A 144,179-nucleotide genomic window follows, 5' to 3' on the forward strand; every position below is an offset into this window, starting at 1 on the left:
TGGGTCCTCTGAACTGGGGGACACCCAGTGCAAGGTGCTGCCTGCCGTACCTGCACCGCCAAGTTGAGGGATCCGTTTGTGGCTTTTTTTTTTTTCTTTTTGCGGTACGCGGGCTTCTCACTGTTGTGGCCTCTCCCGTTGCAGAGCACAGGCTCCGGACGCGCAGGCTCAGCGGCCATGGCTCACGGGCCCAGCCGCTCCGTGGCATGTGGGATCTTCCCGGACCGGGGCACGAACCTGTGTCCCCTGCATCGGCAGGCGGACTCTCAACCGTTGCGCCACCAGGGAAGCCCCCGTTTGTGGCTTTTTTCACAGAATTCTCCTTCATGCCAAATGCATAGTTAATTTTATCTGAGCTGCAAAAGTTAGCTCTGTTTATTAAGGCTTGGGGCATGTTCAGACCCATCCGTGCGCTTTAATTAACATAAGAGCCACCCGCTGTTGAAGGCCTGCAGGACAGAGTTCCGTTTGCTTGCTCCACTTTCTCTGTGAGTAAAACCTGGGGGGAATCTCCCGTGGAGCTGCTATCCTGCTGGCAATTCCAGCAGAATTTCTGGGGAGAGGTTCAACTCTGGACTTAGGTTTCCAAGTAGCAGCTGCTTTAATTAAGTGTAAATCAGAGGTGACTTCCGCTGGCTGGCACAGTGGTCGGATGTAGTTGTTTCTGAGTGACCACACGCCTGCCTGGTGCAGAAGGGAACGTGCCCCAGAGCCACACCCCCGGCTGAGATGCTGCCCCGTGACAGTCAGCTGAGGGGGGCGCACACTCCCATTCCCTTCACTGTCTCCCTTCATTCTCACACCTCGGCCCTAAGATGTGCAAGGATCTGGGTTTATAGGGGTAATAGATCTGGGACCAACCAAGGGTTGGTCTCACAGGCACACAAGACTTTAACCATGGGTCAAAGCATCCTGAAATCACACGTTATATTGCCAAACAGAATGACTACACGTTTAACCTATTTGGAAGGCACCATCACAACAATATCTACGATCCATAGATAAGGTGGGCACTCACAGTCTTTAACACGGGAGGGAGGACATGGACCCAGGCCACTCGCGCTTGGCTCACGTGACTGTGAGAATTAAGACGCAGGGAGCGGTTCAGTGGCAGGTCAGTGATAGTCAAAGCTATTTTAGGACCTGTAACTATTTATATGAGCCTGTTCCAAACCCAAACACGTGAGTAATGAATTCACTCAGTACTGTTTATGGAGGTAAGCCAAGAAATCTCCCAGTGTCCAGGTCCCTCACAAAATTCCCATAAGTCAAGTAAGTTATTTACTACCTTATTTCCCTGTTTTTAACTGATGTGTTTCCAAGGATAAATGCATACTACTGTTTTCACCTGTAACATCCTCAAAGGGCAGTTTCCCGAACTGGCTCAACATTAGAAAGACCAGGAGAGCTTTAAAATGTATTTATAAATCATTGTGCCTCACCTCTCACTTATCGAGTCAGAGTATGAAGCACTGAGAAATTCCTTTTTAAAAACTCTCTGGGGCTTCCCTGGTGGCGCAGTGGTTGAGAGTCCGCCTGCCGATGCAGGGGACACGGGTTCGTGCCCCGGTCCGGGAATATCCCACATGCCGCGGAGCGGCTGGGCCCGTGAGCCATGGCCGCTGAGCCTGCGCGTCCGGAGCCTGTGCTCCGCAACGGGAGAGGCCACGACAGTGAGAGGCCCGCGTACCTCAAAACAAAACAAAACAAAAAAACTCTCTGTCTCTCCAGGTGATTCTGACTCAGTAAGTGAGCTTTGGGATGCATGTCTCAAACCTCGGTGTATACTGGAGTCTCCTAGGGTGTGTCAGACTGAAGATTCTGATTCAAAAGGTTTGGGGGTGGGGCTTGAGATTCTGCGCTTCCAGCAAGCTCCCCGGTGGGGCTGACGTCGCCAATCCCGAGACCACAGTCTGACAGCAGGTTGTACGTACCTGTCCCCAGGTGTGCATCCACACCCAGACCACCTCTGCTGTTGCACTGGGCCCAGGTCTGAATTGCAGGGCGCACCCTTTACCGTTTCAGCTCTGCCCTACTCCACGCTGCCCCCAAATCTCTACTTGTGCTTGGACTTGCCTTTGCAAAGGGGGGACTCAGCTCAGGCTGGACCCTCCCTGTTGGTCTCCCCACTGACCGGCCACCCAGCAGGAAACAGAAGGGCATTAACCGTGATGGGCGCGTCCGGTACAGAGGCCTAGGGACCTTCTTTTTATTGTCAAGGACCAAGAAACAAACTCTGGGAATGCTGTATACAAGTGCTGAGGAGCTACCAGGAGGGCTGGGCTGGAGGAGACGCAGTAATACACGGCATTCTCCTGAGGAGCTCCAGCTCTTCACTCTAACACTTGAACCGAGGAGAGACAGCCGCCCCTTGTCGCTAAGGCTGCAGGAGAACGGGAACCTTGCTCAGTTCATCAGGCAGAGTGAGAAGCTGTTTAAAGCTGATGTGGGAGGCCACTTGTGGTCTGCTGGGAGTGCCCTTGCCAAGCAGGATGGATGCTGAAAGTGGTCCACGGCTGCTGCTGGTGGCTGGTCCCGGCTCCCTAGGTCCTGGGCTTCTCTTGATTCTCAATGATGAGCTTGTCAGTCGAATACATTTGGCCAATGTGTACCTGGAGGCAAAGAGAAGACACAGATCAAGAACCACGGGCTCCGTTAGCCGTGAAACTCAGAAGTGAGTTTCTACATTTAGGTGCAGATGTGCACCGTCACAGGACGTCGTTCTGGAAACGGCACTGTGGGGCGGAGTGCAGTCACCAGCTTCGCTTCTGCTAATTCCCGGCACTGTCCCACCCCACTTCCCGCACTGTGGGAACAGTGGGAGATTCCCACTTGTTCCTGCTCGCCCATGGGATGGTCCCGACCGCGGGCCGTCCTGAGCCAGGTGAGACCCAGCCAGACCTGTGCACAGCAGCTCCTCACCCAACAGGATTTCTGGCCTTTAGGACTGTTTCTTCCGCAAGGATGGACTTTCACCGTAAGGCACTAGTGAGCTCTGTCCACGCTGGGGCAGAGGAAGCACAGCTGTACCCCTGCTCTGCCACTCACCTGTCACGCTGTCCACCTCCTCTCTCTGGTCTCAGCATCCTCACCTGTGGGATGAGGGCTACAGGGCTGCTCCCAGCTGATCTTCACGTCCTTTGCTGCTCCAACAGCCTTTGGACCCTCAACACAGTTGGCACCTACGTGGTACAAGAGCCCTGGAGGCAGCTGGGGAACCTGCCAGGGGACGTCACTGTGGACACAGAGGCGAGGATGCCTGTGCTGCAGCGGTGGAAGGTGTAACGGGCTTCCTGTCACCTCCTGAGGGGCCGGCTCTCTGCCTCCTACGTGTCTTACAGCCGGCAGCAGCCATGAGGGAGGCTGTGAAGCCCGCTGTCCCCACCTTGCAGCCTGCCTGGACCACCTGGGTGGTCTGTGCCCAGGGCCTGTGTGAGGTCATGTGCTCATTCAGGTCTGCCTGGGAGCCCCTCAAAGGTAGGGCAGGTGACCCAGGCATGCTGTGGCCCTGGGTCCTGCAGTCCTGCGACCACTGACAAAGGAATGAGAAAAGGAAGCGGAGAGCAGAGGGCTCTGCAGCAGAGACGATGTACAGGCATTTGTTGAATGAAAGCCCCGGCAAGCCCTGGAGGAGGTGTGAAGGGCAGCCCAGCCCCGGCTGGGCCACAGATGAATGGCAGGCACTTCCCGTACTGGGACTGTGCTTGGGTGAGGCTGGAGACCCATCCCTGCCCTCAGGAAGCTCAGAGTCCAGGAGGGAGACAGACAAGGAGGGAGGCAACTGTAACCTGATGGCTGGAACATCAGCAGCCGTCTAGCACTATGAGGCAAGTGGGATATGGGGCCACACGCGGAAGATGAGAGGCAGGAGGGAGGTGCCTGGGTTCTTGATGGCCATGGAGCCATCACACCAGCCAACTTACTGGCTTAATGCCAACTTTTCTTTTACACGAGAGTAAAATAAACTGCCATATTTTTAAAGCTACTGTTATTTGGGTTTCTTGTTATATACAACTAAACCAAACCGTAACTGATGTGAATGTATATTGTGAATTTTAAGTGTAGACTATATGACTATTGATAAAAAGGTCACTGCAGACAAGAAGGTGTGCTGTGCCCTAGGATAAGTGGAAACAATGTCCCTGTCACCTGGGAAGGCACCATTAACAGACAGTCTGTGAATTTCTAAAGTTTAAAGAAAACCACACTGGGACTTACAAAGGTCTTCTTTTGTCCCGCAATATTTGCTTTAGAGTATGTGGCTATTAATATTTTAGCATTTTTTCTGTCTGGTCTTTTAATTCACTTATACATTTAAACTGTATGTGTGTGTATATATAAACAGAATATTTAAATTTGTAATCACAACTCGCTTTTCAAAACTTTATATCCTTATGTCATTAAATAGTCTTTGAAAGGGTATCTTTAGAAACTGATAAAGTGCATTGTAGAGATGCACGGTAATTTATGTGATCATTCTCATGTGATGAGCACTTGCAGAGTTTCTGCTTAGTCCTGGGATTACCATTCTCATGTATAAACCTTGCACAGCATCTCCGATTTTCTTTTCTTATAAAAGGTTTCTGGAAGTGGAATTAGTGGGTAAACAGGTAGGATTACTTTTATGGATCTTGATGGATCTAGCAAAACAACTTCCCAAAAGTGTGCATCTGCTCGACAACTGACACTCCCTTTGGTGGACTGTTTGCAGGTTCGGCAGTGTGTTGATCGCGTCCCAGAACAAACACGTGTCTTCCCACCCAACTCACTGTGGACACCACGAGCGCCCACGGCCGCCGTCTCGATGGCTCTCCTGTGCGGCCCCCCTAACAGAGGCCCCACCAGCACAGTCAACGCAGCATGTGTTTCTCATGGTCGGCCATCTAAAGGGTGGAACCTGTGGCGGGCAGGTGCACTCGCAAGAAACACAGCTGTATGAGGTGACCTGGTCCCAGTCAGCTCCACGAAAGCTGCACTGGGGCGATCCAAAGAGCTCAAGTTTTAGGAAACTTTTAGGTCAAAACAAACCTTCAAATGTAGAGTCCACTTTGACCAAAGTATGAATAAGATTTTAAAAATTCCACTCAGAAACAACACTTCTATGGCCTTTGGGGGAAAAAACTGAATGAAAACAGATCTTAATGGTTTTAAGAGAGCACGAAGATGAACATGTTTCTATCTGTGCAGGCCCCCTGGTCTGCTATGCACACTCCTCGCATGGCCGGCACCCTCTCGTGATCACGAGCTTCTCACTGGCGCCAGGAGACCTTGGTCCCATCTGTCTGTCCCTCAGGCTCATGTGGACCCACGCCCACCGCGCAGAAGCCCACCCACCCTTTGAGTCGGCCGCTGAAGCTCCCCTGGGTCCCCTCTGCAGAAGGGGCTCTCTCTCTCTCCTGGGAACACTTATTGCAATGTCTGCGCCACCCGGGGGGCACTCACGCGGCCTTGTCCCATCACGACTTGTGTGCCTGTGTCAGCTCCTCGGCATGGAGACTGGCGGAGTGGGAGGAAGCAGGGGCTCGCGCTCCGCTTGGCTCAGCTGCCTTCCCAGCAGAGTCCAGGGCAGCGCCAGGCCCGCCGGCCTGCTCAGTAGGGACGTGGTAACTAACAACACCGGGGTCTGGTACCCCTGGTTATAAGGCTCTACGTGTCCACTCGCTCTAAAATCTGGTCAGTAAGTGATTGTGACATGCTTTGGTGGAAGAGCTACTAGTGGAAATACAGAATTGATAAAAGGCACGTCAATAAAAATAGCGACGGGCCGTTTACTGTAACGAGAATGCTCACTCACCATTAACAAAACCACACGATTTAAACGTGGCTCAGCAGGGGTTTAAAGCTGTAATCCAGGGCTACGGGGATTAATCCAGAGCAGTAACAGGAGGGGTAAGGGAAAGACTCAGTTCACACAGGGAGTAAGCATTAAAGTCATCTCCACAAGGGCTGTCGAGATGAGGCAATGAACGTGGGTGTAACAGTTCTGTCACACTTGTTTGGGCTGTGTCAGCCCACACCGGGGGCGGGCAGCCTGCAGTGCTAATGACGGAGCAAGTCGCTCCAGCAGCGGGTGAGGGGAAGTGGCCAGGAGGCGAGCAAGTGCGACCACAGCTGCAGTCTACGGCCCCTCCAGGACCGAGCTGACCCCACCCCACGCCAGACTATCACCACGCACAAAGGGGCCATTAGAGCCAATCACACGTTTGCTCTATGAACTCTGGGAGATGGCATTAGACTCCATTAGAGAAACAGACAGATGACTCAACCGCACGTAGATGGGATGACTGGATGGCCCTGAAACACGTACGAGCTCTGGGACTCATCAGACCAATACCTGCTGGGGAGGGAGGAGCACGATCCAGGGAACGAAACGTAGTCCAGGCTCCCAGGTCCTCCCTGCTTTCTCCTCTGAAGCCAGGAGCGCCTCCCGTGCAGCACAGCTCAACCTGGCTTAGACTCGGAGCGGCGGGGCTCAGTGTGGGCGTCTGATGCTCACTGCCTATGTCACGGGGCTGTTGTGAGAATCACACGACTGGACTTGAAGAAAAGGTATCGACGGCCCCAGACACTTGCTAGGCCCAAATCTATCAGATGCCTTCATGCTGTCGGGAGGATTAAATAAGAACAGCATGTGGGGGGCTTCCCTGGTGGTCCAGTGGTTAAGAGTCCGCCTGCCAATGCAGAGGACACGGGTTCGAGCCCTGGTCCGGGAAGATCCCACATGCCACGGAGCAACTAAGCCATGATTACTGAGCCTGCGCTCTAGGGCCCGCGAGCCACAACTACTGAGCCTGTGTGCCACAACTACTGAAGCCCGCGCGCCTGGAGCCTGTGCTCCGCAACAAGAGAAGCCACCGCAGTGAGAAGCCCGCGCACCGCAAGGAAGAGTAGCCCCCGCTCGCCGCAACTAGAGAAAGCCCACGTGCAGCAATGAAGACCCGATACAGCCAAAAAAAAAAAAAAAAGTATTTGATTCTTTTGCTCTCAGGACAAACTTACGAGGACAATATAACACTATCACCATCGATTTAAAGGCTTTTATAGGCAAACTCCACCCTTGGTGTTTAATTTCTGTACTTGGAAGGCCTGTAATTGCTCAAATGGACATGCCCTTCCATTTTGCAGTGGATCACACTGAAAATATAATGAGAAAAGGCAGCAGCAACCGTCACACAAGAAACCCGACACGCCTGGATACAACCTTAGTAAGAAATGTGTGTGGTTTACTACACACCTTAGAAATATAAAACCCAACACGCCTGGATACAACCTTAGTAAGAAAAATGTGTGGTTTTTAGAGAACACATGCCTGGACGCAACCTTAATAGGAAATGTGTGTGGTTCTTAGAGAGAAGACTGCACACCTTAGAAATACAAAATAAGTTTGAATAAAATGACACACCATGTTCACGGAGAGACTGAGTCATACAAAAATGTCAGTCTTTTGCCAAATATTTAACACAATGATAATAAAAATCCCAACAGGATTTTTTTTTGAATTACTTGAGAAAATGAAATGTTTATTTGACTGAATATGAAGTCAAGAATAAAAAAGAACATTTTGAAAAGGAAGACATTAAAGCATTTCGGGGATTCAGTTAAAAGAGAGAAATGAACAGAACAGGAGAGTTAGAAAACAGACCCTGTCGTCCAGAAGTAGCATTTTGTTCACAAAATCGTACTCATGGGGGTCTGGGGCTTACTGAAGCGGCTGCAGCAACTGGAGCAGTCCTTGGAAAGTCTCCTGGTGACTTTCACGGAACTGGTGTATTCTGCTCTACGCTGTGTTTATGCTCATTTTAATATGTTTCCCACGTTGTCCAGCAGCTCAGGCTCTTCACGAAGATGCACTGTATCTGTCCTGTGCCTTTGAGTGCCTCCTGACACACCCAGACTGTGAGGCGTGTTTTAATGGTATTACACCTTCCTAGGGTAGCTACACTTGATCGGGGCTCTGGAAGCCTCCCCCGCAACCTTTAAGCCACCAAGATAATGAATCTTTGTCAGCCTGCAGGTTCTGCCGTCTGCCTGCCCGTGCCGTGAAGGTGAGCAGGTCGTCCGTCTGTGGCCCCTATACCCCCCTCTGTTTCATAACAATGTCAGACAGCTTTCCATGCTGCCTGCAATTCACACAGTAATTCTCTCCAGTGAGATCCCAGTGCGGAGAGTCACTGTCACAGCCTTAGTCAAGTCACTTGCCCTAACAAACATTTTTCAAATAAACCATTTTTACCACATTTCATGCTTCCTAATAATTTTTAAAGAGCAAAATGAAAGAGATTACTGAACCTTATATATAATTTTTCCCAGTCTTTTCTGTTTAGCAACAAGAGATATTATGAAACCAAAACTTAAGAATATAGGTTGCATGGTCTTCTTCTAAAAATGCTCACATATAGTAACATAACTTTGCTACTTGTAATTTTGCTATGGTCTCGTGCAATGGGAGAATACCTGAAGCACTCAAACTAGATGTGTGAAAATTCAGCCGACAACTAGAAAGGAGGTCCGTTCAAATAACCCAGGGAAGAGTCTCTGTGCTCCCCCCAACCCCCTTCCACTCTGCTCTGTGGGCCTTGAAGTTCAGATACTGGCTATGCCTATTGTGGAGGGCAGTGGTGAGCAGCTGACCTCTTATTTCCTCTGTGATGCTCCTGGCAGAGTGATGAACAAATTCATATCTCTTCCCTAAATCCCATGTTCCGTTTAATAGCTACTGTGTTTCGCCGTTGCTTGTTGGGACAAGAGAGAACACAGGTGCAGGTGTGTGCACTCTCACTGGCGTGGCCACATGTCCAGTTCACACAGAGGATCCCAGCCTGATTGCTAACGGGGTCTCTTTCGCCTCAAGGGGCCCAGTCTGGATGATGAATTACATGGTTGCCCTCTTATCAACTGTTGTCAGATTTCTGGGCCATTCTGTTGCTTTTCTGCACGGCTGATGTTCAGTTACAAGAAAAAAGCAGGCTATAATGTGATGGCTTCTTTCGTTTTCCAGGCCACGAGAGTAAAGGAAATCAGACCATTTTAACGGGTCTCAGAGGACTGTGGTCGCAAAGGAGCCTGAAGTGGAGGGCGGCCGGCAGGGGTCCCCTCTGCAGGAACAGACACGCACGTGAGGCAGCGGGTCCCAACAAGGACGAGGCCCCGAACCGCAGGGCCAGCTTTCCAGGACACACGCGGCCTGGGCCACTCTTGAGTTTCTCAGGAGGGACACGGGGTGACGGTGCAGTCACGTCTCTCTTGCTACTGACTCACTCCCCTGAGCGAGCAGGACTGCTGATCTAAGGGCTTCATCATTATTATTCTCAAATTACGGTCAGATTTTTTCCCCCAGTGAGTGAATACGACCCCCAAAACCAAACAAAACCCAGGGTTGATATTTCCCCGCCAGGTGCACTTTGGGCCCAGCCCTTCCAGAAGGTGGAGCAGAGGCTGTGAGACCAGGTGGGGGAGGAAGCGTCCCCGCAGCCCACAGTGTCGCTCTAAACGCCACACTGTCAGCGAGGGCCGGGGCTGTGTCCTCCGTCCCCCTCCGCACCTGCTCTCTGCAGCTGCCGGGCACTGCTCGGGGTGAAGCAGGAGACGGGTGCTGGCCGTCCCCCTCCACACTCACACTCGCTGGCCACGAGGGGACACCAGAGACAGTCTGCTGGCCAGTGGCCTGCAGTCCCCCGGCGTGGGTGGGGAAGCTCTGAAGGCGAAAGCCACCCAGCGGCAGGTCAGCACCAGCAACTCGGTCACCAAGCCCTTCTTGGAAGCGGGCAGAGCCCAGGGCCCGAGCGTCATGTCAGAGTGAAAGCGGCACTTCCCCGGGACGGCGACAACGAGAGCCCCGGCAAGCTGCCAGAGACAAGTCCGTCAGAGGTCACGCTGCTGCCTGGCTCGGTGCCCCTCAGCCCTGCACGCGGGCCTCAGGCCACCACAGCCAGCGGCCAGGCCAGGACCCTCATGCGCGAAGTGGGGGGCAAACAACAGAGACAAACAAATGAGGAATCACAGTCCGTGCGTTCTCCTGCAAGCTACTTTTCAAGCTCAGCATCCTTTCGTGTCAGGACGCACAGACCTCCTTCTTTCTTTCGAACAGCTGCCTTGTCTTCCTTTGCTCCCAGCCCCGCTGGGACCTGCTGGGTAATATGCAGGGACACTGGAACAGACGGTGAGCAATGCCCTCACTTTCCCAGGGCTTGGGAGCTTCCTTAAACAACACTGGGGCCGACATACCCCAGCACATCTGATTAACTGGGCTCCCTTCTGTCTTCCTCACTCTGAAGTTAGGTTGAAAGAGCAGCCCAGTGGACACCGAGACAAACACCATCACGAACCAAAGTGCCCGGCAGACTCGCAGAGGGAGCAGTGGGCCCAGATGTTAAGAAGCGATGCCAGGCCGGGCCCCAACCCAGCACACACGCCCCCGTCCATCCCCAGCCCTGAGAAGCCCACGAGCTCCTGGAAGCCCCTGAGGAGCTGGTCCTGGACGGTGGGGACAAGGGCCGCCAACACTGCTGGGCAGTGAAGTCGTGCCCCTGCTCGATGTGACTCAGCCCCGGAGAGCCGCCGTCTTCCACAGGCCCCAACTTGGCAGGGTCTAGGAGACACTTCAGCGTATGTGAAAGGACACTTGGGGATTCTCAGGGATGTCTGGAGGAAGGAGACCCCTCGAAGCACAGGGTCCCTGCTGGCCGGGAGACAGGGCAAGGCTGACTTTCAGCTGGTAAGGGCCACACTTGTGAAAACGCTGAACTACTTCCACACTCGGCACCTGACTGCTGCTCCGACCCCCCCTCTGCCACCCGGTCTCCCCCTTCCAGGAGGCTTGGGCCTCGCGCTGGGGTCCCCGTCTGGCTTGGTGGACTACTTTCCAGATCCAGCTTGGCCAGCTTTCATTCTGATGGGCCAATGCCTGTGCTGCCCTGGTGGGTAAACATCTGACCATCAGCTCTGGGGCCGGGACTCTGGGGTATAGGTTTGGGCTGTTACTGAAAAGGGATGCAGAGTTTTCAGAGACAGGCTACTGACCGTGAGGCCCATGTCTGCTTTCCTCCCAGTATTCCGCAGAGGGGATGTGAAGACAGCTGGACAGAACGGCCAGATTTCGGGCCATCAGGAAGTTATTCTGGATGAGAGAGAAAGGGAAGGCCAGAGCCAGAGCCTGAAATGATACCACGGGTCTGACGGGACAGTAAGCTGGGCCTTCCCTTTCAGTGCCAGCCAAGGGAGGCGGCCCCTGGGTATCCTCAGTGCTCACAGGGTCAAGGAGAGGGCGGGGGGCTTTCTCTTAACAATCTCACCTCCCAGGCCCTTGTAGGACATGAGGACTCACCGTACACAGCCTTAGCTCTGTCCCTGGAGCCCGGCTACTGAACACACTCTCCAATTAGACACCCAGGAAGCAAAGAATTGATACCAGAGGGACCCTACTGATGCCCAAACGGAAGCATCAACTTCAACGTCAGGACCATGGGCTGCTGTGCTCACTACTGGTCTCCACTACGTAACCGACAGTACAGACCTTGGAGACCTACTGCGAGGTGGATGCTGTCCCGGTGGATGAAATAACTGGTCCCCGAATAACCTGCTGTGGGCAGCGGCATCAAGAAGCCAACTGCCAGTTTGACTCCACAACAGGGGAAAGAACCAGGCCTCTGAATCACAAGCTGCAGACGCCCGGCCAGCACTTAGCAGTGGCCAGGCCATGCGGCTCTCCTCCCCTGGGCCGGCTTTCACTTGCCCCAGAGCAGGACAGGCTGCAGCAGCGGGCGACACGGTGCACAGGCCAGATTGCCCGGGCGAGCCTGCACAGGGCCACCTCCACCCACCTCCTTCCGTGCCCCCCTGGCTCCCCGGGGAGAAGGAAGCCCAGAGGAGCTTCTCGCCACTGCGGCAGCCTCCTCCCCCCACCTTGGGGAGATGGCCTCGGTGCACACGGCTTTTCTCTGAAGCACACAGACTGTCTCTTAAACGTGCTCACCTTGAACTGCGAAGGGGAAAGTGCGCGGAAATGAATCTTCCTGCCCCAACTTTTTGCCACGGTTGATTTTAAAAAGAGCCTGGGACCATTCTGTTCTGTTAAGGCACCTGCAATCCAGCAGACAGGCCTTCTTCACTGCCACTGCTTTGGAGAACTTGGACTACAGTCATTTTACTAGGAATAGGACAGCTTCATACTTCTGTGTGTGACACAGTAATAGCTAAACTCTCTCTAGCACTTGATGGTTTACATGGTTGTATGCACTCTATCGGCTCACCTGATTCTTACAAGGTGCGTAGAGCAGGTGGGTGTCGTCCTCATGTCTCTTTTAGTTAAAGAGATGAGGGTCTAAGAGGTAAAGTTACTTTACCCAACATCACAGGGTTCATATGTAGTACTCTGACTTGAAGCAAATCTCTAAATTCTAATCCTTTCAGTCTCAGTTAATTCTATGAATACATGGTGGTTTATAAACCCAGCATGAAAAGAAATAAAAAAAAAAATCAACCGTAATCCCACCACCCCAAATCAACTTTATTTTTATTTCTAAGTACCCATTTCGTCACGTTTACATTTGAAAAGCTGGAAGACACTGTTCACAAATGATCACGTACACGTACAGTCTGTGTTCCTAACCTAGAACCCTCATACCACACACGTGTCCCCACGTGTGCACGCAGCCTGCACAACTGGAAACGGCCAACAGCGTGTTTCCATAGCTCCAGGCTCGGGCTCATTCCCAGCAGCTCAGCTGAAAACACGACCAATTCCAGGGTAGGGTTGGTCTACCCGCCCACCCCTTTTCAAGATTTTGGAGAAAAGTGTTTTTCCTGGAAGATATATTACTTTAATAAGTTCACGTGTTTTTTGCCTTTTTTCTCTTTTCCACTTGTTCCTCCCCCCCTTTACTTATGCATCCAACTGGACTAAAAGTATGACCTCAGAAATGTCCCTCTCTCACAGATGGGCTGAGATAACGACCCCACTGCGTAACCAGCACGACTGCAGAAAAGAGCAGCTGGCGGACTTTGTCCTGAGATCAGCGTCCCCGCCTAGGAAGCGCCCCCTGCCCCACGTCCCAGCCCGGCTCTGCCAGCAGGCTCACAGCCTGGCTCTGTAGGCGTTGCTCAAGCCCAGCGAGGTCCCCGCGGGGCTCTCCCACAGGCACAAAGGAGCAGACCTGGGATGCGGCCTGAGGGCTCTGGAAAACCCTGCGGTGGGCGTGGCCTTCTGCAGGTCCCAGCCCTGGTCCCAGCCACACCCACACCGCGCTGCCTTTATTCCGGATGGGTTTACAAGTCTGTCTCGACAGGAGGCGGAGAGCTCCTGGAAAGCAGGGGCTGTGTCCTCCTCGTGCCCCTGGCACCTAGCACCTAGCAGTGTGGAGTCAGCTTCCTTACCACCCTCCAGTGAGAGGCTGGAGGCTGGTCCTCATAACGCGGCCCGGGGGATACCTTTTGCGACCCCACTGACGCAGCCCGCTGCGAGGAGGAGACAGGGCCTTGCCCCGCCCAGCCCACCCCCGCTCAGCAGCTAGAATCATCCCTCTCTGGTCACATGTGGTTTTTCTGCTCGCTCACACTGAATCCTCACCCCCGCCTCGTGCCTAGGAGCGTGCCTCAGTCAATCCCTGCTGAACAACGAATGATGCCAAGAGAAGGAGGTGCCTGCCCAAGGCGCGGGCCCTGCTGAAGGGAAGCGGGAGGCCAGCACTCTGGGAGGTGGTGCTGACTAGCTAGGTTCCCGGCTCCCACCACAAAACCAGCTGAGTCTGCATTCTCTCTACTGAGAGCACGGAGGGAGGGGCTCGGGGCACCTGGGGACCCGAGTACGCCACGCTCCCCTCCCCTCCCGGCTTCGCCTTCCCGCCCGAGACAGTCATGAGTCTTGGAGGCAAGTGGGGCAGCTGGGCTGTGGCAGGATGAGCTTGTGAGAACCTCCCCCGGAAAAGGACCTGCAGGGGACCATGCAGGGCCTGGAGGCCAGCCCTGGGGACTCTGGTAGGGGTGTGGCCGGACGAGGTCCACCTGACACTGGCCTCTTGTCAGTGAGCTCTGTCAGTCAAGGAGGGGCTGGAGAACGAGGCTGACGCTCTCTGCTCGTGAGTTGGGATTGCATTAGGGGACCTGGGACGTGAAGACAGGCAGCTGCGGCCACCACTACGGCACCAGTCCCTGGGAGGGGGGAACACTTCCCTTTTGTCACGTATGGAACTGCAGCCATGCAGGGTAGGCTAACGACCAGACCTGAAGCCCAGTGAGAGGACACAGGAAAATAACAGAACACCTAAGGGAATCTAGGAGCCAGACGGACGAAACCTGACCCAAATGGCCGCCTATAACATAAAGCTGCTGGGAGAGGCGGAGGACCAGCAGTGCACAGTTCGCGCACTTGGACTCAGGAAGAAACAACTGGGAAGAATGGACTTGCTTGTGAAATTTACACAGGTAGGGAGACAGGATGTCTTGATGGAAAAACCAGGTATCCTTTTTCAAATAACAGTAAAAAACGTATGCTTCTAATTCTCAGCATCAGGCTACAGAAGACAATCATTAACGACATGCAAAAGTAGGACAGAATTCCCAAACTAGTAAAAGAGGGGAAAACGGCATGAGTCGCTACCTGATAAAACCAACACAAATAAAGAAGCGGAGAAGAGAAAACCAGTCATGATAAATAACAGAACGAGATGAAAGGAACAAAGTCAACTCCATCAGCTGTTACACGAAATGTGAAAGGACTAGCTGGGATTGGCAACAAAACAAGACAAAACTCCTAAAACACAAGCAATAAAGACTGAAAATCGAGGGATGAATAAAGATACACTAGGCATATTCTGGGGGAAAAAACTACCAGTTTATATTAACAGTAGACAAGGTAGAGATGAGTCTAAAAAGCACTAAATTGAATAATGAGCAACATTTACAAGAAAGATGCAGCAGCAGTTTACAAGATGTAAACTTGTATATGCTCTAAATAGACAGCAGCTGAGCGTACGAAGCCGAAACCATTAGAAATGAAAGGAGAGATTCATAAAAATAAGATTCTAGGGGGCAACTCTGATATTCTCCCTCCAAAACAGAGCAAAGCCAGTACATTCAAGCACTTGGCCAAAGAAAATCTTAAAAGAGTTTTCATTTCTCAGGTTAATTTACTTTTTATTAGATTTTTGATTTAGCTGCCAGAGAGGTGCCCATAACTTTCTCTTAAAGCATATCCTTAATATGTAGTCATTAAAAATGATATTGTACTTTGAGAAGATAAACAAAATTGATAAACTATTAGCCAGACTCATCAAGAAAAAAAGGGAAAAGACTCAAATCAACAGAATTAGAAATGAAAAAGGAGAACAAATGACACTGCAGAAACACAAACGATCATGAGAGACTACTACAAGCAACTATATGCCAATAGAATGGACAACCTGGAAGAAATGGATAAATTCTTAGAAAAGCACAACCTTCCGAGACTGAACCAGGAAGAAATAGAAATCATAAACACACCAATCACAAGCACTGAAATTGAAAGTGTGATTAAAAATCTTCCAACAAACAAAAGCCCAGGACCAGATGGCTTCACAGGCGAATTCTATCAAACATTTAGAGAAGAGCTAACACCTATCCTTCTCAAACTCTTCCAAAATATAGCAGAGGGAGGAACACTCCCGAACTCATTCTACAAGGCCACCATCACCCTGATACCAAAACCAGACAAGGATGTCACAAAGAAAGAAAACTACAGGCCAATATCACTGATGAACATAGATGCAAAAATCCTCAACAAAATACTAGCAAACAGAATCCAACAGCACATTAAAAGGATCATACAGCACGATCAAGTGGGGTTCATCCCAGGAATGCAAGAATTCTCCAGTATATGCAAATCAATCAACGTGATACACCATATTAACAAATTGAAGGAAAAAAACACAAGGTTGCCCATTATCACCACTATTATTCAACGTAGTTTTGGAATTTTTAGCCACAGCAATCAGAGAAGAAAACGAAATAAAAGGAATCCAAATCAGAAAAGAAGTAAAACTGTCACTGTTTGCAGATGACATGATACCATACATAGAGAATCCTAAAGATGCTACCAGAAAGGTACTAGAGCTAATCAATGAATCTGGTAAAGTAGCAGGATACAAAATTAATGCACAGAAATTTCTTGCATTCCTATACACTACTGATGAAAAACCTGAAAGAGAAATTAAGGAAACACTCCCATTTACCACTGCAACAAAAAGAATAAAATACCTAGGAATAAACCTACCCAAGGGGCTTCCCTGGTGGCACAGTGCTTAAGAATCCACCTGCCAATGCAGGGTACACGGGTTCGAGCCCTGGTCTGGGAAGATCCCACATGCCGCGGAGCAACTAAGCCCATGTGCCACAACTACTGAGCCTGTGCTCTAGAGCCTACATGCCACAACTACTGAAGCCTGCAAACCTAGAGCCCATGCTCGGCAACAAGAGACACCACTGCAATGAGAAGCCCGCATACTGCAACGAAGAGTAGCCCCTACTCACCGCAACTAGAGAAAGCCCGCGTGCAGCGACGAAGAACCAACGCAACCAGAAATAAATAAATAAAAAAAATAAATTTATATGTATATTAAAAAAACCTACCTAAGGACACAAAAGACCTGTATGCAGAAAACTATAAGACACTGATGAAAGAAATTAAAGCCGATACAAACAGATGGAGAGATATACCATGTTCTTGGATTGGAAGAATCAACATTGTGAAAATGACTCTACTACCCAAAGCAATCTACAGATGCAGTGCAATCCCTATCAAACTACCAATGGCATTTTTCATAGAACTAGAACAAAAAATTTCACAATTTGTATGGAAACACAAAAGACCCAGAACAGCCAAAGCAATCTTGAGAAAGAAAAAAGGAGCTGCAGCAATCAGGCTCCCTGACTTCAGACTATACAACAAAGCTACAGTAATCAAGACAGTACGGAACTGGCACAAAAACAGAACTATAGATCAATGGAACACGATAGAAAAGCCCAGAGATAAGCCCACGCACATATGGTCACCTTATCTTTGATAAGGGAGGCAAGAGTATACAACGGAGAGAAGACAGCCTCTTCAATAAGTGGTGCTGGGAAAACTGGACAGCTACATGTAAAAGAATGAAATTAGAACATTCCCTAACACCATACACAAAAATAAACTCAAAATGGATTAAAGACCTAAATGTAAGACCAGACACTATAAAACTCTCAGAGGAAAACATAGGCAGACCACTCTATGACCTAAGTCACAGCAAGATCCTTTTTGACCCACCTCCTAGAGAAAGGGAAATAAAAACAAAAATAAATAAATGGGACCTAATGAAACTTAAAAGCTTTTGCACAGCAAAGGAAACCATAAACAAGACGAAAAGACAACCCTCAGAATGGGAGAAAATATTTCCAAATGAAGCAACTGACAAAGGATTAATCTCCAAAATATACAAGAAGCTCATGCAGCTCAATATCAAGAAAACAAACAACCCAATCCACAAATGGGCAGAAGACCGAAATAGACATTTCTCCAAAGAAGATATACAGATGGCCAACAAACACATGAAAGGATGCTCAACATCACTGATCATTAGAGAAATGCAAATCAAAACTACAATGAGATATCATCTCACGCCAGTCAGAATGGCCATCATCAAAAACTCTACAAACAATAAATGCTGGAGAGGGTGTGGAGAAAAGGGAACCCTCTTGCACTGTTGGTGGGAATGTAAATTGATACAGCCACTATGGAGAGCAGTATGGAGGTTCCTTAAAAAACTAAAAATAGAACTACCATATGACACAGCAATCCCACTACTGGGCATATACCCTGAGAAAACCATAATTCAAAAAGCAACATGTACCACAATGTTCACTGCAGCACTATTTACAATAGCCAGGACATGGAACAACCCAAGTGTTTATCGATAGATGAACTCAGCCATAAAAAGAAACGAAATCACGTTATTTGTAGTGAGGTGGATGGACCTAGAGTCTGTCATACAGAGTGAAGTAAGTCAGAAAGAGAAAAACAAATACCATATGCTAACACATATATATGGAATCTAAAAAAAAAAAAAAAAAAGGTTCTAATGAACCTAGGGGCAGGATAGGAATAAAGATGCAGACGTAGAGAATGGACTTGAGGACACGGGGAGGGGGAAGGGTAAGCTGGGATGAAGTGAGAGAGTGGCGTGGACATACATACACTACCAAATTGAAAACAGATAGCTAGTGGGAAGCAGCTGCATAGCACAGGGAGATCAGCTCCATGCTTTGTGACCATCTAGAGTGGTGGGGTAGGGAGGGTGGGAGGGAGAGGCAAGAGGGAGGGGATATGGGGATATATGTATACGTATAGCTGATTCATTTTCTTATACAGCAGAAACTAACAACATTGTAAAGCAATGATACTCCAATAAAGTTGTTAAAAAAATAAAAAATCAATAAATGAAAAAAAAGCCTTAATTGTACAGTATAAGTTCACAACATCTCAGATGTATCTGTACTCTTAAGAAGTATATATCTTTTTCAGAATTCTGCAATGTCAACTTCTCATAACCAATTCTTATTAAACTCTAAACTAGTAGTCCAGGTTTTCCAGGTTTTAATTGTTTTATTTATTTTCTTTGGTATGTATTAAACTTAAAAGACCACTTAAACATTCCCTGTAGTAATGTTCTAAGATGTTTTTGAGGGTAACTTAAAATTTTCCATAGTATTAAAAATAGAAAATTGAAAACGTGTTATTGTGATAAGAGGTACTGTTAAACACCACGGAAGTGGTTTAATTGGCGTGTACATTTCCACTTTAAAAATGACTTGTAAAAAAATGACATTGTAGAAGAGTATTTAATGGCCTGGCAAATCTAATTTGAGTGGAAAGGAAAAAGCAGGACGCAAATCATAATCGAGAGGCAATCATCACATGCCTTGGCTTCATAACTCTGTCCCGAACTTACACCTTTTTCTTCATGCAGTCCTGGATCCCCAGCTGACAGATCAAGATGCATCATCAGATCGGAAATTCTGACCTGGCTTAACCCCAGGCAAGTTTCTATGACTGTACCCAACTCTCGTGGCTTTGGGACACCCCCCAGAGTGAGGAGAGAAGGCATTTCTGCATCCCATTCCTCAACATCCCGCCTCTCTGGGGTTAAGGTTGAGGATCGCCTGCTCTACCTGCTGAGCAATGCGTCTTTCGGAAAGTCACGTTTACTGGGCAGGTACCAGGCTGAGCGGCTTCATTACGTAGTTTCTCACTTAATTTTTACAAATATCCTAACACTACACGATACATACATGTTATGGATGAGTAAAGAGAATCAGAGAAGTTTAGTGACCTGCCTACATCTTCACAGCTGGTACATGAATTATGCAGCTGGATTAATCCAATCCAGGTCTTCTGACTCCAAAACCTATGACCTTTTCAAAACATCTCTGTCTATATATATTCATAACCACACTTTGCTACTTTATCAGAGCTAAGTAAGCCTATCAAGAGTCAGGGAACGGGGCTTCCCTGGTGGCGCAGCGGTTGAGAGTCCGCCTGCCGATGCAGGGGACACGGGTTCATGCCCCGGTCTGGGAAGATCCCACGTGCCGCGGAGCGGCTGGGCCCGTGAGCCATGGCCGCTGAGCCTGCGTGTCCAGAGCCTGTGCTCCGCAAAGGAAGAGGCCACAGCAGTGAGAGGCCAGCGTACCGCAGGAAAAAAAAAAAAAAAAAAAAGAATCTATCTTTTCAAATAGGTACTAAAATAGTTTCATAAAAAATATAAATTTTGGGCTTCCCTGGTGGCGCAGTGGTTGAGAGTCCGCCTGCCGATGCAGGGGACACGGGTTCGTGCCCTGGTCCGGGAAGATCCCACATGCTGCAGAGCAGCTGGCCCGTGAGCCATGGCCGCTGAGCCTGCGGGTCCGGAGCCTGCGCTCCACAACGGGGGAGGCCACAACAGTGAGAGGCCCGCGTACAGCCAAAAGAAAAAGAAAAAAAAATATGAATTTTCTCAGATAATGTGGGCGGGCATGGGTGGGCATACAGATAGAATGCCACTGGCCGTGAGTATGTAATCACAAAAGGATGAGACTCATTATACTGTTCTCTCGACTTTTCTATATGTTCATATTTTTCCATAATAAAAAGTTAAGCAATAAATTGGTATAGGTATCATGAAAATCAGTATGGAGGTTCGAAGAGATTAAAAACAGAACTATCATATGATCTAGCATTCCCATTTCTGGGTATATATGCCCAAAGGAAATGAAACCAGTATCTTGAAGAGATCTCTGCACCCTCATGTTCAATGCAGCATTACTCTTGACAGCCAAGATACAGAAACAACTTACGTGTCTGTCAACAGACGAACGGATAAAGAAAACGTTATGTATATATACATGCACGCATGTGCACGCAAACAGAGACACACACACACAGGAATATTATTCATCCATAAAAAGAAGAAAATCCCTCCAATTGTGAAAACATGAATGAACCTGTAGGACATCGGGGTAAGTGAAATGAGACAGACACAAAAGACAAATATTGCATGATCTCACGTGTATGTAGAAATATAAAGAAAAAAAGTCAGACTCACAGTAAAGAAGAGTACTAGAATGAATGGTGTTTACCAGATGGGGGAGGGGAGGTGGATATTTCTCCAAGGGTGCAAACTTTGACTTATCAGATAAGAAAGTTCTGGAGACCCAGGGGTCCCCATCTAATGGTGACTACAGTTCATATCCATGTACTGTATACGTGAAATTTGCTAAGAAAGTAAATCTCAAGTATTCCCACCACACACACAAAAGGTGACCGTAAGGGGACAGATGCTTTAATCAGCTCAACTGTGATAATCATTCCACAGTGTGTATGTGTCATACACTTAAATATACACAGTTTTTATTGCAAATCATACCTCAATAAGGCTAGAAGGGAAAAAACTTAAAAAACAAACAAGAAGTCCAGCCATTGCAAACTAACATTGACGGAAGACGGAAGCAAACGTTTATTTGTTTAAGAAACCTCATCTCTGCTCACTCCCCTCCGCTGCTGGCTAACTGCCCTCCCCGGGACTGTGACCTCATCTCTGCTCACTCCCCTCCGCTGCTGGCTAACTGCCCTCCCTGGGACTGTGACCTCATCTCTGCTCACTCCCCTCCGCTGCTGGCTAACTGCCCTCCCCGGGACTGTGACCTCATCTCTGCTCACTCCCCTCCGCTGCTGGCTAACTGCCCTCCCGGGGACTGTGACCTCAGTGCACATTCCCGCCAGATGTGCTTTCATGTAATGGAATTAGCTCCCTAGGCGGGGATGCCAAGGGCCTTGTCTCCTCCAAAGACAAGGGTTTTCTTTGAAGTTTTCCTGCTGAATCCATTCAACAAGTCTTCCCGGCTCTAGAATTTGAAACAAACCCAATATGGTTTTTTATGGTGGTAAAATATACACAACGTAAGATTTGCCACTTTAGCCACTTTAAAGCGTACAGTTCTGCAGCATTAAGCACATTCACATTTCTGTGTAGCCGTCACCACCACCCACCTTAGCGTTCTCATCCTCCCAGACTGAAACTGTCTCCATTAGCACTAGCTTCCCCCTCCCCCAGTCCCTGGTAACCACCATTCTACTTTCTGTCTCTATGAATCTGACACTCTAGGGACCTATTCATATAAGTGGAGTCATACTGTACTTGCCCCTTTGCGACGGGCTTACTTTACTGAGCATAATGCCTTCAAGGGTCATCCATGTTGTGACCTGTATCAGAATTTCCCTCCTTTTCAAGGGTGAATAATATTCCATTGCACGTATATACTGCATTTTGTTTATCCAGTCATCTGTCAATGGACACTTGAGTTGCTTCTACCATCTGGCTATTGTGAATAAGGCTATTGTGAATAATGCAATGAACACTGTATACATATATCTGTTTGAGTCCCTGCTTTCAATTCTTTTGGGCATACACCCAGAAGTGGATCATACAGCAATTCTATTCAATACTTTTAAAACCAAGTCAATATTCTAAATAACCTGTCCAGTTTCCTGCTGTCTTTCAGAATGGGCTGGGCTGGGAGTGGAAAAGTGGGCAGGCAGGATAATCTACAGTTCAGATCCTGGGCTTTGTCCTCAGACAGACCTGGTATACAACCTCGCTCTGCCATTCATCAGCTCTGAAACCTTGGGTATACTACCTAAACTTGAATCCTGTTTCCTCACCTATAGCATGGGAGAATGCCGATCTTATATAACTTAGACAGTGTTGATAATGTGTTAGTACAGTGCTTGGCGCACAGCATTCCACGAACGGCTTCTCTTAACTAGAGCACTTCCGTCTCCACAGCCCCAGGTGGTGGCTAGGGAAGGGCACCTGCACCAAGGCGAGGCCCACAGGTTCTAATCACAGCCTCTGCTCATGGCGCGCTGAGCTGCCCTAGGAGTTGACACCGCGGGAAGACTGTTAGACTTTCTTCATTTCTTACTGAGCAGAGCTGTGCATAGAAAGAACTCTGCTCTCTTCCTGGTGCCTCCTCTTCTTCTTAACAGCCTTATGGAGATATAGTTTACGTACTATAAAACCTATCCACTTAAAGTGTACAACTGGGCTTCCCTGGTGGCGCAGTGGTTGAGAGTCCACCTGCCGATGCAGGGGACACGGGTTCGTGCCCCAGTCCGGGAAGATCCCACATGCCACGTGAGCCATGGCCACTGAGCCTGCGCGTCCGGAGCCTGTGCTCCGCAACGGGAGAGGCCACAACAGTGAGAGGTCTGCGTACCGCCAAAAAAAAAAAAAAAAAAAAAAAAAAAGTGTACAATTCAATGGTTTCATACTTGTGTGCCCATCATCACAATCAATTTTCATCACCCCCAAAGGAAGCTCTGTACCTATGAACTGTTACCCACTCCGAGCCGCCCATCCTTCCCAGCCTATGGCAACTCTCATCTACTTTCTGTCTCTGTGGCTTTGCCTACTCTGGTCATTTCATAAAAATGGAACCATACAAAATACATCCTTTTGTGTCTGGCTTCTTTTCCTTAATATAATGTTTTCAAGGGTCATCCACATTGGAGCAGGTATCAGTACTTCATTCCTTATTAGGGCTGAATAATCTTCCATCATGTGGATGGACCATGTTTGGTTTATCCATTCATCACTTAATGGCCACTGGGTTGTTTCCACTTTTTGGCTAGAGTGAACAGGGCTTCTGCGAACATTCTTGTACACTGTTTTGCGTGGACATATGTCTTCATTTCTCTTGAGTCTGTACCTAGGGGTGGAATTCTTGGATTGTACAGCTTCTTCTTTTGAGGACCAGTATAGAACTGTTGCTTCCAGAATCTGTCAGGAGGGTACCAGACCAGCAGAAACCAAACTCCTGGGGTTGGCTCCACTCAGAGAGCGCCTTAAAAAGCTGCTGAAGTTTGTAATCTCACTGCGTTGATACCGAGCATCTTCTTTGAGTCCCTTCTTATAAGAACTCCAGTGTCCTTTAAATATTGACTTTGCTACCTGGCTGGCGAATATATTTCTCTGTATGTCCAACCTGTATTTAAAATCACTTTCCCTGGATGATGGACATTTTAGTATTCCGCACTTAATGTCCTATTACTCTAATTAAAACTACTTACTATTTTGTTGACCCACTCTCCAAAAAGACAGAATTCCTGCTTTTTTCTAGATAGCTCCAGTCACAAAGCAGAGGCAGAGTTGATAGGCTCTTCCTTGCAAGTTACCTGGAAACCACCAATGAAGTTAGACTCATCAGAATATAGTTTAAGGGGGGATATGGCGCACGTCTCCTGCAGTTCTGCAAATCCCCATTTCTGGTCTGCTTCTCCTTCCAGCATCAACCTGCAAAAGAGGCTCTGAGCTCACATGAGCTGCAGAAAAAGTCACGCCTTCTGTCCAGTATCTGACCTCTCCCAACCGTGTTACATATAGTTGATGTGCTGCAAACTCACTTCTGCCCTTGGTCAAAATGTATTGGGCATTGTAGAGCTCTACAACTCACAAAGACAAAAACGATTGTGCTGTCTTCCAGGAGCTGAAAAAGGGTTCCAGACTAATGGTAGAGAAGGGGCTCTGAGAGGCTATTATCAAATTAAGTTTCATGATGACAAAAGAAAAAAATGTCTGCCAAAGTTTTATATACAGAAAAATGATACTAAGTAGTTTCCCTTAGTTAAAGAATTTTGAATAAGTAGCCAATAAGGACAATGAGTGTTCTTATGAGTGATTTCCAGAGTATGTCACAAAAAACCTTACATATTATGACTTTTGAGCATTACATAAGGAACCCTAATACATCCCCTGCTCAAAACCCAAGAAAACACAAAGATGCAACAGAAAACAAACCTGGTGACAGAAATGACTTTGGACTTAAGACTGGGGGGTAAGAAAGAGAAAAAAGTAAAAGAAACTGAAGGGTTAGGGTTAATAGAAAGGAAAAGTTCTTTCGGATTTTAAGTAGAAGCAAGTGCTAGAGATCTTTAAGAAAAGTTAAAAGGTAAAAATGAGCTTAATCCTTTAGACAGAGAAGTTTTGCTCTCCACAAACACGTTAATACTTAAAGCCTTAAAAATAAATAGTCTTTCTTAAAATCAGAGGACTTCTAAGTGGTTGCTGCAGATAAAGTTAATCCCCACAGAAGCGTCATATTAATGTTCACTGAACACCTACTAAGTTCCAGGCACTTATGCTGGGCACTTTATACACAGAACTGAATGTCACCCTTGTTAACACCCCTAGGAAACAGCTATTAAAGTCTCTGTTGTAGGGACGAGAAGACAGAGGTCTGGAGAGGGCAGGCAGCCTATTCTAAATGACAGGAGCTGGTGGGTTGAGAGCTGTGACTCGTCCAGGCTCCTAGCCCAAGGCCCGTGGAGAAACAGTCAAAGTTCACACCATCTCATCAGCGCGACTCTATCAACATGGCTAACGCATCACAACTCTGATCGACAATACACTTCAAAGTCAGGCAAGAGAATATCAAGCCCAATTCACAACACAGGCCACACTGTATTTGCTGCAGCTGGGGTTAAGCGGATGAGCAGTATTATGTAAAAGTAAATGTTTTGTTTTATTATAAAACAGTACCTCTTTACTGGTTTTTGACACTTTTGATGTCATTGTGTCTAATATTATGCAAGATGTTTTTAAAAAATAAAGTTTAACTAAACTTTGACCAATTTTTTTTTTTTTTTTTTGCAGTACGCGGGCCTCTCACTGTCGTGGCCTCTCCCGTTGCGGAGCAGCACAGGCTCCGGACGCGCAGGCTCAGCAGCCATGGCTCACGGGCCCAGCTGTTCCGTGGCATGTGGATCCTCCCGGGCCGGGGCACGAACCTGCGTCCCCGGCATCGGCAGGCGGACTCTCAACCACTGTGCCACCAGAGAAGCCCAAGTTTGACAAAATTTTAAAAATTTGTGGAAGAAGGGGAATTTATAAGCACATAATGAGTACATCCAAACTCACAGGGCTTTAGCCTTGAAGGAGACCCACATGCAGGTTTAGTCAAACTAAGCATTTTACTTAGAGCAGAAGTGTTCCAGGCTGTTACAGGTATTTATGGGTTTGTGGCTGACGCCCTTTTCTGCAGCTTGGATTTAGGCTTAGGAATGGCACCTGGTGCTTCAACTGGCTTTGCACCTGTAAGCATGTGAGGCCTGGCATTTCCTTGCTGGTCATTTCTTAGGTTCTTACTCAATAAGAGCCTGTTAAAAAAATCTAACAAGTGTACTTAAAAATAGTTAAAATGGTAAACTTTATTATGTGTACCTTACCAGAGTTCTATTTTGAACTTTCAGTTTTTTTTTTTTTTTTTTTTTTTTGCGGTACGTGGGCCTCTCACTGTTGCGGGCTCTCCCGCTGCAGAGCACAGCCTCCAGACGCGCAGGCTCAGTGGCCATGGCTCACGGGCCCAGCCGCTCCATGGCATGTGGGATCTTCCTGGACCGGGGCACGAACCCGTGTCCCTTGCATTGGCAGGCGGACTCTCAACCACTGTGCCACCAGGGAAGCCCGAACTTTCAGTTTTTTAATCTAGAGTTTTCATGACTGAAAAATCTATACTTTTTTTTTGTTTAATTAATTTATTTTTGGCTGTGTTGGGTCTTCGTTGCTGCGCGCGGGCTTTCTCTAGTTGCAGAGAGAGGGGGCTACTCTTCATTACGGTGCGCAGGCTTCTCATTGCGGTGGCTTCTCTTGTTACAGAGCACGGGCTCTAGAGTGCAGGCTCAGTAGTTGTGGCACACGGGCTCAGTAGTTGTGGCTCATGGGCTCTAGAACGCAGGCTCAGTAGTTGTGGCACGCGGGCCTAGCTGTTCCGCGGCATGTGGGATCTTCCCGGACCAGGGCTCGAACCCGTGTCCCCTGCATTGGCAGGTGGACTCTTAACCACTGTGCCACCAGGGAAGCCCCAAATCTATACTTTATAAAAAGTAACTGAACATTTGTCACATTTGTGGAATTGAAAAGAAGATGGCACTGTCTAGGGCACAGGCCCTTCATGGGAAGGGTGGAGATGGGGATATGGGTGGTGCTGTGACCCCGCGTTCACACAGCTCCGTATTTTCTATGAAAAGGACGATTCTCACTTCTGTTCTACCTACCACCCCACTCTCCTTTCTGCAGGTTATGTTAAAGTGAAAGACAACCTGCTTTTTAGTTTTTCCCTCTAACTTTGAAACATGATTTTTTTCATCCATGACCTAACTTTTCTTTAAGGAGATAATGTCAGTAGACAGCATCTTTTTGGGGCTTACAGCCTTGCCCAGATGTGAAGAGCCCAGTATGCTTTAGCGACTCTGCCTCTTAATTTTGGTTTTTGGATAACCGTTGCCTAACAAGAGCACTGTCACCTGCAGTCGTAGCCCCTGAGCTTGCCCGCATCACGCTGTGGCGTCCCCAGGCCCGTCGGCACCGTTGTGTCCCTGCCCCACACCCCGAGTCACCAAGTGGCTGCACTCTGGATATCCTCCATCCAGCCCTTTGTGAAACTTCAGAGAGCTGAGATGCTAGATGCATTGTCTCAGAGCAGGTGCAACCTCAGTCATGCCACTGCAGGTCCCGAACGGCTCACGGATGTTGCTGAAGACTCACCTGAGAAGGGCAAGTGACATCTGTCAGTGCTTCAAGACCCAGGGCTGCTCTGAAGATCTTCAGCCTGGTGCTTGGGTTGGTGCACCTCGGTCATTCAGGATACAACAGCTGTTTTGAACTGATGTCAAAAAGTTACCCAGTAATTTTCAGCCATGTCTTATGCAGGTGATGAACTGTCTCCTCTGGGGTAAGGTTTCTCAACCGGGAATCATGTGAGCTCTTGCTGACTTACGGGCAGGTTTCACTGGTGATACTAATAATTCCTATTTCTCTGATGTAATATGTTGGGGACTGTGACAGACAGTGAGAAGCAGACAGCCATGACAACAGGACCCTGTTATTCTGAGGACGACTGAGCACTGAGTCCTCGACCCGGAGATGCAGGCTGGCTTCTGGCCGCCTGGATATGCACAGAGACCCGGCTAAAAGCCAAGAGAAAAAAATGGCTTTATTATCTGTCTGCCCTGTTCTCTCTGTCCCAGCAGGATTCTAAAGGTGCCGCTGTTCTCTTCTGCAGTCCTCAGACACACAAGGCATTTTGGTTTTGTGGAGGCAGATGTCACCCTCGGGAAACTCGAGTGCAAGAGGATACGAAGAGGCTCGGGAGAACTAAAAACAGAGCAAGACTTAACATCGTAATAAGACGTTCCACCAGCAGATGGCAACAGAGGACTTTGTGAGCTATTCTGGCAGCCGGTCTGAAACGCGGGAAGGGAGCTTTTAGCGGCTATTGTATAAGTGATTTATGTGTTTGGATTCTGCTCAATGTTATACATGCATTACTGAATAAAACATTCACAGTGTATTTTCCACCAGCAGCTGAGCTCCAGTCCCCAAGGCTCTGAGTCCTAATTCCCAAGGCTCCAAAGAGCCCCTGACATCAAATTGCTTTCCTCCCAGAAAAGCCGTTTCATACCCCAGAAAAAGAAATGCTTAGAGGGGGGGTGAGAGAGGTCTGGGGTGACCGCCCCACCGGGACGGCCGACTTCTGTCAGCTTTCCTGGGGGCAACCCGTCCAGGGCCCCCTGTGCTCCCACCGGGTGCCTGCATCTCCTCCATCCCTGGCCGCCTGCTGGGCGGGGCGCGGGTGCAGCCTCGGCTCAGGCCGGGAGGAGCGGCTTATTCGTAAGGAATATGTCAAGAACATAAGAAAGAAGAAATCCTCCCACAGGGTATTAAGTGATGGGGTTTCCCTCCCGCTTTCCCAGAGACCCCGCACCCCCGAGGGCTGCCGGGCCGTTTGGGGCCGAGCGGCTGCCCTCCCTGCTCTCGTGGTTTCTCGGCCCAGGCTGCCCGCTGCCTCCCGAGGCCCCCGGGGCCGAGGCGCCGTGCGGGGCGTTGCCGGACGGGCCGCGAGAGGAGGGCGCGAGCCGCGGAGCTGCCGGCACGGCCGAGGGGTGGCCGGGCCTGGCGGGGCGGCCCGGGCCGGAAGCGCCCATCATGGAGGGCGTGCGGCGGGGCGGGGGGCGGAGCCGAGGGACGGGCCGAGCCCGGCGGGCAGCACCGCCTGCCGTGTCAGGCGCGAAGCTGGGCCGTCCTGCGGCCTTGCCCGCCGCCCGGCATGCCAGCCGCCGCGCCAGGCCAGCCCTTCCCGCCCCTCCTCAGGCTGCCTCCCCTCTACCTAACGCGCTCAGTTCCCCACGGCTTAGGTGTGCGGCGCCAGGGCGAAGAGTCAGGCTGCCCGCGGCCCCCGAGCTGCGATGGTGAGGGCTTGGGTGACGCAAAGCCGCGCGACCCTCGTCGCTGCGGGGGAGACGCACACGGGACGTGGCTGCCACGGAGCAGAAGAGTAACGCTTCACCCCTCATTCCTCGCACACGCTGATGTGACACGGCATGAACGTCAGGAAGGCCCGCAGTGTGTCGGTAACAGACGCGTGCTCCCAGGCCCTCGGCACCGGTGCTGCGGTCCTACTGACTGCCCACCCCGCATCGCTAGCCCAGACTTCTCCCCCGGCCCCCCCCCCCGCACCCCCGAGCAGCACGGTGGCTCCCTCCGTGACCTCCAGGCTCCTCCGTTCCTTCCCGTCCCTGCCGCCTCTCCCGCACCCTCCACGAGCTCGCGGCCTGGACACGATGCCTCCACCAGCAGCGCTCCACAACCGATTAAGCTTTTCATTTACCGCAGCCCCTCGGCGCACACACGCCATGCTGTCCCTTGACTGCTTACATTCTCTAATACGCTCTCCGCGCATGCGCTGCTCGTCACCCACGTTCACACCTGCTTCCCGGTGAGACAGCAAGCTGCTGGGGCACCGAGCGTGCCTCGTCACCCGCCTGCCGCCGGCCCGGAAGCCCGAAGCATGCTTCCCTGCAAGGCCCACTGAACAGTGTCTGGGAAGGACCTGAACCGTGTACGTTTACAAAGTACCTTTAAAATGTACTTCCAACTATAAAATAAAGTGTGAGTTTTGGATTTTTTTCAGAGCTTAAGTTTCATTTTTTTAATCATCTAGAACAGCTCCTTTAACAAAATTTTATTTTTTGACATGCTTGGGACAACAAAACTGTACTTTAAAATTGAAATTTTGTATTAATTATTACACTTTTTAGGCTGGCAGGATGACACCATAAGATAGACAATCAGCTGAGTAATATTTAGCCAATTTAGCTTTCTGTTGGATGTACAGTCCTGAGTGCTCAGCAACAACTCAGTGAAACTTCATTAATATGCGTGATATTTTCAGGTTTTCAAAAATATAAGAGAAACAGGTATTCATGGGGTGATATTAAGCAATATTATAAGCATATATAAAACGAGGATAACAAAACGAGGACCTAAAGGAAACCATGCTCACAAAAAAAGCACTCGACCGTAAGCTTTCCTACGAGAGGCCCTGCAGCCCAAGACTCTCATAAAGAGCATCTTCCGGCCACCAGCTCATTAGTTCTCAGAGGTTCTGAGGACACAGGTAGCAGGGATGCTGTGTGGTTCATTATTTCAGACACTGAAATGGAAGTGAGGGAAACATCAGATGCTTAACCGAGGCCACACAGCGTGTCACAACAGCTCTCTTACATGCTGGGTTTCAAAGTCACAGCTCAAACCACTGGTGGACCCTTATGGCTTTTCTGGACATCCTCCAAGTGTTCTTGGTGGGGGCAGGGAGGAAAGAACCAGAAACTGCACAGTAACCCTCAGCTGCCCGATTTACCTAATCTCTTTGGCTACTGAATACTCTAGGATTAGAAGATGATGCACTAAAGTCGGTGGGAAAAGTAATCTAAAAATCTTGGCATGTCTTACGGGAAACAAAACAGCCCCGAAGTCTTCCATTGCTGTGATCAGGATATCAAAGGGCTTCTTGTATCTTAAAATACGTCTGGGTGAGTGGTCAGAGCTTCAGATAAGCTCCCCCCTGAGCTATGAGTGGAACAGTGAAACTATGAGATAATCGCAAATTTGAAGCCAATGTTCCCCTAAAGTTAAATATGAATATTTGTAAATGTAAATATCAGATAAATCATACATGTGCAGGTACATACGTACGTACACACACACACACACACGCACGGTGTATGAGCCATTTCAAGGATATGCCATCCTACTAGCTCATCACAGTACTAGTTGGTGTGATGGTCACTAGTTGGTCACTAGTTGGTCACTCCAGTAAGTGATTTCCTACGAGTAAAACATCACTTAAAACTATGTCAACAACTCTAGGATGGGTATAAAAAAGCCATCCAACCTTCATGCACAGAAGCCTCCCTGAGCCCTTGCTAACTTTCAGACACTCCTCTCTCAGGCGGAGTAGGACAGGGCACTGAGAGGCAGCTCTGTGCTGTGGCCTGTCTGTCCCTGAGTCTGGACAATCCCAGCACGTCAGCAAAAGAATCCAAGCACGCACGCTTTGCGGGTGATGCACACGCTTTGCGGGTGATGTCAGTGGGGGTGGACGTGCCACCACTCCACTCTCCACGTTACTCTCCAAGGCGCTAATGGCAAACGACACAGAGGAATCAACCTCATCTGCCCTCCTTGCAATTCTTTCTTTGAGCCTGATTTTCCCTGATGACAGCACTTTTTTCTCCTCTCTGTTTAACCAAGTCTGGGGACCAGCTTTGCCATTTCCTAGTCAGTTGCTGCGTCACCTTGTCTCAGCGGGCTCCTGGGTGAGGTGGAGATAACGATGCTGCCCGCCTCGTACAGAGCGCAGAGGGATGTGAGACCTGGGCACAGTGCCTGGCCGCAGCCGGCACTTAGTAACAGTTAGCCAGAAGCAGAGGGATCCCTGCTCTGCGGCCTCTCCTCTGGCCACATGGCCAACAGCGTGGGAGACGCCAAATGCACGCGTGCTCTGTAAACTGGAGAGGACCCGACCCTCACTGGTCCACCTTGACTCCCACACCTCCGGGCTCCCCTCCTCCTTCAGGATCAGGCTCTGACGGCTTCCCGAGTCCCGGGACTTCAGCTGAAGGAATCACGTGCATCTCAGGTTCACCAAAATCCGCGTCCTCGTCCTCGTTGTGTCTCTCAGGATTGCTCCCGAGCTTGGTTTGGTTTCCCAGTGACAGGACCCCTGTGAGCAGCCACAGCCATCTCTGCATATCCCCTCCCCTCATTTTGACCTTATATTGGAGCCCCTATCAGCTCCTTCCTGCATTCTTGCTCCCCAGCCAGACCAGAGGGCTCCCCTCCCATCCCCGTCCACAGGGGTGCCCTACAGACATGGCTCGAGGTGACCTCTGCTCACTTAACCTCCTACCCAAATCTGGAGCGGTTCCAAAATGCCTTTTCAATAACTCAGCCTGGCCCACCCACCTTTCTAGCCTGGCTCCTTGCTGGAAACATCCTCCCCAGGTCACACGTGCCAATTCCACCCATTTTAAGTCCTTGAGCCAATGACTCCTCTACTAGAAAGTGCTTGTCTTGCCCCCAATAGCATACACGATCTCCTGTTATCAGTTCTAGCATTTTATCAGGAGGCAACATGATTTCATAGGAGAAGCACGGGCTTCGAAAACACAAAACATTGCTTCTAAATCCTGGCACAATATTCTAGCTGCACGACCGCTGATCCCTTATTTATAAAATGGGATAATAACACCTAGCTCACAGGATTATCATGATAATTAAAATAAAATGTACATAATGTACAAAGTGGAGTCCCTACGGCACACAGAGAGGCTAACTAAATGTAAGTTTAGTTTCCCTTGTCGTTCTCAACTGCTATTTTTCACTTTTACTTCCTTTCACTTGCGTGGCTGTTTCCCCTCCTTGGCTGGATGGGGGCCCAGGAGGGCAGGGCCTTTGGGTGACTCACTGCTGGAGTCACCACAGCAGATAGCACAGCCCCTTGGACACAGAGGGTGATACACACATGCTGAATGAATGAATGAAAGTATGATGATAATATTCTTGCTAACATGAATCACTGGAATCACTGAGTATGAGAACTGGAAAGGACCTTAGAAATAAACCACCAACTCAACTTCATTTTATAGATAAGGGCACCATAAGCCAGAGAAGGCAAGTGACTTGCCTGAGGTTGGCACACAAGTCAACATGCACACACTCAGCTCCGAGCTCCATCACCCACCATGCTGTTCCCTGATCAACGCGACAAGGCTGGGAGGTATGTGATGCCCAAAGTATTTCTTAGGAGGATGTTACCACCCATATAACTTATGCCACTCGGGGAAATATCCATAGGAAATAAACAACTTGTAATCTAGCAACACATCTGTAGTAAGCATCTCAGTGCCTGGCATGACAGACTAAACAAGGGGCCAGAGCTGGCTTTTAATAATCTTTCATCCTTCTAATCTAAACAAAGTACATCCCACTGTGTCTTCTTTGGTAGAAAGAAATACAGAAAGATACAAAAGGAAGATCCTGATAATTCCAAAAGAGAAAACAGAGCTTGCCCCTTAGAAGTAGAACATCCCAGATAAAAATACTTAATTGCAGCAATTAAGCCTGAGAACACCCTATACAGGGACACACAGAATGCTCTGATTCTAAATTACTGGCTCTCCTTTAAATGCAGCACAGAAAATTACCTGATATATGTTATCATAAATGATGCGCTACAATTTTTGCCTAAGTCATAGAATAACCTGTGAAAAAAATCCTGTAAATTAGATACTCTAAGTCTTTGAGCCACTAATTTTAAACAATATCAGTCTGGAAGTTTTCAATGGCTTTCTGTGGAACTTCCCCACCCCCATCAAGTAATTATCAGAAATACTCATCTCACTCCATACATTCAGTCTTATAAGTTCATAAAACATTAGCCTATTAACATAAAAAATGCAACTGAGCGGAATTAGCGGAATTTCCTGTAACACCTGCAAACTGGGTCTATGTAAGGAAGAGTTTTAATATATTCTGACACCCCACTCCCAGTCCCCAAGCCCTGGCCTGGACGGGAAAGGAGTTACAAAGTGGGTGACGTAGTAGAGAGAGTGGAGTGGAGGACCTAAGGTCATGCAGCATGTACACGAAACACTGGGAGACAAAACTCCGGTACCTCATTCTACAGATTTCAAAATCTGATTCACAAATTCACAGTAACCAAACCCAACTACATACTAAGTGCCGGTGGAGGGGCATCACAATTCAAGTCCCTTCACCCCAGGTCTGGGAATTTTTACAAACGATGTCACTCTAAGAGGGTGGTTGGCAGGAAGAAGAGGGATACAGAAACCCTCTTCTGTTCAAAATCACGGAGCCCCCTGCACTGCCTATTGCTAGACTAATGGCTCAACAATACTAGAGAAACACAGGACAGGTTTTCAGACTCCATCTTCACTAGGCTAATAATTCTCAGCTACCATAACCACAAACAGAAGAAATGATTGATGCTGGTAAATTCTGTCATTTTCCAATAACTGAGTCTACACAAGTGTGTATGCATGTGTGTGCACACGTGTGTGTCTGTGTTGGGGGAACCACGCACACACATATTTAGTGATCAGACACATTTGTATCAGGATGTCTTGGAACCTACCAGAAAATGGGGATTCTATTACTGGTTCTGCCATTAAGCTTGTCGTGCAGTGTTAGGTCTGTTTTCTCAGCAGCAGCAGGTGAATACAGCCTCTCCCAGCCACTCTGAAGGTTAAAATGATAATGCATGGGGAGCACTTAAAAAAAAAGTAAAACATTAAGCAAAGATCTTTGGTTTGGTGCAGCTCTCAGGTTGTGTGTATTCCAGGCATCACACACGCTCCCCAAGAAACAACTACCAGCTGATTTCTATAGTTAAGAGGAAAGGGCAGAGAGGAAAGTCTTGAGATGTCTTTGGAAGCAGGCTGGGCAGACCGGACATCTTCCAGAGGCGCCCATATAGATTTATAACCTGGTCACTCAACATCAAATTCTTCTATAGGACTGTATCATCTATCTTGTACAGTGTTTGCCAAAACAGGTGGCAAAGGTAAACAATGAATAACCCCTTATCAAACCCCAGATAACAAGGCGCATTGCCACTAGCTCTGTAGAGGGAGGCTGTCCTAGAGGTGCAGCCTCATCTCAAGATGAAAGGCAGCTGTCCACAAGCCGAGGCCCCCAGCCGGTCTCTACAGTGGCCCAAGAGGCCCCGGCGGCAGCGGAGCACCTGGGGGACGTGTTGGGAGCCCAGGTGCCTGCTAAGGGCCAGGCCTGTAAGGGGCCAGGGGCAGGGACTCTGCCCATAAGGGTGGGGCGTCCAATCTGAAAGGATCCAAGCAATTGTTTGAAACAGAGTCAGCCCACTGGTAGCAGAAAGTATAAGCAGGGAGACAGCAAGGAGATGGGAAAGGGGAATGGTGGGAGCTGCTGCCACATCCTTGCAGGGCTTCCAGTCTCGGTGAGGCAGGATGGGTGATCTGCGGGGGCTCGTGGCCGAGAGGCCTTGTTTCCCTAGGTGTCCTTAGAATAAATCCCATCCCAGATCTGTTCCATGCAACCAAACCTCTGAACCTCTTCCTATCTGTTTCATGCCAACAGAAAGGGCTCAACACAAGGAGACGTTCGGGTCCCCTCGGGGAGAGAAATCGTGACCACCGGAGCTGGCCCTGACTTCCCCGAAGCAGCCTGCAAACCCGTTGGGGTCTCCAATCACAGCAAACATCACAGTATTATTCCAAGACTTTCCCCTATCCTCCCATCCAGACTGATTCCATCTTTTCGAGAGAAAGAAAGAAAGAAAAAAGCACCTCTTCCAGCGTTTTGAATTTTGCCTGATGAATAAGGGTAAAGCAATGCTAAGTCCACCTTCTAGAACTTTCCCCTTACACTCAGATAAACGGCACAGAACGGCAGGTTCAGAGGTTTGTGAGCCTTACAAAATAGAGAAAGCGTTCTTCCACCCCTTAAAATCATACGGATATTCGCTCACTTATAAATCGATATTGAATGAAAGCCTACAATACGGAAAAGTATTTTCTCATGAATCATCAAGAATAAACTAGTATGGCAAGAGTTTCCACTTAATGCCTACATTTTATTTTATGACTGATAATTTCACTTAAAAGCAAACGTTTATATGAATAAGGACTAGCTGCCTGCCGAGGACTAAGAGGCAGTACTCTGGTAACCGGTACCTTATTACCAGACTCAGGCTGCCGCTTCCTTCACTTGTGAAGGTAGACACACTCGCACGATTAGACGTTCATGGCCAGTTAACACTGCAGAGTTCTTGGTATGAGGCAACTAAGTAGTGTCTGGTGTTTCAAAAAGAATGCTGAGACTGTACACTTACAACAGTCTGCTTTAGCTAAAGAAGGAATCCTGCGGGGTACTGTAAAACAGAAGCAACACAGCAAAATCCCCAGAGGTGGCATTTAGCAGTGAGTTCCGCTTTTCATTTCACCTGGCTCAATAATGAAAACATGAGGGAGGCTCCCGTTTTCTCTAAGATCAACATATTAATCCATTTAAAGACATGCCACAGAAGGCTGTTCCTCCTTTTCTTTAGAAGACAGATTTGGTTCGCTCGTTTAAAACTGAACGTATCTCTCCATCTTAACAGCGCCTGAGCCGGAGGAGGGTACCGGCTGGACTAAATCAAGCCCACGGGAAAGACAGCAGCGAGAGGCCCTGCTGCCGCCATGACTCCTGATTCGACGGAAAGAGGCTGCGGGTCTTTGAAAAGAGGAGCAGCTCTCGACTCCAAGTCAGCAGCAACACAAAGCATGTCCCACTCTGCTTATTACTGGGACAGACTCAGACAGAAGGAAAAAAAGGAAGAAAAATGAGTCCTAATCCCCCCAAAGGTTTTATTCTTATCTGTTTATCTATCCATCCATCTGCATGTATGCCCACATATGTATTTATGTATGTACGTACTTATATTCATACGTATTTATGTAGATTTAAGATTAATCAATATTTCAAAGTATTTCAAGAAGCATAAGCAAATACGGGCAGAAAAACCTTTGGTAGGTGCTCACAGCCAGTATTAATAACAATATTCTTTTCCAAAGCACTTGCTACAGTGAGGTAAGGTGGCCGTATGGAAGGTTCTTTCCTCTGGTATGTGGCATTTGAGGTTACACCCGTCAAGCACAAGTCTATACAGTCACCGTCATTGCCTTTGCTAGGTTGGAAGAGGGTCAAGTCTAGAAGGAGGGAAGATTTCTAGAGGCAACGTGCCCATCAGGTGGGGTGGGAGTTTTTTACATGTTCACAGTTTTAGTGAGATGTGGGTGGTAAGAAGGCCCCGGCACCTCACTGTGCAGGCAGGTGTAGAACAGGACGTGCAGCAATGGGGAGCAGAGGGGTCGTCGTGACCCCTGGCGTCGCAGCATGGGACAGTCACGAAGACCCGGGTCTGGGCCAGGCTGACAGCAGGCGTTTGCACTCGCACTCACGGGTGGAAACCTGAGTAGGAAGGCGGGTCAGTGCGGGGCTGGAGAGGGTGAAGGAGGGGGGCGGGCGGAGGGCCAGGCTGTGGGAATGTGGACGAGGAGATGCGCGCGGAGAAGGGCGGCCACGGCGGGGACCGAGGGTGGTGAACGGGGGAGCCAGGGAAGTGGGGGCAACTCAGACACCAGGGCAAGAGAGTTTTCAGGAGAAAGAGGTCAACACATGCTCAAAAGCCGAGAAAGATCATGCGAGATGCGGGACGGAAATTATTATTTTATTATAATTTATTCAGTATTTATAACGAAGAGGTCGCTGGCGACCTTGGTGAGAGGAGCCTTTGAAACGGAACACTTTTAATGGTTCTGCACTGCCACCACCCAAAACCATCTCAAGGCCCCTCTAGGGGAAAGCTGTCATTCCGCCATCGGCAGGCCAACATGCATCAGGCCTTCTCACCTTGACATTCTGCTCAAGAATGTTCCTTAAAATCCATACCTCTCTTTACAGCCACCTCAGATCATACCTCTGCTGTGAAGCCTTACGGGACCCCCCTCAGTCCAAAGTTCTTAATACTCGACGTGGGGCATTTATCGACATGGCCCTGCTCGCCTGGCACGTGTGCCAGGTCTTGGAATCTACTTTTCCTGCCGCTCATCTGCTTCCCCATATCCTCATCTTCCCTGTGGCCTTCTCATTCTAAGCCATCAGCCTTTCCTGGAATCTTGTTTTCTGTTTTTCCTTCTGAAATCCCCTCTCTCCAGTTTAGGGCTGACCTTTCCCATGAAGGAGCCGTCTGTCGACCAGCCATCCAGAAGTGCTCTGTGCTTTCTCTGGTCTCCTTTAGCGCACGGCTATTTCTGGAACTCACAACAGTAAGTGGAACTTTAATTTCAGGCGTGTCCACCTGTGTGTGTAACTTTCCCCCCTTCCCGACCAGAGTCTGAGCTCCTGGAGAAGCACAAGCTGCAGGAGCCGCAACGTCTGGCAGAGCTGGGCCCCACTCTCTTGGACTGGGTACCAGCCATTTTCTCAGATGAAGGACAAGGCCAGACGCTGGCTTGGCAGGGGCGTGGTTCTCGACCAGGCAGAGCTGTGAAGTGGCATCTGCTTGATGCCCATGAGATATTTTCTTCCCTTTTCCCTTTCCCTCCTCTGCCTCCACGTCACCTGGGTCATACATTTATAGAGATGAAGATGCTCCCAAAACAAACAGAGCAAGTGATACAGATCAGAAAAATGGCATCCAGTAATGGTTACATCCTGTATTTACAATACGGAAAGTCACATCTCCCAGGAGACAAATGAAGACTGTAACGCGACTGGTCTTATCCAACATAGTGAAAATGCTGGGAATCTGCATGGGATAATACACACAGTATGTCTAAAACTAGAAGAAACTGCTCAATTATGGGGTAATCAAAACATTCTAAATTATTGTTTGTGGTATATAAATTTATATCTTTTATTAAAGAATGCCATTTTGATCTAGTGAGTGAAAAGCTATATTAAGAATAAGAATCAGATTAGGGGCTGTAGGTTAAAAGTTTATTTCCCATTTTCTTTTGGTTGGCAAAAGAGACAGGTAAAGGAACAGAAGAAATATAAGATATGAAAAAAAACCTGTTGGATAAATGATAAATTAGTATGATTTACCTTTAAAAGTTTTCCTTTATTTGCTTTTTCGGTACGCGGGCCTCTCACCGCTGTGGCCTCTCCCGTTACGGAGCACAGGCTCCGGACACGCAGGCTCAGCGGCCATGGCTCACGGGCCCAGCCGCTCTGCGGCATGTGGGATCTTCCCGGACCGGGGCACGAACCCGTATCCCCCACATCGGCAGGCGGACTCTCAACCACTGCGCCACCAGGGAAGCCCTCCTTTATTTGCTTTTATTTAGACTTTTCTATGGCATTGTCTTCAAACTGTTGTCTATAACCTTCTCAAAGTACCTTTACGGTCAGTGTTTGGAATAACTTATGGAATTAGTTAAAACAGTGTAATATAAAATATTAAAATACAGTACATCAATGATTTTTGGTTACTGAAGAGGAAAGCAAATAAGATATTAATTACTGAGAAAAGCAGTCACAAAAGGCTGTATGAATTATGTAAAATTTTAGTGATGTATTTTCATTAGAGGATAGTTGTATTCACAATGGGATTTTAAAAATAAAAATGAAAACAGCCACCACCGTCGTGCTTCTCACAGGAAGAAGCTGCAGCAGAGCTGCGTGCTTTCACAACACTGACGCGCTTGATTTACAATCACGACTCCTTCATCCGCGTGGTGGGCGGCAGGGAAGCAAGGAGGGAGGACTGCCGGATTCTCAGATGCAGCAGCAACCCAGGCCTTTCTCTTGGGCCAGAGCCTCGCTGCTGAGCTAGCGCTGCTCACAGGATAATCAGGAAAGGAGGGAAATCCTTCTCTACAGAGTATCAGTTTTACCCCTTCCTGCTAGTCATTCCCAGGGCTCATCCTCCCTGGAGAGGAGCCGTAGAAAGAACAAGGCCCCCTCCCCCAGTAAAGCCAAAACACAGTCAAGGTGTCTCAGGTTAACTGTGCCCTGACTCCTGGCCAGGACAGATCCCAGCCTCGTCTGCACATCAGATCACCCAGGGAGCTTCTGGGCCTCCCGTGGTCCAGGCTGCACCGGACCCCCCTGGGTCAGCAAGTCTGTGGAGCTCTCCATATGATTCTACCTCATCAGTATGAATTAGAACAGGTGGTTTTAACTTGGTCTCCTATCAAGGTCACACCTACTTCATTTACCTAAAACACAAACCATTAAATCTTCAGCTTTAAAAAATGTTCACGCAGAGCACACAACAGGCCTCCTAACTCCTCTATCCTGCCACTTCCGTGTCCTTTCGTTATTTCCCTAAAGATGACATGAGTGACCAGCAGTGGGTCAGGGATAGCTTAGAGACTGGGGGGCGGGGGGGGGGGGGGAGACAGAGTTGGGGGAGGGAGAGGGAGGGAGAGAGAGAAAGAGGGAGGGAGGGAGGGAGGGAGAGAGGGGAGGGAGGGACAGAGGGAGAGAGGGAGAGAGGGAGAGAGGGAGAGAGGGAGAGAGGGAGAGAGGGAGAGAGGGAGAGAGGGAGAGAAGCGGGGTGGGTGAGAGTTGGGGAGCAAGCGGCACGGGGGAACCGGTTTTTTTTTTTTTTTTTTTTTGCGGTACACGGGCCTCTCACTGCGTGGCCTCCCCCGTTGTGGAGCACAGGCTCTGGACGCGCAGGCTCAGCGGCCATGGCTCACGGGCCCAGCCGCTCCGCGGCATGTGGGATCCTCTCGGACCGGGGCACGAACCCGTGTCCCCTGCACTGATTGGCAGGCGGACTCTCAACCACTGCGCCACCAGGGAAGCCCAGGGGGGGATCTCTTTGCTCACGTTCATGCTAATGGAAAAGCTAATTTCTCTTTAGGGTTATAAGTAAGTGTGAAACCATCTGGTGTCTCCTGCTGTTGCATCCTTTAGATCCTGCATGTTTACATGTCCATAGCATCAAAACATCATGAGCCTAAAACAGTAATATTTAAAGGACATTGTATGTTAACGTAATCACACACATTCTTGATGTTGCATAAGCATACTACTGTAGGCTGTCAGTAGTAAAGAAGTATTTGAATATGTGAATGACACACACATTCTCTTATTAGAAGTAGAACACCACACCCCCGCCCGTGGCAAAAGGGGAATCCTCCCAAGTTAATCGGCCATCTGGATATCACCTTTGTGAAGTGAATGTTCACATTTTTTACCCATTTTTAGGAGTTGGTTTCAGTCTTTTAAAAACTGATTTGTAGGAGTTCTTTATATATCCTGTATGCAAATCTCTTTCCAGATATTTCCTCCCATTTCTCTGCTTTTTTATTCTCTTACTATTGCTCTTGACACCGTAATTTTAGTAGAGCTCAATTTTTTTTTCTTTTATGGCTCACACTTTTTGTGTCCTAGTTAAGAAATCTTTGCCTATTCCAAAGTAATGCAGCTGTTTTCTTTTGTTTTCCTCTGTTAAAAACAACAGGTCCAAAATGGAGTTGGTTATGCTAAGCCACACACCACCAAACGGAGACTTAGCTATAGTTTCGGTCTCTCCCAGAAACGGAATCTTAAACCAGCCAATCAGGAATCACCCGATCAGCACTCATTAGGTCGCCTGCCCGACAGACCCGTCACCTCTAAAGGGAAGTGACCTTGCCACAACCGAACCACTCTGTGCTCCCTCTTCCCACTGCCTTCTGCCTATAAACGTCTTTCATTCTGTACAGCCCCTTGGAGCTCTTTTCTGTCTGCTACACTGAATGCTATCTGATTCATGAGTCCTTCAATAAAGGCAATAAAACCTTTAAAATTTACTCAGTTGAATTTTGTTTCTTTAACACCTCTAAACTTGTCTTTCCTTTCCCACTTAAATCTACAGTCCATTTTTTTTCTACAATCCATTCTTATGTATGAATGGGGAAGAGGTCAGGATACTTTCACCCCCAAATGGTTATCCAACAGACCGAACACCACTGATTGAAAAGGCTATCCCTTTCCCAGTGCACTGCAGTTACCTCTTTGCCATAAACCAGGTGACTGTATGTAAGTGGGTCTCTTCCTGGACTCTGTTCTGTTCCACTGATCAGGTAGCCTAGCCACGTACCAATGCCACGCAATCTTAGTTAACAGAGCTTTAGAAGGGGTTTTACATGTGGTAGTGGAAATATGCCAGTTCTTTTTCTTTACGTATGCACTAGCTATCCCTGGTCTTCTGAATTTCCATGAGAATTTTTTAATGAACATCTCAGTTTCTACAAAAAAACCATTGCTAGTAATATGATTGGGACTGCATCACCTCTATATGTGAATTTGGAGAACACCAACACCTTTATAATTTTGGGTATTCCAATCTGTAAACACGAAATATCCCTCCATGCACAAATACATGAGAAGGTACTCATCTTCACGAGTCACTAGAGAAATTAAAATTAAAACTACCATATCCATTAGACTGGCTAAAATGAAAATACACAGAAATACCAAGTATTGCAGAGGACGTGGAACTACCACTGGAATATATGTTGTTGATTGATGGGAATGCAATTTGGGGCATCCACTGTGGAGGCTCGACAGTGCCTTCTAAGGCTGAACACATGCAAACTGATGACCCAGCAATTCCATTCCTAGAATGACATTCACCAACAGACAAGTGCCAGAACATTCATAACAGCACTGTGCAAAAGAGCCCCAAACTGGAAACTACCCAAATGTCCATCAGTAGGCGAAAGGATAAACAGGGACTTCCTGGGTGGTCCAGGGGTAAAGAATCCGCCTTCCGATGCAGGGGACGTGGGTTCGATCCCTGGTCGGGGAACTTAAGATCCCACATGCCGCAGGGCAACTAAGCCCACATGCCACAAGTACTGAGCCCGCACGCCTCAACTAGAGAGCCCATGTGCCGCAAACTTCAGAACCCACGTGCTCTGGAGCCCGTGCTCCACAACTACAGAGCCATATGCTCTGGAACCCGCACACCACAACTACAGAGCCCACGCGCCCTGGACCCCGCACTCCACGACTAGAGAGAGGAAACCCACATGCCATAACTGGAGAGAAGCCTGAGAGCCGCAACGAAGATCCCATGTACCGCAACTAAGACCCGACGTGGCCAAAAATTAAAAAAATAAAATAAAAACTACTGTATTAAAAAAAAATTCTGTCAATGAGTCACTAATCTTTAAAAAAAGAGAAAAAGAAAGGATAAATACATTTGGTGGTGTCTTCACAAATGAAAAAATATACAGCCTGGAGGAGGAACCATCCATACCAGAATACAAGAATATGAAGAGATCTCAAACAATATTGAGCAAGAGCAGCTAGATTCCATTACAGAGAGTATAAAAGCAGGAAAACCAATCCACGTGAGGAGTCAGGATAGTGGTTATATCCCTGGTGGGATGTGGTGACTGCAAGGAAATATGAGGGGCTTCTGGAGTGCTGGTAATATGCCTGCACTGGTTGCGCTCTGAGCACAGGATGTCTTCAGTTGATAAAAACACACTGAGCTGCACTCTTATGACACTGGACTGTTTATATACATACATATGTTTTAACAAAAATTATTTTAAAAGGAATATATAATTGGAGTTTTTCACTTAAAAACGGATTCACTTTTGAATAATTCCCTCTCCCTTGTTCGCCCCTCCCCACTCCCATGGCATTTATATGACCAACAATCTAAAGGGAGTTCTTTTTTCTTTACACTGAAATATTGCGGACATACAGTATTATGTTAGTTTCAGGTATACTACACAGTGATTTGGCATTTGCATGTATTATGCAGTGATTACCACGGAAAATCTACTAACCATCTGTCACCATACAAAGTTCTTAAAAATTACTCACCATATTTCTTATGCTGTGTGTCATATCCCCATGGCTTATTTATTCTATTACTGGAGGTTTGTCCCTCTTAATCTCCTTCATCTTAAAAAAAAACTAGAACAAGAAAAGGGAACTGCTCTACAGAAGCTTTCGGATTTGGAGATCAGTTTAAATGCAGCACCTTTGGGCATTTTTATCTTTCTTTTTTACTTTTTTTTTTTTTTGGTTGCACCGCACAGCTTGCGAGATCTCAGTTGCCTGACCAGGGATTGAACCCAGGCCACGGTAGTGAAAGCCCAGAATCCTAACCACTAGGCCACCAGGGAACTCCCCGGGCATTTTTATCTTTCGACCAAGCATGTTGAACTCTGTAAGCATCTAATTAGAAGCACTTTCTTTACCTGTATTTTAGATGTGAAAATGGAGAAATAAAAGATATGAGGCACTGGTTTCAATGCGTTTGTCTTAATTTCCCATTCAAATCACCACTTATTATTCCTACCTGTTACAGTGATTCAGCAGTAGCTTTACTATGGACACAAGCGTATGTCTGTGTTTATTTTTCAAAGAAATGTGGTATCATGAAAAATGAACGGCATCTTTAAGTATCCCTTTAGCTATCATTTTGCAGATTAATTATGTTAATATCTGATTGTACTAATTTGTTTTTCTCTACTTTTGTGTCAGTACTAAACTAATCAGTGGATGCAAGTACAGAATTCCAGGACATTTATTTTTACACATGACATCACAAAATTTCCCCAAAACTTAGAATGCTAGCTTGTTTCCTTTTAGTCTCTTATAACCAGGAAATATGCTACTGTGACTGAGGCTCACATTTCTATAATCCACTAAACGAAATTTTAAAATGAAACTGAGAGTTATGGAAAAAGCTGAAACTGCTAACAAAAACAGTAAGCTGAAAGGCTAGATGGACAGTTTTAGTTTTCTTTCTTAATTGTAAAATTATAATACAATTATAATTCAAGTTTCAATAAAAATAACAGCATTCCTTAGAGTGGAAGAAAATAAATTCTCATACGCTAGAATATCCAGTGCTATGAAAGAGCTACCTGAAGAATATTTCGTTCAGCTTTGGTAATACATTAAAAAAAAAAAGAATTTTAAAGGAATACAACACAACTACCATCACCAAACAGAGATTCCTGATGGCGTTGAGAGCTGTCTGTGGAAAAACTTTTTAAACCACATTAAACATTTAAAGGTTTCATTTAAAAGCAAAGAAGTTACCCAAGCTAATCATATCATGATCTAAACAGTGCGGCACTGAGACAAATGATGGTTGTTTAAAGAAGCCATGTCGTGATTTCAAGCCGAACCTATCATGCAGTTACTCCTCATTTTCTTTCACAGTGTTCTATTATCTTTGTTGACTTGGGGTGGGGTAGCAAGTGGGGTTTCCTATTTGCCCTCTTTGTTCCAGGATATCTGCCACACAGAAGGGAGAAAAACAAGTTCTCTTACCCCAGAAGTAACCCCTATTAGGATACCCGCTAGCATCACAACCACCAGATGAGACTGGAGCACAGGTAAAGCAAAAGGCTGGTCTGAGTTTCATAACTTCTTGAATTTCCTCCTCTCTAATCCCTCTGCCCACGCCTCCCCCCGCGCCGCCCCCTTCCCCACACCGAGGCACAGAGACAATCAATCACTTAACAGCTGGACGTGTGGGAACTGTCTGGCCTGCAGTAACACACAAATACCCATCCATGCAAAGTTCCCCTTCACTCTGCGCTCCTTCATAGACCAACTCCCCTGTATTCTGCTCGGCACTTCCTCTTCCCCTATTAATTCCTGTAACACCAATAAGCACACTGTCGTGTATCGGCTCATTTCTCCTTTTCAGCTGGTCGCATCTCCTCTGACCTCTGCAAAAGCACCTGCACGGTGTCTGGCACACAGTGGACCTTATCAGAGCGCCACTGGTGAATGTGTTACATGCCGAGTTACACATACAACTCATCTGCCTTTCTCTGCTGTCCTGGAAGAGCTTGTCGCACACCAACAAGGCCGAGTCAGATATTCCATAACGGTCTACTCTTCCCCGAGAGGCAGTGCCAGTTTATCTGGGTTATTAGTAGCTGGGCTTTGATCCAGAAATCCATTTCTGGAGAAATACACTGCATTTTATTTTTAGCTGTGAATGGGGCACACAGTTTTTGTTTGCTTTTTAAAAATAGTTGGCTCTCCTGACAAAACACAGACAGCTATGGATAGAAAGTAACAGGTAATTGTATTGTGTTATTGGGAAGAAACAAACAAAAAAACCTCCTTGTGTCAGAGAGCAAGGCAGTGCCCAGAGACTAACGGGGTCGCATCAGAGGGAGGAGGACTTGGCTGGAAAGGGCTCCCACTGGCAAGTGTGGGACTGTGTGAGCATCCAGAAGAACGATGACGGCAACAGATCACAACGTTTCCAATAAAAAAGAACCTGAGTCTACAGTGATACTCAAAAAATTAGGGGAGAAGAGGGAGGAGGAGGAAAGAAAAAGCCCTTCTTTCTAGAAGGCCAGCTAGTCAGGAAATCACCTGTGCAACCACTGATGCAATAATTAGTTCAGGTGGGGTCCTTACCTGTGAAGGCTAAGCCTGTATGCAAAGTTGCTGCAGAACAGGAAACCACTTCTTGGGTCTCAAGTATCACTTCCTACTTATAAGGAGAAGGGCAGATCTCAGGCAAACGATCAACAGCGACCCTAACAGTGGGACAAACCCACAGCGCGCGTCCCCCGAGGTGGGGACGAGGGAAGCACGCAGCAGCATCGTGCCTGCACTCTTCCTGCCAGAAATGTTTCCCTTGAACCCGAGCAGGAGGGTGAAGTGACAAATCCAGATTGCAGGGCACCATCCAAGACAACTGGCTTGGCCTCTTCAACACTGAAAGGTCACAAAAGACCAAAAAAAAGGTGTGGAGGGGCAAGGGGTGATAGGGCCAGAGCCAGGGGTGGAGCCTGCATTGGATCCTGAGTGGGAGGGGAGGGAGGAGTATGACTGGGTAGTGTGGAGAAACCTGTGTCGGACTGTGTGTCACGTCAATGGGTACCATCATCACCGTATCCTTGGTAAACGTCGTGGGTGTGATGCCGGCACGGCGTGCATGAAGGAGAACGTGCTTGTTCTTGGGAGGCACATGTTGAAAAATTTAGGGGCAAGGTGTCAAGTGTGCAACTGATGTTCAAATGGGTCAGGAAAAAATATACAAAGCGACAGTAATAGTGACAGAGAAAGAGAGGAGCAGGGCAAGAGGACGTGCAAGTGAGCGAGAGGGAGTGAACATGGCAAATGCTAACACCTGGTCAATCATGATACAGGCATATGGGTTTCCATTATATTATTTTTTCAAAAATTTTCAGTATTTAAAAAAAATTCAACATAAATGACAAGAAAAACCAAGACCAATGTATTTCTGGCTCTCTGCATCTGTTGTGTGACTTCTGTGGGTTCAGAGGAGGGATGACCGGTGAGAGAGGGGAAGCTCCAAGGCGAAGCAACTCCCGACATGGTGAGAGAAGCTCTGAAGGAGTGGCCAGCCAGGGCGCTGGGGGGGAAGGTACTCAGGGATGATGGACAAATGTGACCACCGTCCAGGGCCGGGGACGGGAGAAGCAGAAAACGACAGCTGGGCAGGCTGAAGGAGCTCCAGTTTAAGGGACTCAATAGCGGTTATGGAGCTGAATTTCAGGAGAGGATTCTCTAGGTCCATCCATGTTGTTGCCAACAGCATCATTTCCTTGTTTTTCATGGCTGAATTATATATATATATATATATGTATATCCATCCACCCACCCCACATTTTCTCACCCGTTCATTTGTCAATGGACACTTACGCTGTTTCCACATCTTGGCTATTGTAAATAATGCTGCAATGAACATGGGGGTGCAAGTACCTTTTCGAGTTAGTGTTTTTGTCTCATTTGGATATATTCCCAGAAGTGGAATTGCTGGATCATATGGTAGTTCTATTTTAATTTTTTGAGGAACCTCCATACTGTTTTCCATAGTGGCTGCACCAATTCACATTCCCACCAACAGTGCACAAGGGTTCCCTTTTCTCCACATCCTCTCCAGCACTCATCTTGTTTCTTTGATGATGGCCATTCTAATAGGCGTAAGATGATATCTCACTGTCGTTTTGATTTACATTTCCCTAATGATTAGTGATGTTGAGCATCTTTTCACGTACTTGTTGGCCATTTGTCTTCTTTGGAAAAATGTCTATTCAGGTCTTTTGACTATTTGTCTATTCACTTTTAAACTGAATTATTTGCTTTTCTGCTATTGAGCTATATGAGTTCTTTATATATTTTGGATATTAACCCCTTATCAGATGTATGGCTTGCAAATATATTCTCCCATTCTGTAGGCTGTCTTTTCACTTTGTTGATTGTTTCTTTTGCTGTGCAAAACCTTTTTAGTTTGATGTAGTCCCACTTATTTATTTATTATTTTGTTGTTTGTGTTTTAGGTGGCATATCCAGAAGAAAAAAAAAAAAGACCCATGTCAAGGAGCATTTTTCCTATGCTTATTTCTAAAAGTTTCATGGTTTCAGGTCTTACTTTTTTTTTTTTTTTTTTTTGGCGGTACGTGGGCCTCTCACTGTTGTGGCCTCTCCCACTGCGGAGCACAGGCTCTGGACGCGCAGACCCAGTGGCCATGGCTCATGGGCCCGGCCGCTCCGCAGCATGTGGGACCCTCCCGGACTGGGGCACAAACCCATGTCCCCTGCATCGGCAGGTGGACTCTCAACCACTGCGCCACCAGGGAAGCCCAAGGTCTTACATTTTTGTCTAACCCATTTTGAATTAATTTTTGTGAGTGGTGTAAGATAGGGGTTTAGTTTCATTCTTTTACATGTGAATAGTCAATTCTCCCAGTACCATTTATTGAAGAGACTTTTCTCCATTGAGTATTCTTGGTTCCCTTGTCAAATATTAGTCGGCCATATATACCTGAGTTTATTTCTGGGCTCTGGATTCTATTCTGTTGATCTATTTGTTGGTTTTTACATCAGTACTGTACTGTTCTAATTTCTATAGCTTTACAGTATAGCTTGGAACCATAAAGTGTGATGCCTCTATCTTTGTTCTTCTTTCTCAAGATTGCTTTGACTATATAGGGTCTTCTGTGGCTCTATACACACTGCAGGATTATTTTTCCTACGTCTGTAAAAAAATGCCACTGGAATCTTGATAGGGATTACACTGAATTCATAGATGGCTTTTGGTAGTACTGACACTTTAGCAATATTAATTCTTCTAGTCCATGAACATGGGATACCTTTCCACTTATTTGTGTCTTCTTTGATTTCTTTCATCAGTGTCTTGTAGTTTTCAGAGTAGAGATCTTTCACCTTCTTGGTTAATATTATTCCTAAGTATTTTATTGTTTTTTGATGCTATTGTGAATGGGATCATTTCATTTCTTTTTCAGATAACCTGTTCTTAGTGTTTAGAAATGCTACTGATTTTTACATGCTAATTTTTTATCCTGCAACTTTATTTAATTCACTGACTAGATCTAACAGTTCTTTGGTGGAGTCTACAGTATTTTCTATATATAAAATCTGCAAATAGAGACAATTTTATTTCTTCCTTTCCAATTCTGATGCCTCTTTATTTCCTTTTCTTGCCTGAGTGCACTGGCAAGGATTTCTACTACTGTGCTGAAAAGGAGTGGTGAAAGTGGGCATCCTTGTCTTCCTCCTGATCTCAGAGGAAAAGCTTGCAAACCTTCACCATTGAGTATGATGTTAGCTGTGGGCTTATCATATATGGCCTTTATTATGTTGAAGTATGTTCCTTCTATGCCTAATTTGTTAAATTTTTATCATGAACAGATGCTGAATTTTGTTAAATGCCTTCTCTGTGTCTCTTATCATGATCATATGATTTTTTCTTTCATTCTATTAATGTGATGTATCACATTGATTGATTTGCATATGGTGAACCATCCCTGCATCCTTGGATTAAATCCCACTTGATCATGGTGAATGATCCTTTTAATGTGCTGCTGAATTTGGTTTGCTAGTATTTTACTGAGAATTTTTGCATTTATATTCATCAGGGATATTAGTCTGTAGTTTTTTGTTTTTAATATTTACTTATTTATTTGGCTGCGCCATGTCAGTTGTGGCACGTGGATCTTTGTTGCGGCATGTGGGATCCTTTTCACTGACCAGGGATTGAACCTGGGCCCCCTGCATTGGAAGCGCAGAGTCTTAGCCACTGGACCACCAGGGAAGTCTCTGTAGTTTTATTGTCTTATAGTGTCCTCATCTGGCTTTGGTATCAGGGTAATACTGGTCTTATAAAATGAGTTTGGGAGTGTTCTGTCTTCTTCAAATTTTGGGAAGAGTTTGAGAAGGACTGGTGTTAATTCTTCTTTAAATGTTTGGTAAAATTCACCAGAGAAGCCACGTGGTCCTGGGCTTTACTTTGTTGGGAGATGATTTTTTTTTTTTGATAACTAAATATTTATTTGACATCTGGATTCAATCTCACATATATTTGCATAAGTAATTAAAAATTATCTCAAGTGATTAAGTGGTCACAATTGCATGTGAGTTCAACTGATCCCACTTCCATTCTTCACTTATAATTCTACCCTCATTCTGCTGCATCACCAAAAAGAAGAGGGCTGCGGGTCCTTTCCTTACAGTAACATGGGGGGAAACCTACTTAGAGGTTATCAGTTCCTAGTCCAGGACACAAAAATCGCCATGCCACTGGAACAAGTGCACAAATCTACCTGTGAGGCCCACGCAGCCATGTGGGGACATTGCCAGGACTGCTGCCAGCATCTGTAGCTCCAGGTCGAATGCTACAGGAGAGGCACTCCTGATCCACACAGCGTGAGCTTACGGGCTGCATGAAGGAACTCCTGCCCACTCCCCAAGGGGTTCTGGCGACCCACCAACTATGTGATTACAGGCCTACCTGGAAGCCACAGGTCGGCAGCTGATGTAAAAGGGAACAAGTGAAAACGTGCTACAAACCCAGGCTCTCCCATGTTCTGGGAAAGCAGGCTGAAACTCACGCTGCTCCTGTAGGGAAGAGCATAGTCTGAAGGGCAGCAAGTTCAGAACGCCCAGGAAAAGAAAGAGCGGAGGAGACAGCATTTGCAGACAACTCTGAGTGGCAGGAGGCCCTGGACCCGTGAGAACAACGATCCCAGCTCTTTGAACTCCTCCAGTCCTTTTGTTTTGTTGCTGGATTCATTTCACTGCCCCATCCTGTTCTGCAATGTGAGATGCCCTAAGGAAAGCCTCACTCCCCAAGCACTGAACAACCTGTGATTCTGACATGTGGACCCACAGGGCTGCATGTTCTGCTCTGCAGAGTGGGGACCACATCACGTGGCTACACCTGGCCTAAAGGGCTCCCCAACATCTTACAGATATGCTGTTTGTCACTCAGCCATAAAACGGACACCAAAATCATTCTCACGCTCACAGAGTCAAAATGCTGATGTTTGTATTAATTCTAAAGGACATGTTAAAGCACTCGGGGGGTTCAAATTATTCATTCATAGTTCACAAATTGGTTAGTTATCTATGGGTTTTTAAAAAGGGGCTTTTGATGATTTTCAGAAATAATAATTGGACCTCTTCCCCATCTCCTCAGAATATATCAATAAAACAACATGGCATTGTTTCTGTGACCTCCAGGGCTGTAGCACTGTTACGCTTTCCTCCTTGGTGGTAGGAGATTAAAACAATAACCTCCCAGATGATGGAGAGCTGAGCTGCACAGCAGCTCCTTAACTGTCGATAAATCCATTTTCTAATTACACAGGAAGACATGTTTGTCTTTGGCCCTGATTACATTAAAAATACCACCAGAAGCATCATTGCTTTAATGTGCATTACAGAAACATGACTCCCCAAGTGAATCTGATCCATTAATAACATCTCTTTAACTACTGTCTAATGATTTTCAGACATGTAATAGAATATTTTATGGCTGTTTTCAACCATCTGTCCTTCCTTTCAATACGAATTTGCCAGAGACATAATGAAATTTCTTGTGCTCTGTGCCATCACACGCTTATAAATATGATACAGCAATTAGATGTAGCAACGCTGTCACACGCTCTACATGGAGCCATGCTCTGGGCATTGCTCAAGGAACTGGAACGTTCTGTCTCCAAGATCCTCTTAGGCTACTCCTCGAGCTGCCCTAAGTCCCAGCCTGCATGGCAGCACATGCAGGTACGTACCCAAGATGTGCCGGGCTAATGTGTCACAAGTTTGAATCAGTCACAGAACAAGAACAACTAGCTGCATCACAGGCGCTGCACTTTAGAGAGTTAAATGTGATGTTTATAATTGCAATCCTTTCCTTCAATAATATATCATGCCATATTTTAAGCTTTTTTTAATTTATAAATTTACTCTTCACTGAGTGCTTATTATGGGCTAGTCACCTTCTATGGTTAGTTTTTCTGAGTGCACGGCTCATGTTTAAATACGTATGCAAAAGAGAAATGCATCTGATGAAGAGGTATATCTTAAAGTAACGAACCAGCTTTCAAGACACAGCAGCCTGCTTCCAGAGTCTCTTTCAACAGGAAGTTGTCCTAGAGGCGGCGGGCAGATCCTGGCAGGCCTGGGTGCTGTAGAGTAGGGAGGCCTGTGAAGTGATACGCGAAGCTACAGACTGAAAGACCTATTCCAAGGTGGGGCCCACGGGGGAAGGCCGGGTGACCACTTCCAGGGTTCTGTAAGAAGAGAACCGTGACCCAGGACACCATCTGGACAAAGCCCCTCCCCCTCACTTCCCTACTGTCAGACCTGAGGTTTTCCAGAAGAGATTCTCTGGAAATATTCTTGATTTCTCTCTCTCTCTCTCTTTTGTTTTTTAAAGGTAGGACAAAGGAGAAATAAAGAGTGTCCCACAAGCAGCTGCCTGTGTTTAGATCTTACCATGCATCTTTACCGTGAAGAATGAAAGCTCTACCGCATATTGAAAAAAATCATTAGAATTTCACCACCACCAAGAGAAAAACAACTAATCCCACCCCCTCCAGGGCATCTAAGGTACTCAGGATAGTGTCACCTTTAAAATCAATTACTGTGGTTAAAATGAGGCATACACCCATCTCTCCCCACTCCTGGCTTCCCCCAGAGGTGAAAATGAATAGAACCCGAGAGACTTACACCGCACAGGAAAGTTTTCACGAAGACCTAAGTTACAAAAACGAAAATGAAGAGGATTCAGTGTGCTTCATCCTGTTTGGCCGGTGCCACTAGGACATTTCTTCTTGGTGGGAGGGGGTTATTTATAAACTCAGCCAATGATTAGTTCAAGGAAGGCTGAAAGAAAAACAAAGCTTTAGCGTGAGATTCCTTAAATCTCTTCTTGGTCTTTCTATTTTCCTATACTTTTAATTTTGTCTTTATAGTAATAATTGGTAATTGTAAGGTCTCAAATACTAAACTGAAGTACATATACATAAATATGTATTTTTCCTGCCTCTATTTCAAACAGATCTCATGCTTAGGACAAGTTTAAATTCTAACAAATACTGAGAAGAGCTGAGAATACAAACTACAAGTCAATCCTCCTCCTTCAGGTTTATCCAGCTAAGCGTTAAAGGTCCGCTCCTTAGCCAACGGGGCTTACGTATAGCACGCATATAATTAATGCACTAGGATGCGGCCACGTACTGCTGACTGCAGATAGAGAAGGACGCCTTCCACGTACTGAGAAAAACGTAGATTCTCAGCTAGAGGATCTACAACTACTATTCAAAGTTCGTAGTATCTGAAGGAGGGGCATCCCAGAACCCAGTGTGGAGACTTCTGCGTGTCAACACAAATGTGCAATCTTCAATATTGCCTTGTTCCATGAGTCCTGGGCCTTCATGAGAGGGGTTCAGAGCCAGCACAGACAGGAGCACAAGCCTGGACCCTTGGAGGCTCCAGGTCAAAAATCTGATGCAGCCAGTAAATGTGCTTGGTGGGCCACAGCATGTGTTTAAAACAACGTGCACCAACATTTAAAAATCCAGTTTCACATTAAAATGGGAAGATCTGAAAATACAAAGACTTCATTCCTACCTTCAGTTGGAACTAACAGCTGTCCCTTAACACGTACAAGCTTCCCAGACAGCCCCGGGGCCCACCAGGTGAATGTTTTCCATATACCCCAGCACTCTTCTCTTTCCTGACTGATCCGGTGATTTCAGAGGTAATGAGACGTAGGTGGAGCCTCAAGCCCTTGTCCTTGAACTGGATGGTGGGGAGCAAAGTCTGAGAACATAATTAGAATCTAATCATAATCGAATTATAACATAATTCTTCTGAGGATTCCAGGACAAAGGGCTGTTGCAATTCTACGGAGAAGGGGCCTGGGGTTGTTTTAAAATACCGCCACCAATTTTGTGACACTCCTACCATTGAGAACTGGTGGTGGTGGGGGGCTATGTCCCCATCCCTTGAATCTGAACTTATGACTGCTCTGACCAGTGGAATCTGGCAGAAGTGAGGCTATGTGAATTTGGAGGCAAGGTTGTGTCCTGTCCTCTGGAGCACCATCCTCTGCAGTTCTGAGCGCAATGTACGAAGTCTGAGGCTGCCATGATGTCAGGGAGCCTGGCCACGTGTAGCTGTTCTGTTTAAGGCCATGGCTGGTCCCAGCCTAGGCACCAGACCTGTGAGAAGAAGCCGCCAGGTGACTCCAACTCCAGCCAACTGTGCCATCCCCAGCAGCTTCAGTCTCCCAGTTGAGGCCGACATCATGGATCAGACAAGCCACTTCCACTGCACAGCATCAGAATTCCTGACCCACAGGGGCTGTGAGCATAATCAGAATGGTGGTTGTTGTACATGGTTAAGTGTCAGTGGTAGTGATGGATTGGGAGGACAGGGCCTGTGGAATACTAAGAAAATCTCTGCAATGGCTTCTTTTGTGCTGCAAATGCTACTATCTGTTAGCCTCTGCTGGGTTCTAAGCCTCATCCAAGATTTTCAAATTGAACACTCAGCGGTCTGCCGTCCATTCCTCTCCTCCTCGGGAACCAGTGGGAAGGAGGCTGGCTGGGCAGTTTTCAGTCTCCACTCTAAGCAGTGCGGTTTGGAAGTAATTCTTGGCTGCTCTGTGCCTGAGCGCTAAAGCACCACAGGGCGTTCGCTTATGCTGGGATCTGACGGACTTCCTTCGAAAATGAGGCGTCCACCTTCATCTTGAAAACAAGGATGATGTCAGCTGATCACCTACTTCCCAGCGGTTCAAAGGTTTGGTGAATATGAAGCTCAGATTTCTAAGCGTGGGGGATACGAGTTTATCTCCACTGGTACAGAGGCAGAGGGGTTACACCTGAGCCCTCCTGTGTATTTTCCCAAGCTTCCCATCACATAGTTACACATAAGCAGGGCTGTACAGAGGAATATGCTTCTTTAATGCGGTAAAGGACACATTTCAGTAGCACTCATTTTGTTTAGCGCTGTTGGCTCTTTGAAAGTATCTTAAATATCCCCTACTGTGTAAATGCCATAAATGTGTGTAAAACTTGAGAATGGCAACATGAAGGAGAAATATGGAAAAGTGCTAATTTGATGACTGAAGGAGGACCACCGCGATCTCCATTTCTTTGCGCGTTTAGAGAGCTGTGCGCTTGACTGGTGTGACCACTACTGAAATGTTAATTTGGGCAGAAAACAAAAATCACAGATGAGTTTAGAAATTTTTCAACTTTACATTTCTCTGCTAGTGAATATACCTTCTTATGGCTTTCCTTAAATGGCACAGTTGATTATTAAGGAGCTCAGAAAGAAGTTTTCCTAGTAAAGCATGTCCTTGCTTGGAAAAAAATCACCCGACCAGAAAAGCCTTGCCCTGTTCTCCAAGATGATTTCTTTTTAAGTACCAACTGCCTCTTTAAGAGCATGATTCAGTGATACACAAGCGCTCTGGTGCCAACACAATTATCATCCGAGTGAGGGATGCTTGCTTAATTTACCTCTAGGCCCACACTCCTGTGTTGTCTTGCTACAGCATGCTGTTTCCGTCCTACTGTTCTGACTTGAGGAATAGTTTATTAAGTATTTTCTTCAATCATTTTAGCCACAGCTGTCAAATATGTCCTTATGGCACCAGGTTTTTTAAATGACTAACAAAAATATAAAATCCAACTAGAGTCATAAGATGCTATAACTTATCTTCTTTGATCAGTCTGTGGGGCTAAAGGACAGGTTATCACATGGTAGCAGTGTCGTTTCCTATTATTGCAAATACGCCAGGTCAAGTGCATTTGTAGAGAGATGAGAAGTGAAAATCAGGAAATGAAGACAGTTTTCCAGACACACAGTAGACCTCACACCTTCCTTACGACTGTCATTTTAGGAGATGATAAGGCATTCCTGGATGGTGTCTTTGTTCTAAATTCTTCTGAAGGCCACTCCTCTCCCGGGGCTCCTGCTAGACCTACACACATCACCACTTTTCACTGTGTAGTTAATTGTTTTTGAGAGAGTCTGTCTTCCCCTAAGATGATCAGCAGCGGGACAGCAAGGACTGAAAGTGTCTGTCCATCTTTTATCCCTGGTGTCTAGCAGAACACTTGGCAACAGAAGGTGCTCAATATTTATTGAATAACTCTACATTCTTTTGCATACTGTCTTTGTCGGCAAAGTTTTATCCTTTGAGGGTAGATTTACCATTTGGAAACAGTTAAAAGTGATTCAGAGTCAAGAATGAAGAAAGAGGCCAAGATACTACTCAATTTTCTTATGTGCCTTAGAAAGTAAAACTGAAGGCGATTCTGAAAAGGAAGCTTACTGGAGTCAACAGGCCCTTCAAGGCAAGTAATTTGAAGAGTAACACTTGGATGTAGAACTCTCCTATGGTTCTTAAAAATCATTGCTCGAGATTTCGAAGCACAGCTTCTTCGAAAAACCAAGCTTCTAAAAGTAAATTCTTTTTTTTCTGCAGAAGAGTACTGATTTGTACTGATGCTCCTTAAATGGACATTTAGGGACTGCCCTGGTGGCGCAGTGGTTAAGACTCTGTGCTCCCAATGCAGGGGGCCCGGGTTTGATCCCTGGTCAGGGAACTAGATCTCACATGCATGCCGCCACTAAGAGCTCACATGGCGCAACTAACTAACTATTAAAAAAAAGTGGATCTCTAACACTCTCCGTCTATCAAAACCACCCCCCCGCAAAAAAAAAAAAAGGACATTTAAATATGGACAGACTTCATAGTTTGGCAATCCATGGTGTTGTAAAGGGACCAGCAGACACTTTGCCTTCCATCCTGGCTTACTGTCCCACATCCTTGCTGCTTCTCTACATCTCAGTCTGAAGCAAAGCACCAGTCTAGGCAGAGCCAGGAAGGCACAACCCTGTTCTTCCTCCGGCTTGCATCTTCCTGCGGCAGTAATAATGTGCTGGTGTAAGTCATCTTTTCCCTAACGCCCATGGAATGCAGGACTGAAGAAATGCAATGATGGGATGGCATTAACAGACAACCTGGATCAGCTAAGAAAGGAGCAATGCCGGCACACGGCTGGATGTCCCAGGTGCTGAGGGTAAGCGCCACTGGGAATGGGCCGGAAGCGGACAGGTGGGGGCCCTGTGCAGTATCCTGAACCCGATCAGGGCTGAAGCCTGGCCTCCCTCTACATCCGGCATTCTTCACTGAGTGTGCTATATTTAATTTATTTAAATAATTTATATTTAATCCAAATGAATGAATTCCAAAGCTGATGTATCTAGAATTTCTTTTTTTAAACCTGATGTATAACATATGAAGTACACACATCCTTAGTGAATCAAATTATCTTCTTAACGGCTGAAATTAAGTAATTCCCTTCTCTGATGACTTCCAAAAGGGAAAAGTAAACGAATGAATTCACTTTCAGCATTACTATCGATCATTTCAGAATGAGAAGAAAAACCTAAAACAAATTTAATCCCAACATTAATTTCAGTAAAACCCAAAGAAGGTGAAAATCAGGGACTTCCCTGGTGGTGCAGTGGTTAAGGATCCATCTGCCAACACAGGCGACACGGGTTCAACCCCTGGTCCAGGAAGATCCCACACACCGCAGAACAACCAAGCCCGTGCGCCACAACTACTGAGCCTACGCTCTAGAGCCCACGAGCCACAACTACTGAGCCCACATGCCACAACTACTGAAGCCCGTGCGCCTAGAGCCCATGCTCCGCAACAAGAGAAGCCACCGCAATGAGAAGCCCACGCACTGCAATGAAGAGTGCCCCTGCGCGCTGCAATGAAGACCCAATGCAGCCAAAATAAAGAAGTTGAAAATCAGAAAAAAGGGTTGTTTTTTTTAAAGATCATGTACAGAGGAGATTTTATGTAGTTCCTGTGATATGACAGGGACGGGCACCTCAAAGCAAGCTGCATTCTACATCGAGTAGAAGTGGTCCTGTCAGTGACCTTTAGAGCCTCTTAACTGCCATGGACACTATCTTAGTCCACTGGGCTGCTTTCAGAGAACACCACAGACTGGGTGGCTTCTAACAACAGATACTTACTTCTCATACTTCTGGAGGCTGGAAGCCTGAGGTCAGGTGCCAGCAGAGTGGGGTTCTGGTGGGGGTCCTCTGCCAGGCTGCATAGTGCAGACCCCTCTCTGTGCCCTTACATGGCAGAGAGCAGAGAGAGGAAGCAAACTCTCTCGGAATCCTTATAAGGGCATTAATCACATTCACGAGGGCTCCACCCTCACAACCTCATCTAATCCTAACTGCCTCCCAAAGACCCCACCTAATATCACTGCATTGGGATTAGGGGTTTCCACATATGAATTTTGGTGGGGACACACACATTCAGTCCATAACAGACACAGGGTACCATTTTAAACTACGATAAAGACAGCCAGTGACCCACTCCAGTGTCGAACAGCACCAAAGGGGCCACAGACATTATCTGTGCTCAGCTAATTCTACTCAGACGTTCTGCTGCAGTCACCTTCTCACTGTTGTGCTCTCCAGGGCTCTGCCTGTCTAATGTGTCCTAAACACCTGTATTTCCACATCTTGCACCATAGCCTCTGCTGCTTATGCTTATGTAACCCCCTTGGAAAGAGAGGCACCAGCACATCCTGTTAGGACACATGTATATAGATAACACATGAAAACCTGACCCTGTCCACAGGGGTTCAGTTCTTCTGAGAGCAGGGCTGTGAGGAATTCTCCCCCTACCTACAATGCACACACACTTCCCAACACACACACACCCAAACATCCCCAAACAAGTGGTCAATTGAGAATGTATGAGATCTGCTAGCAATCCTTATGAAAGTCATGGCTTGCTGAGGGAAACCCTTCAACCAACTGAAGATTTAGCTGAAATTTAAGTCAATATCTACTTCCCTTCATCCCTCGTCTTTCCTTGGAATGCTGAGTGCAACATAAAATAAAAACACGTGTTGCTGTCACCCAGGAAATGTGGCCAAGACTCTAACAGAGGAGCAGACAGGTTACAGAGGGGTGTGAGTGCATTCCAGGCTCGGGAAACAGGTAGTTTTGGTGATGCAAAGGAGCCCTGGGTCAGCTGGCCCATCATGCCTACTTTACAGCCCCCAAAGGACACTGGCTTTCCCCAAGCTGTGCATGGGTGCAGCAAAGCTACAAGGAGCATCTGGGGCTGGAAGCTACGTCTCTGCAGAGCTGTCGAGGATGATGTGACTGCACTGCTGCCTCATATGCAGAGCTGGCCTGTTCTTAGGATGTAGTGGGATGTCACTCTGACCAGGGCTGTGCAGGGACGTCTAAGATCCAGAGCAGGAAAAAGAGAAAAGACTACTAAAGTGATTAAAAGGTGTTAGTTTAAATGAAGGTTTCCTTTTCAAAGTGATTTTCCGAATAGAAGAAAGGATGAGGCTGCTGCCTCTGCCCCAGTCCTCTTTCGCCTGTCTTGGGGGGCATCAGGCCTCGATCCCAGCGGGGAGGCTGGAAGACCAGCACCCATCGTCTGGTGCCTTTCACTTATGTAGTGTCATGGCTTTAGGAGACTTCTTGCGTACGTTAGCTTTTCTGACCCAAAGAGAAAGAGGAGAGGAAATGAATAAAATGGGTGGCGTTAGAACAGTTTTCTCTGGTTATACCTCCCTGCTATAAAGAGTTACCATAAGGTGAGTTCCTTTTCAGGAAGGGAGTTTACTGGCAGCTCAAATTTGCTGTTTGGAAGCATGTGTTTGCATTTGTGGACACACGCACATACACCCGTACACGGTTATATATTCTTGTAAAGATTTAAAAACGATACATAGATCCTGCTCTTCTTGATTTTTTTCTCACTGAGAATTCAACGCACAACTGAAAAAAAAAGGGGACAAAAACCCCTCAGTAGCTCAAAGTCAGGGTCTAAGTTGGTTTTACCTTTACTGTGATAAAACATATGTAAAATTTATCATTTATACATTGAGAAGAATTTATTACATTTTTATAAAATTGTGGTTATACATAAAAATTGCCATTTAAACTTTATGTGTCCAGTTCAGGGACGTAAAGTGCACTCACACTGTTGTACAACCACCACCTCCATCCTCTCCAGAACTTTCCTTCTTCCCAAACTGAAACTCTGCACCTGTTAAATACTAACTCCCCTTCTCCTGGCAACCATCCTTCTACTTCTGTGTCTACAAATTTGACTACTCTGGACACCTCATATAAGTGGAATCATATGAGAGCTGTCCTTTTGTGATTGGCTTATTTCATCTAGACAATGCCTTCAAGGTTCATCCATGTTACAGCATGTGTCAGAATGCCATTCCTTTCGGATGCCAAATAATTTTCCACTGTATAAACCATATTTTGTTTATCCATTTATCCATCAATTGACATGTGTGTTGTTTCCACCTTTTGACTATTGTGAATAATGTTGCTATGAACATGGGGATATATAGCTCTTTAAGACTCTGCTTTCAATTCTTTTGGCCATATAACCAGAAACGGAAATGCTGGATCATATGGTAAAGCTATGTTTTTTTTTTTTGCTAAGAACCTTGTCTTTTATTTATTTTTTAATTAATTAATTTATGGCTGCGTTGGGCTTTTGTTGTTGCACGTGGGCTTTCTCTAGTTGCGGCGAGCAGGGGGGCTACTCTTCGTTGTGGTGTGCAGGCTTCTCATCGCGGTCGCTTCTCTTGCTGCGGAGCACGGGCTCTAGGCGCGCAGGCTTCAGTAGTTGTGACACGTGGGCTCAGTAGTTGTGGCCCACGGGCTTAGTTGCTCCGCGGCACGTGGGATCTTCCTGGACCAGGGCTCGAACCCGTGTCCCCTGCGTTGGCAGGCAGATTCCCAACCACTGCTCCACCAGGGAAGTCCTAGTAACGCTATGTTTAAAGTTTTTGAAGAACAGCCGTACAAGGTGAATTTTACAATAACTTGCCCCGTCATGTGTACAGCCGGCTTTTGGCTATGGCTCTGTGTACCATTAACTTCTTACTGTGCTTAATCACAGGAGATGTGACCATGCCAGATGCAGTCTTATGATGCCAGCCACATAGGCTAATCAGTTTCCTTTACTACCAGCCACACATCACAGGTTTGTAGGTAGAAACAAACAAGCTAAGTCTCAACATAAAACCACAAACGATGATTGAGTAGCGTCTTCCAGGAGATGGCTACCGATGCCTCTGAAGAGTCCGCAGTCCCCGAGGCCCCTGTGGAACCTCTGGATCCTTCTGAAGTTTACAGCACTTGCTCGCTCCACTTCCTGTGTGGCACCGTGTACGGCCGAGCAGGTGTACGCAGTGACAGTGCAACTTCTCCCCAAACTTGAGGCTGCTGTGTACTGATTGTCTTCCATTGCTGCCTTTGGTACCCAGCTCAGTTCCCCAGTCCACTTGCTCCTCTGCCAGCGTTTGTAGGCTTTTCAGCATCTGTGATATCACCCTGGCTTGTCCACATCATCCTCAAATGTAATGACTCACTGTCTCCCTAACATCCCCCACCCTACCATCTCACTGACGTCTCCAAGCCCCAGACCCTGATTCAGGCTCCATCCTTCTGCTCTTCTCCACCTGTCACCCCTGGGCTTGCTCTTCCTCTTCAACCCAGTTTCCCATTGATCGGTCCCTCCCATTCTCATGGCCCAGCTGCCCTTCCAACTTCAGGGCTGCTCTGCCCAGATGGAGCCTGGTGACCAGTCACCGCAGGGATGCCGGCATGGGTACCCTTGCTTCACCTGACATCCGCTGCTGCACTCTCCTTGCCAAGCCCAGCCTGGGGAAGACGGCACCAACCTCTCTTTCCCTTTCTGCTCCTGAAGTGTGTTATTCGATTTTAGATTTGTCCTCCCTGTTGCACAATTATCCTCGTACCCATTCTTTACAAACCCCCTCACGTTCTCTACATCTACTGCAACAAAACCTTCTCAACTTTTCTGTTCTCAAGCAATACATCTTGATCCTATAATCTAAACTTAACACAAAGTTTTGCTCTTCAAATTTTTGAAAGAATCAGGGCCATGTAAGATGAATGAATTTTCATGCTAAGAAAAGCAAAAGTATAAAAGAAATTGTTGATATGTCATTACATAATTATTTTTTTATAGCCCCAAACACAAACCAGGTTGAAAGATGAATAGCAAAGTAGGAAAAAGAAAATATGAGCTTCTTTGAATCCTCCTTCTTTGCCTCAGAATTGTCCTGCACGTCTTCTGATCTATTCTATTCTCCCTGCTTCTCCAGCAGTATCTGAGGCTCCTTCAGGAAAACACGCTTTCCCCTGGTTGCTCTAGCACCTTGCTCCATTCAGTTCTTTCTACTCTTTACTGTGTATTTGATGATTTCTTTTGCACTGGTTCCCTCTTCCTAGTCAACAAACATAATAAAATCTTTACATCCTCACAGAAAAACCCAGATGGACCTGTCTTCCTGTTCCCCAGATTCTCAAACAGTTGCTCGTTCCTTCCTGCCCTTTACTACCAATCTTCTCTTCTACATCTGGTGCCTCTGCCTCTGGACCACTAGCTCGCTCTGCCAATTCCGTTCTCTCCCATGAGGCTGCCCTTGGAGTTACGAATGGCCTCCCGCCCGCCTCTTCCCAGAAGGCCTCCTGCTGAGCTCTGAGTACCGGACACAGGCGCACAGCACGCCCTGAAACTCCTCTGCATGCCCCTCCTGGTCTCTTGTCTCTGCTCGCTCCCTCTGGGCAACATGGCCTGGGATCAGGCTTTCACCTCTTAGCAGGTGCCTTCCAAACTTAGGCCTCCTGCCCCACGTGGCCTCTGAGCTCTAGGTCTGCATTTTCACCTGTTTGCTGGACATACCTAGAAGATAGGATGCTGGCATCTCCAAGAGAACATCTTTTTCTTCACGTGGGTCCTCTTGGTTCCCTGTTGCTAACAGCATTCCCACTGAACAAAGAAACACAGAAACACGTACACACACAGTCACACTGAAGACACAAGTGAACTTTACCCACAACAGGGCAGCTCAGATTGGTGACCAGTGCTCTGACCGGGCATCAGGTAATGTAACCTCAGGTATTCCTTTTACTATTAAAACTGAGAAAGGTATTAATTAATGTGACATTCTGAAACCCTAGGATGCTGTGTAGAAATAATGAAGACTTGAGTTAAACCAAAACTGTTGATATTCTAGAACAGGTTTAGGTGTAAATGTAGTAATTGGTTTTGTAATGACGATTTCTGTGTTGTTTTAGCTACTTTTTAAGGTGTTTGGAGAGTTTAAGAGAAGCCACTATATGAGATTAGTAACTGGTTTTTAAATTGGTTGAGGAAATATAATTAAGCTTTTAATCAATGCTTAAATGTTTAGCAAAAGTCCATTTTCAAGTTTCAATGACTGCATGTACAAGATTACTGAAGCGAGCACTAACTCGGAGATAAACTTGTCCATGGCCGTGAGCGCCCGGATACTAAACAGCAACCGACACTTCGGAGGCACGCCGCGCCCGTCTCTTTCGTCCTGACAGTGGTTTGGAGCCGCAGGTCTGCCTAGGACGTCGAGGTGCTCGTAACTACGAGCCGAGCGTGTGTATTTTAGAGATGTGACCCCATTGAAGAATCTCAGTTTAGGTTCTTCTTTCAATTGTGTGTAGAGCACAGTAACCAGTGTGGCCGTGTGACACCTTAAATTACTAGTCAGGTCGCATTTTGCTTGACATCAATGGACCTTCTATACTCTTTAGTTGAAATGCATCAATTTTCAAGGAGGCCATGACCTGAGAGGGGTGAATATTTTATGTTATAGAGAGATTTTTATTGTAAAAAGACTTAGTCTGCACGTATGCTTTATTTTTATAATCTAGCATTTGCCACACACAGTTGTAGAAACTATAATGAAAGCATAAATCTTAAACTTGAAGGGTGAGTGCCTATAACACGTTAGTTCAGAATTAAAGGCTTCTCTTCCTCTCTTTCTCCCTGGCTTAGTCTCTGCGTGGAAAAAGATGACTCACAGCTGGTGTACCCTGACTTTTAGGAAGGTGTCTAGGAATTGGGTCTCTATCTGGTAATCCAGAGCTTATGGGCTAATGGCTGCAGGAAAGAGAAAATAAAATATGCTGCTGTGTAGCTTCCGCCCTTTCCCGTGACGTACCGATGAGAGGCTCCCTATGCTTTCCACCCCTGCACAGCAATCTCATCTGCCCTTGGGCAGGAATCCTAAACGCTTAACTGCGGGGTCTGCAGCTCTGGGTGGCATGCGTCATTCCTTTTTAACCTTAGTGAAAACAGGCTACACAGGCATATAAGACACAGAACAAATGGTGGCGATTATTATTATTCTTGTTGTTATTATTATTATATTTGGAACCATTATATAGCAAAGAAAGGTTTTGCATCAAAAGGGATCAACATGTACTAATATGATAATCCTAAGAGATCCTGGTTGCTGAAGTTTCTGGAGAATATGCCTAGGCTGAGTAACTGCTAAGCCTGTATAGTCTCCTGTGCCGCGTTGCACATCAGAGCTCACTTCTCTCTCCCTCACACCCCTCTCTTCCCCCTCAGAGCCGCTAAATTAAGTATGTGGTTAGAAGTGGTCACTTCTCATCTTTTGACTCTGTGGGAAGAAATAAACAGAAGAGGCAGGAAAACAAATCTGGCAACTAAATAAGAAAGGCTGGATCTTGTTTAAAGCTCTGCTTGAGTGGTTAAGAATAATAAGAACCAAAAGTCTTATTTACTTATGTATCAGAAGCTTTTACAGAAGGTACTAAGGGGGTAATCTAGTCCATTTTCTTGTCTCAGACTGGCCTGAAGCGAAGACAAATGCTTTTTCATGTATATTCTTAAATGTCCACATTATTGGTGCTGCGTATTAAGATAAACAAATTCCAAAAACTAAAGCAGGATACAAATGGTGAGTGGCGTGTCAATTCATCATAAAGGGTTCAAAATGATAACTGGAGAGTCTCCCCTCTTTCCTTTTCTCTTTAAAGGAAAGAAAGCTTTATTTTTCCCCTTTAGAAGGCAATAGATATTAACCTGGTGTTCATGCTTCTATTAAGGCTTGATTTCACTCTGTGGAGATGCTGTAAAAACCCTACAAAAACAAAAAGGACTTGCCTATATTTCATAAAGATCAACCTTATTACCATTTTAATAAGCTAATTTAAGCCATCTGGTGTTTGGAAAATGGATCTGGTTCTCTAAAGAAAATAAGATATAAATAACTCCTGAGTTCATGTTTTTTTTTTTTTTTTTTTTAAGGAAAAGGAGACCCTTTGGTCATATTCCCTGCATTCTAACACACTCATTCACCCACCAAACCCTGATGGGCATCTGCTGTGGACCAGGCCCTGTTTAAGTTCTCGGGGTAAAGAAACAGCCTTTGCTCCCCAGGTGCTTCCAAAGGGCAATAAACAGAGGGTCAGCGCAGATATCAGCAGAGAAGCAGGGAGCTGCGCAAGTGCCGAAGAAGAACTGCGGTCGTGCCCCAGCTCCAGCTAACCCTCCGGGGGCCCCTCCCTCAGAGCAAAGCCCAAGTGCAGGCTCATCTCCGAAGCCCCCCTCTCAGCACGGGGGGCCCTGCCTTCACCGGGCAGCTCCCACCTGCTCCTTGCCTGGTGCTTCTGGGAGCCGTGCCCCTCCCTCCCCCTCCTGCCGTGTGTCCCCTCATTACAACAGTCTCCTACAGCAGCCCCTTGAGGCTGAGTCTGTCCGATCACCCCTGGGTTCCTAAGTCCTGGGAAAGCCTGGCACAGAGGGGCTGACTGAGCCAGGGAGCAGGCCTGGTGGAGGGAGAGGGCCCGGGCATCCAAAACGGCCGCAAAGGGTGTTTTCCTAGAACACAGGTTGTCTTTCAGATGGTCTAGGCTTCTGGAGACATACCGACATTTATTGGGAAGGGATGGGTTTTGGTTTCAAATAGCTCTGGGTCGAAGTAAAAAACGAACACCAACACACACCTCCTTTGTCAGAGACGAGCTAAAGTCCACAGTCTAATACCTGACGCAAAGAGGGCCCTCAAAAAGGCAAAATCTAATCTACTACGAAATATGCTAGTATCCAGTCTCTGCCCATGAAAACCCAGGGTCCAGCAGGAGACAGAGCCACGTGGAGGCTGGGAGACGGGAAGGGGCCTCCTACAGACCACAGGCTGGCCAGCAGTGGCTGCGAGCTCAGGGCAGGCTCCCTTGGTTTCACCGCCTGTGCTCAGGTGGGATGTAACGACTGGAGACACACCTGAGAGGCGCGATCCTCAGGAAGAGTGGGGCCTGTTCCCGAGGGACAGAGGTGGAGAGCCAGAACCACAGGACGGGAGGGGAGGGGGTGGGGATGGACGCCGTGGGGGAGCTCCCGAGGAGCGCCAGCCAGAGTGGTCGGATGCCGCTGAGAGGCCGGGATGCGGGCAGGGAAGGGGCTCCTGGCTGTTAGGAACCTGGGGCTCTGCGTGAGCTGCTCCAGCCCCGCTGGGATCCAGCCTGGCGGGGGGCGGGGGGCAGGTGGAGCCGTGAGAGCGAGGGACCCGCAGAAGGAAGGGGAAGAGCTGGCGGGGAGCGAGGAAGTCAAGGGTATTCTGGAGGTGGGAGGCTGGACGGTCTTAAGGGGAGAGGGAGGGGAGGTTCTAGGAGGTTCAGGGGACGCCTGAAGCAGCAGGGTCGGCAGGGCTCCAGAGGAGGAAACCGGGCCTGAGCCAAAGTGGAACCGGTAACTGCTTCTTTATGAGGTAAAAGGAGGGAGAGAGGGTTTTCTGGCCTGGTAAGTTCCATGAAGACAAAACCGTCTACTTATTCAATAAACGGCACTGGGATAAGGGGTTATCATTTTGGACAAAGTCTGTTCCTATGCCAAGATAAATTCTAAGTGCATCAAGAATTAAACATAGAAGAGCATCTATAAAAGCACCAGAAGAAAATATAAGAGAATTAAAAAAATCTTGGATTGGGACTTTAGCATGATATAAAATTCAAAGGCAATGAAATAGAATGCAACGATACAAAAATTAAAATCTTCTGTATGAAAAACGTGGTAAACAAGGCTAAAAAATAAATGACAAATGAGGGAAATATACGTGTGACAAATACAACAAGAAATAATAAGACAGTGATTAATATAGAAAAGAAAAACACATGGCTAATATACATAAAATATCCCCAGCCTGACCCATAACTAAAGAGATACCATCTTTCACAAACTGGATTGCTAAAAATGAAAATGTTTGATATTCTCAGGGCTGAAGGGTGAGGGCGAGGACAGGGCCGCTGGGATGGTGAGCTGCTCGGCAGCGTGGGGATGCAGGTCTACATTTTCAGCGCTCACACCCCCTGACTTTATCCTAAACAAAGACACAGGTGCCGGGATGTCCACTCCTGCCCTGCTCATGATGGCAAAAAGCTGAGACCAATGTCAGTGTCCACCAGCAGGGGACCAGTTAGTTAAATGACAACATATCCATATTGTGGAATACTATTCAGCTGTTAAAAAGAAAAACGTGGGCTTCCCTGGTGGCGTAGTGGTTGAGAGTCTGCCTGCCGATGCAGGGGACACGGGTTTGTGCCCTGGTCCGGGAAGATCCCACATGCCACGGAGCGGCTGGGCCCGTGAGCCATGGCTGCTAAGCCTGCGCGTCTGGAGCCTGTGCTCCTCAATGGGAGAGGCCACAGCAGTGAGAGGCCCGCGTACCGCAAAAAAAAAAAAAAAAAAAAAAGAAAAACGTGTTCTGATATGTGACAATGTATTTTATAAGCTATATTGTGTTAAGTGGGAAAAAAGAGGCTATCAAGGAGTATTTATAGTGTAACATCATCTGTGTTGAATAAAAAAGAGTGCACACATCCATGTCCACAGCCACACACACTCTACCTCTAACTGCACAGGGGATTACTGGAAGGCCACATAGGAATCTTACTGTGGAAAGTGAGCTTCAGAGCCAGGAGAGTAGGGTGAGGAGAACAACTTTCTTTCTGCCTTTAAGTTTTTTATCTTGAGAATGTATTACCTTGATTAAAAAATGACCAGTAAATCAATGTAAATTTTGGGGAAAAAAAAAAAGACAGAGAACACCCCAAGTTATCTAACTAGTAAATCACAAGGGGCTTCTTGGTTGTGTTTTCTGTTCCCCTTCATCTTAACATATGATACTGAAAATCATTCCAACTGGTGCTTAAGAGCTAGGCTCTGAGTGTGGATCCTGCGCTCCTTACTTGTAAGGGTGACAGCGGGCATGTTAATTAACTGCTCTAAACTGCAGTTTCATAGTGTTGGTTGGAAGGCTAAATGAACCAGTGCACGTAAATCATTTAGCATAGAGCTTGGTACAAAATAAGTGCTCAATAAATGTGATTTATTATCATTATTAGAACTCGTTCATTTTACAGTTTTCCAGCGACCTATTACGTGTAATTATCACTTGACTCTCGCTTTTTAGATTATGAAACATTATTACCCCATCTCAATCTCAGCAGCCTCATTTTTACTGGGTTAAATTAAAGAGAAATTAAGTAGGTAGCCTAAGATCACAACCTAGGATTTGAAAGCAGATCTTCTGACTTGAACAGTCCCTCCTCGATCACAGCTGTGTCAGGACCAACAAGCCCCTATATTTTGACATGAATGTACGTTGACTGTAATGCCCTAGGCGTTAGGGACCACAAAACTGTACATTACTCTGTACGGTACCTCGGACAGAGCAAACCAAAGTGCTACTTATAAGTCAATTCTGTTGATGATTGCAACTTTCCTTAAAAAGATTTTAAATTTGTCTACAATGGTTAGTGGTGATAGTACAGAGAACTCAAAAAGCACAAAAAAGAAAAAACCCACAAAGGTGCCTAAATCATCTACCTAAGAAATCAATACTTCCTTCATTTAATCTATGAATCTAATCACTGTCGTCCCCAAATCGAGGGATTTTCATCATAGTGCTACTGTGTTCAAGAATTCTTTATACAACAGAAGTTGATCTGACCCAAAGAATGTTTTTTCTGGGCTAGAAAAGTAGACTGATACTGACATCGCCACTTACTAGACAGAAGCAAAGAGCGCCTACATGATGTTTCCAAGGTCCTCTGAGAGTTAACTGCAGAATCAGATTCGAGTTCAGTCTCCGGCTTTCTAATGCGCCTCAGATCCCACACGGAGGGATCACACTCTTCCTTGCTTTAATTTTTTCATAGGATTTTCCTGGAATCGGTTCGGAGTTTATCTTGGAATTATGAAGTATTACACTAAGCACATGGAATAAATAGTAGTGGAGTTGCAGTAAATTCCTGAATTGACTCAAAGTAATTGATTTCCTTGAGTTTTTTTGTAACAGTTTGGCTCAAACTATGAACGCTCAACATTTTTAAATAGCTGTGACTTTAAATGCTTTCCTCATATATAGATGTATCTTAGCACAATGTAACTCTACTTAGGAAAAGTCCATTTAGAAGAAAATTCATTTGGTATCTATCTGTAGTACTGCCATCCCTGTTCTGAACTATCTTAATGAGCAATCAGCTGAATGTGAAGGCTCTGTAATCTCTGACACTGAAAATTTAATGGAATGTTATTTGTTTAATTAAAATCACCTCACTCCTGCAAATATACACACGTAAACACACACATGCACGTACACATAGTATGATAACTTGACCACTTCTCATGTGACCGAAAACATCGAATTCCAGAAAACATCATTTTAAGTCAGTCATCTTCCTCTGACACCTTTGGAAGCATTCTGGGTCAGACTCTTTTCTGGGACATAATGCAGTAAAAAAAAAACCCCTCTGTGCCATGTCTCAGCTGCTCCAAAATGAGTACTTGGAGGAAATGAAGCAGACAGTGGAAGTTAAAATTCTTATGTCTTAATGGCGAGGCAGAAGGACAGCTGTGGATTTAAGTAACCTCAAAATCCCAATCTTTTCCTCAGTAAAGGCTCCAGAGAATTTACCGGCAAATATGTTCTATCCAAGCTGAAAGAAAGATTAAAAAAAAAATGTCTGGGCTGCAGTTCCCACTGGGGATGTTCCTGGGTTAGGGTCCCAAGAGTAAAATCTAGGGTCCCGTATCACGGTATACTCTAAGGTCTTAAATGGAAAAGATCTATCAGAGCTGTGGCTTGGTCAGTGAGAGGTCCTAAAATCAGTTTTCCTAATTACAGATAAGTTAAATTAGAACGCCTGAATCGATGTGTCTGATCAGGGAGAATTCAAACCCCAAATGCAATTCTAAAAATTGCTGTAACCCTGCCGTCACTGCTGTTTCAGTTACAGGAGCACAAACGTGTGAATCATCCACTGTGAGAGGGGGAGGGCTCACTGTGTGCTGAGGACTGATTCCAGCTCTATTCTTGAAAAATGAAAATCCAAGATGAGATCATAAATATTTTTATCAACAAGTAATGGAAAAGCTCTTAGTAGTCTCACAAGTACTTATTAGAATTAAAACTGTGTTTGAAACTGCAGACTTGAGTAATCAGAGGAAGCCAGAGAGAGCTGCCTGAAGAGTGTGGTCCTGGGTAATTTTCGGATTTCAGTCTTGCAGCCTGAAGCTTCTGAACCTGAGCCCATGGCTTCCTGAGACCCAGACACCTTAAGTAAAACTTCGTCTGTACAGGTGGACACGTTTCTGGGGGAAGGGTGATACCAGATGTAAGGCACTGTGTTTAAAACCTGCCTCGTATACCTTAAACACACACATATATTTTAACCCAGTAATTTTAATTTTAGGAATTTGTCTTAAGAAAACCAGTCAGGAATGTACATAAAGATATTTATGAGAAAAAAAAGATATTTATGGCCACACTGTCTCTAATAGGAGGGGAAAAAAAAGGAAACCAAATAATTTTCAACATTTGGTAGATAAACAAATCATGGTAAGCTCTACAATAAAATACTGGAAGCCATAAAAAAAAATCCTGAGGCAAAAGAGAATTGAGTCACATGGGGAATGTTCACCATACGTTAGGTGAAAAGAAGCTGTAAACCCAGAGTGCAGCTGTGCTCCCCAAGGGTGCTATAAAGGTGAACCTATTGATACAGCTTCATTTCGTTCATGTCCATGGTCCAAGCAGGCTGAATGGCTGCCAGCAGGCAGTTCATGGAAGCAACCTGAAGTCCTTCTGCTATCAGACCGACCCCCCAAGCCTCTAGTGGAAACAGTGGAGCCATGTGACTCTCTGAGTAGAATGTACCTCCAAGATAAAACCCTCAGAGTGGGTTAGTAGGGAGTATTCACAGTCTTGGGCTAAGATCATGAGTTTGTTAAACTGGGAGAATTAAGACAGATTAGTGAGAAACATACCTGACTGTAATTTAGGCTTACTGTCATTAAAAACGGCCCCCGGGCTTCCCTGGTGGCGCAGTGGTTGAGAGTCCGCCTGCTCATGCAGGAGACACGGGTTCGTGCCCCGGTCCGGGAAGATCCCACGTGCCGTGGAGCAGCTGGCCCATGAGCCATGGCCGCTGAGCCTGAGCGTCCGGAGCCTGTGCTCCACAACGGGAGAGGCCACAACGGTGAGAGGCCCGCGTACCGCAAAAAAAAAAAAAAAAGCAAGGAAATTATTATTAAAAAAAACAACAACAAAAAACGGCCCCCGAGTGATATGCAGAAGCCAACAAGGTTATAAGAGAATTAGAAAAATCACCATTGTGCAACGACTAAGTAAATAAGGCAAGGTGCATTAATGGGTCTGAAAACCACTGGGCATAAGGCTGTTGGGGAACAGTTTACTTATTAATCACAAAGAGAAACGGGATGTTTATAATGGAAATATCTCGCCTCCACTTTAATAAAGGATCAAACTGAGCACAAACCAATAACGGTACCACCGACATTATGGGCGCCTGATGGGGTGGAAAGGGAGGAGGCCTTATTACCCACTCAGGGTTCCTGCCCAAGGGTTTATTCCGATATACTCTGACTGATTCAGACTGGCCAACAGTCTAGACTAAATAGGCCAATATCATGAAAGTTGAAGAAAAAAGGCAGAGGGCCTCTTCTACATTCAAGGAGACTTAAGGGACGTGACTACGGAATGCAACACTTGATCCTTAAACAGATTCTGGATTAGAAACAACTGTGAAAGGTGGGACAGCTGGAGACGTGAAGATGGACTGCGGTATCGGCCAGCACACACTGATGCTCAATTCTGAGGTGTGAAAACGGAACTGTGAGAAGGCAAGAAGCACGTCCTTGTTCTAAGAAGACATCCAACTGACACCTATAGAGGTAGAGTTATGCCTGCAACTTAATGTCAACATTGGTGAAATGAAGGAAAGGGCAAAATATTCATTCTCTTACATAAGCTGCTTAAGTTCAAGTAAGATAATAATTTTTTAAAGGAGAAGACCATCCAGGACTTCCCTGGCAGTCCAGTGGTTAAGACTCCGCACTTCTAACGCGGGGGATGTGGGTTCTATCCCTGGTGGGGGAACTAAGATCCCACATGCCATGTGGCACGGCCAAAAAAAAAAAAAAAAGAAAAGGAGAACACCATCCAGAGAAAAACGAGACACTACTTTTCATTTCAGAGAAAACATGCCTGAAAGACGAGTTTTAACGTAAGCCCATAAGCTGTCTTAGGTTCCTCCCAAGGCATCTGAATGGAGCACACATCTAGAAGGGTGCATAATGAACTTCTTCAAAGTGAAATTTGCAAACCTCATCAATGTTGTCAGTAAATATTACAGGTGTTACGAAATTAAGGGAGATTTTTAACATGCAAAGAAGTGTTGATGCCCCCCGCCCCCCAACACTAAGAAACCAGGAAGCCACCTGAGTCAAGATGCACAGGTGGTCACGGAAGCCTGAGACGGGCAAAGGTGATGAATGAGTTTATTATAATCCACCTCTTCAGAGACTCAAAGTCAGCCTGTTTCCTTTGCTGAGAGTCTTGGAGTTCGCTTCCCACAAGGCCTGTAAGTGAATGCCATTCAAAGTGCAGTCACTTGCAGCTGAAAAGGACTGGGGTGAGGATGGTGGAGTTGGCTGGGCGCAGGGAGGGGGACCCAAAGGCAGGGTCTGGCCCTTCAGGGGTAACATGCTCAAGTATTCTGGTACAACTTAAGCTTTTTAAATTGTTCACCTCATTAGCAAAGGATGTTTACACATGCAACCTTAGTGTATGTTTATAGTTATTTATAAATCATCAACATGTGCTCCTGTGCTACCAAATTATGCAGTTAAAAATACGTCCAAGAGTAGAGGCACTTTAAAAGATGAGATACAAAATCTGGGCAGAAGCTCTGTACTTCCTGCTTGTACCGCAAAGGCTTGTCCTGCCTAATTCCTGAGATGCACCCGCTCACCATGGTGATCCAGAGGATGGCAGTTCTAAAGCACAGCGGCATTCATGTTGGTGTCTTAATCACTGGGTGCCTTAAATTAACCCTCCTCTGCAGAGGGATGTTAGGGACACTATAAAAACCCACAGTAGGCAGCCCCGCTCATAAGGACCCCAGGCAGCCTCTGCCTGACCTCTTCAGTGCTACCAGGGGAAGGGCTGGGGCTCATCTCTCAGAAGCGGCTCGTTCATGTGCTCATCGGCTGTTTCGTGATTCACAGGGTAACTTCCTTCCTCTCTAATGCAGAACGTAGGCTGCGCAAGGGCGGGGCAGGGACGAGCGCTGTCTTACCGTCACTGTATCCTCGTGTCTAGAACAGTGTCCAGAACAGTGTCTAGTACATACAGAGTGGCAGAAATAACGGACAAATGTTGACTGATTTTTTTAGAGAACTCTTCCGCACGCCTAGTCTGGCTTTACGCTGAAACAACAGCAAACCCTTATATCACACTACGTGCCAAGCAGCATCGTAAGCACTTTCCACATGTTAACTCACTGAATCCTCACGACAGCCTTATTAGGCAGGTGCTGCCATCACTGCCATCTTGGCTGAGGAAATTGGGACAAAGAGCGGCCAAGCGACTTGCCCAAGGGCGGCAGCTGGTGAGTGGCTGGGCAGGGATTTGCTGGGAACAGTGTGGCTGCTGAGTCACACCTGTAACTGCTCCACAAAGCCTCCTCTCGCCAGGTCAGAGGACTGGCCTCACCGCTGCCATCCGGATGCACAGACCTGGGGGCTAACCGCCCCCTGCAGGTGACGAGAGGACAGACTTCCAGAGCCTTCCACGTTCATCTCTTTTCCAAGCCAGACATTCTAGAGCCTTCAACTGTGTAACAGATACTGTGGAGTCAGTCCTTCAACACCTGGGTCTCCCTCTCTTTGGGTTTGGTCGAGTTTGTCCCTGTCGGGTCAAGAGTCCAGCCACAGACTCCAACAGCCCTGGGTGTGAGACCTAGCCTCGCAAAGTCACCCTTTGACTTGAGCAAGTTTCCTCTTCTGAAAAATGAGTTGATAACATTTCCTTCTTCGTAGGAATATTCACTATCCTTTGGTCCAGGGCCCTGGCACAGCATATCACCCTCCGGGGAGACACGTTAGCATTCATGCGGACGGTGACGCTGCACTTTACGGGAACGTACCGCACTGGCCTGTACGTCACTTCCTTCTGTTTTCACTGGAGGGATGTGGCTCTTTAACTTAAGTTTATATGGTGACACACTGACTCAATTCTGTCTCCCGCTGCACAGTTCCTCCTTTCTTACAGGAAAAAAGTCCTCATAAAAACAATTTATAGCACATCAAAATATTGACAGGAACCTTAAGCCCTAATGTCTGAAGATATCTGTAGAGACGATTTATCACAGAAGCTCCACTGTTATAACTTGGCAATTAGGAAATACTGATAAATGCAAACACATTATTGATGTCAATTACAGAAGCACAAGTGGGCTTCCCTGGTGGCGCAGTGGTTGGGAGTCTGCCTGCCGATACAGGGGACGCGGGTTCGTGCCCTGGTCCGGGAAGATCCCACGTGCTGCTGAGCGGCTGGGCCCGTGAGCCATGGCCGCTGGGCCTGCGCATCCGGAGCCTGTGCTCCGCAACGGGAGAGGCCACGACAGTGAGAGGCCTGCGTACCGCAAAAAAAAAAAAAAAAAAGCACAAGACTGCTGAGCCTCCCAAAGTGCTTTGACACAAGCAGTTAGAGCCGAGCCTGTCAACACACATCGAGGCACCGCAAGTGCCGTGGGAAGTCAGGCTGCCACGACCCCAAGGTGCTTCCACGTTAGAAGGGAGGCTATCTCAGCAGATGAGCACCTGCTCAGGAATATCTAACAGAACCTCAGGTGAAGTCCGACGTCAAAAAGGTGCTCACTGGTGACTCATGATGAGGTAGGCGTAGAAGGTACTCAGGAGGAGCTGGGGGCCAAGACGCACTGATGCAGCTCAATGGCCCCGACTGTGCACGTGAGGGGTGCACACCAGGCCAGGACCTGCAGAAACAGTCAGCCTTCAGGGCAGTGCTTTGGAATATATTTTAACATTCCCAGGTATCCCGTTTTGTAGGACTGAGAACAGTCTTGGATTTATTTTCAGGGGATGACATGAACAGCCCAGGTTCCATTCTCCCTGTGAAGGGCAGAGGGAGATTTGAGCCTGAGTCCTGAGAGAATGGAGGTACCGGAAATTTGTGAAGGAAACTTCGTTTAAGAGGAACACAAGGTCACTGGTCACGGTTTGGTTCTGATGGGTTTCAAGTGCTGGTAAGACACCTAAGTTCAAGCATCTACTAGACACAGAGGGCAACAGGCTGCAGGAAAAGACAGGACCAAATACAGTTTCGAGGAGGAGGTGTGGTGAACTACCTCTGAGAAGAATACGGACACAAAGAGACTAACTGACTCGGCGATACGGACACAAAGAGACTAACTGACTCGGCGATACGGACACAAAGAGACTAACTGACTCGGCGATACGGACACAAAGAGACTAACTGACTCGGCGATACGGACACAAAGAGACTAACTGACTCAGCGATACGGGGCCTATGCTTTTGAGACAGCAGTTGCATTTCTGAAGGAAAACAGAGTTAAAAAAAACCTTTCACCTGCTGTGTGAAAGGGCTCTATGAGGCACTAGGAAAGGGCATACACAACCCTCGTCCATCTGGGAAGCAAAGCCTGGGAGGCCACAAGGACGGCTGAATGCCAGGGATTCCCACGCAGAGCCTCGAGGGCCCCATGCGCACAGGTCTGGACAGGCATACACGCTCTTCCCTGAGTCACTTCTCTGGCCAGACCTAAGCCCCTTACAGACATCCGCTCACCTCCCTGCGAACGCTTACTGCCGCCAGAGGTAGTACCTGCCTTCCAGATCCCTCCAGCAGTAGAGCTGCATGAGCTCCGAGGGCTCGGGGTCCGCACCTCATCCCTCTGTGTGTGCACCTGAAGTGGCAGGGCACGGGGACAGGGCGTCAGGAGTCAGGGGCGGTGGGCGCCTCACAGCCCCTCCTTGACTCTGAGCCTGCCCGGCAGCATGTGAGCTGAGGCCTCCGTGACGGCACTGCATTGCCTCACAGCACCGTCCTTCAGCTGCATTTTAATAAAATGAATGCTATAAAATTTGATTTAGATATACTCTTGTAGCCTTGGAAACCCCTTTCACTGAGAGTGAGTGAGTGCCCCCGTTCTTTCTGGTGGATAAACTTTTCCCGGTGTGTGAAAAATATTAATACAGAAACTGCCCCTTGGAATTCAGTCTTCACAGTTCTACCTAAGCCTCTGAGAAGCACTTGGGAGGGTCGACCTGCGTGACAGCGAGGCCCACGTGTCGAGAGCAAAGGCTTGGGCACTGACCACGCTGCGGGGCTGGGGGCAGCTCGGGGCACAGAAGACAATCCACCTCCCCGGGAAGTCAGAGGCCCTGGCAAAGCCCTGCAGGAAATGCTGAGGAGTTAACACCTGAGTGCTCTGGTGGCCCCGAGGACAATAGGTTTCAGTGGCAGGAGAGGGGAGCAAGGGCGCGGCAGGCCTGCCCTTGGCAGCTGGTGGGCGGGGAAGGAGCTCCCTGGCGGGGCGCTAGGTGTCCTGCGCCGCGCTGGCCCCGCATCCAGCCCCGAGCACCCTGTGCTCAGCCCAACGAGCTCACCGGCTCCCGGTCCTGAAGCCGCGATGTGGCTGCAGTGGGGCAGGCTTCGCAGGGCCCAGAAACCCACGGGGCCACGCCGCTGCCTAGCGGTTCCCTAAACTGCCCAGGAGAGAAGAAAGGACGGGCACTGGCCTGTAGGGAAAAATGGGCTCCGTTTAAAAAGTATTTCCAGTAAGAAAAATACGTAATATTAAGAAAAACGTGGACAGCTATACAGACAGCTGCAAACTTTAAATAACAGCTGAGAGTTACTGAAAAAAGCAAGTGCTGAGTTTGGCCCAGCGGAGACAGAACCTGGATCGAAGCCGCAGGACAACTGATTCTGGCTCTTTTCCCCCGGTCTCCCTTCCTCATCCCACTCCTTCTTGGAAGGTCTGTCGAGTCCCAGTGAAGAAATCTCGTTGGTGATGAGGCATCCACGACCTGTCACCTGTGTGAAAGGGCAGCTTCTGTCACAGCTCACAAGTCCCCGGAAGCCGCCGTGATCCATGCAACATCCCTGCCATCACCGGGGGTTAAAAGCTTCTACAGAGTGTAGCCAAGGGCTGCCAGCAGAGAACCACCGCTGCATAACTCAGCTTACGCCACCAGTCACTCCCCATGCTCAAGGCGACAGGCTGCCTGTGACATCCCGGCAGCCAAGCTTTCCTTTTAAAGTGAATTCAGTAAATGCAGAGGGTCAGAGACACGCCTCACCCTTGGTCAAAATCCAACATTCACAAGTATGTTTCTGGGATCTAACAATCATCGTCAATTATTTTCAGAATCAGAAAACGTCAGGCCTGAAAGGGGGCCTCGGAGGCACGGGGCACCCCTCCACACCCATGTGGAGCTGGCATCGACGACCGCCCGCCAGCTGGCCGGGGCCGGGAGCAGACCCTGGCTGCGCTGGCTCCCTGGCCGGCCGGCGTTCAGTGATGGGTGCGCACTGGGCTCCGACGGCACATCCATGACTCTGCAGGCAGTTCTGGGACGCGCTCGTCTAAGTGAGTGCGATAACTCCATGAAAGAAACCCCCAACCCAACCTCCACAAGGCAGTTAAGCTTAGGTTTGTTAAATACAGCAGATTTGTGAAGAGAAGTCTTGTGCTATTAGGATGTTGGAAAGCAGTGCACCCAATCCCTCACCTTGTACAGATGAAGCCTATTGGGTCACGGATCTCTGGTGATGCTAGTATCTCGAAGTTGTGACAGACTGTGAAGGGGAGTCCATGGGACTGCAGGTCGGTGGTGTTGTTACAACATTAAGGAGATGAGACTTGGGGCGAGGAAAAGAGAAGTACTTGTTAGGCTGCGTGAAGTGGAAATGCTCAAAGAAAAAGAATATATTTAAAATACTGATTTGATTGTGCACCAGCATTACTTAATAAAGCTAAGATTATTACAGTGCCACACCTGAGAGAATTTTTAAAGCCTTTCGATTATTTATAACCAACCAATCTACGAAATGACAACCCTAATTACCAGATTTGGGGAAGAGAGAACGTTTCTGACACAGCATCTGGCTCCGGTATTTCAAACACACAGCAAGTACAAAACTAACCTTAACTTATGAATGGTATTCCTTGGGCTTCAGCAGACAAACTGAATGATGATAAAGTTTTAAGAGAGATTAAATATCATGAATGAGGATAGAGAGCTACCTAACAAGGGCTAGGATTTAAATTTAGGTGTTTCTCACTCAAAACCTCCAATCATGTCTCTGAATGAAACAACAGTTTTTAGACCGATAGATGTATAATTAGAAAATAAATCTTTCCAACAGCGTAGGTGATACCACCCTTCATACATATGCTTGTAAAACCCATCAAATGCAGATATCCAGTGCTCAGGAAATGAGCACATGTTCTCATACACACACTGGGCTGGGCGTCATCACCTCCCTGCCACCTCGGAGGACGTGGGACAGAAACACAAATGGACATAAACAGGGGGAGCCCCTCTGTCACCCTTCCTAGAAGATGTGGCATTGTTTCCCCGTCAGCTTGGGAGAAGATCTTCTGCATAAGCATGACTGGAATTAACTCTGATTACTTGAACGGACAAGCCAGGCAGTAAGGCAACAAAAGGTTTCCGCTGAAGGGCACTTCAGCGATAGCTTGTCAGGAAAAGCACAATTGGAGCTGTGACCCTGGATCTATGGGGAAATTCTGAGCAAGCACTTCTTAAATAAGGCAGCTGAACTTTACCATTTTCAGACTGTGGTTTTGTACTGTTTTTTCCTTTTGAAGGCAGAGAGGGTGAGAGAGTTTTCTGATAAATGATAAAGGAGAGCAGCCCCTAGGGATAAACTATTCACGAGCCTACAGAGGGGAAGCTGCTACCTTCTAATGAGAGCTCTAAAGGGACCATCAGAAAAAGGAACACACGTCTTCCCTCCTCCTCTCCTACGTGTTGTTTGCCTTCTGTGAAGATAAGGCCACCCAGGGTGACCCCTCTTCTGAGAACTGGCTAAAAAGTGAGAACAGATGCAGGCCCATCCTTCTCCTAACTGTGCATCCCTGGGAGAATTATTCAAACAGGCCAAGTCTGAATTTCCTCATCGAGCGCACAAGGATACTAGTATCTTTCTCACAAGGCTGCTGTTAGGCATTCAAAGTGCTTATGTAATACAGGGAGTCCGTGCCCAGAGAGGGCGTGACGAATCGACACTGGTGAGGACCGCCCCCCCCCCAATCTATCAAATCATCCCTTTACAGATGGAGGAAACAGGGCGAACAAACCACCTGCCCAAGATCACACGGCAAGTTACTATCAGAGCTGCGATGAGCACGTTCACCTCTTGCCCCTGAGATCAATGTACTTTCTGCTCCAGAATTGTTAATATCTGCTTCCACTTTAGGTGTTTCAGCAACAAAAAGGCTTTTCGAAGAACTCAAGAGTGAGCAGCTCTGGCAGACTAGACTAGGAGACTCATCTGCTAGACTAGATGGGAGAATGACAGATACCATGATAAAAATTCCCAAATGAAACCCGTGCCAAAGTTTTCTATAAACGGCACTACTATGTGAGCTCTTGTGAACATGAAATATGCAGAACTATTAGTGTACATAAAAAGGCAGGGGTGATACAGGCTTCCTCTAGAAAGGAAGTGGAATCTTGTTCTGTGCGTGTCAACCTTGGAGGAATGAAGCAAATTTGATGGGTGGTCTCCAACTAAGAGACATTTCTTCTAGAAGAATGCCAACTGTGCGAAAATACTCTTGTCCCAGACTTGAGGAAATAAAGGAATTTCCAGAAAAAGCAGAGAGGAAATTAGTTTAAATTCTTGTACGAAGAAGTCTATTTGTAGCTGCAGAGGAACTATATATTGAACAGGCTGAAAAAATAAATGTCATACACAGGCCAAGCTATAAAACTCAACAAACCCTTCTCATTGCCCTGCTTTCTCAAACCTTCTGAGGAGGTTGGGGAATTTTTTATTCCTATTGAAAGGATTCATATATCCAAAAGACATAGGGTTCACTTAGGGAGCAATTCTTTCTGGTCGTTGTATATAAATTCACGTTGATTTCCTGAGGATGTTTATCCAAGTCGGAGACAGAGCACAGAAATCTCCTTTGCCTCTGACTGCTTTAGTACTATTTTTTTAATATGTAGATTGATCCTTGGATTTAATCTTAGCTGGTCTATAGAGGCACAGGGGAAAGCACTGCTGGGATATGCCAGTAAGCCCTATGTTGTGTTCCATGGAATGAGTGAATAGCTGGTATCCAGAACAGGAAGGGTGGGCTTGGCTCCCAAACAGTCCAAGCCAGAGAGAACTTCTGTGAGGTCTGGACAGACCTCTGCATTCCACCCCAACTCTGCCTCCGAAAAACTTACAAAACCAATTCATAATTATATGGCATAGAGGGGGTGCTTGATAAACAGGGAAAGAAACTGTGGGCATGGATTGCAAGGCACACAGTGCGTTTGTGTTTCACGTGACTGAGATGGGCCAGGGGGCAGGGTGGAGTCAAATCAAACAGAAAGAGCATTAACGCTGAGGAGGAACTGGGGAGAGCATTCCCATCACTCATGCGTTATTGCTCTTCAAATGCCACTCCATTTTCTCTGAAAGAAAGTGTTCTCCTCAGAGGTATGCTTTAGTACCCATAACATGGCTTCTACCAGAAAGGAAGGCTAACCGCAGAGCTGTAAGCAACATCAATAAAATAATTCAATCTTTTGACCTTCCTCGTAGCAGAAAGGTTAGACCAAGAGAAGTTTTAGGAATTTACGATGGCATAAATACACGGCTGGCGTACCCCTTTGCTCACCTATAGCCTAAACTCTGGAAAGTTAAGATCTTGGTGAAAAATGGTCAAGGGAAGCTGAGCATAGAGTAATTTACTCTAAAATGTATCAGTATTTCTGCAAATAATCAAGAAGGGGCAGATACTGATGTGAAATGTTGAACCATGGCATTTTAGAACTGGAAGTAGCCTTAGAAACTACAGCATAACCCTTTGATTTTACAGATAAGAAGCTGAAGGCTTGTAGTTCCAGCTCTGAATGACTAAGGTTTCCCAGCCTCAAGTTATCAATCAATGCCTGAGGCATTCAATTTTATTTTTCTCAATTAAGAGAAAAATTGAGGACTGGTTATATAGTTCTTTTTTAGGGGAAGGGAGAATTTTTTTTATTGTGAAAAAAACCCCCACAAAAAGTTACCATTTTAACCAATTTTAAGCGTATAGTTCAGTAGTATTAACTACGTTCACATTATTGTAAACCATATCTCTAGAACTTTTTCATCCTGAAAAACTGAAACTGTCCCCATTAAACGCTAACTCCCCTTTCCTGCTCCCCCAGCCCCTGGCAACCAACATCCTACTTTCGACCTCCTTGAATTGACCACTTTAGGGACCTCAGATAAGCGGAATCACACGGTACTGGTCCTTTTGTGTCTGGCTTAGTTCACTGAGCACAGTCCTCAAGGTCCATCCATGTTGTAGCCTGTGTCAGAATTTCCTTCCTTTTAAGGGCTGAATAATATTCCATTGTATGTAAATGCCACATTTTGTTTATCCATCCGTCAGTGGAAATTTGGGTTGCTTCCACCTCTTGGATATTGTGAATAATGTATAATTCTTTCCATGTATTTTAAATGCCCCTAATGTACGGACTGACTTTCCTCTCCTTCGTAAAAACAATTTCCAAGTAAATTTTAGAGATTCCCCTGAACCTACCAAAATGGTACTTAAGCTAAAAGTGTACTTGAAGAGAGATAAAGTGCATTACTACTCTTCCCCACAAGACATACAGATAAAACACTCCTACCTTTTCACAGGCTGTTCTACAGGGTGCCCACTGGGGGCAGGTAAGGCATCCCTTTCACTCAATTCTGACCACCCCATGGGGCACTGGCACAGACTCTGCGGAGACCCACGTGAGAGAGGCCTGTCACTGTTCAATGGCTTCTCATCTCACGACAGGCACATTCAGAAAGTGATTGCGGGACGTTCCTCTCGAACGGTCATTTAAAAACTAAACCATAAAGTATCAGATGAAGTAAAAAATATGGTTTCAGAGACTCTCACTTATCATCACCCAAAATGCCAATAAACTGGGCACATTACTTTGCTTTTAGTGATCCACAAAAATAATAAGTGTAAGCTAAACACTGAAAATGCTTCATCTCACATATACACACACTCAGGTTAACTAAAAGGCTGCTACCCATAATATCGACCCATTTCCTAGTATCTTCGATGGTTGTACATAATGTCTGCTCTGAACTGCTTACAATGGCAGGTTCATAGTTCTGGGTCTGACACAGCCACTATTTGAATTGCTTCATTAAAAAAAACACTAGCTTAAGGATAGCTGATGTGGTATGGAATCCTGTCATCACTAAAGAGCTGCTGGCAAAAACGGTATAACTCCAACACCTTGTTGTTATCCGGAATCAGAAAACATGACATCCAGTTGATCTTCTCAGTGTAAAATTACGTACTACAGTAACAATATATTTCTTCATCCAAATACTTATGTTACACACAACCCATGTATAGCTGGATACACGTATATACCATCACTGGTAGAGTAAACACATTATTTGGGTGTGAGTTCAGTGCTCAACTCACTAGCCTACATGAATGAGTGGTTGGGAACCTCTGTTACCCAGGTCTGCTCTCTCAGAGCCCAGAACTGAAGGGTCGCCTTGCCAGGGTACACTCTGATGAACACTGAGAGTGTCACACAGCTGTAAATAAACCCAAACTTTGTACAGATACTTTAGTTTTCACCAGGTTTAAAGAAAAAGGGGCCACACATTTAAGAGTTAGCTGCAGTCACAATCGTAATTCATGCATTCAAGGACGTCTCATCAGAGTGAAGAAACACAGCCCGGCACCTACCCGGCTCCTGCAGATGCAGAGTTTCCCAGTCCCAACTGTTTCTTCTACTTCTTTTTCTCTCACAGACATGTGGCTATTAAGCGAGGTATATAACAGTATTTTGAAATGCTTGGAAAATGTTTTCTCTTTGATAAACACACAACCTCTGTGAGTTACCTGGGGTGGGAACCCCTTCTTCCCCCAACGGTTACGGAGCACCAGAAGCAGCAATTCCAAATAAGCCTGCTTACAATCCTGAGGGGCGTGACAAACTGCAGAGCTATAATAAGTGGGGGTGATTAAGTGATCGTTAGTCCAATAATGTCTTACAGAGGGGAATCAGAAGGAATATCTCCAGAACAGCAACATGGAAAAAAGGACAAAGATGAAAGCAAAGTCTGATTGACTTCCTTGCTTCTCTTTCTGGTGTGAAACACCCAAGGAGCCCTGTTTACTGTCTCAGGTGGAAAGTCCTCAGTTACTTCTTTGCTGCCTAGATTGTGACAGCTGTCTGTCCGGCATCTGTGCATCCTTCCTGGCGCCGGCTGGCACACACACAAAGGGCCTCTCCCACTTTTCGGATCCCACTTGGGAAGCAGACAGGGAAACTAGGTTTAATGGGGGCTAGTCCAGAACTTGCTTCCAGCAGAGAAAGAACTCACAAGAGCTGCCAGGGTCTAGCTGTCTTTACAGAACCATTTTAAATGGAAATAACGGGAGTTTATAGAAAAGTGGGAGAATGTCTCTGCTAGTTACGGGACAGGATAGGATGCACGTAGCTGGAAAGAGAGAGGACTCTAATTCTCAGGGAAGAGGTGGTCCACGGCGAAGAGAGCACAAGCGCAATGTCCGGCACCTAGTCCATGGGCCATAATTACGGAGAATGAATGAAAGGAGCCTGACTGGCTCATGCAGGGGAAACGCGACCTGCCCTTCTACTTCTTACAATCAGAGTAATCCTTAGGAGCAGCGTGAAAGGCCAGTAAGAAATGCTGATGCTACTAGAATCCCTCAGGGTTGCCACATGAAGACTAAATATCTCTGCACAGTAAGGATATAAAGGAAGGATGACCTCTGAGGAGAGGCTGGGCTACGATGATGTGGTCCTTAAATATCTGGGGAACAAAACTGGGAGATGACTTAAGAGTATCTCTATCCTTTGGTTTCTACTGACTCAGGAGCTCACATCCTTGAACTTCTGAGTTTGCCCTCAGGAATTAGAGACCTGAGGTCAGGTCTGGCCAGGTGCCCTTAGACAAGGCAGCCAGCTTTCCTGCACCTTGGCTTCTCTACCCCAAGAGAACCAGAAGAAAACCTTTTCTCAGAGACTTCTTTAAAAAATGCAAAATCTTACTGCGCTTACAGTGGTATCATTAGTGTCACGGCTGACTGAAGCGAGACCCACTTTAAAGACTGGACAGCAGGAGGCAGGGACCAGTGTTGAGAGGACGATTTCAGTTTGAGTGCTGCCCTTACGGGTGTGCGTGTCTGGCGCCTGGAAAGGTGGCTGTAGGCTTTCTCATCCACGGAAAATGATGCTGAGATCGACGTGCATCCTGGTGGATGGTCTTTGAGTCCAAGTATCGAGTGGAAAGGGACTTGATGTGAAGGATATGGTAGTTCTTGAGGGTAACGTCTCAAGATCCTCATCAGATTTCCACTTTCCCTTCACGGATCATTTGCATGAACCATGCGAGGTCGTGGGCAGCCAACAACATACCACGATTTTGGTGGCACAGACCCCGGGACTGAGGTGTTCGACCCCAGGGGACAAACTTCATAGATTCATTTAGTCCACAAACAATTAAGAGCCAACTCCACGCGGGGCTGGTCTAGACCTTCTGATTAACAATAATACAAGCATTTATGACGTGCCAGCATCCTTCTAAGAGCTTCACATATATTAACCTACTTTATCCTCACCGTAACCCACGAAGTTGGGCTGTTTCCACCTGTGTTTTACGTTAGGCACTGAGAGGTTGAATACCTGGTTCCAGGCCCCACTGCGCCCAGGAGTCAGGACTGGAACACAGGCAGGCGGGCCCCCAGCCCACGCTCCTGCCTCCTGTGCGGTGGTGACCATGACAGCTGAGACCCTGTCCTCGCGGAAGAGGAGAAAACAGGGCAACAAGTGATGCTATTTCTGGTGCTGATAAGTGCTGTGAGGAACTCTGAAGCAGGGTAAGGGGGTAGGGGTAAGGGGGCAGGGGGCAGAGCCATGCGTGGTCAGGGAAGCCCTCTGTGATGGCGAGCAACCTTAGTAAACGCCTGAGTGAAAAGGGGGTCCAGCTCTGCGAAGGCCTGGGGAGACTATTCCAGGCGAGGGGACAAAGGCTCCCAGAGGGTTACAGGCTGGGGGTAGGGGTGCCAGGGGCAGCAAGGGGTCATGGAATGGCGCAGGTGAGGGAGACAGGCCGTGGAGGGTCTCTGCCGACTTCACGAGGACTGCAGGCTCGTCGTCGGGGATGAAGGCCCTGGAGGGTTTTGAGCAGGTGGTAACCTGCTCTGATTTTTCACCCTGGCAGCCTGTGGAGAAGACACCACTGGGGCAGACAGGGAGGCGAGTTAGAAGCTGTCACAGTGACCAGTGTGAAGAAAATACAGATGCTATTTTAGGCCTTTAGGCCAAGGCCCGCTTCGCCAGCTCAGAGCGAGGGGGCTCGGGGACTCGCCTGCACCTCGTAAGCTAGCTCGGGTCAACGTGAAGCTCGGGTTCAGGAGCAATCTTGACGTGCAAGGGAAGCACCTGCTGCTCTGCTAGTTAACACAGACGCCCTGGGCCCGGAAGCGGGCCGCGCAGGCTCTGCCCCCCATCCAGGAAGGTGCACCTGGCAGGCTGTCCTGGGGAGGGCCCGACCCGTGGCCCCAGAGCTTGAGTCTGTTTTGTGTGGATCCACTGGGAATGTCTGGTGAGAGCCAGTCTATCCTTTCTTTTTTTTCTTCTTTTCTAAAAGCATTTCAAACCAAGTGACACAGACAATTGCATAACTAAAGAAATGGTGGCACGAATTACTTACAGGTCCCTTTTCTAAGCACTTTCTACTCCGAGCAACTTTACAGTAAAAGATAAAACCAGCCTGTTTCGGAGGTGCTTGCCAACTTCTGCATGGGGAAGAGCCAAAGAACTGAATCTTCCTGAGTTTATGCAAAATAAGGACGCAGGCTGCTTGTTTCTCCAAGTTCCAGTGCTAAAGCATCCCATAAAATTCAACCACTGATGCATGGAAAATGCCATTGTTCTAGAGTTTTTAAAATGGCAACCCCTTTCTCTGCCTCTATTAACACACATGCAAACGTGCAGACCAGCTTCTTTTTCTGACTATCCTATTATCTTTTCATGCTCTTAGTTAAAGATCATTTCCTAGGCTTGTCTGAATGTGGCCAAGTTATCCTATTGCTAGATAACTGTAGAGCTCAGGGAGAGTTGTCTGAATCTGAAATGTTATTCTAGAAGGGATTGTTCCATTATGTAGGCAACATAACAAGACTATTAATTTTGACATAAAATGAAAACTAGTTTTTAATACTGCTTCTTTATCGAACTGTTTATAGAGTCAAGCATGCAGAAGGGTCAGAGATATAAACATATATCCCGATACACGTCATATATCGTGATAAGACATAATGTCAGCCAAGCTGGCATCTCCTGACAATGCTAAAGAAGCCCTTTCCAACACACTCACAGATCTTAGGAAAATGTAAGGGGTTTCCCTCCACCCCTAAACAAATTCACTGCAAGGAAGAGAGAAAAACGAAGGGAAGCAGAAATGGAGCTTATGGCGTGACTGCTGCTAAATCAGAGAAAAAGAGTGAAAAGGATGATTTTTTAGAGGGTGAGAAAACCAGTCGCCAGCAGGCTGCTTTCGCCGTCGGCTCCCTGGTGAATTTTGCAGAGAGAAGGACAAGTCACACCACCCAGGAGGCCAGGCTGCTGCAGGTGCTCCATCCACCTCACGAGAAAGAGCAAAGCAAGCACAAGCCAAGGCAGCCGCCAGCACTGCTACAGGAGGAAAATAAAAACCCCGCCGGGTCCTTCTGGGGTCAGTACCTAAGCAGCTGTGCTTCACACCATCTGCACCTGCAGATACACCTTCCACATGCAACAAAATTTAGGTTCATAGCAGTGTCTTCCAGAAAAGGGCAACATTATCTTGAATTATGACTTCAAAGTACTAGGAAAGGACTTCTCTGGTGGCACAGTGGTCAAGAACTCACCTGCCAATGCAGGGGACACGGGTTCGAGCCCTGGTCCGGGAAGATCCCACACACCGCGGAGCCACAACTACTGAGCTCGCGTGCCACAACTATTGAAGCCCATGAGCCTAGAGCCCACGCTCTGCAACAAGAGAAGCCACCGCAAGGAGAAGCCCGCGCACCGCAACGAAGAGTAGCTGCTGCTCGCTTCAACCAGAGAAAGCCTGCGCGCAGCAACGAAGACCCAACGCAGCCAAAAATAAATAAGTTTATATATATATATATAAACTAGGAAAAGTAGATTACATTTATACTCTGTGACACATGTCCACGTATCAATGTGTAATATATCTAACGAAGAGACAATATTTAAAGAAGGTTTCCTATACTTAGAGCATCAACGTCTAGTAAACTATGGGAACTCAGCTTCCCAGAAGGATGCATTCCCTGGAAATTCTGCATAGCTGATATTTACGTACTCCTTGATTCAATAATATGACAGGTCATCTTTCTTTGTGCACATGAATAGGAGGAAGAGAGTTTTGGGCTTCCCTCGTGGCGCAGTGGTTAAGAATCCGCCTGCCAGTGCAGGGGACACGGGTTCGAGCCCTGGTCCGGGAAGATCCCACATGCTGCGAATCAACTAAGCCCGCGCACCACAACTACTGAGCCTGCGCTCTAGAGCCCGCGAGCCACAACTACTGAGCCCAAGTGTCACAACCACTGAAGCCCAGGCGCCTAGAGCCCGAGTGTCACAACCACCGCGATGAGAAGCCCGCGCACCACAACCAAGAATAGCTCCTTTCTCATCACAACTAGAGAAAGCCCGCGCACAGCAACGAAGACCCAACACAGCCAAAAATAAAAACAAAAAAGAGGAAGAGAGTTTCATGATCCCGTGGTGTGAATCACAAACACCAATCAAGGGGGACATGTCAAAGCTTAAAGCTCTTAACGAAAAACCGTACATCACTGAACCATCTTACCTGTCGACGGATTATTCCAAGGTCTCTTTTGGCTTTATTCATTAGGGCTTGGATTTGTACAGGATCCTTTACATTCTTATTTTCTCTGAAGGCATCTCTTACCCTCCTGATGGCGTAACTTCTAAACGAATTCAGGGAAAAAAGGAAAAGGTGTCAGTGTGTCTGAAACGATGCTTTTAAAAATGAATTCACAAGTGGTTCCTTAGGAATTAGCTGTCTGCTAGGCCCCTGTGGATCATCACCTCTGCTCTCTGCTCTTGGAACAGGCCCATCCATTACTATCCTGGGATGGCTGAGCAAAAAGATTCGGGGAGATGAATCTGCGCCAAACGAGTCAGGTGTGAATGGTCAAGTGCTACTGAAACACTCCTTAGATTATTGGCTTTTTACGGTTATTCACAACTGGCCTCCCTCCATTAACATGGATAAGTGAACCTTCAATGTGCAGACACAACACGACAGTTGACAGGTGCCACGATGCAGTGCATGTGTGTGTACCAAGACGGTGACCGATGCCACGCTTGGGTCAGCTTTCCGGTCTCATCCCACCTTCTCTTGTGAAACAGAACAGGCAAGGATCCATACTGCGACCCTACCACAGTTGAGAGTGGAGATGACACCAAAATGCTCTTCTCCATCTCTAAAGTGCACACACGTGCACACACATAAACTCCCCCAGCCCCGCCCAACATACATCACATGCAGTTCAGGGCAGCGGTTTAGCGCAAGCCTTGCACACCAGACAGGCTTGGGTTTGAATTCTTTTCCAAGTTCCTTCTGTTTGTGAGAACCTGGGCAACCTTCTTAACATAAGCCCCTGTTTCCTCATCTTACGCCTGTCAAACAGGCCTAATACTGCCTACCTCTCAGGGCTGTCGGGAAGGTTAGGCTTTATAATGTGTGTCTGGAATTTGGTACGAAACCTGTACGTAGAAAAACTCAAGAAATAAAAGCTATTCTTTTCTTCTTCCTCTTCTTGTTACACCTTAATGCAATTAGTACCCCCTCTCCTCACGTCAGCCTGTGCTTCACCCTACACCCTTGGGGTCACACCAGCCTGTCGTGTGGATAATTAGCCACAGTAGACGACTCGAAGGTCGGTAACCTCTGGACTCCCACACTCAGAGAGTGATGGCCTTAACCCCGACGCCTGCTCAGCCTCACCAGACAGAAACGAGGACCAAGGAGACGCCGCCCAAGTCAGACACACCAGACGCGACTGTCTCTAGTGTTTGTATGATCTCCGGTTGCTCTGCACTTACCTTGAAACACCAGCTAAAGAATCCACGTGAAACCATTAGTTCCATTTAGAAACCGAAGAACGGAAAAAGCAGCAGAGCAATGAGGGAAGGGGAATGCAATTTCCTCGGGAGCGGGGGGATGGATACAACTGAACTGGGAAACCTTACTTTGGAGAGGACTAATTTTGTTTTAGATAAACTTTCCTAAAGTAAAAGAAAATTAAACATTCAAATATCAAGTCCATTTGCATTTAAAAGCAAGAGAAAATGAAATCTTGTAACGTGAAGAACCACAGGGAGAGAAGTGGACGGCTCAGGAGCCTGCACTTCAGGGTGCGAGCTGCTGCGGGGTCCTGCATCTTAGCCCCATGGGAGCCTTCTGGAGTGCTTGCCGCGGAGCTTCTGGGCGCTCGGCATCTATCTCAGGGTCACGAGGATTGGAAGTGGATATACATACATAGATTTATATAGATTTTCCTCATGTACAGCTGCTCATCTAACAAGACTGCAGGCAGCAGCTGGGTGGCTAAAGCAATCTCTGGCACCTTTCGTGCACAACATACTGGTTATTTGTGTCACACAACATCACTGTTCTCCCTCACACCCACACGCTCCTCCAAAACAGTTTCTTTCTGGTGGTGATGGGAATAGAGAAGGAACAAAATAGTTTAATTCTAATATTTCGTTCCATATGCAGACTTGGTTTTACAACAGGAATTTACCTCAGGGAATCATCCAGTGTTTTAATTCTTCTTTTTGGAAAAATACCATGGGCAATAGTGGTCATTACTAAATTCATTCTTCTAAAAGCCAGCAACTAGCCAGAATAGCTAGGAGCAAAGGAGTATGTCTCGGAACGCAACGACCCAAGTTCTTCTAAAGTTTAAGGAAATTAGAAAATAGCTGAAGACACTCAACAATTTGTATCATTTGAGTTCAAGGTCAGCATTCTAAGCGTGCCTTTGTGTATTCTAGTCTCCCCAAAGTCTATACCTAAAGGAACGAAGCTCTTGATCTTCCAATTAAATGTGTCTGAAGCAAGATCAAAAGCTGTCATTCCAATTCTGGCTGCACCTGTGGAACGAGTGACACGGAAAGGTGCCCTCCCCGCTTTCTTGCTCCCCCCGCCCACGTCTAGAGCACAGGTACTTCCCTTTGCCCCAAGAGAAGACACTGCGCTGGTTCTGGACCATAAAACCACTACTGCATGAACAGTTTTTACTCATATGATTCTTATTTCAAATGGTCATCATTTTGTGAAGGCAATCACAAATCGGGCTGAGTCTTCCCGTTTTCTAGGAAGGGGCTAACCACCAATTATTTCAATCCTGCCCCGCCTTGGTTTGTATCATTTGCGTTTTTTTCACCGCTGCCAAGGGAACCCATTTATCCTCGAACACGTTCTTGCCATCAGTCCCCTGACTGTATCACTAAGCAAGAACATTTCGAAGAAAAACGTGAGATGCTGCCAAGGAGACGGCAGCCAACAGCTGCTGCACAACGGCCTGTATTGGGGCGACCCTAGCGGGAGCCGGAGTCTATCTGAAATAAGACAAAAAATTAACACGTAAAGGGCAACAGAATGGCAATGGCTACCATGAGAAAGTAGACGGCATCCACAGAAACGGCAGGTGGTTCTGCTAACACGTCACTGCTCTGCCTCTACCGTCCGGAAACTCTGCAGTTTCTTAGGGCTACTTTGTGCAGCAGATTCCCACGAGTCTCTTCTTCTCGACCCCCCTCCCTGCTCCGTGCCAACAGACCTCCAGTGTACACAGGTGCTACTGGCTATCCTTTCCCCACTGCAAGGATCAAACTCCTTTGTGAGATTCTTCCAGCCACTCCAATGTCCCTGGCGCAGGGCAATACGGCCGGCAGGAACGACAGCTCTACGGTGCCTGAGGTCCTCCTTCACCTCTTTCCAGAACCACTGTCAGCCAAATGCAGGCCATAATAATCACAGCCGCCCAGCACCTGGAGGCTCACGTTGGCTTCAGCGGGCAAGAGGCGTCATCTGGCAACCAGCTGATGTAATATCCTCATTTCTGTCATCCTTCGTCACCACCCCACATGCTGGCTTCTCTGCTTATCCATCCTGTAAAAACACCTGTGCCTTCTCCCCTTCCCACTGCCCCAAGCCAAGTATTCCAGTAACAAAACGACTCAACCCTTTCTCTTGGCCTCTTTGGGGCAAACTCCTGCACCTGCCTGGAAGGACGTCCTCCCTCCACCGGCCTTAACTCGGAGGTGCCCTGCTCCTGAAGACAGGCTTCCCTCGCAGCCACTAGGGGCAAGCTGCGTCATCCTGCCTCCAGACTCCACGGGGCTGAGAGGAGAGTGCTGCTACGCCCTCGGAGCCTACTGCTGCTTCGGATCATCTGTTCACCCTTACACACCTTTGAGGCCATACTGCCTGATGAAACCATGATGTGTGCTTCTGTGACACCGCTGTCTGCTCACTTCTTGAGGTCAAGTCTTAAGATTCATCGAGCCTTAATATCTAAAGGCCACTCAGTGCGTACATAGGCCACCAATGTTAGGTAACAAAAATTTTCAAAATACGTAGTAAAGTAAGATCTTTAAAGTCAACTTTTATAGTGAGACAGATGATAGTGTTTGCAAACCGTTACTGAGGTATCTATCTTTGCTCTGCGGATGGAGAGTTCCGCAGCTGGCTAGTCTCTCCTCTTATCCTTTAGGTCTACTAGCTGTTTCTTCCTAGTCTTCCGTGTGGGCTTATCTGACTCTGCTACCTCTTGTATGTTGTATTCTCTAGGGCTCCATATTGGACCTCATTTTAATAACATGTCTTCGAGTAACTGCATCTATGCCCAAGGTTTCAACTACCATATATGTATATATGCCATTGGTTCTGGACCATAAAACCAATCCACAGAACCTAACTGCCTTTTGGACTTGCCAACAAAAGGCGCCCACTATGCCCACTATAAATTCTCCCACTGAACACTTTGAAAACTGAAGTTATTATCTTCTTTTCCCTTTTCCCCAATGGCCAGTATTTCATTCCTAGGTAGGAGGATCCTCAGACAGCCAACTGTCCAAGTCAGACATTTGGGTATTCAGCCTAAGTGCCTTCCTTTCCCATAATTCCTTACGTTTAGACAATCACAAAATCTTACTGTTTCAACTTACAGTCTTCTGCATCACCTTCCACTTCTCCAAACCCTCAGCTCTAATCTTGGTTCAGGCTCTTACCTCAGATTAATGCAAGAGTCTTGGGATTATGGTGTATGTGTGCTGTGTATAATAAAATGCATAGTAACAGCTTTAGAGGAGAAGCTCAAGGATCATCTGAAGGTCATAAGCACTCTGGGCAAGGAACGGAGCAGAGAGCTTCCTTCTTATGAATGTTTACGTTCCCACTGGAATGGCAGCCCCACACAGTATGGACGTTTATCTTCCTTGTGCCTGGCTCAGAGAGAGAGCTTAATAAATATTTACTAACTATACAAACTTATCCAAATATCGTATCAAAGAGACCTTCAAGAAAAATACTAATAATCAGTAAAGGAAATCACAACAAAGAGTAAGAAACTGATAAAGAAATAGAATGGAAAGGGTTGTCGCACAAAGACTGAATTAACCTCTGAAAGGGAATGATTACAAAATTCACCATGAGAATCCAATGAAGAAGTCTAGAAGGCCTATCATGTAAGCACTGTGGGAGGTGGAGATCAACAAGGTTACTGGCCTCAGGGGCTGGAGGATGAAATCCACACCCAAATCATGAAAGAGGAAATAAGAGCCAGGCAAAGGGAACTCAGAGGGTCTGAGGAGCCTTTCTGGGGCAATGGAACAGTTCTTGACTGTATATTGGTCAAAAGGTTGAGCCTCACACTTAAAGTGGATGCTTTACTGTATGTAAATTATTCTTCAATAGGTTGACTTCTAAAGAAAATTGAAAGATAAATAGTATAGGAGCTACATTACATTTGCCCACTTTTAAGAAAAGCAAAAAAAGGGAAAAAAAAACCCCCACAAAACAAAGACGGCAATGTTAGAGGATAATTATGTACACAGCTGAAGGAAGTAAAAATTAAGTTATTACAGAGGCCAGAAGAGACGGCAAACTAGGAAATCAAATCTAAAACACAGAAAGATAAGTTGATGAGAAATATGTAAGAAAAAAATAACCTTCAGAAGAGGGCAAAGGTATATAACTTATGAATAATAAGTGTGAACAAAGTGGACTGTGTAGGTAATTAAAGTTCTAATGGAGAAAATATTCCAGAAGTGATTATAAAAAATTGAGACGGTTCATTGAGACTTAACAACCAGATGACAATGACAATGCCAAGGTATTTACTTTTAAAACCCTGAACTCCAAGGTCAGAGGAAAAATATTTTAAGAAAGGATAAAAAAAGAACTTTAAGCAGGTAATACTGAATGCAACAGAGATAAGCATAACCTCAGATTTCTATTTTCAAAATCCACAAAGAAAAGGGTGCTTTCTAGTCATTTCCAGTGCTCTTTTGAGGGTCCAAAGGGACAAATAATACCTATGATTTCTGGCACAGGTACCATGCACAGGGTACTGTGCTCAGGACTGGATACACATTATCTGATTTAATCCACACAAACTACAACTCAGAGATTAGGAAAAAAAAAAAAGGCCAAGATCAAATGTCCAGTAAGTGGCAGAGCTGGATTCTGAACCCAGCTGAACACAGTTTGGGTTTTCAACTCCAAGCTGTGTCTCCTCCAGGGGCCAATAAACCCCAACTATCCAACCTCTGACAAGTACTTGGGATGAGCCAAGGTCTTATTCATTTGCAAAGGCATTAAAGAAGATTGTCTCTGGCATCACAAAGCTTAAAAAGATCATCTTATCTCCCAACACTGCTCCAAGTACTGCTACAAATAGTTCAAGTGCCAAGTATGTCTTAGGAAAAGTGGCTGGGCTGCGAGCATTATGAGGGAAAGAGCTAGTGACAAAGGCAGTTAAGTGTAAGTGAAATAACTGAGTTTAATTACTTTAAGAAGGAGGACAATGGCCAACGAGAAGGGTATGGGTAAGGAGGTAAAGTTCCTATTAGAAACTTCCTATTAGAAACCCACTCTGGAGACCAAAGGCTCTCAGTTTTGGGAGCAGCTGTAAATAACACCCATTACATACTTCCCTGTTTACAATTCCCTAACGGTTTTCTATTATCTTCAGAATAAGGGTCCAGTGCATTAGCATGGACGGTATATTCCTGTTCATCAATCCCACCCCACCCAGCACCACTTCCAGAATGAAACACTGCCTGCAGCTTTACGGGAAGACTTGGAGTTTTCTCAGTTCTTCCTGAAGGCAGGCCTGCTGTTTCTCCACATGTGGTGTGTCCTCCTCCAGCCTGATCTCTTGGCTAACTCCTACTCGTCCTTAAAGACCTGACCCAGTTAGAAACAAATATGACAAAAGATTAATATCCTTAGCATGTAAGTAGCACATATAAATTGAACAGAAGGATAGAAGGACCACAGTAAATAAATGAGTGAGCAGCACGGACCAATAATTCACGAGAGAGCCCAAAAAGTGACTAAATTTAGAGAGACAGGTGATATAAATATATGAATGTTCAGCCTTGGTCATAATCAAAGAAATGTATATTTAAACAAGGTATAATTTTCTGTCCATCAAATTAGCAGAATTTTTTTAAAAAGTAAAGGGCATGGGACTTCCCTCATGGCGCAGTGGTTAAGAATCCGCCTGCCAATGCAGGGGACACGGGTTCGAGCCCTGGTCCGGGAAGATCCCACACACCGCGGAGCCACAACTGCTGAGCCCACGTACCACAACTATCGAAGTCTGTGAGCCTAGAGCCCATGCTCCGCAACAAGAGAAGCCACTGCAATGAGAAGCCCGCGCACCGCAACAAAGACCCAACGCAGCCAAAAATAAATAAATAAATTTATATATAAAAACCAAAAAACTAGGAAAAGTAGATTACAGTTATACTCTGTGACACATGTCCACATATCAATGTGTAATATATCTAACGAAGAGACAAAATTTAAAGAAAGTTTCCTATACTTACAGCATCAACGTCTAGTAAACTATGGGAACTCAGCTTCCCAGAAGGATGCACTCCCTGGAAATTCTGCATAGCTGATATTTACGTACTCCTCGATTCAATAATATGACAGGTCATATTTGTGCACATGAATAAGACGAAGAGAGTTTCGGGCTTCCCTGGTGGCGCAGTGGTTAAGAATCCGTCTGCCAGTGCAGGGGACACGGGTTCGAGCCCTGGTCCAGGAAGACCCCACATGCCGCAGAGCAACTAAGCCCGTGCACCTCAACTACTGAGCCTGCATTCTAGAGCCCATGAGCTACAACTACTGAGACTGAGTGCCACAACCACTGAAGCCCAGGTGCCTAGAGCCCGTGCTCCACAACAAGAGAAGCCACCGTGATGAGAAGTCCGTGCACTGCAATGAAGAGTAGCCCCCACTCGCCGCAACTAGAGAAAAGCCTGCACACAGCAACGAAGACCCAATGCAGCCAGAAATAAATAAATAAATAAATAAAAATTAAAAAACCTAAAGGGCATGTACAGCCTGATGGTGGGATATGAACTATATCTCCTGTGGGGAAGACAGTATCATACATCATAATGTATAATGATGTTAATTATCTTTTATCCACTAATTCTATTCTTAGTGATCCTACAGAAACAATCTGAAATATGTACAAAGATGTATACAGAAAGATATGCATTACAGAATTGTTTATAAGCATTAAAAATAGAAACAACCTTAAATGTTCATAAATGATGACATCATGCAGCTTTTAAAAGAGATGCTTCAAAAACCTTAAAGCTGCAGATACTAAAGTCGGAGGTATAAAAAGGTGTAAGGAGAATTACCAGTCTCCCTCCCGCTCCAGACCCTGTTCTCTCGAGATGCAATCACAGTTGCCAGGTTCCTGTGTAGCCTCCCAGAGATACTGGGTTCGTATTATACCCGCTATGTGCATACTTCTCTTCATAAGCAGTGGGGTTCTAAACATATGGTGCACCTCTAATTCCGGAATAAAAATGTATTGAGCAATCATCTCCTGTCAGTACAAATGAGTTGACCCATAAAGGGCTGTGCAGGGTTCCACCATATGCGTGAATTACAGTCCATTTAGTGGGCCCCTTATTAATGGGTATTTAGGTTGTTTCTGATCTTGCTATTACTATAGCATTATGCATGTGTGTCTGTGGGAACAATTCGTAGAAATGGAACCGGTAGGGCAAAGGATATGTATATGGTAGATTTGATAAAATATCATCAAAGTTCTCTCTGCAGAGGGACCGGTCCAAGCTTCCACCAGCAACATGTAAGTTGCTGGTTTTCAACACTATTGCCAACACGTGTCATCAAACTTTCTGATCTTTGCTAACCTAACAGATGAAAAACGGTCTCTTATTTCACTTTTTTTTTTTTTTTTTTTGCGGTACGCGGGCCTCTGACTGTTGTGGCCTCTCCCGTTGCGGAGCACAGGCTCCTGACGCGCAGGCTCAGCGGCCATGGCTCACGGGCCCAGCTGCTCCGCGGCATGTGGGATCCTCCCAGACCGGGGCACGAACCCCCGTCCCCTGCATTGGCAGGCGGACTCTCAACCACTGCGCCACCAGGGAAGCCCCTCTCATTTCACTTTTAATTACATTTTTCTTGTTATGAGTGCTGCTGACCACTTTTTCACAAGTTTAAAGCCCTCTGTGTCTGTTAATAACCTTTGCCTTTTCTTAACTGAGTGATTTGTCTTTTTGATTGATTTGTAAGACCTATTTAGGAAGGTGTTAAGGAAACTATCCCTTTGGGGTGAGTTGCAATGTTCTCCTTGGACTGTCATTTGACTTTATGTGCGTGTGCTTTGTCACGTAAAAACATTCAGTTCTTACGCAGTAAAGTGTAACACTTTTCATGTTATGACTTCTGGTTATATATATGTACAAAAGTCTTCTCTACTGTGAAATCACAAAAAATATTCACCCATGTATTCTTGAAAATTTTTATGATTTATCTTTTTATGTTTAACTCTTTGATCTTCCTGGAATTAATTTTAGTGGAAGATGTTGAATATGGAATCTAACTTTACCCTCTAATGTTAAGTCTCCTGAAATGCAGGATATAACTTTACATTTGGGATGCTCTCAATTAGGTAAAATATAGGTACAGAAAAACTACAAGGAAACAGCATGTTAACAATAATTAGTTTTGGTTATTGGAATTTATGCTTTCTAAATTATTACAATAATCATTACTTATGAATTATTTAAAAGTACCTAATGACATAACAAAATCAGTAATTTACCACAATAAAAGAAAAATTGGCAATAGTGGGCCATGGCCGCTGAGCCCTCCATATCCTCAAGTCCATTCTCCACGTCTGCATCTTTATTCCTGTCCTGCCCCTAGGTTCTTCAGAACCTTTTTTTTTTACATTCCATATATATGTGTTAGCATACGGTATTTGTTTTTCTCTTTCTGACTTACTTCACTCTGTATGACAGACTCTAGGTCCATCCACCTCACCACAAATAACTCAATTTTGTTTCTTTTCATGGCTGAGTAATATTCCATTGTATATGTGTGCCACATCTTCTTTATCCATTCATCTGTCGATGGACACTTATGTTGCTTCCACTTCCTGGCTATTGTACATAGAGCTGCAATGAACATTTTGGTACATGACTCTTTTTGAATTCTGGTTTTCTCAGCGTATATGCCCAGTAGTGGGATTGCTGGGTTGTATGGTAGTTCTATTTTTAGCTTTTTAAGGAACCTCCATACTGTTCTTCACAGTGGCTGTATCAATTTACATTCCCACCAACAGTGCAAGAGGGTTCCCTTTTCTCCACACCCTCTCCAGCATTTACTGTTTGTAGAGTTTTTGATGATGGCCATTCTGACTGGTGTGAGGTGATACCCCATTGTAGTTCTGACTTGCATTTCTCTAATGATTAATGATGTTGAGCATCCTTTCATGTGTTTGTTGGCCATCTGTATATCTTCTTTGGAGAAATGTCTATTTAGGTCTTCTGCCCATTTTTGGATTGGGTTGTTTGTTGTTTTGATATTGAGTTGCATGAGCTGCTTATAAATTTTGGAGGTTAATCCTTTGTCAGCTGCTTCATTTGCAAATATTTTCTCCCATTCTGAGGGTTGTCTTTTTGTCTTGTTTATGGTTTCATTTACTGTGCAAAAGCTTTTAAGTTTCATTAGGTCCCATTTGTTAATTTTTGTTTTTGTTTCCATTACTCTAGGAGGTGAGTCAAAAAGGATCTTGCTGTGATTTATGTCATAGAGTGTTCTGCCTATGTTTTCCTCTAAGAGCTTTATAGTGTCTGGCCTTATATTTAGGTCTTTAATCCATTTTGAGTTTATTTTTGTATATGGTGTTAGGGAGTGTTCTAACTTCATTCTTTTACATGTAGCTGTCCAGTTTTCCCAGCACCACTTTGAAGAGGCTGTCTTTTCTCCATCGTATATTCTTGCCTCCTTTATCAATAATAAGGTGACCGGGGCTTCCCTGGTGGCACAGTGGTTGAGAGTCCGCCTGCCGATGCAGGGGACACGGGTTCGTGCCCCGGTCCGGGAAGATCCCACATGCCTCGGAGCGGCTGGGCCCGTGAGCCATGGCCGCTGGGCCTGCGCGTCCGGAGCCTGTGCTCCGCAACGGGAGAGGCCACAACAGTGAGAGGCCCGCGTATCACACACACACACACAAAAATAAGGTGACCATATGTGCGTGGGTTTATCTCTGGGATTTCTATCCTATTCCTTTGATCTATATTTCTGTTTTTGTGCCAATACGAGTTTATTCTTTTATGTTATGGCTTCTGGAGTATACATCAGAAAACAAAATTATAAAAAAAGAGTGAGGAGGATTGGAAGTTTGAGAAGAGGAATTTAAAACAATTATTTCAGAAACAGAGAGCCTGACCAGACTTCCAGAACTCTCTATGCAATGAGAAGAGCCAGCTGAGGTTGGTAACATCCAGTACCCATTTGCCAAACTGGGTGATTTTTGTCCAGCTGAGTTCAGTTGCCCAGGTGTACTTATGGAAATGACAGATGTGTGTGTAAGGAATTATGGTAAATTAATGGCCTCTATGTATTAAAATAATAAATATGAAAATTATGTACATATAACAAAAAGTATATTCAAAACACTATGACCTAAAAACCATTTTTATATAACTGCAGATTTTAGGTACAGTTCTATGGGGATTTTTAAAAAGGCAACAGTCTCTTTAAAAAAAAAACAACAATAAATAATGGAAAGAAAGAAAAGTTCCACTGTCCTGTAGCAGATACTCTCCTCAGGCCCTAGAGGAAAAGTTTAGGAGTGTTTCTGTCCAGGCTTCCTTTTTGGTGCATAAAAACATTTAAGATCTTTAACCTACAATTCATCAAAATTAAACTTCTAATTACCACTTGGATCTATCCTCATTGCCACTGACATTTTGCTGCAAACAAGATTTTTCAAAATGTAAACCGATTTATCAAAGTAAAGGCCACCTATAAAACACTGTCTAGCTTTGTGGCAGGGAGGCATACAGATCGAGCAGCGGCAGGGTCCTGGCTTCCCCGTTTCTTGGTTTTAGACACGGCTGTGTAGACAGCACGGGTGCCCCGCTAGCTGGACTCGAAGAGCTCAGACCCACAGTCCCCTCCTCACATGTTCCTGGACCAAAAGAGAAACATGTCCTTCATTTGTGGAGTCCTTCAAACTACTCCTGTGAGGGAAAAAACAAAGATAATGCTCAAGTATTAAGTGTCTTCACATATACATATCCTCTTCTTATGGATCTGGCCATATTTCTTTTAAAAGGGTCACCACGACATAAAAGCTCCATGTGCAGGGATGGGATTTTCTGCTTCTTCCCCTGCGACCCCCTCATCTACCTGAGATGAGCTTGACCTGGTATTAAAAAAGCAAACCCAAGCTTTCATCATGTAGTAAGTGTTAAAAGTTAGACTACAGAATACAGCTTTAACAATTTTATTTTAAAATTACAATGTGAACCATGCCAATGTAAGACAGGACCTTTAAATGATTTAAATTTGAGGAGAATAACTATGTATGGTAGAATATTCAATTAATTTTGGATTTTCCACTTTATGGGGGAAAATAAAGCACGAACAATAAAAATTCCTCTTGGTCATTAAACTCAAATGTCTTCATTAAAATTTCCTATCAGCGCTGCTAAAAAGAAGCCAAATAAAATGCGTTTTTGTTTATTTTATCCTTTCCTCCTGCCATTAGTCACCAGCAAGAATAAGTGAGCAACGTATGTTTTCTAGATATAAGGAGGTCTCATGGATAAGACCAACGATGGCAGGCAGACAATGGGTGATGTGGCAGATTTGGGGAGCCCTCCAACTGCCTAGAAGTGCTTTCAAGAGCCCAAAGCAGGAGAGAGTCAGATCTGACATGTGGACCCACACTTCCCACCAGGCACTGCGTGAAAATACCAGTATTCCCTCAGGAAGAGCCACAAAGAATATTTACACATTAAAGCAGTGAAGATGCCTGGAAATGTGAGAAAGCAAAGTTAGGCACCTAGATTCCTTCACAGGGCTTCTCCCCCTCCAGTAACACCCATTACATTTTGGGAAATGCTGATCTGGACAAAACTGCTACCCAGGCAGCCCCTTCAAGGTTCAGAGGCTGGAGGCTGAAAGGGCCGGTCCCAGGCGTGTGCCAACAGTTCCCACAGGCAAGTCCTGCTCATTCATCAGAGGCTACTTACAGACCCTCCTCTCACAGCAGCTAATGGATCCAGGGCACCTGCCGCAAACCAGGCACAGCTGCACCTGTATCTCCTCTAACCCTCTGGCAACACAGCCTACCAAGTGCATCAGCTGATCTTAGATGTGTGAGGTCCATGAGTCACAGCAGAGATTGTCAATATATTCCCCGCCCCTTCTTCCAAAAGGTCCCCACCATACAGATCCCACAGCCAAGTCCAAAGTCAAATCATGATAATGAAGGGGAGAACATTCCACGCCCTAATATGCCACTTTGGCATTTGGTTATTTTGAGCTGAAGGCAACTGAGAAACAGCAGATGCAGGAAGGGCTCTCTGCCCTTCTCTTTTCTGCCAAAAGCAGGGCATAAATTTCCCATGAGAAAGGTGTCCTCCTGGTACCAGGAAGAAGAGAACATTCTTCCCACCAGATATGGGGAGTTTATGCTGAGATGAGTCTACACAAACCACAGTAAAATAACCCTGTCTTCTGTTAGTTTCCCCCATATATTTCCTAGTCAATTTCCAACAATATCCTGTCCTTAGCTGCCCAAATCCCTTGGCTTTGTCTAGTCACTGCTCCACAATTTACCGCCCTTTGTAAAAATGGTATACAAGCCCCCAAGTCTAACTGCTTCTTTGGGGCTGCCACTTTTCTATGACGCTCCTTCCATGCTATGCAAAAATATTAACATGAAATAAAATTCGTACATGGTCTCTCCTGTTAGTCTTCTGACAGTTTAATTCACAGGCTCCGTGCACAGAGCATAAGAGAGTTGAGTAAGTTTTTCCTCCCCTACAGTTGTCTTAGCCTCAGTGCTCAGGACTGCGGGCAGTCCTGGCTTTGAGAAGATGCTGATCCGTGGATGTGCAACCTGGTCTTACCTGAGTGTCCTGTGTCAGGCTGGTATTCTATAGCCCTTTCCTCAGCCTGTCCCTTCACTCCACTGTAACTAACCATCTTACTCTGTATAAAGAAGGGTGGTCAAAATTCTGACTCTAATTTCAAGCCGTATTTCTTAAAACAGCCTGTACCATATATTTTCTATCATGATGTTAAAAAAAAAAAACCCAACAAAATAAAAACTCTCATTATTTAAGAGGACTAAATTTAGGCTGCTTTATATTTGAAATGTTAATTTTGAGGGACTCTTCACCATTATTTAAAAATATTCTTTGTTTGTATCAAATATCGCCGAGATGCAGAGAAGAGAAGACTTTTGTGAGATGCACTTACTACTCAAAGGAAGGTCTTGCTCATTCGCTCACACTCATCCGCTAGGCCCCAGACTCGGCGCGAGGTGCTTAGGATCCAAGTGGAAACCAGCCATGGTTTCACAAAGCTCCCGGGGTTGGGACACACTATACATCACTGTATCTTATAACGGGACTATATGGGAAGTGCTCTGAGAATAGAGAGGAAGGAGGGAGTAACTCAGCCTGGGGTCTGGGAAGTCTTTCTAGGGAGGTTGACATCCTTAAAGGATGAAAGGAATTTCACCAGAGTGGAGAGCCATTCTGCAAAGGGAGGCCAAAGACAAATATAGAATTCAAAGTCCCTTATTTCTATATGACTGGGAAAACATACGGGAAAGGAAAGAAAAATATGGAAGAAGGAATACAGAGTCTTGGAGGAAGGAGGGAGGGAAAGAGGAAGACTACTTTTTAAAAAGTATGAGGATGGAATCCTCTGGTAATATGTAGTGATGAGATTAAGGGTGTGGGATAATGTTCAAGGTGAAGTTGTGGTTTCAGTGTGATAGCTCCCAGGCAGAATTTAGTTCCCACTAATGAGCACATCTGCCTTCTGTGCCATCTCCTGGCCTCTGGCCCCTGTGGCACTCTGTCTGCAGCACTGCTGTCCAGCCCCCTTACCCCGCATCGTGCTGCCTGGGATGCTGGGACTTATGGGCACATCTTCCAGGTTCTTTGTCTCACCTGACAGGAGCCCAGACCTTGTCCATCTCTGTGTCCCCACAGGACATACTACGCTTTGCGCACAGTAGGTGCTCTATAACAACTGTTGAATTGAAAAATTTTATTTAGCTAGAATACAAGGAGAGAAACTCCCACAAAAACCTGTGACCCAATGATAACTGTAAGATTTCTATTCCAACAGGAAAAAGAATTCAATTACATTTAGCCAGAAGAATTATATAAACAGACTAAAATGATAGTTATGAATTTTTTTAGTCTAACAAGCAATCTTAGATATTATTTTAATCTTTCACCTACTAACTACATGTTTGTGTCTTTTCTTTACTATTCATTTAATACACACTATAGCAAATTAGTAATATATTAGTTCTGGAAAGAATTTACATATACCTCCAGTTACTGTTATATTTCAACATTTGCTATGTTTGGCATAAAGCATTTGAACACACAACTGATCATCACAATTCTGATCCATTAAACGTGAAATATGTGGAGGTAAGTTACTTTCGAATACTTTAGACAGAAAAATAATCTGGTTGTGTTAGTCTTAAGAACACACTTCAAGGTCCATTCTTTTACCTCTGGGTCCAAGCTTACTCGGTTACAAAGCAGTTTCATCAGAAAAAAATGTGTTTACTAACTGACTGCCACTGAAAATATCTGAAAATATAAAATGTTTTCACTAGTTTTGAGATGACGAATATATATAATATATTGGCTCGGAATGGGAAGAAATGTTATCAGTATGCTAAATGCTAAACTCTTACCTTTCTGGGGGACACTCTATGTCAACAAAACTATGACCACCTGAGAAGAACAAAGTGTAGTGAAATCTCTCTCTCTCTCTCTCTCTCTCAGCACAGAGGGAAAGCCATTCTACTGAATGCAGATATCGAGCTTTAACAAACAAGAGTGGTCTTAACAGACAATGGCTCTGAGCTCAAGATATTTGAAAAATTAGCTTTAGATAAAATTTTCTGAAATCAGTCTTAATTTTGGGCACATGTTAAGTGGCTCATAGCTCACACTAATTCTATAGAATAAACCAATTTAGTTACACAGGGGTTCATTTTATAACTAATTTACTTGAGTGTCTCACCTGAAAGTTCTTTTGTCTAAACAGATCATCCATCATAATAGCCCCTTAAAAAAATCTCTAAGGTATAGAACTGGAAGGTTTTGAACTGGAGGGGATCTGAGATTCTCAGGGGTCTCTGGTTCTGGTCATGGTAAATCCCTCAATGTAGGGGCAAAGCTTTCTACTTAGCCTAGATCTTACCTGGGAGCATAACTTCACACACACTGCTATTCAAAATGAATCAAAACTTAGAAATCAATACTATTTATGGAGGATTCACTAAAAGGCAAGCCCTCTACCTATCCCTCTGGGTACTCTACACCAGGCACTTGCAATCTTGGTCTCTTGCAGAACTGCTTTATTCACTGGGGGCTTGTGCCATTAGTCAAGATTATGAGATGCCAGAAGAAACCGCCCTATGGAATTTATGCTAAGAAGTGGCCCTGCATACGACGAGCCACAAGATAAACTTCTTGGGTTTTAGTACCAGGAAGACTTGCACTTCTAGGCACACGGCTGCTTTTGTATCATGACACTGTGACTCACGTAACTACTCGTGGTCCCCTCTGGCTCCTGGGAAGCTCAGAGCCAGACTGGAGGCGGTACTATGGCTGCCAAATGTTCAGACTTCCAAGAACTCAGTTTGCTTGCTAACCTCATTCCAGGTCTCATTTTGGTTTTCTTACCCTTATTTTCCTGATTTCCTCAATTAAGAATAAAATTAAATGCAGATTCTTTTCAGTGTGAGAAAGGATGGGGTTCCAAAATTTCTTATTTATGAATTGAGAATTTGGAACAATAGCGCTAAAAGATGGTAAGGTCCCCAGGCCAGTTCAAATAAATTTAATTTAACCACAATATGGCAAAACAAATGTTGAGAAGCTACTGTCATTCAAGACAAGGTCTGCAGGGTAATTCTATACTCATGCTAAAAAAGAATTTTTTCTTATTAGAGAATTACTATGTAAAGGGGCATTACTGATTATCCAAACTTACATAAGCACAAGATACATAAGTTAAGTCAGCTAACAAATTCATATGCCTTTAAATAAGAGAAAGTCCAAAGGCCTTGTAAATAATCCATATTTTATTCTATCAAGTTGACTTGTCCTTTTATCTTTATATAAACAAATAACTAAAGGTAATTTAATTCAGTGAGAGTCGTGAAGTGAATACAGATCTCTGAAGAACAATAAAATGTTAATTTTATGATCCTATTTATTTTGTTAAAGCTTCAATATGATAGGAAGCAGATGCAAATTTTGACTCAGGGTCAATTCTTAATATTTCCAGCAGCAAAAAACTAATCTATTTGAATACCTGAATTTTACAAGCAAATTTAACATATTTCATCTAGATAAACAATGTCTTAGACATAGTTACTCATAATCCTACACTATGGCTTATATTTACTTGCCTCTCAGTCAGCATTTATTCATTTGAGCTCTACCTAGTCGAAGTTTCTTGACCAATTTGCTTCTAAGGGAAGAAGTCTACTACTGTTAACTCTTTGCGCTACTTTTAAACACAGACGTCAGAGTGCTGTGATGAGACTTAGAAAAACATTCTGGCGGCAAACGTGAAGGACGTCTGGTAAGAACCAAGAACAGGAGGCGGAGAGCAGTAGAAGGCTGTTACAAAACCCAACAAAAACTGGTGAGGGCCAGCAAAGACAGTCACTGTGCAGACACAAAGTGTTTCCTGGTAGGAGAAGCACAGGAGATGACCCACTGGGCAAGACGACCGACTGGCTGTGGCACAGTCAGGAGAACAGGTAAGGTGGCTTCCAGCCTGAGAGCCGAGCATCGCCCAGGAGGGGGCATGCAGGAGGCCCGCTCGCCCGGAGGGCCGGAATGCCGTAGGGAGGGATGCAGGTTTTTAGCTTGGACCCGCTCGGTTTGGTAGCCCAGCCAGGACAGGAAGGAGGCCCTTGGTTTGCAGGCTGGGGAAAGGATGCACGGAGGGGCGGATCATCAGAGCACAGGGGTTGAAGCGGGTGTGAGAGGTCGGGGTGCATGTGAGGGGCCTTCCACCTGGAAGGGAGGGAGACAGACCAGGAGACAGCGGTGCCCTGCATGCCTGACGGGCTGCAGCAAAGGTGGCAATGAGGACGGGCGAGCGGGTAGCGGCAGTAAGCACCTGGGAATTCGAACACCAGGCGCGGAGGCCAGTGGGTGCTGACGGGTGCCGGCTGGGAGCACGGACCCCTGAGGCCCCTGGTTCCTGCTGTCACTGCTCGCACTGGCTCATGGTCTCCCCCAGACTGGCGAAGGGGCTTGGATTCCTGTGTGGTTATGCGTTAGGACTTTGCAGACGTTTACATTAGGCTGATCCCAGTGAGAAAGATACGATGCTGATTTCACTCACAGAAAGTCATTTTAAAATATAACAGGTAAATTTCTGGGGGAAAAAAGGATGGCTATTAAATATGGCTTGGGAAAACGTGGTTCCTCTGTATTCTGATCTATGAAGAGGTAGGAAGAAAAACAAAATGATGTAACCGTCTGGGTCCTAAACACGGTCACCCTGGCCATTCACCAAAATCTTTCCGCCGCTGCCTGTTAATAAGCAGTTACCCACACACAGTGCTCGCTCAGACATTTCTCACGCGCTTACGGTGTGCCGTCACTAAGGAGACAAAGTTGGTTCAAACATGGTCCCCACTCCCTGGGGATGACAGTCTAGTAAATAAGGGGCAAAGTGATGGGGGAGTGATCACAGCAGGATTTATACAAGGTATCTGGAGGACGTGGGAGGGGCCCCCGAGAACAGGAGTCGTCCATTCACCACGTGCTGGTGCCCACACTGGGGCCTGGCTGGGATGCTGGCTGGGGTGACCGTGGTGAGGGAAACACAGTCCTTGCCTTCCTGGAGCCTGCAGTCCGACTAGTGGGGGAGACATTGCTCAAATAATCACAAAATAACTGCAAAATTACAACCGGTGTAAGTGTCCGATGGAGAGGCCCACGGGCTGCGAGAGCCGACCGGGCTGGGGAGCGTCTTTGCTGGGCCAGGCCAGTGAGCAGGGACAGGTGGCCTGTGTGAACTGGAAGGGGACCCTGCCAGACAGAGGAACGGCCCGGGGAAGAGGGAGCAGAGCACCTGAGGAGGCCAAGGCAAGGGCTTCCCCCACCCTTGATGGGAAGGTGAGAGGACATAAGGCTAGAGAAATGCAGGCTGTGGTAAGGATTTTATCCCCAAAGAAGTGAGAAGCAACTAAAGACGTTCCTTTCTCTTTCTTTTAATATTTTTAAACAAGGGAGCAGAGTGGGGTTGGGAGGTTTCAGAGAGCTTACCAAGAGCTGGCCTGTTAGCTGAAGTGTGAAGGATGAGTAGGAACTTGCTGTGTGGGGGAGGAAAGTTCAGGCCTCGTTATGTGATCACACGAAGGCCTAAAGCTGCGTGGCATCAGGAAACGTGAGAAGTAGACAGGAGGGGAGAAGGCAGGACTCTAGGGGGAGCGCGTGAAGCCGGGAGGGAATTTTACCTGAAGGCCAGAAGAGCCTCTGGGGCGTTTCAAGCAAGGGGAGGAGACTGGCTGCGTGAGAGTGTGCACATTTTGGCCTCAGAGTTTCGGGTTAAAGTCTTGACGCTATTCCTTTTAAGGTCCTTAAGTTGGACGGACTATCGTACTTCTTCCCAGAAATCTTCCATCCACCACATTTAGGCCGTGCTGTCTGGCACCTAGCTCGCTAGGTTAGCGCCTGCGTGTAGAGGCCTCACGGGGAGGAGGAGGGTGCAGAGGGGGCCGCCAGCAGAGGATGCGCACAGCCATCCCAGGGAGGAGCAGAGGGGTGGGACGGGGAGGAAGCAGGCATGCTGGCAGGTGTGGGTGCTGAGTCACCTCCTGCACCTCTGCGGGGCGTGCAGGAGGCGAGAGCAGGTGAGGCGTCTGGTCTCGGGACAGGGGCCTGGGCTGCAAACAGCCGGGGGAGTCAACACACAGTCGGCGACGGATAACGTTACCGGGAAAGTGTGGAGAGGGAAAAGGGGAAGCACCGAGCCCAGAAACTGAATATCACAGTCTCCGGTGACAGGCGTCCCTCCAACGCGGGGAGGGAGAGGGGCCTGCGCCGGATGCAGGGACTGAACGTCGCAGTCAGGATTCGGGGCCCACACAGGCCAGAGCCTGTGAGCAACGTCCCTGCTTGGAGGCTGCCCAATCGGGGTCTGCTCTCGTTGAGTTATACGCCCACCAGGGCTCTCCTTCCTTTAGGGTTTTAAGTCTGGGATAAAGCATTAGGTTGCCACTAAAAGCTTGTTTACCGCTTCAACCAGGGCTGAAAGCTGTTCTTCCGCAGTCCCGGAAGGAGAGGCACAGAGCATGACTCTGGCATACGGTGAGTGCTCCGGAAGACTTGGTGAATCAATGAATGAGAGACAATTAGACCAGGATACAGGGTCAGTGGCTTTTTCTGGCTCCAGTCTGGCTGCAAGGAACTATTTCCTCGATTAATTTAGCTTTTTGCTCAGTAAAGGGCAAAAAGGGTTTTAAGAGATGCTTCTGCCTATGGAAGTGATTTCTGGTGAAAACAACACTACTCCTAGAGATCAGACGTAGGAGAGGGATAATTATATAGGGAACATCTTTGCATTTATTCTCAAAACATGGGCAGGCAAAAAGAAATGTATGGAGACATTAAATGAATAGTTATGCTGCAGAGTAATATTTATAATTATAATGAATTGATCATATAAGTAATTTTGAATAAACTAGGCCAAAGGTGGGGTACTAAACCTACTCAAAAAATTACCCCAGGAACAAAAGAATAAATATAAGGCTAACAGATGCATTAATGACATCCAATGAAGGTAGTAGCCAACTAGTAAATAAAACAAATAATTACCCTGGGAACAGATACAGTCAACTAATGGGACACAGATGACTGATAAACTGACAATAACATTAATATATGAAAGCTACATAGTTGAAGAAAGGAAAGTGAGATAAGCACATACAGAGTGTCGCAAATTAAGTCAAAACCTAGGGCCAAAGAGACGGTTTAGAATTGAGCCTGAATTGTCCAGATGCCGTCCTGGTGCTCAGACGTCTTCCTCACGCCCAGGAGGCGCTGTCCCTGACACGCGATGTTTCATTTGGAACGACTTCTGCTCCCAGTTACATTCTCCTGACCTCAGGTCAGGTCGTTCTCTCTAACCCAAGGCATCCACGCAGTCACTGGGACTGGCGCATTCTCTTCCTCAGTGTATCTCAAGCCAATCTCCCCTCCTTTGCAGTCACCTCCTCCTGGCCTCTGTGTCTTCGGTCTCCGTCCGCTTGGGGTGGTCTCGCTAGAAGTGCTCTCTGCAGTCCTGCTTGAGCCCCTGCGCGGCTCTCCGCCGTCCAGAACCAGGCCTGGCACTCGGCACAGTGTCTCTGAGGCCCCAGCAGGGAGGCCGCACTGCTGGGAGCCCCTCACACTCAGCGCCGACTACACCGCCCTCTGCACCCGTCCTCTCGGCTTCTGCCCCCCTTCGCCAGCGAGTCCCTGCAGTCTTTACGAGCGAGCCGGGCAAGCCACCATCACTTTTTTAACCTTGGGCCCCCGGGGCGGGCTCCGTCGCCCCTCCTATTTGCTCTGCCAGCTCTCTGCCACTGCGCCTTTGTACAATCCTCAGTGTCTTACTCTAGGCACTGAACCACAAGCCCCGCCTGGGAAAAGATCACGTTCTGTTGTGTTTGTCTCTGAATTTCCGGCAAGGAGCCCAAGGGTCTGGCCCATGGCAGGTACTCAGTCAATGTCTGCTGAATGAAGACTCAAACCAACCTCATCACACGGAGACCACGCATCACCAGAGACCACACACTACCGTGACAGGGTTCTCTGGATTGCTAATAAACACCTTGTGCAGAACGTGGCTCAACAAGTTTGACTGAGTTCATTAAATGACTGCTAGCTACTACGAATTTAACAGATTCGGCAGTTGATCTACTAGTTTAAGAGGTAACTGCATATTAACTAGCTTACTCCTGTCTGCAGAAGGGATCTCGGAGTATCTACTGCATATACCAGACATTCTGCCAGGAAGTTTCGCAACTCTGGCATTCTGGAGGATGTACCCGGACTAAATGCATCAAGGTCACAGAGCTGGGAGCCAGCTGACCTCAAACTTGAACCAAGGTTTCTTGGTTCGAAGGCCAGGAATCTTTCTAAATCAAGATAGCCTTGCTCATGATTCTCATTCATATTGATGAGACTGAAAACAATACTTCAAGCAAATTAGCTCAGGAATCACAATATTAGGGGAAGAAATACCAGGGAAAAGGAAACAAGCAGGAAGCAATAGCATCAAGCCATATGACTTCCATCTATCCTCGATTTATCCTGAAGGATCATCTCTGTGAGCTGTTTGCCTTTAATCCCTGAGTTAAAAAAACAATTATTCTTTCAAATAGAACCCCAATAATGAGTTGTTATGAAGCCAAACAGATGATCAAAATGTCACGGTGATGTATTATTATGTCTCAACTTTGGCAATTTTAAATCTGCTTCTTAAAACAGGGGTGGTAGAGATCAGCTGAGGAGCCCTATTCCCGGTGTTTCTATTACTAATCCAGACAAAAGCCAGGAGGACCCACCTTAATTTAGCTGACTCTTGCTAAACCTAGATATTCACAGCTTGGTTCATGGAATTTATCTAATTTTATCACTTAATTTGGTTTCTAAAGGTTAGAATTTTCCTAAATTGGTTAGGTACCAGTTAATTGAGAAAATAAATGCTAAGGCTTATACAAAATGAAGTGGGATTCAGTCTGTCAGGAAAGGGGTCACAAAGGAGAAGTAACAGGACCTTAAGTACCTTTCATCCACAACAAAGACTGCACACAGCAATTGACGTGAGGCCTTAAGACGCAGTCAATTTCCTATAATGCTCATTACATTATAGCAATTTCCTAAGAGAATGTTTTGTAAGTACACTTTGCATTAAAAGAAAGTATTACCCTACTACAATACAGAATACAGAGACTTTAAGGAAGTTCTATTGACTTATAATTGCATTTTGTGGTCCAACTTTACACCTCACTGTTATATTCTCTACCTTTATTTCCCCTTTGCCCTGATTCTCATTTATTATTTTAAAATTATAACAATTATTTCATGTTATTGCATTTTACTGTATGTATTTTTATAAGTTTTAAAATGTTTTAGGGGCCAGGGTGAAGTATAAATAGAATAAGTGCAATTTGGAAACTCTTATAAACTAAGCTCAATAAATCAGCAATGACATCGATCTAATAATTTTTTAACACTTCCCTCCAAATTTAGGCTGCTGGATATCTCAAATGTATTCTTCTTTAAGTTAACTGTATAATTTTTTCTTACTTTTCAAAACCATCATCACTCAACATGGCAGAACTTAGCAACCATGAGAAAAAAAATGGGGGGGAGGGGAATTCCAAACATAATTAAAGATACTGAATAATCCATCTTTCAAAAGTCTAAGAAACTGCTTTTCTTAGGCACAAGTAAACTGCCTCTCGTTCCTGTGGAAGCAAGGGGTCAGGTAACAGCAGGCGGCCCTAGAGAAACCCACTGGTATAAATTCAGGACATATTCAAGACTTGATTTGCAGAGAACTCGGACAATGTAACAGTAGTCTTCTTCTCTTGTATTCCTCCCCAATTCCTCAGAGCTCTTGCACAGCCGTAAGTTAGAGCTGTTTTCACAGAGAGGTGCGACTTGTCCCACATTTTACGGTGGGCAAAGCTCTTACTCGGCTGCTTATTACAGAATTCTGTGGTTTCTCCGAATCCTCACAATATAAACAGGCATTTCATGACTTAAAAAGAGGGAAAACTTTTTATCGTGGGGGGAAAGGTCCTAATAATCTTGTGTTTGCGAATGCCAAGAAGCAAAATGCAACATCCTATGCTCCCCAGCCTGACAGCTGTCCCAGGTGACAGGTCTGTGAAGCCCTAAATTGAGTCAAAGCATAAAAGGTGACAAAGAACAAGAGGATGGAATTTCTCACACATCAGCAACTTCTGCTTAAAGGCAGGGTTAGTCTGAGAATAAAGCAAAGATTTTCCCGGTGGGGAGGTAGGGGTTACATTTATTAAATGAAGAACATATTTTAGGATTTTAAGTTTCTAAAGGAGAAGAGACGTATAAAGTTAAAACTGAAGTGGAAGTTAGGCCTAGAAGGTCGAAACAATCACTACAATGTCATTTGTATAGTACCTGTGCGATACTGTAATACGCGATGGACAAAACATCATGACCAGCGCCTCTGCCACTACATGTGCAAATCTGCAGTGTCTGGACGTTATTTCAATTTGCATGTTTCCTCTGTGTACAAGGCAGTTTCTTGAGCTGTTCTTGTGTGTCCACGTCCTATGCCCATCACACGACAATCCTGTAACAGCAGGGCCACCCTGTGTTTGTATCTACCCTAGGCCCTAGTGCTGTAATACATATGCTATGGGTTCTCAGGAAATACTAGGCGTAAACTGATTTGCCCATTTGTTCTGGGGTAAAGGAATATTTGGCACTAAGGTCTCCAGTGTAGCTGTCCCATTTTAGAAAGGGAAAGGTGCTTGCTGTTAATACCATTCCCGCTGGGCTGGGACTATTCACCCCAGCATTCTCGATCTATCAGCAGCAGAGGTAGCTGGTGTGAAGAGACCTGCAACAGTGAACAGAGACACATGCCTGGGTCCTGACTTCTTTACAAGTTCAGGGTTCCAGGTCCTCAGCTTCCAGTTCAAAAAGGGAACAGACTCCTAAACAGGAGTCATTATTTAGTCCATTCACGAGACTGCAATCGAAGACTTCCATGATGTTGCATTCAGCTGTGCAGCACGCGGTAATTGAGAGCTGACACTCAGCAACAGTTAGTCATTTTACCAGCCATGAAACCAGGGAGCCTATTTAGCTGCTGCAGCTGTAAGAAGAAACTGTGAAAATAAATAGCTTTGGGTTGATGTTTCTAGAATTTCTGCGGCCGAGACAGAGGATGCATGCCTTGTAGGAGATTTCTACTAAAGAAGGTAGAGTTGTAGAAAAGCAGCGCCCTGGAACTTTCTAGTTCCCGTTCTGTTGATGACCAGCTGTGCGAACTTAGCCCACTGCTCACCTTTTCTATGCCCCACCTTTCTGTCAGATCTTTTTTACTACTAGCCGGTTATTTCACCAGCACGAGCTCACCCGGGATGGAGCGCCAGCTGAGGCTCCACGACTGCCTGCCCCTGGTTCCCACGTGCCCCGTGCATTTCACCTCCCCAGTGCCTTGCCATGCGCACCTGGAGAGCTCTGCACCCGCAACCACGTGCCCTTCCTGCATAGAAGCCAGCTGTTGGCGGATGCAGCAGTCACTCCTGGTGCTTCTCTGTCACCTCCCACTGCAGACGCTAGATGAGCACCTAGTTCCCCAGCCCCTTGCTCAGCTAGTGGTAGAAATGTAACTGAGTTCTGGTCAATAAGATAGAACCAGAAGTCTGCTGGAAAGCTTCCAGGAAAGTCTACCTTTCCTCATGAAAAGAAAGCCTACTCATGCCCGGGTGGGGTTGCTCTTGTCTGTCTGTCTTGCCTTCAATAAGGATATGATATTTGGAGCTTTAATAGCCATTTGCAACCATCAGGCATAAGCATGAGAGGAAACCTGAGACTCAAGACACCTTGACATCATCCAGCTGCTGTATACTCATACTCTAGACCTTTTCCACGTGAGAAGAGTAACCCCCCACTTATTTAAGCACCATGCGAAGGTTTCCTGTTACTTGTAGCCGACAGCATTCCTAATGAGATCTACTTTCAAGGCGGCACACACTTCTAATGCTACTCACCACTCTCTACCCTTAACGGGAGGCTCATTTTGATTTGCAGCTCTCAACACGACGCTTAGTGTGCAGTAAGTATAATAAAGACTCAACCACTTAATGAGGGATGAAGGAGTTCTGACACTCAGTTGGGTGGCAATTGGGCTTTGCTTTTGCCTTTTCTCACATTTTACAATAAAATACATTTTTAATCAGTAGGGGGAAACGGCTGATAAAAATTACCTCAATACAATTTCCTCCTGCTTTTCAACAACAAGTATTTATAAGCATAGAGTAGGTAGGTATTGTGCTAAGCACCAGGAATGCAGAGATAAGATGGAATTTCTGCCTTCAAGGGACAAATGGCTGAAAGACAAGTAAACCAACAACGCTAATGGTGTGATACGTGTAGTAAATATGAGAACACACCACATCCGATTATCTTCCACTTTATCCAGAAACGAGCTGTCAGCACGGCATCCATCACCTCAACTTCCTGTCCTCTTACATTCCAACTTAAATTCACCTCCTGCAGAGTTGCAACTAAGAAGACGCCTGCTGCAACTAAAAGATCCCGCATGCCGCAATGAAGATCCCGTGTGCTGCAACTAAGACCTGGCGCAGCCAAAATAAATAAAGAAAAAAAATTCACCTCCTTCTGCGGTGGAGAAGGGAGTGTTCCGCCTTCTGCTGCGAGCCAGCCCACCACCTGGGCCCGCAGAGGCGCGGCTTGTCACTTCTCCAGTGGCCGTGCTCTAGCAGCCAGCCCCACTCCCGCACGTTAACCAGGCCTCCGGGCGGGGAGGCGGTCTACACTCACTGCTGTCTACTTCCTTCTGGTTCACTTCTTAGCGCTCACACTCTGGCTCTGTCTTAACCACTTCACTGATGCTGTTCTGGAAGAGGTCCCCAGAGGTCCCTTCGCTGGGGACACTTCCCTCTTCCTTTACTGGACTTCGCTAAAGCAAGTGGCCTGCCCGCAGCACCTTCCCAAACATGCAGCTATTCTGGCTTCCCTGACACTGCTCTCTCTGCTTGCCCTCTCCCCGCTTCTCAGACTCCACAGGGGTCATTCAAGTGTGGCCCGGGGACCACTGGGGTCTTGGAGACCTTTCAGGGGATCCATCGGGAAAACGTATTTTTATCATCCCAAAGAGATATTTGCCTTTTTCAGTCCCATTCTCTTGTAAGTGGACAGAGGAATTTCCCAGAGGCTAGATGACCTGTGATATAGCAACAGGTTTAGGCGGAAACAAATACAAGAATCCACGTGTCTTCCATTAAGCCAAACACTAAAGAGATTTGCAAAAATGTCAAACAATGTCACTGTCAGCAGTGGGTTTTTTTTGAGGAGGTGGGAAGAAAAATGGTTATTCTTCATAAAGGTGTTATTTAGGTGAGTATGCAATGGGTTTATTAGTTTACTTAAAAATAGGTGCTTTAGGGCTTCCCTGGTGGCGCAGCGGTTGAGATCCGCCTGCCGATGCAGGGGACACGGGTTCGTGCCCCGGTCCTGGAAGATCCCACATGCTGAGGAGCGGCTGGGGCCGTGAGCCATGGTCGCTGAGCCTGCGCGTCCGGAGCCTGTGCTCTGCAACGGGAGAGGCCACAACAGTGAGAGGCCCGCGTACCGCAAAAAAAAAAAAAAAAGGTGCTTTAAAATGTTTTAGTTTTAACTTCTAATATGAAAAATCTTGATAACTATGCCTCACATAAACAAGGCTTTGGGGCCCTCAGTCACATTTAAGAATTCAAAAGGATCCTGAGTCCAGTACAGTGAGAACCACGCACTTAGACTGCGTCTTCCTGGCCTCCTTCAGGGGCTCTTCTTCAACCAACACCTCAAATTTTGATGTTCTCTACAACAGCATCTTAAGCGCACTAATTTTCTCACCATAAACTAGGATTTCTCAATCTTGGCATGACTGACACTTGGGGCCAGAAAACTCTTTCTATGGGGGACTGTCCTGAGCTTGGTGGAATCCCTGGCCTCTAACTACTAGAGGCCAGGGGCATCCTTCCACCAAAATTGTGACAACCAAAAATGTCTCCAGACACTGTCAAATAAAACTGGCCCTGGCTGAGAACCACTACCCTAAATACTCTTCCTGGAAATTTTACCAAATATTAAGATTTTAATTCCACGTATGATAAGGATTCTACTTATTTAGTGCCTACTGCGCCAGGCACAACTCTAAGCATTTCATACGTATTCACTCACTTAAACCTCATCCCCTATGAGACAGATAAATCATCTCCATTTTATAGATTAAGAAACTGAAGAGCAGAAAGATGAAGTGACTTGCCCAGGGTCACACAGCAAGTGCGTGGTGATGACAACTCCAGGCCTGATTGCTCCTCTCAGCTTTAGTCTCATGTGAACAACTGCCTCTGCTGGGGACCCCAGCTGACATTCTCTCAAGATGCTCCAAAATGAACTGAAAACTCTTCTCTCCACAAGACCAGGTATTTCTGTATTTCCTAAGTCAGTTAATAGTGCAACTTTCACATTTAACCTGTGCCTCAGTTTACCTAGTAACCTAGACATCTTTTTAGACTCTGCTTGGATTCTCTTCTTTACTCCTGAATCCAATCATTCATTGAAATCTAACAATTTTACCTTCTAATTATTGATCGTATGCATCTTTTCCTCTCTCTTCCACTACTCCTGCCCCCACTAGGGCCCTAATCTCTCCTCAGTACTGTCCTAATCAACTCGCATTTGGGGTCCTTGTATCTGGCCCTCACAAACACCTTCCACCTTGCTGCCTGAGTGGTCTGGCTAAAGGGCAAGTCTGGCCATGTCACTTTATGGCTTAAAGCTCTTTACCGGCTGCCTGTTAGCTAAGAATAATGTCCAGGTTCCTTATCACGGCCCAGTCTTGCCTTCTGTCACCCCCAAATCACACTTAACTCTCCAGCAGAAATGTATTCTATGACATCACCGAGCACACCAGAAGATCACACCGCTTCATGCCTTCGATCCAGCGCTATCTTCTGGGAAGCGTCTTGATTCAACACCCTGTGCATGCCTATCACGGCACTTGCCACAGTTTGTGACAATGACTCTACAACTGTGTCCCACAGAGGCTCGTAAAAAAGCCACTGGTGGCAGGTGCCTTGCTGAGCCCAGTGCTCTCATCTTTCCATCTCCAGGGGCTGCTATGGCACTGGGCAAAGTAGTTTTGGGAGTGTTTGGGAGCACCGAAGTAAAAGAATACGTAGTAGTAGGACCTGTCTGAATGGGAGTGGGGAATGGAGAAGAAAGAGAATGAGGAAAACCTTCCAAAGGTTACACTGAGATGAATCTCAAAGGAAGCAGAGGAACTCAAGATAGAGGTGATTAGCGGGCATACCAGACAAAGAGAAGTAAAGAGGGAGGGGGTATCCTTGGAATCCACAAAACACAGCTTAATACAAAAGAAGGACATATTTTGTAACAGTTTATTATCTGAGGAGATAATAGTGGGAAATCTCACGTTTTAGGGCCATGATTTCAGCAAACAGTGTAAAGTGATTACCAGATTCCTTTGGATAATACATTTATTTGTGGATAATAAATTTAACTCAAAACGATTACTCAAAGCATAATCGGAACCATTATTTTCTAAATATGTTACCATGTAATTTCTACTTCCTGCCCACAGGGTACAGCCCTGGTGACTTATCTGCAGTTCTTGTTTATTTTCAGTAAATTTAAACGACAAAATTTGTCTTCCAGACTGTGGTGAAAATGATTGGTTTTTACTTACTTACTCACAAGCGTATTTTGTGGGCTCTTTCAACAGACTTGGTTAAATTGTTGGTAGTAAGTACTTGGTTAATTTTTTGGTTTAAAATTCCACCAGTATACCTGCTGTTTACAAACTTCAGCTTCCAAAGCCAAAGTCATTAAGTGAAACAATGCACTCCCAGAAATGTTTTTTTTTTTTTTTTAACTACTGACCAGTTGGATATGACTTCATTGGTGTGACCCAGACGTTCTCAAATTTACAGGATGAGTACCTTTTCTATGCAGGTATCTAAAAATTAGAAAGTCACTGCTTGAGAGGCTTAGTGTCTGATAACCAACACTGCACTGGGTCTACCCATCATAGGGCCTGCCCGCTCATTCACCCAGTGTGAGGGCAGCTACTCAACCAGGTCTGTTCCACAGGTCGCAGACTCTGCTCCTAGGAAACCCAGTCCACAGGCTTGTCAATCACGGAAGGTGAGACCTGGTGTGAAGCGATGAGCTGGCCTTACCATATTCTTGCTTTGGGAATATGGCTCAAACTCAGAGGGTCAGGTAGTTAGGAGAAGACACCCAATCCACAAGGAGGCACAGAAAAAATCCATAAGGTACATACATTCATGATGAGTTACAAGGAAGCAGAAAAGAACGCAGATGCTCTGGAGTAGACAAAAGACATATTAAGAGGAAGGATAAGGGACTCAAGATCAAACATGAGAATGGGGCAGGCGTGGAAAAGCTAGGCGGTACATTAACGACATAAGAGTTTAGATTCTCATTCTCCTGCTGCTAAGGTCCTAAAAGCTGGATCCCCATCTGGTGAGGCCAGGATAAACGTTTCAGCTCCTGGAAGCTGGCGAGCCCTTTTTTTCCTTGACCTTACCCTGCGTCTCCTCCTCACAAACCCCGCCCCACCACCGATGCCACAAGTAGAACGGATCCTGACAAACAAAAAGGCTAATTAAGACACCTCTGAAATGAAAGGAATGGCCAGAGAGAGCCTTCAGCTGTGGACAAGTGCTACTGACGGGTCATTTCCACGATCAAGTCTTCCGATTCTACGGAAAGTTCTTATAAATGCAACAAACTGGTCCTGGCTTGAGAACCTGAACCTTGGCATCCAGCTTAAAGGCAGAGACACCACTAACCGCGTTCCCGGAGCAGAACCTCCTAGAGCTCCCGGCGCAGAGCGTCCGACCTGGGGACACATCACCAGACGCGAACGTCTTCTCCCGCCCACGAAGGGCCATCCCCCGGCTGCCCCCCGAGGGTCCGCGGGCCACGCCGGCCGGCAGGGAGCCTCCCCTCTGGGCGCCCAGGCGGCCGCGCGGGGCAGGGGCTCCTGTACCCCGGCCGCGCCCGCGCCCGCACCTCCCGGGCCGCTCACCTGTAGTTGTAGGCGGAGAAGTGCTTGCTCTCCCTCAGCATCGCCCGGTACAAATCCAGCACCTGTGCGCGGCTGGAGGCTGCCATCTTGGAACGAAAAAAACCCGGGGGGGGGGGGTCCTCTCCGCCGAGGTCCCGAGTTAAACGCGACTCCCGAAACTTCCGCCGCCGCGGGAAGCGCGAGCGGGACACGCGCGTGGGGCTCGGCGCAGGGAGCGGCCTGCGCCCCGGCCCAGGTGAGCTCCGGCCGCGCGTGGCGGCGCAGGCGGGCTTCGGGCAGCTAAGGGGGCGGCGCCGGCGGGAGGTGTTCTCGGCGGCCGCCCCCGCCGCGGGGTACTGCGGGCAGCGGCGGGCGGAGCGGCCGAGGGGCGGCGAGGGCTGGGCGGCGGGTGCGGGGTGTCTGTGCTTCCTCGCGGTGGAGGGCTGGGGTTCGCCGGGGACGCCGGGTTGCTCCGCGTTGCCAGGTTACCGAGCGCGCGCCCCGCGCCCGCTCTTCCGCCCGGGCTGCCCTCGGCGCCGCCTGAGCTTCGGTGCGGGCTGCGCGGGGCGCCGGTTCCGCAGACTCCTGGGTCGGGGGCTGCGTGCGGGACGCTTGTCGCGCGTGAACGGGGCGCGAGCGCGCGGGGGACGCAGGGCGCCGACCTGGGGCTCCCCGGCGCTCCGGCTTCGCTCAGGGCGCCCGCTCAGGGGCCTCCGGCGCGAGGCCCCCTTTCTGGTCAAGATGGCGGCGCCCAGGCGGGCCGCGCCGAGGTGAGCTGGAGCCGGGCCCGGAGAGGGGCGAGCCTGCCACGCCCAGGACTTGGACCCCGGCCTGGTCTCCCGTCTCCCGGGGAGCGGCGGGTGAGTGGTCGCGGCCGCGCGTAGGTCCCTCTCGTGGGGTGGTCAGCTCTCCGTGCGTCCGCAGACTTCTGTCGTCTGATAGTCAGATCTGGGGTGGCCCAGGTTGGAGGCGAGGGTGCTTGATTGGGGAAACCTGAGGGGTTTAAGGACTCTGTTGGGATCGTTTCAGACCCCAGCAAGAAGCTGAGCAAGTTTTCTCCTCTCTTCCCGGCTAAGTTTTCTCCCTTCTCTGAAGATGCCAGGTTTTCTGAATCACCTTGTTACCCGGGGGGATACAGTTGGTGGTTCTGACCGTGGAACGTAGGACCCGGCGCGGGGAAGCCTGAGCTGGTTCTAGTTACTTTGTTTGCAAAGCACTTGTCTTTGGAATCTTTGTGTATGTAACCAACAATGGGAAGAGCCAGCGTTTTCTCCTCCAAAACACTGCGAGGGGTAACTTTATACGTAAGAAACAAGTGGGCGTTCACATCCATCTCTTTTCCAACCACTGAGTTTTGGTTGTGTTACCTTTCTTTAAGTTTGTCTCGTTTTGAAGTGATAACTTGTTCTATGCCAAAGCAACCTCGTATTTTCAGGAACTTTAAGGGCAGGAGACACTTCTCTGACCTTACTGCACTTTAGCGTACTTGTAACCTGGGGTCCTTGCATCCACATGTGCTTGTTATATCTGTTATGTTATCTGTTGTAATGCAGTGGTATTTTTTTTTAAAGGCATGAAAGACAAAATACTTTTATGAAAATCCTTTTACGTTTCCTGTTCGATTTTTGTTAACGTCTCATACATCTATAAGTCTCAAATAAGGCTTTTTACAGAGTAGCCAAACTTCTGTTACTCCTGCAGGGTGATCAGGTCATTGGGCAAATCTTGCTTCAGGTTTATTGAAAGGGTTTTTAATATTTTGAGTTTATCCTTTGGTATTACTCAAAGGACTCAAGACCAAGGGTCTTGTACATTATTATAGAAAAAGATGCAGGACTGTTTTCTCTTAATATGAAACACGGTTGAATGCAGATGATGTAAATTAGGTGTGTGGCACCTAGGAAAACTACAGCGTTAACGCAAGTTACAAACAGAGAAAGCTATCAAAGTTAGAAGAAAAAACAGAATTATTTTGGCTTGTTTAAAAACAGTGGGGATTGCATTATTTTATTATATTTTGCTTTCATCTAGAAAATGAAGTTGGAATAATTACGATATACAGTTGTTTGTTTAATTATCAAGCAATTTAATCATTAATGTATACAATTAACATATCTAAATGATTTTAACTTTGTTGTAATCAAATAAAACTTTCCAAATAAATATCGAAAGTTTAGTTTGTTTGGGTAGTGTAGGCATCTGTTAGTACAAGGAATAGCTGAGGTTAGAGAAATGGTAGCTTCCCAGTTGATTCTAAGCTAAGTCCTCACAAAAAAATACTTTTATTATTTTACTTGAAATAATTTGCCAGTATGTTGGATATCATTGCCTTAAAAGCCTAATAAAAAATCACATTCCAAAGCTAAATCTCCATTTTTTTATTTCTTCATTGCAGCAATGACTATTTTCAAGAAAAGCTCTATTTGAAGTTGAAAGTGGGATTGGGCCAGAAGCTGAGGATAGACCTTACTCATATGTCCTTTAATATGCATTCTGTTCTGGGCAGAGTATTTTCTTACATAACGACTATAAACTAGGCGTAACCCACTTACTACCATTTAGGCCTCAAAATGCAAAAATTTCTTTAATATCCACCTATCCATAGTTATGAAATTCCTATAGTTCATTATGTAAAGTCATGCATTACCTTATATTAAAATTAGGATTGCTGTTGAGCACTGAATGATTTTTGAAGAGAAATTTCTCCAACCATAACAAGCAGTATAACAGCAATTTATTGTCTTGCAGCTTAAATATTAAAACGATGTGCAAAGGAAATCTTGCATAGGTGAGCAACTTGTGATGTTACGATTTAGAAGTTATTCGACTCCAAATGTGGATCTAAGTCTTTATTACACATAATCGTCATTTGGTTTTATCAGTCCTTCACACTAATAGAATAGGAAGCTGGAAGAGACTTTGTACATCAGCTCCCTCATTTTCAGAGATGAACAGGGAACTGAAGGCCCTTTCCTCATTCATTCCTTCAGCACTGAGTGAACACTTCCTAAGAGCCATACATTATACAACATGGTGGCGTTACAGTGTGAACTAGATAAGCAAAGTAACAATTTATTTTTGACAGGTGCTATGATAGGGGTAATATTACGAAGTGTTAGGGGAGTACAGAGGAGGGACATTCAACTAGGACTTTGATCTTAAGGGAAAGCATTCCATCAGAGAAGGTATTTCCACAATGAGTAGTAAGAGCCAGAGGGCAAACATGGAGAATGTGTTGAGTTACAGGTTGTAGTGTACATTCAAAGCAGGGAGGCACGAGGGCGCAGGATCCATTCAGGGAACGCTGTGTGGTGGGGAGAGGGACCATCGATGAGCAGACGTGATTAGCCCTGTATCTGCTTTATTTTTATTATTTTTTAAAATTTTATTTATTTTTAAAATATTTATTTTCTGTGCCGGGTCTTAGTTGTGACATGCGGGATCCTTAGTTGTGGCATGCAAACTCTTAGTTGCAGCATGGATGCGGGATCTAGTTCTCCGACCAGGGATCGAACCCAGGCCCCCTGCATTGGGATCGCAGAGCGTTACCCACTGGACCACCAGGGAAGTCCCTACCTGGCTTATTTTAATGATGTTTTCTCTGTTCTGGGGATAAGTCATTTTTTTCTTTGATGCATTGGCTAGTTCATGCAAGTGAAGTAGAACTTACCATCTGAGCTATTGAAATACAGATTAGGTTTTCAGGTGTTGGTAGACTTTTATTTCAAAGCCTATTTTTGGAATCCTCTATTTTAGCAGTGCTGAAATCCTGTTTCTGTACGTCTGCATATTCAACAAGTAGTTGACCAGCTGGTGGTTCAAGTCCCAGTTCCTGCGGTTACGTGAGGGCTACACATCAAATACTGATCCTGTCTTCCAAGAGTTAGTAGTTTATTATGTTGAGATATGTTCCCTGTATACGCACTTTGGGGGGTATTTGAATGGATGTTGAATTGTATCAAATGCTTTTTCTGCATCTATTGAGATGATCATGTGGTTTTTGTCTTCTGTTGATGTGGTGTAACACATTGATTTGCATATTGTTGAACCATCCTTGTGACCTTGGGGTGAATCCAACTTGGTTGTGGTGTATGATCCATTTTGTGTATTGTTGGATTTGGTTTACTAGTATATTGTTGAGGAGTTTTGCATCTATATTCATCAAAGATATTGGCCTGTAATTTTTTTTTTTTGATAGTGTCTTTGTCTGGTTTTGGTTTTGGGGTGATGGTGGCTTCATAGAATGACTTTGGGAGTGTTCTCTCCTCTTCAGTCTTGTGGAAGAGTTTGAGAAGGATGGGTATAAGTTCTTCTTTGTATGTGTGGTAGAATTCTCCAGTGAAACCATTTGGTCCTTTTCTTTGCAGGGAGTTTTTTTTTAATTACGGGTTCTATTTCACTTCTAGTGATCCGTCAATTCAAATTGTCTATTTCTTCTTGATTCAGTTTTGGTGGGCTGTATGTTTCTCGAAACCTGTCTATTTCTTCTAGGTTATAAGATCTCAGTGGACAGATGATAGGACAGCTCTTACCCCCGTTAAGGAAGGGACCTGAGAGGTTAGGTTATTTAGCCAGTTGTACAGGTAGGAATCCGAGGGGGTGGGCATGGTCCTGGGGTGTGTTCTGTCTATAGCTGTAGTACTGGCTGTGACGCTGCACTGCTTCACAGAAGGTCTTCAGAGCCAGCTTCAGGAGTTTGAAGTTTATTAAGTTTTCTTGGATAACATGGGTAAATTTTAGTCATATTTGAATTTTAATTTAGATTCTCACTTATTTCCAAAGCTAACTTCTTTATATAGGAAATATTACAAATATTCAGAGAATCTCAAATGTTGATTTTTATACTAGCTTTCTAGTCTTTTAAGATAAATTTACATTTTTTTTCTATTAACATCTCTTGGAAAAGACTTAGTGCCTTTTTTAGGTTGTCTACTCATGTGTATGTGAGAGATTCACATTTTTGTAGACGCTCTTTTCAAATATACTTCAAGTCTTTTCCTTGAGACTTTTAGAAAGTAACCAGATATTGGAGCTCCGTTCTTTGGAGACTAAGTATTGCCTTACTTGTGGGAAACAGCAGTAAAATTGACAACTGAGTTTGTATAAAGTGTATCAGATGTCACTTATAGGAATTTTTTTTTAAACAAATTAGTTCTTTGCCTTCTGTCTGCCTGTCTGTAAGTTCAAGCTCATCTCTCTCAAAAGCTGCCTTCCCCTCCTACCTGTGTCTAGGAGGGAGACTAGGCTAAGAGGTCAGATCTGTTTTCAACTGAACTTGTGTCCCTTTAGTTGTTCCCAGGTCACAGTAGCTGCTAGATGGAGAACTGGTTTCATTAGCCCACTGGTCCTCTACCCTGGCCTCACAGCACACACCTGAGAACCTTTCACAAATACCAGTGTTCTGGTTCCACTCACATCAAGGCAGTCGTAAGCTCTGGGTTGGGGGCCCAGCAGTAATGTCTTTAAAAAGTGTCAGGGGTTTCAGGGCGCCATCAGGATGGAGAACCACTGCCATCGGCCCAAGTCAGACAGCTGACTGGAATACAGAAGGTCCAGCCATGTTGCTGCCCCTGTGCACGTGACCCATTGCCGATTCTTCCCAGAACTGCCCTCATTTAGCAGGACGATGTGAGTACCTTCAGGAAGAACACCTCCCGTCCCCACATCCCGGTGTTCCAGGAACAGCTCAGATGAACGTGGGCCAGGTGTGTGCAAAGTTCTCCTTGTCCGCCAATTTTACTGAGGGAGAACGTCGTCTTAAGGGAAAATAAATCCTGTACTTGAACGTTTCCCCCCTTAAGCAGTTTTTAGCATTGATTCTGTCCCTGATCTTGAAATACGAGACAGCTGACCCTCCACCAAGACTTTTCCCTGCCCCATCCAGCCCATCTTCTTGTGACATATGTGCCTTATTCTTTCAAACCCTAACAGTAAATCTATAAATCAAAATCTAATTTTGCATATACAAAGGCCTGAATATATATCTTATCAGAACTGGCCTTAGCAAAACATTCTGTGGAAGATGTGAAGATAATTTCAGGAGAGTCCTTTGAAAAGAGCCAGTATTTCTTCTTATTTTTTGCAAACTAGTATGTTTATCAAATAACATTTTGAATGATGATTTTGAATGAAAAATAACATTTTGTAATTCATTAAGGATGAGATTTTCATATGAAGAAGTACTTGTAATAAAAGTGATTTTGGGGACTTCCCTGGTGGTCTGGTGGTTAAGAATCCGCCTTCTAATGCAGGGGACACGGGTTAGATCCCTGGTCGGGGAACTAAGATCCCACATGCCGCGGGGCAACTAAGCCCTTGCGCTGTAGCATCCGTGTGCTTCAACTACAGAGCCCACATGCCGCAACAAAAGATCCCACATGCCGCAACTAAGACCTGACACAGCCACATAAATAAATAAATTTCTTTTTTTTTTAAAAGTGATTTTGTGGAGGAAATTGAAATAATTTTTAAAATGATTATCTAAAGGTGTTTATAGCTTCCCTCAGGGTTATGTACTAGTTGAAGTTCAGATGACACAAGTCATCTTTTGGAGCATAACGCAAAAAAATATATATATATATGGGTAGGACGCTAGATATTTCATGAAATTCAAGGCCGAGTTGAACAACCCTGACAGTTTGAGAACCTGTGGCCTTAGCAGCGGTGGGAATTTGCGAGCTGTTAGCCCCGAGTGGTGGCTCTTGATCCGGGGTGCATGTCAGACTCACTGCTGATGTCAGGACTCCTCCCACAGCTGTCAAGTAAAAACCTCTGAGTAGCTTCCCAGGTCATTCTGATGTTCAGCCATGACTGAGAACCTCTGGCCCCAGTGCTGCCACCAAGATGAGTGACTGGTGAAGGCACAGTCATGCCCATAAGGCTTTTTGGAATCTTGCAAAGCTGGCCTCCTGAAATTTTGGAGGGCAGAGACTTCTTGCTAACTCTTTTTTTTCCCCGGCACCTCTGCTAAGTGCATGGTGAATATTTGCAAATCAGTTTCAGTTCTTGTAAGGTGTTCCAGAATTCAAGCTGCTCTCTAGATCAAACTGATTTTATTCCCTTAGATGAGCACAGGCCTATGTGCACAAATACTAAAACAAAGGCACATGAAAGACCAAACAGGCTGTGCTCAGGAGGTTTAAAGCAGGGCAGGCAGGCCCAGCGTTATGGGAGTGATGGGCTGGTGGAGGGGAAAGGCTTCCTCATCAGGAGTAGGAGACAGGAGATGTCCCTTTGTCCAGGCTCCCTGTGGGCTGGGAGCACCCGGAAGGCTCTCTCTGCCCACCTATTCCTGTCTATACATCAAGTAACACAGGGACAAATACGTGTCATAGTGTTACCTTCAAGTGAAATGCCCTGTGCTTCTCAGATGCAGGCTCACTATACTCCTGAATCACCCTCGGAATACCGCGGGGGAAGGAGAAAGCCAGGAGACTGTACTTTGCAATTATACTTTTGAGGAAAAGAGAAATGAGTACCAGTTCCAAATGGGTGGCTGTAGGTACTTTTTATTTTTAGTTACAACAAACATTTTTTTATTTACCAGAAAGATACCAGCTCAGAAGCAAAGAAGATGCAGTAAAACTTGCTAAAGTTAAGGACCACTAACTCCCAGATGCCTTAAACATTTGTTCTTAAAGTCAGATGATTTCCCAAATAACCTCTCTAGGGTGTAAAGGGTGCTAGCAACACCAAAGCTAAAATTTGTTTTTCTGTAATGGCATATTATCAGACATCCCATGTTTAGAAGTGAACGTGTTTAAGATTTGAAAGATATTTATGGACTTTTAAAAATTAAATATTTATATATCGTAATTTACTTGTAATATGGAAGAAAGGCATTTTTCCCTTGCTCAGCGTTACTTAAATATTTTTTTCAGTAAAATCCCAACATCACATTGTCAGTTTCCACCCTTCACTTTAAGGACTGTCCTTGTGCCCAGCCCACTGTGGATCGCTCCACATAGTAAATGAGGGAAGTTGAGCAGAGTGGGTACTTGTGAGTTGGTATCTTATATCTCTCTCCATTTGGACTAGAAGCCTACTCTTCACAAATATTTTCTCTAAAGTTACACTTTATCTGTAATTAAATTATAACTTCAAATAAGCAACCCTCGATTACTGACCTTTTTCAACGATTGCAGTATGATCCTGAAATGGGTGAAGTAATGAACATAGCCCTGGAAGGTCAGAGGTCAGCCAGGCTCTGCCCCAGGTGTGTGACCTGTGACCAGATTGCTTTTTCCTACTTAACTCCTCTCTTCTGTCCAAATTGGAACTGAAATAGGCTGTGCTCTCCTTACTTCTAGGGACATTTCCAAGATTAAGAACATATTCTCATTACTTGTGCCGTAAGCTGAATGGCTGTGGTCCTCCCCACCCCATTCCCCCATTCCCCACCATTCCGATAAATATGTTGAGATCCTAACCCCCAGTGGGATGTGTTGGGTTGGCCTTTGGGAGTTGGTCAGGTCATAAGGGTGGAGCCCCCAGGATGGGATTAATGTCCTTGTAAAAGGGACCGCAGAGAGCTCCCTCACCCCTCACTATGTGAGGACACAGTCTTGAGATCCAGGAAGTGTGCTCTTACCTGGCACCAAATCTGCCGGTGGCTTGATCTTGGACTTCCCAGCCTCCAGAACTGCGAAATAAGTATTTGTTGCTTATAAGCCACCAGGTCTGTGGTATTTTTGTTAGAGCAGCTAACCCTAACCCTAACCCTGAGACACTCTGCTTTGGTTTTCTGGAAAAAGAGAGTGTGCAGGGAGGGTGTGGTGGTGGTGTCCTGAGTGAACTAGGTCTGCCAGGTTTGTGGGTTTCAGTGGGTTTTTGTTTGTTTGTTTCCTTTTTTGTATTACATTCACATGGTATTCAAACATCCGAAGCTTATGCTTTCTGCAAAATGTAGGAAAATGAAGTGTTTTAATAAGATTTTACCCAAAATGTTGATGGCATACTTAGTTACTGAAATATGTTTGGGCAGAAATGTCTCTACCAGTGGATGCCATGGCATATGTGGACTTAAAGTACCTTCCTTAACACTGTCTTTCATAACTGTTCCACCTCACCGGGGTTTTCTGTTTATTAGCATGGGCCTTTTCTTCATTAAGACTGAAAAATCAAAACCTGACGTGATAAGCATGATTTCCACATTTGACTCTTAATTAATTTGGTGCGAGAGTGCAGCCTTTTTTTTTCAATCCCAGCATTTCAGCTCTTTGCAGCAGTAGAGGTTCTGTTTTTCTGTCCCCGAAGTAAAGAGGGTGGGAAGGGGCTTCCTCGGTGGCTTGGCTCCCGCTGGAGCAGAGGAGGAGGGATGCTGTCTTCAGCTGCCTTGGGTGCACCAGAGGGCTGTGTGCAGAGGCCCGGGCGTGCGTCCTGCAGACCTTGTGCAGCCCCTGGACAGGAGCCTGGGCTGTGAGGGGCACGGCCACTCTGGTTGCAAAGGTGACGGGAAGAGGAGAAGCCGGGAGAATGACAAGGTGTGTGAATGGCACAAGTGAGTTGTGGGGCAGAGGCTTCAAAGGCCCGAGTGGGTGTGTTCAGTCTCCCTCGTGCGCTGTGTGTGGGGCAGTGATGGGGCGGTGGTGCCCCGCCGCGTGGCCCCCAGCTGCATTTCCAGGGAGAGGCCATCCACCCAGTGAGCTGTCTGCCCAGCGGCTGGGTCTTGCTGTCCGAAGTCGGTGTGAGTGGTTTGCCCCGGCAGGAATACTGACAACCACCCTCAGATGGAAACTGCTCGACCTGTGATGAGAACATCTCCGTGGCCATGTTAGCACGGCCAGTTACAATCCACAGTCACTCAGAAACCTCGCCTAAGCCCCTATTTCCTCTGCTAAGAAGTAACAAAATTAATTGCTTTCTCTGCCTGCCTACTCAGAAGTCAGTCCTTCAAGAAATGAACTGACAGAAAGGCAGGTGATTTAGAGGGAGAAGGGGAACGGCTGAGGATAATATACGGACTGTTGTCTGACTTCCCCATGGGAATAGATTTGGGTGTCAGTTAAATGCTTTGCTTGGTGTTTCAAGTTTAATGAGACAGCTGCAAAATGCATGAAAATCAGTTTCTGGAACATGCTAAGCCCTCCCCACCTGAGCACATGGGTGCTTCCGTCCCTCTGTTTGGAAATTTTGTCTCTTTGAATGGCTTATCTTTCTAATGTTGACTTAAACGTTACTTTCTCAGACAGCCCTTCCCTGGCTGCTCATCTTTATCTAAAAATCAGGGCTCCATTCGTATATTGGAGGTTTCTCTTTATCTCCTACTTAAATTCTTAGTTTTACTCACTGCCATGCTCGACAACCAGCCCTGTGCCTGTTACATAGTAGGAGCTCAGCAAACATTTGTTGAGTGAACGAACAGAAATGCTGTGATGGCTTCAGGAAAAGACACTTAGTACCCTAGAGCAGCTCTGTCCAGTAGACCTTCGGGGATGACTGAAGTGTTTCTACCTGTTTTGTCCAGTGTGGCAGCCACCACCCACGTGAGGCTCTTGAGCACTGGAAACGTGGCTAGTGCAACCGAGGAGCTGGATTTTTATCTATTTAATTAATTTAAATTTAAATAGCCACCTGTGATTAGCTGCTACTATATTAGACACCACAGATCCAGAGGATGTGATTTTATTAGCTTCTGGCATTGAAAAATATTACCACTGAATACTAACCCATTAAACATAGGTAATTTCTGCAGCTGAAAAGGCCTTCTAAAAGCAGTGACCTGCATTCAGCTCATTTTATGATGCGTAATAGGTGTGTTTTATGGTCTCCTTGAGAAGCAGAAGCTCTTATGTCCTCAGTGACCTTCTGTGATTTCGGATTATCATTGCATTTTCCTTCCATTCTTTATTTTTTAATTTTAATTATTTTGATTGCATTGTATCAATAGGCTAGAGCCCTCCTGGGCTGTAGTTTGTGGGAGGACTCATCCAGGAACAAGGGCCTGGAGGTGTTTGAGTTCAACCTTCTTTCTGCCTTCTGTGGCTAACCTCAGTCAGCTGGTACTTATGCAACCGTGGCCTTCTGTCTGCATGGCATGGACCTCACCTTGAAGGCCAAGAGCTTTTCAAGTGAAGGTAGGATTATAAAAAGAATTATCAGGATAAACTTGAATAATTACCGCATTATTAGAGCCGCCGTCAGATTTCAACTGCTGATGTTTTCTCCATATTGTCGCGGGTCTTGAAATGAGAAAGAAAAAGAACTGGTAGTCGTATCTTTTACTGTATTAAAAATAAAATGTTTAAATTCATGCTTCATGGTGGATTTTAAAAAGTTGCATTAAATACATATATATAAACACACATATATATATAAAATAAGATTTACCATAAACCATTTTAAAGTGTGCAGTTCTGTGGCATTAATGCATTCACATTGTGTGTATCCATCACCACCATCCATTCTCTGGAACTTTTTCATCTTCCCAAATTGTCCCCAATGATGAATTTTAAAATTCTTTTCCATGCTTATTGTCCAAACTAATATGGACTACTGACACCTATGTGTCTACAGGAATCGCCTCTTTTAAAATGACCTTGACCTAACTAATGCATAATTTGCCTTACCTTGGGAAGTGGTAGACGCCTCTTGTCAAGGACCCAAAATCACCCAATTTAGTCCCTGCTCCCAGCCATCACTAACCTTACATGCTCACCCTGAGAAAGATCATTTCTCTCATTTAAAAAAACAGTAACTCTAGAAAATGACTTTTAAGTGACAGGTAAGATGGACTTTCTTGCATATGTGTTATGTGCTTTGGGATTCCAAACTTTTTACCAGTGTCCATTGAGAAAGGCAAAAAAAATCAGAAACAGTTACTTAGCATTTTTAGTACCTCCTACCTTAGTATAATATCATAGTGACCACTGGGCACATCTAAACTTACAGATTCAGGATGGTTTTTTAGCCCTTTAATGAGCAATTGGAATCCGGGGAATCTGAAGGGAAGCCTTACCCTCACCAGATGACTTGCTCTTTATTTATTGCTGTGGGTACATCACTGTTCTCAGAAGCCCGAGGAACGAAGCAGAGGGGCAGCTGCAAGGGGAAGACTGACCACTGGTGTGGGTGCTTAGAAGGAAGCAGGTGGGCGTGTCGGGGCCCCCCTGAGAGAGACGTGCAGTTCTGTAGTCATGTCCCGGATGCACGTCAGGGGCAGTGTCCTGAGGGCAAGGCCTTCACGGTGGGTGCTGGGGGCCACAGCCCATCTCAGCCGGTGCACGTGGAGCATTCCTGAGGGAGGAGACCGCCGGGCGCTGGGGCTCAGGGTGAGAGGAAACAGCTGTAGTTCTAGTCCCTGGCAGCAGTTCTGTTCAGCCCAAGTGTGGGGTGTGGTCCCTGGGAATTGGGGTCTGCGGGGCACTTGGATAGGCCGAGCAGAATTCGGGCCTTCGGAAGCTTAATAAGTGTGTGCTTTAGAAGGTAAATCCGGCATTGCACGTAAGGTGAATCAGAGGAGGCAACTGTTTGAAGTGGAAGGTGTTAAAGGCTGTTTAATTATCCTGGAGGAAGGTACTGAGGGTCTCTAAATTATGTCACTTGTGGTGAGAGTGGAAAGGAGGGCTGAAGTGGCAGCGATGTTGTAAAGACAGAATTCACAGGCCCTACCGATTGGCTGGATGGAGGGAACGAAGGAAAGGGGAAGCCAAGAGTGATCTCAAGTCACTAGGTTGTAATGCTCATCGTATAAAATCGAAAGGTATAAAAGCATGTAATGAATAGTAGCCTCTCAACTGTCTCTGTCTCTCAGCTCCTACCGTGTCTGCACTTCCTTATATACGTGTGTATATGCGTAAACTACATTTATATTCCTGTTGAAAAATGGTAGCTACCATGCACAGCCAATCAACACCTCTTTTTTATCATTTAACAATATATCTTGGAGATATCCTATGTCAATACATGTAGTGCTGCCTTATTCTTAATTTACTTAGCTAGTCCCCGATTAATGGAAATGTATTTCCTGTCTTTGGCTCTTACAAATTGTTCAGTGAATACCCTTGTTCATGCATCATTTTGCACACATATAAGAAGTATATCTAGGGCTTCCCTGGTGGCGCAGTGGTTGAGAGTCCGCCTGCCGATTCAGGGGACGCGGGTTCGTGCCCCAGTCCGGGAGGATCCCACATGCCGCGGAGCTGCTGGGCCCGTGAGCCATGGCCGCTGAGCCTGCGCGTCCGGAGCCTGTGCTCCGCAATGGGAGAGGCCGCAACGGGAGAGGTCGCAACCGTGGGAGGCCCACGTACCGCAGGAAAAAAAAAAAAAAAGTATATCTATAAATTTAATTCACTACAGGTGGGATTGCTGAATTAAATGTGTGTATTTTAAATGTTGCTAGATATTGTCAAACTGCCTTCCATAGAAGTTTTACCAGCAATGCCTGTTTCTTAGACCCTCATAATACTGTGATATCAAAGAACATGATCTTCCCCAATCTGTAGATATTTTAAAACCTAATTGTCATTTTAATTGGCATTTCTTTGAGATTGAACATCTTTTCATACCTTCCAGAGGCATTTCTAATTCCATCTGGGGGAGCCTTCTGTCACTCGCTGATTCCCATTTCTCTATTCAGAAGTTGGACTTTCATGGAATGCCTATAGTGGTTTCTCAAATCATGATTCTGGAGTTTTGGTGGATATATTGGGATCATATTCAGGCAATAGTCATCTATTCCTATCTTATTAAGAGTTTGTCTTAATGAAGAGTGAATGTTCTGTTTTGTCAAGCATCTGGGGGCTGATCATTTGCTTTTTCTCCTTTGATCATGGGGTCAATTAGAGGACTGGATCTCCTGCCTTGATTTATCCTTGTGCTGTGCATGGTGGCCACCCCCCTCCCCCCCCCCCCCCCCGCCATGGCCTTGGTATAGTGTTCCCTTAGTGGTTTCTGTTTGCCTACATTTTATTTGGGATTCTTGCAGATAGTTATAAGTATGTATCTTATTCATCACTGAAACAGCTTCTCAAAGTTGGAGAACTTTCTAGTGATTAAGTCACCCATCCCCTCATTTACGGTCTTTAATCCTCTTCAGTTTAGCTGTGGCGTTTCACACCCCAACCAGTGTTTTCAGCCACCTTGAAACGCGGTTCTTCCTTAGCTTCGGTGATGCTCAGAGCTGAGCTCTCTGCTCACGGATGGAGTCTTTCCGCAGAGGGCCTCCCTCCTTGACCTGCTTCATCCCCGTGTGACATCATCGCCGAGGTGGACATCACTGAATGTGTCCATCTGCATGTCCCGCCCGCCCCTCAAACAGTGTGTCTAAAATAACCGCATTCTTCTCCCCACCCCGAGTCAGCTTCTCTACTTGATGTGGCAGCTTCTGTCTCTATTACCCCTAAAGTTTTCTTAATGATCCCGGCAGCATCATGTATTGAGTACCTGCTGTGTGCCAGGCCCCGAGAAGCCAGGTAGCCAGGAGGGAGGATGGGGACAGGAAGGGCAGGCAGCAAATGCGGACGCCTTTCCAAGCCAGAACGATGTATGCCAGCGCGCTTGAGATTGGATGTGTGCCAGGAGGGGAGGTCGGAGCGTTGGAAGGGTTATTACTTGGTCCTTATATCTCTGCAATAAGAAAAGTTATTTAAAAGCAAAAGTGAGACGTGTGATTTTTGTAATGAAGAGACCAGATTCACTGCATAGACACTTGGATGATTTATAAGTCTTTAAACCCCAGTAGAGGAAAAGTTATTCCTTAATAATATCTTAGACATTCACTTTTATTTAAAGAATCTTGGTAGAAGACGAATTAGAAACTTCAGATACTGTTTTTTCTTCTACCAGAGGGTTTGGTCAAATTATATTCCTGTCATTGGCGTTTTGGAGCTTGAGGACAACAGAACTGTTACAACATGAGTTTTTAGAGCCAATTTTGACCACAGCGAAGTGACTGTGAAGGCTGAAGTTCGAGAGTATGATTGATTGGGTGATTAGAATTCCTTTTAAAACAAATTAGATGTGGCAGGTTTGCCACTGGCGAAAAGTACTGCAAGGAAATGAATCTCATCAGCAGATAAATTTCTTGGATCATCAAAAAAGGGTTTAATGTTTAAAATATAAATACACACACGTACACACGACCTGCATAGGAATTCCAGTTTGTGCTGTTTTTACCATGAGTGTCTAGCCTGGTTTTTCTGTTAAATAATATACAGGCACTAGATTGGGTATGTTTTTAATTTTTAGTTTAGTGGCTGGTACCCTAAATGTTAAATATATTGATCAGTTCAGTTTATCCAGTTTCTGTACTTGTCTTTATATTTGGGGTCTTCTAGGTGATTGGATTTGTGGTCAGGCATTTGTGTTTGGGATCCCTGGCTTCGAAGCAGGCCGAGGGGACAGGAGGGAAGCAAGGACCAGTGTTTGGGAAGGGAAGGGAGGAGTGAGGGACAAGCAAGGACATTCTTTAATGGAGAAGCGTGTGTGTGAGAGGGGTGGCGGTGGTTGGTATCTGTTGTCTTGGAGAGAAGGGTGGGGTGGTGGTCCGTAGAGAACTAAGATTTCTCCAGAACTTCATACACATCAGACACCAAGCTCTGCATTTTCGTGTGTATTACATCCTCACAATAACCTTGGCATAGTAGGTATGGAAATTAATTGTAGTTTCAAAGAAAAAAAGGAGAGCAGGTGAGAAGATATCCAAAAAGAACTTCTAAAAGTAAAATAGTGATGGTGATGATGATGATGATGATGATGATTGTTAGAAAAGAACATTGCTTCAATGTAGCTGCCCTGGTTTTTTTTTTTTTTTTTTTTTTTTTTTTTTGCGGTACGCGGGCCTCTCACTGCTGTGGCCTCTCCCATTGCGGAGCACAGGCTCCAGACGCGCAGGCTCAGCGGCCGTGGCTCACGGGCCCAGCCGCTCCGCAGCACGTGGGACCTTCCCGGACCGGGGCACGAACCCATGTCCCCTGCATCGGCAGGCGGACTCTCAACCACTGCGCCACCAGGGAAGCCCTGCCCTGGTGTTTTTATTCTAGTTTTTTGGTGGCAAGAATGTCGAGTTGTAGGTAGTGTCAGAGAGGTTGAAGTTGGCTCTTAAGCTGGGTACATGAGGGCTAGTCGGGTCTCTGCTTTTGTATATATTTGGAAATTTTCATAATAGAAGGACTTTTAAATGATGAAGCAAAGAAGGAAAATAGTCTCGATTGTGATAAAAGGTGAAAGAATATTTATGAATAGTAGGGGAACGTTTTTCCTTTCTTCCCACTGTCAGACTTATATGATAGCATTAGCCTATGAACCTATCTTTGAGGCAAGATTATTAACAAACCATTTAGGAAATAGATGATAAAATCAGTTTTTTTTTTTTTAGTTGTGGTCTTCTCAGCTCTATGTGTGAAGACTCTGCAGGAACCAGGTGGTCTCTTCATCTTTATCTGATTGCAGTGGAAGTTTTGTCCCAATAATAGAGCATTTATGCTGGAAGGAAGCCCAGGGCTGGAACTGTCTCATTGCAGAAGCTGTACAGCTCCAGGAGGGGGATCAAAATCTAGTCAGTGAGCATCTGTTTCTGCAGAACATGGTAGTGGGGCCTGGAGGGAGCTCCGAAGGTAGGACAATAAGAGAGTAGCTGTAGCTAGTGTTTACGGAGGGCTTCCCTGCCAGGTACTCTAAACACTTCACACATATCCAATCCTTACAGCAACTCTAGGAGGTATAGGGACTAGGTTTTCTTATTTACTTTTATTCTTTTATTGTGGTAAAATATACAAAACATAAAAATTACTATCTGAACCTTTTTAAGTATACAGTTCACTGGCATTAAGTACATTCACATTGTTGGGTAAACCATTACCTGCCTCCATCTCAGAACTTTTTCATTTTCCCAAACTGAAACTCTGTACCCATTAAACATTACTTCCCCATCCGCCTCCCCGCAGCCCCTGGTAACCATCATTCTTTCGGTTTCTATGAGTTTGACTGCTCTAAGTACCTCATATACGTGAAGTCATAGAATATTTTGTCTTTATATAACTGGCTTATTTCACTTGGTATAGTTATCTTCAACGTTCATCCATGTTGAAGCCTGTGTCGGAATTTCCTTCCTTTTTAAGGCTGAATAATGTTTCATTGTCTGTATGTACTACATTTTATCCGTTGTTCTGTTGGTGGACACTTGGGCTGCTTCCACCTTTTGGCTATTGTGAATATGCTGCTGTGAACATGGGTGTGCAAATATCTGTTCCAGTATCTACTCACAGCTCTTTGGGGCAGAGTCCCAGAAGTGGAATCGCTGGATCTTATGGTAATTCTATGTTAAATATTTTTAGGAACTGCCAGACTGTTTTCTACAGCAGCTGCACCGTTTTGCATTCCCGTCAGCTGTGCACGAGGTTCCAGTTTCTGCAGAGGTAGGTCCTGTTCTTGTTTCAGTGTCACAGAGGAGGGAGAGAGGGGCGGGGAGGTTACATGCACTCACACAGCTCATGTGCAGACCCGAATCTGAGCCCAGCAGTCCGACTCCAGAGCCTCTGATGTAAAGATAAGAGGAGGCACAGAGGCTCGGAGACGTGGTCCAGGGCCCTGCGTGTGGGTTCAGGCCCGGGCCACCTGCCTCCACAGTTCATGTTGGTAAGCATATTAGATTCAGGGCTTGGTGTTTCTTTTTCCTTTTTTTCTTTTTGGACAAAAGTGCACTTAAAAAAAATCCACATTCTGTAGGAAGATATTACATGTTGAATATCTCTGTATGTCTTTCCCCTGCCTTTCTACATTTATGCTTTAAAATGTTCTGTTATTTAAAATATCTTTCAAGATGTATGCAATATGTTTGATTTTCTTTTTATTTGAGTTCTTTGGTCAAATTTTGCTTTTAAATGCTCTGAATAAATACGAATTGATTCTGCTGGAGTTTTGTATATATCTCTGCTCTACGTACCTCTGCCAGAAGTTTGCTTTCAAATAAAACCAAACAAAACTATCTAAGCCGAGCTTAAATGGGGGGAACCTGGAGAGTATCAATGGTAAACACTGAGGACGTTTAAAAAAAATTCAGATAAAGTGAATTTTCCATCTTTATCAATAGAGGAGCAACAGCAAGAAAATGTGCCCATTTCTTTAATCCTCGTGTGTATTTTGCTAAGAGGGTTTGCATCCTCCCTCACAGAGGGGTCATGAGGGACTTTGCGGCATCCTGCAAAGAGCGTGCTCCCCGGGGGACACTGGCTCAGCTGGGCCCGTGTGTCAGCTCATGTCCCAGCCCGTCTCCGGAGCCCCTCACATTGCTGCCAGGGAGGTGCCCCCTGCAGATACAGACCGAGGGTCTCCTGGACCCTGCTCATCCCGGCAGGCCCTCTGGATGGGCGACCTTGTCTGTGCTGCATTTTAAGGGGAGGGCTGTGTGTGCATGGCCCCGAGCCCCTCCTAAGGTAGAGGGTGAGTGGCTTGTACCATCCACTGTCATAGCTGGGTGTGAGATTTAGACAAAGGTCCCAGCGTATCAAGGGCCCACAGTCATGCTCAGATTGACTCTGCTATGGACGGTATCTTTAGAATAATCCCTAATTCTGTGGTTCCCAACTTTGGCTGTGCACTGCAGCCCACCTCCAGAGATTCCCATGTCACCGGCCTGGTGTGTGCCTTGGCCACTGGGATTTTTAAAAAGCTTCACAGGTGATTCTAAATGTATGGTCCAGGTATGGGATCATTGGTCTAATTCCTCTTGAGTACCTTGTTCTTTGGGCTGTAATTAAGATTTTTCTCATCACAAAAGATACAGAAATGCCTTTTCTCAGGGTGTCCTTATTAGCAGGGATTGCTGGAAAATATTCCTCACACACACAGGGACTGTCTTCTGTTTTGATTATTTGTGTTGGAAGATGATTTTCTCGTCCTTATGGAGTATGTCTCTCTATGCACGCGACTTAGCGCTGGTGTCTGTAGGGGACGGGTCTCGCTTACTCTGCGGAGACTTGAGTTCAGGAACTTGGAGGAAGGACAGGGATCCGCTCGCCTAGATTTCACTGCCGGCTCCCAGTCACTCTGCGTTCCGAGGGCAGTTTCATTCTGTAAACTGAAGACTGTGATGGGTTCAAGCTGACGCTTCTGTAGTTCCCGAAGTCTTCTCGTCCAGAGCCTCACCGCCCCTGTGCATTGTAACACTCAACGTGGCATTACTTTGGGAAACGTGGCTGCGTGTTTGGCTACACCACGTAGGCCCTCCGAGGGCTCCCCGGTTCAGAGGGATGCTTTGCCTCAGCTCCTCCTGGGCCCTCGGAGTTTCTTTAAAAAGTCAGTGACAGGGCTGGCATCATCCTCCCTGTGTGACTGTGGCTTTAAGATTATTTGGTTGAAAGTTCGTGAAAGTTTAGAGATGAGGTTTGGGGAAACAGGTGTTCTCCCTGCTTTGATTTCATTTTAAAAAGGAATGTTCAGATGTAAAATTTTGAAACTTTGTCGTTGTTTTGTATTCTGTTTTTCTGTGAGCGCTCCATCGGTAGTTGAAGCAGAAAGGGTGTGTATGATCCATGGAGTTGCTTAGAGACCTCACCCAAGGGCAGAAGATGGCTGGCTTACGCCAGGAGCTGAGGACGAGGGCTGCCTTACCCACCCCAGAGCCGCTTCAGATACAGGCAGAGCAGAGAAACGTACACCTGTGTGTGTGTACATGTAGGTCTATGTAGTATAAGCGTGTAAAAATGTTACTCTGTGTTCATACGTAGCTGCTGATTCAGAGTGACGTAAAGGAGATTCTCTTGGAGACATCTGCCAGTGATCTTCCTTTGTTTTTTCAAAGAGAGGCACATTTGGGATTGACGTGCTTTCACATTTAGGTAATTTCATGCTAGCTGTGGGCATTGAATTGGGAAGATAGCTTTCTTCTCCCATTTGTGTAGATTTCTCCCCTTAGTCAATTAACTTGGTGATAGGTGTGTGTGGAGGTGGGCAGTAGGGCGAGGGCCCTGTTGGACAAGGGGACAGATTGCTGAGATCAAAAGCAAGGGCATCTGGTCATTGCTGCTGTCTTGGAAAATGAGGGCTGTGCTCCCCAGGAAGGAGGGACTTCAAGGGACTCTTGGGTCAGTTGGTGTGATTTTTCTAATCTCTACTCTCGTTTGCTTTCCCTGTCTCCTTCCCTCTAACTAGTCCCTGGTTGTTGACCTCCAGGGGCTGATTAGTTTTGTGTGTCACTAAGAAAAGGTCAAGGGTTATAGCAACGGGGCACTCCCTCTTCTGCCTTCACTTAGTTTTCAACATGCTGGATGTTTAAAATGAAAGAGTCAGCAAGGTACCAGCAAATGCTCTTTAAAAATGTAGCCCCTGTTTTGTGTAGGATGTTCTGCCGGCCCCTCGTCCTACCCCCACCCCACCTTCACCCCCCGCCTCGCGGGTTTTCAAAGCCAGCATCATTTCTGAGAGAAAAAGTTTAGAAATGGTTCCCTTTGATTAATGATAGGTTGTGTCATCTTCATATAGGAAATGTAGAGGCAAATATTAGAGTAGGGTGGGGAGGGGCTGCTAATACAGCTATAAAACAGCTGTGTTTTTGTAAAGCTAGCAAGTGCTATTCTGGTTTTATTGAGACGGAGATAGATGGTTACAGTGACTTGCCTCCCCTGTGCCAGGCATTCTCTGTTGAGAAAACCAGGATGAGTAAGACATGGTCCCTACCCTCTAAGGACTTACCAGGGAGCTCCCCGCGCCATTTGACTTCTTAGCTATGGACTCTTCCAAGTCATCGGTCACGCCCGTCTCCCTCATTTTCCACCTGCAGGTGCCAAGGCAGTCGTTGTCTCACATCCTGGTGCAATTCCTCTTTGGAGTTCGGTGTTGTCTTTTCATACCTGGTGCTCCAAGCGGGGTCCTACGATGGCAGAGTTTCAGGTCCCCCGCCCCCCATCTGTGTTATAACAGGAACCCCAGGTGACAGAGGACTTGTGCATTCAAAATGTGTTAATATGCAGATTCCATTTGCGTCGGGCTGGGGGTGGCTGAGAGGCTGCATTTCGAATGATCTCCCACGTGATGCTGATGCTGGCCTGTGGACCACACTGGCACCAGAAAGGCTTCACTCTAAGAGCCTGCTTCATCTCCCTTGGTGTCAGAGGCTAGCGGGGATGCTTGCTCATCTGATGACATGGGCTAGCACAGGCAGCTAACCAAGTGATCTGGACGAAGCACTCTCACAGGGAGTCAAAGATGTAAAAAGTGCCTGCTTGCCGTGTGCTGGACATGGCTCCCAGACCCCTGCAGACACAGGGATCCACCTCACAGTCGTATGAGGTAGGCACTGCCATTGTCTCTGTTTCACAGATGGGGCGATTGAGGCACGGAGAGGTTCCATAGCTTGACCCAAGTCACATTTCCTAACAAGTGAACGGCAGGGCTGTGAGCCCAGGCGGTGCGGCCTCAAGCGCCCACGCTGGCGTCAGATCGTGGTGCAGAGAGGACAGCGTCTGGGTTTCGGTGGCGGGCGCTTCCAGAAGGCAAGTGGAGTCCAGGTGTGTGGTCAGCATAGGAGGCTGAGCGGCAGGGTGGGGCTGTGCAGGCCTTGTTAGCGGGCAGGATTAGAGGGGGTGCAGAGGCAGGCGGGGCGCCGGTGGCTGAGGAGCGTGAGGGCACGTGGACTGACGAGCGTTACGTGGCGTCACATGCTGGGGTCCTCACTTCGCTTAATCCTGACAGTGATGTGAGGGCGTAGGTGCACATTTTGTAGAAAAAGAAACTGCGTTTAGAGAGATTAAGAAATTTTCCCAATGTCAGCAGGGAGGAGGGTAACATAATTTGAATTTATGTCAGTTTTGTCTAATTGCAAAATCTGTTTCTGAGACTTCTTTGCTCCGCTCCCTCCCTGGCAGGGACTCGGAGCAGAAATTGAGACACGGAGAGACCAGAGCTTGGTCACTGACCCTGCAGTATAAAGAGGCCCTCGGCCACAGGGGTGAGGGCAGGAACGCTGGAGCAGGGAAGCAGAGAACCTGTGAGACCCCTCAGTGCTGGCAGTCCAGGCAGGCTGGAGCGCCTAAATCTCCCTGCGCGGGGCTGGTCCCCGGCTGGACACAGGGTGAACCTGCAGATGGGGTTAAGTGGCCCCAAGCTGAGATCAGTGTTCATCTGGATGAATGTTTGTTAGGCTGGACCGCTCTTCCTGACCTGCGTCCTCCATCCCCATGTCAGCCCTGGAGAGGCAGCCCTGCCCTCGCCCGGGCGCCCGTTTCTTTGACCCCCAAGTGGCAGCATCAGTGCTGCCGCTTCCTCTGTTTCACCACAGGCGACAGGTGGTTCCTGCTCTCTCCCCCGATCTTTATGATGATGGCGTTTCTTGGCGCAGACATTCCTCGTTGCTCCAGACGTGAAAATCTGAGCTTACTTGCTTTAAATAAATTATCTAACAGCCCCGTGTGACCTGGTGAACAGATAACTGGTAAACTTAGTTACTTAGTTACTAAACAGATACTTAGTTATCTGGTAAACAGATAACTAAGCTGCCAGCAAGTGTGGTGTGCCCCAGGGAATTCTTGGCCTCGGGATGCTGGTAATGGAGGGGATTGACTGGGGTTAGCAGATGGGCGCTGCTCATACTTCCCTAATCACTGACAGGCGCACCACTGCCCGCTGGCTCTCTGTGGAGCTGCTCTGTGCACATGCCCCCGGCCCCCAGGCTGTGGAGGGCCCTGTCCCCTCCCCGCTGTGGAAGGTAGCGGCTGGGCTTTCTGATGTGGTCCTTTGCCTCTTCATCCTCACGGTCAAGGCCTGCGTTCATATTTCCAAAGATTCTCTTTAAATGGTAGAAGCATCAGTGCTGTATCACAAAAAGCTAGGAAACAGAACAGGAGAAAACACCCCCTTCACTGTCCTAAAACAATGATTATCAGTTTTTAATATTATCAGTTTTTTCTTCAATGATTTTTACATCGTTGTATCTGTTGTCTTGCATCTGCATTTCCCCTTACTGCTGCATGATCTTCATCATTACCGTTTTAATGGTTGCATTCTCTGTTGTGATTCTATACCATTAAGTAATTAACTCTGTTGTTGGTGAGTATCTTGCTCCCAGCTTTTCACAGTTATTAATAACACCACAAGGTATATCTTTGTGCATGTAGCTATTTCCATATTTTGAATTAGTTTCTTGTGATAGAGTCCCTAGTGGTATTACGAGGTCAAAGAGTATGAACAGTTTTATGGCTTCTAAAGCGTATTGCCAGATTGCTTTCCAGAGGAGTAGAACCAATTTACAATGCCATCACAAAGTCATTTGTTTCCCAGATGGCCAGCTAGGATTAGGGATGCAGCCTCTCACAGCAGGACAGGAGGAGGTGTGTGTGTTTGTAAAACTTGCTGCTTCGTATGTGCACTGATTTAAGCCTCAGTGACACTGTGCATTGTTCCTCTTAGTAGGAATATACTAGATGTCAATGCCAGTATAAGTCATGGGTTCAGAGTTTAATATAGCAGTGTGGTAGACATGGAGTCAAGCAAGTATATATATTTCCTGTTTCCCTGCAATTTGAAATGTTTAAAAAGTTGGCAAAGGTGAATTAGCAAGGGCTTTCAGCCACTGTGACGAGGGTCTGAGGGGCCCCCGGCTTTTCTGGAGTATCTAACGGTTTGGAGGTGAAGGTGAAAGTCGAGGAGGTTAGGGGGACAGGCGGGAGGAGGGCATTGGAAGTGCCCGGGCACGTGCTCAGGAGCGAGCCTAACCTGGCAGCAAAATTAACCTCACCTGCTAACTACAGTCTTTAGGATGCTGAGTGGAATGCTGTGTTGAGAAGGATTTTGAGGTCCCATCTAGGCTTCGTGGGAAAGGTACTGTGATTAATTAGCAGTTTGTTCTAGATCTTTGTCATTGCAATTTTCTTCAATTCTTTATATTTCCCTTTGGATTGTAAACATTAAATGCCTTTAGGTAGAGACTGGACCTTTTGAAGTTGTTCATTTTTATATCCGTCCCCTAAAGTATCTAGCACATGGTTTTGTATATTAGGATGTAAGTGATGGTTTTGTGCTTGCTAATAGAATGATGAATGAATGAGGGAAATTTATACTCTGTCTTCATGGTTCCAGGAGTTGTACTGAAGCCCTGTGGTCAGGTGACGGGTCCCACGTGTAGAACCTGCAGCAGATGCCCCCAGGGGTAAAGGAAGAGGAAATTTGAGCTGAGAAATTTAGGAAAGGTAATGCTGGAAAAGACCTTTGATTTATATATATATGTACACTTCCCAAGTCACCTGTCGGGACCTCCTTGTTCGACAGACAGAGAAGCTGAGCCCTTAAGGCTGAGTGTCTTCCCCACGGTCCCTCAGAGAGTGGATGGCAGCTGGGAGCTTAGACCTGGACCTTCTGGCTCCTGGCCCAGTGTCCTTTACACTACGCTGTGTGTGGGGAACTTGGGGTGCTTGTTTTGCTACTTCCATGCCCCCATGCCCTCAACCGATGTATATTTGGAGTGTTCTTTGCTATATGTGCACATTTTTTTTCTCCCTTATGGCGGCATAGAAATGTATTTGGAGATTGTGACCTCGATGCAACAGTCAGACTGGGGTCCAGAGCAGTAAAAGCCTAGAGATTTGTCTGAGAGCCAAGCGGTAGTGCAGGATCAAGACCCAGTTCCCTACCAAATTACAGCTGCACAGTATCTCCGAGTTTGAATATAAACGTTTTTTCATTTCAGGGGAAGAATGTTCAGTGTTAGTTGTGGTACATGATTTGAGTGTGTTTTTGCCACAATTGTGATTCTTATAAAACTCTCATTATGGTCCATATGCGCAGAGGAGAGGTTTATGGTCCTCCAGGGAGCATTAACTTTGGAATCTGACAGCAGAAGCCCTGCATGGGCTGTGCTGCTTCCCCTCCAGCGCCCCCTGTCCCCTGCAAGAGGACAGGCACAGTGGTCATTGACATTCTGAAGCTCAGGGCTTTACTAGTCAGAAAGCACTCGTGGTGAACGTCAGAGCACGAGAATCATCAGCCCACCACTTCCTTGGCGCCGTGTGGTGTCCACCCTGGGACTTGAACGGTGTGTGGAAGCTGGAGCCTGCTCAGCCCTTGGCGGCTCCAGGCCCCTTGAAAGTGATGTCAACCTCGCAAGCTGCCGTGGTCATAGCTTCTGGGTAATCGGGTTTGGAATTGATGGGTATTTACATTTCAAGAGGTCTTTTCCTGTGTTTCTGTAACTTTCCAGTCTAAACGTTTGTCCTTGATGTGACTGGATAGCTCTCTTCTGTGTGGTGCTGGAGTG

General features: G+C 46.3%; 1 protein-coding gene across 1 annotated transcript; it reads right to left on the bottom strand.

The window, feature by feature from the left end:
- Window positions 1-2,185: 2,185 nt before the first annotated feature.
- On the bottom strand, window positions 2,186-119,468 carry LYRM4 (LYR motif containing 4). Its single transcript, XM_082663165.1, has 3 exons — window positions 119,018-119,468; window positions 88,130-88,250; window positions 2,186-2,612 (listed from the first exon to the last, which is right to left on the bottom strand). Exons 1-3 carry the CDS (start codon window positions 119,101-119,103, stop codon window positions 2,544-2,546), a joined length of 276 nt encoding a protein of 91 aa, XP_082519291.1. The 5' UTR covers window positions 119,104-119,468; the 3' UTR covers window positions 2,186-2,543.
- Window positions 119,469-144,179: the final 24,711 nt, after the last annotated feature.

This window comes from Grampus griseus, assembly GCF_964374135.1.
Source record: "Grampus griseus genome assembly, chromosome: 10".
In the NCBI taxonomy this organism is placed as follows: domain Eukaryota; kingdom Metazoa; phylum Chordata; class Mammalia; order Artiodactyla; family Delphinidae; genus Grampus; species Grampus griseus.

Bases quoted from the DNA above. Each gene is read 5' to 3' on its own strand.
- LYRM4 (XM_082663165.1), bottom strand. From the start codon at position 119,103: ATGGCAGCCTCCAGCCGCGCACAGGTGCTGGATTTGTACCGGGCGATG. The intron at 88,251-119,017 runs GTGAGCGGCCCG...GAATTCGTTTAG, and splicing joins TTCTCCGCCTACAACTACAG to AAGTTACGCCATCAGGAGGG. The intron at 2,613-88,129 runs GTAAGATGGTTC...CTTTGCCTCCAG, and splicing joins TTGGAATAATCCGTCGACAG to GTACACATTGGCCAAATGTA.